Genomic DNA, 144,179 nt, shown 5'->3' on the forward strand with positions numbered 1-144,179 from the left:
AAAATGGTAAACAGAAGAGTCAACAGCAGCGCGCCCAGCAGCGGGGAAGCAGCAGGTGCGGCGGGTCTGCTCTTGGCGGAAGGTGCGGCCGCGGCTCCCGGTATAGCGGAGCTGGTCCGCTCTGAGGTAAACGCTGCGCTTCGCGATAAAGACAATCTCGATCTGATAGCAGGCACTATATCAGATACTGTAACGGCAGCAGTATTGCCAAAATGCGTGAAACTGTTGAGGCCAATACTGCCGAAATTACAGCACTAAAAAAGTCTGTGTCTGAATACGAGAAAAAGGCACGAGAGTTGGAAGTGAAACTATCTGCCGCAACAGACGAGCTAGAACAGTACCAAAGGCGAAATAGTCTACGACTGTTTGGAGTAACAGAAAATAAGGAAGAAGACACGGACAACCTGCTTATAGAGGTTGCGCGTGAAAAATTAGGTGTTGAAGTGACCAAGGCAGACATTGACAGTAGCCATCGGGTGGGACGAAAACTACTAGGTGCTACCAAACCTCGTCCAATAATAATTAAATTTCTCTCGTACCGAAAAAGGGCAGAGATCTTTACCCAGAAGAAGAAGTTAGCAAGGACAGGGCTTACAATAAGGGAAGATCTGACACACGAACGGCTAAAGATTTTAAACAGTGCCATATCCCATTTCGGTCTTCAGAATGTGTGGACTCAGGATGGCAGAGTAATCATTAAGACAGCAGCTGGAAAGAAGACAGTCACAAACATGACAGAACTGAATAGTATTGAGTGAAGCTACTCGAGCCAAAAGTGCAAACTTAGCACCATTTGCAAATTGTAACAGCCCTATACTCAGATATAGTCTTTTAATTGTATTAATTTTTCAATTATACCCATATTTGTACCTTCAACTAATTGTTTTTGTAATTGTATCAACTTTTCACAATTTCTTTGTGTCTGTAGCTCTAACCATTACTTAATTTTAGTTACTGGTAAAACTTTTTTCATTTTCTCAGTTTATTCTCTTCCATTCTGTAATAGTTCTATTGCAATTATTACCCTCTTTTTTAGTTCAGTAATCACCCATCTCTTCGGTTTAAATTGTTCATAACAAAAATCACCATCAGTGGTCCGCCCCAGTAGCTGAGTGGTCAGCGTGACAGATTGCCGTCCTCTGGGCCCGGGTTCGATTCCCGGCTGGGTCGGAGATTTTCTCCGCTCAGGGACTGGGTGTTGTGTTGTGTTCATCATCATTTCATCCCCATCCGGCGTGCAGGTCGCCCAATGTGGCGCCGAATGTAATAAGACCTGCGCCAAGGCGGCCGGACCTGCCCCGCGAGGGGCCTCCCGGCCAATGACGCCAAACGCTCATCATCATCATCATCATCACCATCAGTATCACTTTAGCAAATTTCAATCTAATTGTAGCTTCCTACGATAATCACTAGCAGTATCACTTTAGCAAATTTCAATTTAATTCTAGCTTACTACGATAATCTATTAATTATTAAGCTTACTTCTCTCTGCTGGCAGCATCGGCCTCTTAAATCAGTCCCCTTTCCCTTATTTCCACCCTAACCTGTTTCAAATACGCGAATTACATTTCTCCTCTTACGACATAGGATACACAGTGACACACAGCCGTCACTATTTTGGTCATATTCTCCTTGCACCGAATACCACTAATCCATTTTCTATACTCCCGCAACCCCAGGAAATCTCTTGCAGTCGCCTTTCTTTCGGCACTCGCAGAGTCACAAACAGGGCGTGCAAAATCTTGGACACCCCTGTGTTATGTCACTTGGTGGAAGCAGCGGCCAGTGCCCCTCGCGGCAGGTAGTGCCCAACAAAGGGACAAACCAGTCTGCCACCCTACTCCAGGCCGCCCAGCGGAACGCGTCAGAGCTTTTAGCAGCTCACTGCAACATCCAGTCTTTACCTGCACATTACGAAGAACTTAGCCTCCTCTTCAATCAACTAAACTACCACGTAATCCTCTTATCCGAAACGTGGTTGAAACCATACATATCCTTTGCATCTTTTCATCTCCCAGGGTACACATTTCTTAGGGCAGACAGATCAAAAAAGCGAGGTGGCGGGGTCGGCGCGTATATACGAACAGATCTCAAAGCGAAAGTCTTATGTACGTAAAATCCTGCTGAAGAAAAAGAGGCTGAATTCATGTTCATTGAAATAAATATACAAAGTCGGAAATTCTTGACTGGCGTCGTGTACAAGCCGCCAAAAATAAACTCAATGAGTTCCTTCCAGTCGGAATTACATTCACTTCAGTGTCAATACGAACATGTCACCGTAATGGGTGACTTGAACATAGACCTGCTAAGAGTCACTCCCTCCGCAATAAACCTAAGAAGACTGTTTAGTTGCAATAGCATGAACATTCTTCCATTACAACCTACACACCATACGGCGCACAGTCATACTCTTATAGACGTAATCGCAACGAAACAGACTGACAAAGTAAGAGATGTTGGTCAAACATCGGCCCTGGCCTCTCAGCACATGATGTAATATTCCTGGCCTACTCTGTGCAGCCCCCAAGGATCAAATCGCGTTACATAACTTGTAGGAACATGAAACGTATTGACCTTGATGCTCTAACAGCCGATTGCTCAGAAATCTCATGGCATCAAATAATCAGAGAACCTACAATCGACGGCAAAATTAATTAACTTGGCGATAAACTCACTGCCCTTTATGACAAATATGCACCTGTGCGCACAATCCGTGTAAGAAAATCTCCTGCTCCATGGCTGACAGCTGAATTACGTCAAATGATGACTAGTAGGGATGCTGCCCATAGGCGTTTCAAGGCAGATCCGAAGCCCGAGCGTTTCGAAGAATACAGAAAGCTACGGAACAGAGTGAAACAATGCATTCGCAATGCTAAAATCAGGCACGCTCGCTCCTTTGTATGCAGCGATCTGACGCCCACGACTCTATGGAAGAATCTCCGTAGCTTGGGGGTCGGAAAGGCAAAATCGGAAACTACTTTTCATGTGTCAGCTAATGAATTAAATGAATTCTTCTCTGCACCTCTGAATACCAGCACGGCTGATAATTACAGTCCACAAGAGTCCCCAAACAGGATAACTAATAACGATACCTTCCATCTAAAACATGTAACAACAAATACGGCAAGAAAAGCAATAATGAGAATCTCTTCTGATGCAATAGGCAACGACAGTATCGGTATAACCATGATTAAGAATGTTGCCGATATCTTAGTACCTGTCTTAACTGACATATTTAATTTTTCCCTCGTGAACGGAATATACCCCACTGCATGGAAAAGAAGCATAATTCGACCCATCCCTAAGATCGAAAACCCACAACTGCCTAGTGAATACCGACCAATTAGCATACTGCCTGCTGTTTCCAAAGCACTTGAATATATTGTTCATGACCAAATCACTGAACACTTGCATGAATTCAGCCTATATGACAAATTTCAATCCGGTTTCCTTAAACATCACAGCATAAACACTGCTCTAATTAAAGTAACTGATGATCTGAAATGTGCCATCGACAATCGAAAGGCAACAGTATTGACGCTACTGGACTTCAGCAAAGCTTTTGACACTGTTAACTTTGACATATTGCTCAGAAAAATGCAACAGCTTAATTTCTCTGATAATTCAATGAGATGGTTTGAAAGCTACTTAAAAGACAGACAGCAATGTGTTGTCTGCGTAAATGAAAAATTTCCTGGAAACATGTTTCCTCGGGAGTGCCACAAGGATCAGTCTTAGGACCACTTTTGTTATCTTTATATGTCAACGATATTTCGTCGGTTCTGTCCTCCTATAAATATCATTTCTATGCCGACGACCTCCAACTCTACCTAAGCGTCAGACCTGAAGACGTAAACACTGCAATCGCTCAGATGAATGATGATCTGTCTTCAGTAGTAACATGGGCGAAAAACCTGGGGCTTAAACTAAACGCAAAAAAGACGCAAGTAATCTTAATTGCCCATCAGAAATTAATAAGTTCAGATTTTCGCGAACGGCTACCTCCTATTCTGCTCGACGGTACTCCAATACCGTATCAGAAAACAGTGAAGAACTTGGGTGTAACTTTGGATGAGCATCTCAACTGGGCGGAGAATACAGTCGCAGTGTGCCGAAAGACGTCTGCTTGTCTCTATGCTCTCAAAAAGTTTCGGAACATATTTCCACAGGACTTGAAACACCAGCTCGTGCAAGCACTCGTTCTACCGAACCTCCACTATTGTGATGTGATTCAGCAAGGCACGAGTAGTGAAAGCAAAAGACGGCTAGAGCTAACCATGAATGCCTATGTGCGTTACACCTGCAACATTCGCCGATATGATCATGTTAGTGCTTCATACTCCGAGCTAGGGTGGCTGCGGCCAGACAAATTGCGTGACTACCACACTCTATGTCTACTTCACAGACTCCTCGTCGCGCAAGCACCCCAGTACCTTGCTTCAGAGATTAAAAACCTGTCATGCCATCATAATCGAAACACGAGGTCACTCTTATTTGGTATCCTAACTGTGCCCACTCACAAAACAAATACTTTTGCAAACTCCTTCTCAGTTGCCGCTGTCCGCCTCTGGAACAAACTGCCCCTTACCTTGCGCAAAATTCAATCTCCTACTGCTTTTAAGAAGAAGTTGAAGCATTTCCTACTATCATCTTCATAAAGTTCTCCACAAAATTAATGTACCAGGCCAATCCTCTCATCCGTCAAATAGCAAAGATAGCGTCTCCTATCTTGCTCCTGAGATGCCTTCCTCTTCATCTATCTCTATTAGCCACGCAATCTTCTTTTCCTTTATATTTCCTTAATTATGTTTCATCATGTCTCTCTATTCTTCTCCTCCCTTCATTATGAGTCTCCCTCACACTCCCTGCTGCCAGCACTTCTATCTAAAATTTGTCTCTCCAATAATGTCTAATTATAACAGTACCTATGATCTACGAATATAAACTCTATATGTATGTATTTCTAATTGTTTATTTCACTTTTTGTACTAGATGTAGTTTAACATGCCTACTAAAACGTATGAATGTAAAATAAGTAGAATGCCTGGTTAGATGTAAGAGAGGGCCTGATGGCCCTAATCTTGCCAGGTTAAATAAATAAATAAATAAATATACTTTGTGTATTTTACAGCATTTCTGTATACATATTTATTGGAATAGATTTAGAATTTTCTGTAGATCACCAGAATGGAATTTTAACAACCCTGTAATATAATACATATCTTCATATTATCATCAGACTACTCTCCGATCACACCGAATTCACAGACGACAGTGCGTTGAGGTCTTACGAACGTAGCACGAAGTCAGTGAAACCTGACGAACGTAGCGCGACGCTACTGCTATTATGACACCAGGACTAGTGGAACAGAGGCAGACTGCAGAGAGACTCAAGGATACAGAGATATGTATCCTTTATATAGCATATGTAGTAAATAAGTATATTTTTGTTTCAATCCTTCTATAGCGTTTCATGTGTTATAGACTGTTAAGTCACCTCGTTACACCGTCAGACACAACAATTAGAGGCGGAACACAGGAATGTTTCAAGGATGGGGAAGGCAACTTGCCGTGCGCTTTCAAATGAACCATCCCATCATTTGCCTGCAGCTACTTAAGGAAATCACGGGAAGCCTAGAAAAGGATGGCGTGACACGAATTCGTACCGTCGTCGTCCCAAATGGGAATCCAGTCTGCTAACCACCGCCCTGCGCCTTGGTCGGTCACACGGCTACGGAAGTTATAACGATGATACGGGTGCCTCGCGCATCAGTTCTCCAAAACATGCTGTCTGCAAGTAGTCCGATACCAAATCAAAATGGCAGGAAACAGCAGATCTAGCTGGTGAATAGTTTAGTGAAATCATCAGAACACTGGGAATTACTTACGACCTTAAGATTTAAAAGTGATAGAAAAAATCTTTTAAATATAGCTTGAAAGGCGTATACATTGCCAGCGATGGGCGAGGCATGACAGAATCTCTGACCAGAGAGTAGTTTATCGTTAGCTGTTGCTAGTCTGCGCTTGACCGCGCGAGTCGACAGTAGTCGGTAGTAGTCAGTCGCTAGTCCGTGCTAGTCGGCGGGAGTCGGCATGCGTCGGCTGTGTGCTCTGCTCGCGACTCTGGTCAGGACTCTGGAGGATGAGTATTGTTGTAGAAGGTAAAGAAGCAGCCTTGCGCATATTTAATATGTATGTTAAATGTAATTTAATTTGTCCAAAGAAATCCTCCAATAATAATTTAATAATATAAAGCAACTCTTATAAAGAAAAGCATTCATTTCAATTTAAAGAATTTCCAAAGCATTATCATTGCATCCAAAAAATCAAAAAATATATGCCAGCATTGCACGAATCTGTGTAGAGCGGATATAATTGCAGTTTTATTGAGGTAAGAATTTTTTGCTTTTTTATTCAGAATACAGGGCCGAAGGTCAGCGCTGCTGTCCTCATAAAATTTATCAGGTTACAGAATTTTTTTTATTATTTTGGTGTTTAGGAATTTTTCTATTTCGAACTTGACATTGAATGAGAAAAGAATTTTGTGGGAATATTAAGTGTGAATGCATTCTTTGCACAGCGACTATAAATCGGAGCCAATTTTGTTCAGAGGTTACATTAAAATCAGTTTTGTTCAGAGCTCAGAATAATTAAAAATTCATTTAATTACTAATTTTTGTGGCGAGGTTACACTTGGCTCACATTTTCATTTTTTATTTGAGGAGGTTACGCTTGGCTCTTTTACATTTCCATTTAATTATTTTTGCGGGGAGGTTACATCCTGAAACATAAATGCAACAAGAAAAGAAATAACAACCACGAAGTAATCATAGCAACCGAGCAGTCCTTAAGGCGTCTACATACATGTACTGTCATTCCAAAATTGCTTATCACAGTATGCAACTGACTTTCACTAAGGTGTCATATTAAAAAGACTTCCATTTTTCAAAGGCGATGTCAAAAATTCTATCTCGATATGTAACAGACGCATAGCGGTACAGAAATATACACTTACTGTGTGAACCCGAAGACCACGGTCAAATTTCCGAAGCTGTTCAGGGATTTTTTGTATTTCGTGATCATGGACCCATCGTCATCGGTGACTCGTTACAAGAACAATACAGATAATGTGAATATAATTTCTTCGGTTGATTAACCCAATTGCCTGCCTTTCTGTGGAAATATCTTCACACTAGTCAAAAAGCCAGGAATATGCAGTCACCAAAACGAACCAACGCTACAATCCTCATACGCAAAAGGACTGTGATGTGATTCACGTCGATGGGAAGGTAGCTCATTATAAAGTCGTCTGGCCGTTGTCCCATTGAAATAAGTTAACCACCCTTTCATGAGTATAATCGACATTGCTGTGTATCAGTACTAACCTAAGGTAATGCTGTCAGGAAAACAAAACACGAGGGAGAACGGGGCAATACTGTACTCACTCTTGAGGGTGATGAGGATAAAAATAATTGCATTGCATTATTGGCCAGTTTCCGTGGTAGTTCACCTACCTAGTACAAGCCTTTCTATTTCACACAACCTCGGTGACTTGCACTTCGTTCATGATGAGATGATTGTAAGGACAAAGCAACACCCACTTCCTGAGCGAAGGAAATCTCCAACAAGCCCGAGAATCTAACCCGGGAACCCAAGGCCAAAAGGCAACAACGGTTTTGTTATTATTATTATTATTATTATTACAGGGATGGCTAATCACCTGACGGAACACGCTGAGCAACAATACCAGCAACAACCACACCAGTAGCTGTGGACGGTGAAGAGGAAGTGGGCGTAGCTTTTGTCAACGGCAGGTACCGTGAGTGAATGGAACAGCTGTGTTTGCAAACAAGACACTCAGTGCGCACCGCCAACATTTTCACTGTTTGCCTGATGTACTACAGACACAGAGACATGTAAGAGTAAAAGTCAAAAGAGATGCAATAGTAATGGATCATCAGAGACGCTGGGTACCAAAATACTCAGACAATATCCTTCAACATCCGAAATTTTGGCTGTGAAGTTCGGGTGCATTCTGTACACGCGATTCAGCTATACGCCGGAGAGAACTGAAGGAGGTAACAAAATTTTGAAAAACTTTGTAGGTGAAAGAGTAGCGCCAAAAGGCTAGAATGTTAAATTTCACTTAGGTTTGGGTGCTATTTTTTTCTGTAATTTTTAGAACTGGCTGCAATGGACAACTGAAAACGGTCGTAGTGCGTGACTGACTGCTGTTGCTGTTTAATAAACAATATATATTGCAATCCTTGTTCTTCAATTTGTGGCAGTTAATTCACACTCTCTTGAATGAAAATTGTGTTAGTAAATTATTTTCATAAGTTCTGTAGCACCTATCCATCTCTTTATTTTTGGTGAGATGGTTCAATCTGAAGATGGCTCCCGTGAATCCCAATGCTGTAAGAATTTGTCATAAATATTGTTTGGATGCCAATCGGTACACAGGTAGCAGCATATAGCTGCAGGATACATTGCTCCCCGGCAGCGTGATATTCGTTCCAGGTTTCTCTGCAGTGCCTCGCGGCATGAGGACACGTAGCACCGGTTAGAGATTCTTGTCGGATCGATGCCTCGCAGTCAACATACATTTTGACAATGACACAGTCTTTAGACCTCTGGTTCAATTATCAATACCGGATTTTCGGTGGTAGGATAACTGGAACGCGGTGTATTCAATCTCGCCTGGCCAACTGGGGAGTTAACTGACTGGGAACTACTGTGGCTGCAACGCCTGGAAGACTGACAACGGCTCGTAGAGCGGCATACTGACGTCATACTCCTCCACACCGCATCCACATGACGTCATCAGGCAGGAAATACACGGCGGCCTGGCAGTACCGTTTAGTCCTAAGGGCCTGAATGCGGAGTTATATTTCACAGTATTTCTTTCTTGGAACGTGTTATGGACCGTACGATTTATAGACCGTAAATAACAGTTGTCCTGCCCATGAGACGTGACAACACAATCTCAGCATCAAAACGCTAAAAGAAATAACGTAAGTATCAACAAAAACACCATGGGTAGAAAAATAACCTACATAGCATGATGACGTCACCTCCCATTAAATGGATTGCACGTGCGCGTTTAATGTATATCTTTTGTTTTTGTTCGTGATTTGCGTAGAATTTCATCTCCACTGCTACACATTTTTCCGTACGTACAATAGATGACTTTGAAAATTGTGTGGTCTGCCTTACGTAGATAAGAAAATTCGTTTGTCCTTTGCTCTCCCCTGTTAAGTAAGAGTCGTTGCATGTCTACGTAAGCTGAAACTGATAGCTTTGCAATTTCAAATATCAATTCTGGAATATAAACTGCGGGAATACAGAGGGGATTACTGAGGGAAAGTACTGAGGGAACAAGCGGGGCAATACTGATCTGATGGCTTATCTTAGAAGACAAACTGAAGAAACACACATTTACGTTCATAGCATTTGTAGTCAGTTTTTGACAGTACTGACAGGGATACATTTTTTTTGGAACTCTGGAGATAGTAGAAATGAAGTACAGGTAGTGAAAGTTTATTTACAACTTTCACAAGGAACAGTACGCAGCGCATGTAAGGATTTCAGTAGTCGGGAAGATATGAGACAGGACAACAACATATCCCCCATGTAGTTAGACCTGTGCACAGATCAAGTGATAAATGAAATTTAGGAAATATTTGGAAAAGGAATCAAAATTCAGCGTGAAGACGAAAAGCTGTAAGGTTTACTTATTAATTTATGATTGTGCCTGAGATGATATATAACTTGGAAGATTAGTTTAACAGAGTGAACAATGTCCTTAAAAGACGTCATAAGAACAACAACAACAAAACTAAAATAAAGGTGTGTATTGTGTATTAAACCGAGGACCTAGAAGAAGCTTCGTCCCGCAGTAGGCCTCAGTGGTTCACAACCGCACAACAGGCCACAGCAGTGCAAGTGCACCCACCCCATCGCCGCCCCACACTGAACCCAGTGTTACTGTGCGGTTCGGCCACTAGTGGACCCTTCCCGGGAACGTCTCATACCAGACGAGTGTAGCCCCAAGCGTGGTAAAGCAGTTATTCTGTAAGCGTACGTGAGACAGTGTTTGCGCAGCAAAAGCCGACACAGTGTAACTGAGCCGGAATAAGGGGAATCAGCGCGCATTCGCTGAGGTAGATGGAAAAGTGCCTTAAAAACCATACACAGGCTGGCCGGCACACCGGACGTCGACACTAATCCGCCGGGCGGATTCGTCCCGGGAAACGGCTCGCCTTCCCGCTGAGGAAGCAGCGCGTTAGACCGCGCGGCTAGCCGGGAAGGCAAAATAAAGATGACGGAATAATGAAATTAAATCCGTTGTTGCTGTGGGAACTGAATCAGTTAAACGTTCTTAACTAAGCAACAACGTAACTGACGACAGTAGTGAATATTGCATGCAGGCTGGCGATGGGACACGTTCCCAAAAATTAGGAATATGCTAATATTGAATATTACTTAACTGTTACTAAATCTTATCTGAAATTATCTGGAGTCTATTTTATATGCAGAAATTAAACTTGGACGATAAAAGACTTCAGCACGCAGAAGTAGAGCACCACGATGTGGCATGAACTCGACCAATGTCTGAAGTAGTGCTGTAGGGAACTGACAACATGAATCCTACAAGGCTGTCTATAAATCCGCAAGGGTACCAGGGGGGTAAAAATCGCTTTTATACAGTACGTAGCAAGGCTTCCCAGATATGCTCAATAATGTTCATGTCTGGGGAGCTTGGTGGCCAGCGGAAGTGTTTAAACTAAGAAGAGCGTTCCTGGAGCCACGTGTGGCGTGTCGCATTGTCATACTGGAATTGCCCAGGTCCGTCGGAATGCACAATGGACATGAATGGATGCAGGTGATCAGACAGGATGCTGGTGTACGTGTCACCTGGATGCCATATCACTCCAGCTGCACACGTCCCACAACATTACAGAGCCTCCACCAGCTCGAACGGTGCCCCGCTGACATGCACGGTCCATGGATTCGTGAGGTTGTCTCCATAACCGTACGCTTCCATCCGCTCGATGCAACTTGAAACGCGACACGTCCGACCAGGCAAGGTGTTTCCAGTCATCAACAGTCTAATGTTGGTCTTGACGGGCCGAGGCGACGCGTAAATCTCTGTGTCATGCAGTCTTCAAAGGTAGACGATTGAGCCTTCGGCTCCGAAAGCCCATATAGTTGATGTTCAAAAATGGTTCAAATGGCTCTGAGCACTATGGAACTCAACTGCTGAGGTCATAAGTCCCCTAGAACTTAGAACTACTTAAACCTAACTAACCTAAGGACATCACGCACATCCATGCCCGAAGCAGGATTCGATCCTGCGACCGTAGCGGTCACGCGGAGTTGATGTTCCCTTGACTGGTTCCCACACTAACACTTGTTGATGGCCCAGCACTGAAATGTGCAGCAATCGGCACGTTGAACGATTCTCTTCAGTTTTCATTGGTCGCGTTCTTACAGGATCTTTCTCCGGCCACAGCGATGTCGGAGATTTTACACTCCTGGAAATGGAAAAAAGAACACATTGACACCGGTGTGTCAGACCCACCATACTTGCTCCGGACACTGCGAGAGGGCTGTACAAGCAATGATCACACGCACGGCACAGCGGACACACCAGGAACCGCGGTGTTGGCCGTCGAATGGCGCTAGCTGCGCAGCATTTGTGCACCGCCGCCGTCAGTGTCAGCCAGTTTGCCGTGGCATACGGAGCTCCATCGCAGTCTTTAACACTGGTAGCATGCCGCGACAGCGTGGACGTGAACCGTATGTGCAGTTGACGGACTTTGAGCGAGGGCGTATAGTCGGCATGCGGGAGGCCGGGTGGACGTACCGCCGAATTGCTCAACACGTGGGGCGTGAGGTCTCCACAGTACATCGATGTTGTCGCCAGTGGTCGGCGGAAGGTGCACGTGCCCGTCGACCTGGGACCGGACCGCAGCGACGCACGGATGCACGCCAAGACCGTAGGATCCTACGCAGTGCCGTAGGGGACCGCACCGCCACTTCCCAGCAAATTAGGGACACTGTTGCTCCTGGGGTATCGGCGAGGACCATTCGCAACCGTCTCCATGAAGCTGGGCTACGGTCCCGCACACCGTTAGGCCGTCTTCCGCTCACGCCCCAACATCGTGCAGCCCGCCTCCAGTGGTGTCGCGACAGGCGTGAATGGAGGGACGAATGGAGACGTGTCGTCTTCAGCGATGAGAGTCGCTTCTGCCTTGGTGCCAATGATGGTCGTATGCGTGTTTGGCGCCGTGCAGGTGAGCGCCACAATCAGGACTGCATACGAGCGAGGCACACAGGGCCAACACCCGGCATCATGGTGTGGGGAGCGATCTCCTACACTGGCCGTACACCACTGGTGATCGTCGAGGGGACACTGAATAGTGCACGGTACATCCAAACCGTCATCGAACCCATCGTTCTACCATTCCTAGACCGGCAAGGGAACTTGCTTTTCCAACAGGACAATGCACGTCCGCATGTATCCCGTGCCACCCAACGTGCTCTAGAAGGTGTAAGTCAACTACCCTGGCCAGCAAGATCTCCGGATCTGTCCCCCATTGAGCATGTTTGGGACTGGATGAAGCGTCGTCTCACGCGGTCTGCACGTCCAGCACGAACGCTGGTCCAACTGAGGCGCCAGGTGGAAATGGCATGGCAAGCCGTTCCACAGGACTACATCCAGCATCTCTACGATCGTCTCCATTGGAGAATAGCAGCCTGCATTGCTGCGAAAGGTGGATATACACTGTACTAGTGCCGACATTGTGCATGCTCTGTTGCCTGTGTCTATGTGCCTGTGGTTCTGTCAGTGTGATCATGTGATGTATCTGACCCCAGGAATGTGTCAATAAAGTTTCCCCTTCCTGGGACAATGAATTCACGGTGTTCTTACTTCAATTTCCAGGAGTGTATGTTTTACCGGATTCCTGATACGATACACTCGTGAAATGGTCGTGCGGGGAAATCCCCAGTTCATCGCAACCACGGAGATGCTCTGTCGCATCGCTCGTGCGCCGACTATAACACCACGTTAAAACTTATTGACATCTGGATAACCTGCCATTGTAGTAGCAGTAACCGAGCTAACAACTGCGCCAGGCACTTGTTGTCTTATACAGGCGTAGCCGACCTCGGCGCCGTGTTCTGCTTCTTGATTTTATTACGCCTGCTCATACCAGTCTCTTTGGCGCTTCAGTGTGGAATAACTTACGTACACGCTTTCCTACACTCACTCAAAAGCTGTTCATTGACGTGAAGCAAGTTTCCTTTTCTGGAACACACTTTAAAGGAAAGAGAAACCTGTATCCTTTAAAATTAAATATTTGTTCAGATATTGAGTAGCAGGAATATACGTATATTTAGTCTTAAGTGATGGAGGTTATTGTTAATCTGTGTCACCTTACTGTTCTGCGACAGTCAGTCAACCCGGCGCCTGTTTGTTCCTAATGAAGTATGTAGGTGACGAGCGATGCTGCGATCTCTGTGCGGGACCGCTGCCTCCGGTTGGACTTTGCTATGTCCAGTATGGAGAGTACGCATTTTTATTTATTATTTAGTTTATTACTTTTGTTCACTGAGATGCTGGAAAGTACACAGCTCTAAAGAAATTTATTGAAGCATTTCGGGATATAATGTTCGGTTGGTTGCCCTAACATTGGCAATCGCTTTACCTATATGATTAAGATTTATGTCATTTGGATGAATCAACCATACCAATCTGACACAAAACTGGTTTCCAGTTGCGAATAATTGGACGCCCGATATATTTATTTTCACTGAGGTACGATCGCTCGTTAAGAAGTAGCTGAGTGAAGTCAGTTTGCTAAGCCCTTAATATCGTGGCTTATTATTTCCGCTTTTGCGGGACTGTTTATACTACTTATCTCTATGTCAGCCTGTTATTCAGTTCACACATTCCAAGCAGTCTATCACCTCAGTTACTTCCCCTTAAAATCTTATAACGAAATCTTGGGAATTTCAAAGTCTCTTTATACTCCTTCCAAGCAGATAATTAAATTTTGATATCCTCAGCTATAAAGTTTTGTTGTAAGCATGAAGGTTGACATGAACCATTACACACTGCTCTGCACGCCCTATTTCCTTCGGCTTGTCTGTGGAATTTTCAGGTGAATGGTGTCGCTCGGTGTTGTACTCTGTGCGCTCTTCCATGCAAAATAATTGCCCTTGATCCTTCATACTGTCCTTCAGACAGTGACACACACCGCCTACCATCACAGCTGCTTAGCTAGACTCTTGCAACACGCAGCAGTAACCTCAGTCGGTCACTGACTTTAGAAAAACAACAAGTTGTCTCTGCACATGGCACTAAACTTATATAAAGTATAAATGTAGAAAATTTCACATACTATGGCTGACAAACGAAGTGTAGCACGCAGTAGACGTGGTCGAATGTCAATAGAAATTCGTGCCAGTACACACATCGGCGGGTATATAATTGTAACATAGATGCGATCGTCTGTGACAGGTAGAACGGCCACCAAAATGTAGTAGTGTAGCTCATTTTTAGTGTTGTCGCAAGGCGTGGAATTGTATTACGGGGCGTGAACCTCGTCAAGTGTTGCGTGACTATTCTGAAGGACATGGAGGCGCCGTGTACTCGCGTTGGTTGGTTGGCTGGTTGATTTGGAGGAGGGCGTCAAACGGCGAGGTCATCGGTCACGCGTATGCGTGTGAGACAGCGTAATCAGCACCTGACAGGTTTCCCTTCCTCCAGCTAAATGATACGGGGCAGGATCGTCCCTGCTGTTTCTATGCCGAGTGATATCCACGGGATGACCAGTGTTTCCTAATTCTCTCTGCGAAGGGAGCTTCCCACAGAATTGGCAGGAAGCAGTATCTCACGGCAAAAGCGTAATATGAGGAAATGGCGAACTGAAGTGCCCACACGCTGCTCTCGAGGCCGATTGGCCGGAAGGTCTGCATGCCAAAATAACTTCGTGGAGCCGTTTCCGTAGCACGCAGAATGATGAGTCAGCCGGCAGTCGCAGCGAGGATAGGGTAGGAGCCGTGGGTGCCGTGGGGCAGACCTGCTGAAGTTTCAAAAGTGTCACGTTTGAAGTAGGGCCTGAATGATCCTCAGTGAACAATAATGTTCCGATTTTTGTGAAAATGGCAGCGTCTTAATGAGGGAAAATTAGCCAGGTGAACGGAGATCTCACATCCAAATGTAGAAAAAAAAATGTTCAAATGTGGGTGAAATCTTATGGGGCTTAACTGCTAAGGTAATCAGTCCCTAAGCTTACACACTACTTAACCTAAATTATCCTAAGGACAAACACACACATCCATGCCCGAGAGAGGACTCGAACCTCCGCAGGGACCAGCAGCACAGTCCATGACTGCAGCGCCCTACACCACTCGGCTAATCCCGCGCGGCTCCAAATGTAGACACATCAGCTAAATATTGTTTGATGACAAAGAGGCGGTGTAGTGTAAACTGTGGCAAAAATGCTCCCAGGGATTCCTTTGGAACGGCCAGCTATCCGCTGGAAAATGTGAGCGAAATGTTGTTATTGATTTTGCAGGAAAAAAAGGTAAATCAAATAATATTTTGCTGATGATCTTAGCGCGCCTTATATACGTAATCTATACTCAGAGACAGATATTTGTGGCCTTTGATATTTTATTTGAAGTTATGCTTCCTATGTTATTTGTGTTCAGTACTTCCCAACTTAAAAGCGTAATGATCTTAACTGTTACGAGAGCTTGGCAGCTAAAATTCGGAGATTCTTTCAATGCAGTTAGTGGGAAAGCTAAGAAAATGTAACTGCAAATTTAATAATACCTTTTGAGCCATTAGATTCTTTGTTCAAAACTTTCCACAACCAAACATTGTAAATAATTTGACGGAGAAAGTAAATAAAGTGAACTAAATTGTAGAGGCTGCTCCTGACAAGGGAACCTCCCCATCGCACCCCCCTCAGATTTAGTTATAAGTTGGCACAGTGGACAGGCCTTGAAAAACTGAACACAGATCGATCGAGAAAACAGGAAGAAGTTATGTGGAACTATGAAAAAATAAGCAAAATATACAAACTGAGTAGTCCATGTGCAAGATAGGCAATATCAAGGACAGATGTACTCAGGAGCGCCGCGGTCCCGTGCTTAGCGTGAGCAGCTGCGACACGAGAGGTCCTTGGTTCAAGTTTTCCCTCGAGTGAAAAGTTTAACTTTTTATTTTCAGTTTATGTGACAACCTCTTATGTTTTCATCACTTTTTTGGGAGTGATTATCACATCGACAAGAAAACCTAAATCGGGCAAGGTAGAAGAATCTTTTTACCCATTCGCTAAGTTTACTAGTTAGGTGGGTTGACAACATATTCCTGTCATGTGACGCACAAGCCGTCACCAGTGTCGTATAGAATACATCAGACGTGTTTTCCTGTGTAGGAATCGGTTGACCTATGACCTAGCGATCAAATGTTTTCGGTTCCCATTGGAGAGGCACGTCCTTTCGTCACCTAATCGCACGGTTTTGCGGTGCGGTCACAAAACACAGACACTAAACTTATTACAGTGAACAGAGACGTCAATGAACGAACTGACAGATCATAACTTTGCGAAAATAAAGAAAGTAAAATTCTCAGTCGAGGGAAGATTTTAACGAAAGACCTCTCATTCCGCAGCTGCTCACGCTAACCACGGGACCACGGCGCTCCTGAGCTCACACTCTGTCCTTGATATTGCCTATCTTGCCCATGGACTACTCAGTTTGTGTATTTTGTTTATTTTTTCATAGTTGCACACAACTTCTTCCTGTTTTCTCGATTGGTCTGTGTTCAGTGTTTCAAGGCCTATCCACTGTGCCAACTAAATCTGAGGGGGTTGCGATGGGGAGGTTCCCTTGTGAGAACGATGAGACCTTGATGCTAGTATTTCCAAAATTACGGTTTTGTTTACAAAAAAAAGGAAAAATTTTGAGAAAAAATTACAAACAGGAATGTGTAAGATACCACCAGTTATTTTCCGGTTAGATTTTATTTCCTTATTTTACAGCCCCGCCAGGTAGCCACGTAGTCCAAGGCGCCTTGCAACGTTCGTACGGCTGCCCCCGTCGGAGGCCTCTCTCGGGCGTGGGTGTGTGTGTTGTCCTTAGCGTGAGTTAGTTTAACTTAGATTAAGTAGTGTGTAAGCGTAGGGACAGATGACCTCAGCAGCTTAGTCCCAAAGGAATTTACCTCAAATTACAAAATATTTGGTTATTTTGCAGATTTACAGATATCAGTAGCATTCAGTTAGCCCGGGAAGCAGTACTGCAGAACGCAAAGGAAAGAGTAAGGTGTGCCGAGGGAGGTGGCACGCTGGACTCGCATTCGAGAGGACGACGACGGTTCAGATCCGCGTCCGGCCTTCCTGATTTAGGTTTTCCGCGATTTCGTAAATCACTCTAGGCAAATGACGGGATAGTTCCTTTGAAAGTGCACGGCCCATTTCCTTCCCCATCCTTCCGTAATCCTGTGGGACCGATGACCTGGCTATCTGGTCCCCTCTCCCGAATCAACCATCCAGTCAACCAAAGACGCGGAGTATTTCAGTTCCCACGCTAGCTGTAGAAGCCGCTGGTGTTGCCCGTAGAAGGTGGGGTGTGTCGCAGTGGCCAGCTGTGACAAAGACAGATACAACAGCGCACGATACGCACAGAAACCATGGGCAGTGTGGCGCGAATCAAGTGATTTTATTTCATAATTATTTATTAATAAAAGCCACTGTTCCCACTATACACACTAGGAGCAGCCTACTTGTCATAAGCACTTCCTTACAACCATATTATAATGCAAGAAAGCAGTCGGTTCAGTAACCAAATGAACAATGTTTAAGGTAACGAAGCTGTACGAACAGCCACGATCTTTCACGACTCTAAGTACGAGACGCAGACTGCGCACCATCGTCGCGTCGTCGGTAAGGTGCCTACCCAGGTAGTTCCGTCTAAGACCAAGTTATGAATTAGTAACTCATATATTGCCCCATTATTATCAGATTATGGTGTTTTCGTAAATAAATCGTAAGGGCATCTACAAACACTGGAGGATTAAGAAGTGCACTTCCCAGACGATCGGATGATGTTGGCATTGCTTCTGAGAGGAACATCAGCTACGATAGTTTAGCGGCGAAACGTGTACGGAGAAATCTTATACGACGACTCACCAATGTAATCCGAGGACGGGTTGTCTCCATAATTTCCTATAAATCTAGGATGGAAAAGCACGATCAGTGACGATGTTCGCCTCCTGCCCATTTGCTACGCCTCATTAACTGAACAGAGGCACTTCGGGAGGTTTAGTAAAGTGGGAGAGCGAAGGGCGGGGGGAATCTTAAAACTTCTGCGAGATCTTGTAAAAGACCGTAAATTGCATTCGTTCCGGCGAAAATTGTGGTATTTTGTGCATGTGACTTTCTACATTTCAACTTTAGACTGTTACCTAGTTTTTTTAGTTATGTTTGCGTAGGAGACGGTGGGAACTGGCTGGAAACGGTATAGTGGTCGTTCGTGGTGCTGGCTTTCTACTTCAGTGCTCGAATCTGAAGGTCGTTTAAAAGTAGTTGGATTTCTATAGGGCACTGATTAGAGTTATAGAAGAGGTATTTTAATCGTGTCTTTCGGGTCAAAGCTTATTTAGCGAGATTGTGTACCAGGTGTCTCTGTTGAGAATCACCGGGCACATTTTCTCTGGTTTTTCGGCAGATATTTGCAATTTCGATTTTTCATTTAGTAGCTGGAATCAGTCCAGACAAAAAATGTTCGTCACTTGTTTCACGCGACGCCCTGTGTCGACAGGAAGCATCGCGTCGGTTTGTTTACCGTTCCAAGAAAAAGTAGTTTTAAATCGGGATTTTACGTGCCTATTCGATAGAGCGCTCTCAGGTTAGTGTAGGACGAAAATGTTTCAATCGATGCGTCTTAACAGGGACAGTAAAACAAGAAGAATAGACAGAACTCCAGGAGCGCTGCGTGATTGGCGGTAGCAGACAGCACTGTCCAGTGCACTTCTGTCACTGCCGTTCTGGCTGTTCTTCCATTCCCTGCGTTCTCTGATAGTGCATATCGATAAAACAAATATAGGACTATACTAATCTGGGAGCTCTCTATCGAATAGGCACGTTAAATTCCGCTTTAAAAATATCGTCTGTATCGGTGTACAAACCGGCAGTGGGCGCCACACGAAAGAAGTGATGAGAGCTATTTATTTGGACTGACTCCAGCTACCAACTACAGAAAGTTAATGGCAAATATCTGCCGAAACAAAAGAGAAAATGTCGTCTCTATGGAGAAACATCCTGTGTGTGTAGCACAGCATGGGAATAGCTCGGGTCTGCCAACGCATGTTTCAGAGACATTTAGCATAAAATGGCTCTTCTATGTTCCACGTTTTAATGCTCGTTAAACTGTGATGCATCCGAGATGAGAGAGAGAAAGAGAAAGAGACAGACAGAGAGACTTCTATATAGGCAGCGAGGGAGCCTACCTGTTCATGCTGTTAAGCATTGCATATCGTTGCTGCGGTCAACAACGAATATAACAGCATTGACACTGCGGTGTTCTGCCACGCTGCGTTTTGGAGGAGAGCTTTCCCCGCTATCCAATAGGACTAAAACTTCGATGGACACCGGAAGGTAATAGAAAAGGATGTGCAGAATGGTTCAAAACTGGACTTCTTTCTCACGTATCGCACATGATAGCAGACGTTGATTTGCATGCGGGCATATTTATTTCTCTGGTATCTGAAAGTTGTGCCCATATCTTTAGACTTCCGACATTGTAGTAAAATTTCCTGCTTGTGATATTTCATGACGTGTTAACTAAGAAAAGAGGTGGCCATTTGATACTGAGAAATGAGTCCGGAGTCTGTATTACTGATCTCGGTGTAGGCTAATTGGCGCTGGGGGCCTCCTTTGTACGTGCAACGAGATCGAATGGCGCTTCGTGTTACAGAGTTCTGCCGACGCGAAGGCAACTGGAAGTGCTTCTGCTGTCGCTCGATGTATTCCTTCCGGAAAGGAGACACGTCGAGACGGGTCCTTTAACAGCTAATTGCCAATTACTGTCTTACTTGTCGTACATCTTGCAGGGCAACTGCCATTTATGCTGGGTATCCGTGTGACTCCTTACACGAATGAACAAACAGCATAGCGTCTGACACACCGGAACACTTCAGTGCAGCTTTTCGAGGTGGAACAGTATCAAATCTGCGTCTCCGCATGCGTTAGTTCGTGAATGCGGGCGTGTGTGTGGAGGGGACTGGCTTTACTGGAGGATTAGGAGTCCCAATGTTGGAACATTGAACTGAACGCAGGGAATGTAATGCAGTCAATACAAAGCAGGTCTGCCAGAGCTGGGAGGTAAAGTGGCTTTATCCGACATGTCAAGAAGAGTCTCTTGTGCACTAGGTGGATAATTGTAGTACCTTGTGTAGTAAACTGTCGTGTTTGCTTGAACAAAACCCTCTGGGGAACTTTTTGGTATTTTATTAGTACGTTTCCGTAACAGTGCAGAAACTGAAAGTTAAGCAGAAAACGGACACAAACGAAATTACTGCTAAAAGAGAGAAATCCGAAGGCTTAATTCGCAGTTCTGCTCTATTATGCAAACGTATCTCGTAAAATAACCAAAAGTTTTAACAATACGAATTATAAGACGCACCATCAATACAAAACACCCATTTAATAGGTCAGAGGTATAAAAAATTGAATGTCGCGATTGGGACAAAGCGTAAATCGGACAAACTTTCCGATACTTTCCGATATCAAGACAAGTGCCTTTGCGCTACAACTCCCAAAGAACAAACATACGTCCAAACACAGTAACAAAAATATTCACATGCTGCGTTATACCAAGAAAGTAAAGTCTTTTCAGTCATTTAAAAAGTCAAGCAAATATAAACTGCAAAAATTCACCGACAGAACAAAAAGTTTTTATAGGAACTGTTACATTTATCAAAAATTGTCTATTAAAGTTTAATCTTCCCTTTATATATATATATATATATATATATATATATATATATATATATATATATATATATATATATATAATTTCTTAGTTTGCACATTGTTTTTATTTTTCATTATTTACTAACCTTCCCCAGATCCCAGATGCAGACATAAATATATAGTTATAGTTATTTCAAACTGATAGTGCTTGCTTAGCTTTATTCTTCGATCAACATAATATCTCCGTAAATTTTGCTTCTTATTAAAATGTCAAGCTCTCAAAGCAACAAGACACGATGTGCGAACCGAAACGAATAGAACCCATAAATTTCAAAATGCTGCCATTTTAATGTACATGGCACATTTTTGTATGCCGATAACTATCTACCTAATAATTTTCACAAAAGTTACATTCAAACCATTACGTTACTTCAACGTAATGTTGTGCTCTTATGTTCAGAGAAGCACTTGAAAATGGCAGAAAGTAGTCCTGTAGAAATAAAATAAATACACCAGAGGTAAAACTGTCCCCTTCTTTTACATTATAAGAGTGGATTCCTCTTGTTTACGAAACTCCTCTATGTTACTTAACGTTAATAGGTGTCGATGAAAACCACGTGCTGTATTGGGAAACGAGATCGGAACTTTTGCCTTTGACGGGAAAAGCTACTTTCCTTTTATTTGTGTGTTCAGTCTTCAGTGTGCTGTGATGTACCTCACCAACGACATCCTCTCCTGTGCAAACCTCTTAGTGTTGGAGAAGCACTTTCACCGTACGTTCTCAATTATTTGCTCAATATATTGCAGTCTCTGCCTTTCTCCTAAAATTGTTGCATTTCCCGACTCGCTCGAGTACCCTGATGTATTAGAATATGATTTACTTACTTTTATTTCATTCACAGCGATGGTTCTGGCTAGTATGGCGCAGAAGACCTGATGTAATATTCTCTCCCACCGTCCAACCCTCTCTCACCCACACTACCTTCCCTATTCCGTTGCATTACATGAGAATGTTACGTGCGATGAACGACCGTCGGTAAGCTTACATCTCCTTTGATTTTTCCGTCGTTTTTATTTCTCGAAATACGTGATGAAGGAAGTAATACGACACCTGACGCGTCTTGGTATGAAAGCTCCAGTAATTTTACCAGCAGTGCCTCTCTTGTAGCGTCTGCCATCTGCTTTTGATGAGCTCCCTCCGCAGTCTGTCGCGCTTAAGGGGCTCCGGAAAGGCTCAAAATCATGAAAAGTTCTATTTTTACTTTTTTGCGTTTTCTGAATCTGCACACTATTACCTTTTAATAGATATATAATTTATTCAATTCCGAAGACTACAACTATTTTTAATTTTTTTTTTTTGAAATGTGTTCTACATGGGCGTGACCCACTGTGGCGCTGTTAAACTGCTGTCAAATGGTGTTATTATTAACGTCCGTGTTCATCAGGTACATTTTAGTGATGTGAGATAAAGTATGTGTTGTGGCTAACCTGTGATGGTTCAATATATATTGCTGGTGTGATTGTCGATTGTTTCATGTTTATTTACTCTGTCGTTATCTCGAAAATATTCGTAATTAATTCTGTTTCTTGAGTCTCTGTTTTGTTGAAGTATAATAATGAGTGAAAGTAAAGTTGCTGTTGCGACTTTCAATGATGGCAACATTGTAAGGTGCAAGGTATTTAGAAATATGGGAATGAAGATAGGTTCTAACATGGTACGAGCGATGCTTGCTTTAGACAAGGAACGCCTTCGGGCTGCAGACAGGGCTGTAAAGAGTTTAGAAATACAAGCAAGAGTAAACAGGAGGAGGAACAAGAGGAAGCTGGAGGAGGAGTTTGCAGAGGATGAAGATAATCCATCCTATGGACCTGGAATGCACTAAAAAGTTAATCCAATCTTTGTCGCTCGATTCCCAAAACTTTTATTTTCTCATAGTAATTACATGTTTTCTAAGGATCTTCCAAACATATTTGTTTCAAACTTTCAGTAAATGTTACACAGTACCTTCTGCATAATTTAACACAGCCTTTTTCCAAAAAACTGTATATTTTTAATATATATATATATATAAAATTACAAAAAAATGTTGTGAATTTTCATTACAATTGAAAAAAATCATCTTTAATAACTGAACTAAAATTTTGTAAAATTCCTGTGTTAAGTTGTAGCCCATATTCCAATAAATAATCTGTAAAAAGTTCAACTTCCTACCTCAAATACTTTGTGAGGAAAGATGTAATTTATAAGCGTTATTTTAACATTTCAAGTATTGTGCGTTCCGGAGCCCCTTAATAAACGGACGCGCTCCCAAAGGCGCCCCGCTTCCTTGCATCTACCCACTAACCCTGTCCTGCAGAGGTTCCAAACTGGCGAGCAGTGCTCAAGCTTCAGTCGCACTGCGGTTCTTTCGAGCATGAATTACAGTTCCTTAGTATCTTAAAAATGAATGTCAGCCTAAGAGTCTTCTGTTACTGTAGTTACGTTTGTGTAATCATTTCACTTGATGTTGTGCCAGAGGCTTCCTCCCACAGACCTGACGATTGTTACTGTGTGATTTATTGTCAATAGTTCACTTGTCATCAGGTCAGAATGACTCATCAATTATATGCTGTCACACAAAACAGTAAGTGACAGAGTATCTACTGATTGAAGAAACTCTACAGACACAGAAAAAAAAAAAAGAAAATCTTACAACAGTAATGTTGCGGGAAGAATGTACTATGGTAACACTGCCAAAAATGCAAAGAATAATTAACAGTGAAAATATGCAAACACTTTTTTTTGCAATTTTACAGCACCTGTCTGTGCTAAAATCTTCCCTGCATACAAACTGTTAGTGGTGTGGCGAGCCGTCTCGCCTTTTACTGTTGAGTGAGTTTGGTGTCGTAATTTGAAGTGTTTCAGCTCTTTGCTGAATACATTGAATACATTGAAAGCCTCTACGAGGGTGACGATTTGTCTGATGTGATAGAAGAAGAAACAGGAGTCGATTTAGAAGAGATAGGGGATCCACTATTAGAATCGGAATTTAAAAGAGCTTTGGAGGACTTACGGTCAGATAAGGCAGAAGGGATAGATAACATTCCATCAGAATTTCTGAAATCATTGGTGGAAGTGGCAACAAAACGACAATTCACGTTGGTGTGTAGAATATATGAGTCTGGCGATATACCATCTGACTTTCGCAAAGGCATCATCCACACAATTCCGAAGACGGCAAGAGCTGACAAGTGCGAGAATTATCGCACAATCAGCTTAACACCTCATGCATCGAACCTGCTTACAAGAATAATATACAGAAGAATGGAAGAGAAAATTGAGAATGCGCTACGTGACGATCACTTTGGCTTTAGGAAAAGTAAAGGGACGAGGGAGGCAATTCTGACGTTACGGCTAATAATGGAAGCAAGGCTAAAGAAAAATTAAGACACTTTCATAGGATTTTTCGACCTGGAAAAAGCTTTCGACAATATAATATGGTGCAAGCTGTTCGAGATTCTGAAAAAAGTAGGGGTAAGCTATAGGGAGAGACGGGTCATATACAATATGTACAACAACCAAGAGGGAATAATAAGAGTGGACGATCAAGAACGAAGTGCTCGTATTAAGAAGGGTGTAAGACAAGGCTGTAGCCTTTCGCCCCTACTCTTCAATCTGTACACCGAGGAAGCAATGATGGAAATAAAAGAAAGGTTCAGGAGTGGTATTAAAATACAAGGTGAAAGGATATCAATGATACGATTCGCTGATGACATTGCTATCCTGAGTGAAAGTGAAGAAGAATTAAATGATCTGCTGAACGGAATGAACAGTCTAATGAGTACACAGTATAGTTTGAGAGTAAATCGGAGAAAGACGAAGATAATGAGAAGTAGTAGAAATGAGAATAGCGAGAAACTTAACATTAGGATTGATGGTCACGAAGTCAATGAAGTTAAGGAATCCTGCTACCTAGGCAGTAAAATAACCAATGAAGGACGGAGCTAGGAGGACATCAAAAGCAGACTCGCTATGGCATAAAAGGCATTTATGGCCAAGAGAAGTCTACTAATATCAAATACCGGCCTTAATTTGAGGAAGAAATTTTTGAGGATGTACGCCTGGAGTACAGCATTCTATGGTAGTGAAACACGGACTGTGGGAAAACCGGAACAGAAGAGAATCGAAGCATTTGAGATGTGGTGCTATAGACGAATGTTGAAAATTAGGTGGACTGATAAGGTAAGGAATGAGGAGGCTCTACGCATAATCGGAGAGGAAAGGAATATGTGGAAAACACTGATAAGGAGAAGGGACAGGATGATAGGACATCTGCTAAGACATGAGGGAATGACTTCCATGGTACTAGAGGGAGCTGTAGAGGGCAAAAACTGTAGAGGAAGACAGAGATTGGAATACGTGAAGCAAATAATTGAGGACTTAGGATGCAAGTGCTACTCTGAGATGAAGAGGTTAGCACAGGAATTCTTGGCGGACCGCATCAAACCAGTCAGTACACTGATGGAAAAAAAAACAAAAAAAAAACTTCCATACTCTTGCCAATTTGGCTCGAATCTTTACCCATGGCTGTTACGACTGAAGTGACTTTCTTTTCCTTCTCTGGCCCCATGAACCTCCCTCCCTGTGCCCAGCTCAGACATCTCCACCGTTATTAAATTGCACACTTTAATGCTCGTTGTATGACTGGCCATGCTATGGCGGTAGTTTTGCCTGTGATTGTAATTATTATTATTCCTAGTTGGGCTATCATCGTTGTCGAATTAAAGCTCTTATAACAGACCTTTAAACACTTCTTTATCGTACTAACATCTGCATGCTAAGAGCCGATGCAGTCCCTAACGGAACGTTAAAGACTGTTTTTAAGACTCCAGTGGTCGCGTGTGATGTCTCAGATACAAAGCTACGTACTCTCCTACCAGGCGGCCCGCTCGCTTGCGGACCAAACTGCACCCTCTCCTATTCTTCCACGTAGTTGCGGGACGAGTGCCAGTCGTGTGGTGACCTCGTCCACTTCAGTTTGATGGGTGTGAGGTCGTTTTCTATCGCAGGGACACCACACGACCATATTATCGCGTTTGTGCATTGTGTCTGTTTTCCGATTTTGATGGCTGATGTAAGTCCTTTACGTAGTGGTGTCTGTCATTTGTAGTCTTTTACTCGCCGATAAAATACCGTCGTTGTGATTTCCAGCATGCATATGGATGGAGCGATTGGCGAAGAAACCGGGAACAAAAAGAAACCGGAAGTGGTTATTATAATCGCCATAAAATAGGTGTGGACGTGGTCGATAAAATGTGTTCTGTCTACAATGTTCAAAGAGGCACAAGACCTTGGGCAATGGTTATTTTTTAAGCGATGTTGAATATTACTGGGTTAAACAGCCAGATCATATGTCTAAGAAACGGAACTGAAGTGCCGGCCTGCCGAATGTTTCCTCGGTAATCTGGGAAAAGAACTAATAAGAGGCCAGGTGCTAAGGCGTTCGCTGCTGCCCCGCTTGCCTCGGATCATTTCATTCCGACTTCGGGAACTTCTTCCCCAAAATGAAACACCTGCGACACTCAGTAGTACAACTGCCGCGGGCGCCAAAACGCGGAATCGATGCCAAATATGATGGGCGAACTAGGCTGCGAGACTCACACAGTTCAAGTGCAAAGGGTGTGGTCAATATTTATGCCTGCAACGCTGTGCAATGTTTTGTCCCGACGGATGTGACGTTGATGAGGACATCGAAAACGATGGCTGATGATGCATCTTTCGTTTTTATTTTACTATCTTTGAAAGGGACGTTATTTTGTATTAATTTCCTACTTGTTTCATTACTATATTTTAGTTACAAATACTGTATACTGAGCCGGCCGGTGTGGCCGAGCGGTTCTAGGCGCTTCAGTCTGGAACCGCGCGACCGCTACGGTCGCAGGTTCGAATCCTGCCTCGGGCATGGATGTGTGTGTTGTCCTTAGGTTAGTTAGGTTTAAGCAGTTCTAAGTTCTAGGGGACTGATGACCTCAGCAGTTCCATAGTGCTCAGAGCTATTTGAACAATTTTTTTTTACTGTATACTGAGTAAAGTTTCTAAATGTTAATACATCAAAGTTCTATTTCTAATTTTCATAAATTAATATTCTGTTGCCAATATTTAATACATACATGGTGGTTTGTTCTGCGTTTAGTTATCTTATTCTCTCCACCATCTGTGGCTAACTGAAGGTAATGGTGCAATGTTCGTCTTGTATCTCGCATATGCAACGCGACCTCCATTATGTTCCCCCTAGTGACGCGACCAGCGGAGTGTTAAGCAGACGCGGCTCTGCGCGCACCTGCTGTGTTAACACCGTGTCGGCCGCGGCTCGCCTTGACGGCTACTTGACAGTTCAACAGGATACAGTTTTTACTGGCGTTCACGCGCCGTCAATCGGTACAGTAGTTTGTAGGATATTTCAGTTTGAAGATGTTGAATATAAAAAAGGACGTTTATATTTAGAGAACGGGTGACACGATTTCAATAAACAAAATGTCAGTGGACAGAGGAAGATGGGTGATATCAAGTCACACTTACATAAGTTTTGTAAAACATACACAGTTTGAATTATGAGGAGGAATATGATTTCCGCGCCATAGAAACGTGAGTCTCGCCGAAAAGTATTAAAGAGCAATAGTAGCTACAGGAATTAACAGTAAACCGAACGAGGTTGAACAGTGGTTAGCACACTGGACTCGAATTTGTGAAGACGACGGTTCAGACCCGCGTCCGGCCATCCTGATTTATGTTTTCCGTGATTTTCCTAAATCGCTTCAGGCAAATTCCGGGATGGTTCCTTTGATAGGGCACGGCCAACTTCCTTCCCCATCATTCCATAATCCGTTGGGATCGATGTCTTCGCTATTTGAACCTCTCCCCCAAATCAAGCAACCAACCAGTTAGTGATAGGAGTGGTTTTAGATGTTAATATTATGTTCTTTTATTTTATTATTAATTTTTGGTAGATGAAACTGGCAAAGTAACTGTACCAAGGACTAAATCGCTAATTATATGAAAACTATTTATCCAGCTGTAAACTTGAACGCAGCGCTGAAGAGCTGGCAAAATGTCAAACTATTCTGATATATCATACGTAGAAGTGAGGTAGAACTAATAATTTTAGAGTGTTCAGAAAACGAAAGTTCAAATATTTTAGTTTTAAACAGAGGTTACAAATGGAAACGTCCTTATTTTTCAGGGAATTTTCGGCCGGGGCATTCGGTCTGAGCGTTTGGTTTCGAGAACTTAATGCTAGAGAGAGGACCGGGTTCGGAACTCAGAAAGAGGAATGTGGAAGTATTTTCCCGTCACGGAACATTTGAAGTTATTGTGTAGATCAGTTGATGTTTGTGTTGGGGACTTGTGATTTTCGCGTCGAGTACCTCGAATTCTTTTAAAATTACAGACAGCTGCCTGCATACGTTTGTTTGACTATTTTCAGTGTAGATGCGTTAAGTGCGTTTGCATGGTCCTTCAAGCATCGAACTTTACAATATTTGAAACTCACACTACGCATGTTTGGGTAGCTCACAACAGTGCTACTTCGACATAGATCCAAAATAAAAGCAACAAACTGCTATTTTCCCACCCTGTGTCTCATTCACAATATAATCATACAAACTGTCAACATATTTGGTTACAATCGTGTTCTGCACGGAAAATGACATTCCGATCAACAGAAAACCACAACAGGGAACTTAAAAGCGAAGTAGTGTTTGCAGGGTGTTCCTACATCCACATTGGCTTTGTACACAGTCACAGACGGTGCAGTATGGCAGAGAGAAGACTCCTGCAAACTCTGTGCTGTGGATGGCCGTAGGAAGAATGGAAGCAAGACAGCCCGAAACGGAATCGTTCTGTTGTTTCTCGGATGAGGCGTCAGTTTATAGAGACCGAAACTGTATCAAGGAGGCCGGGACAGGGCTGACCTTGTGTGACATCAGAAAGAGTGGTCCGTTAATTTGGTATAAGGGCACGGCGATACCGCCTCACATCTGAACTGCAACTAGCATCTTACCTCTCAGCACTCTCTGAACGTGTTGTATCCAGACAAACGGTGTACAGAAGACTTCACCAGAGTGTCCTTTATTGTTGTAGACCTGTTGTTTGTTCACTTCTGGCGTGTCTTCACGGAGGGGAACGTCTAGAGTGGAGCCGTCAGCATGCCACCTGGGTTGTCGAACGGTGGGTCTATGTTCTTTTCACAGGTGAGTCCCGGTTTGGTGTGGAGAGCGATTCTCGACGGATCCGCAACTAGGGCGCACGTGGCACACGATTGCGGTCCAAAACATTGTGGAAAGAAACCGAATAGAGGAGGATCCCTAATGGTGTGGGCAGGGATTACGTTGACCACTCATCATGAAATTGTATAGGTGAATCAGCAATATTTACCTGTTATCAGGTACCGTGAGCAAATATTGCGATCCTATACGCGGTTCTTGCGAGGTGCCTATAAGTTTCTCCTTGTCGGATCCTTGCCTCCAGGCTCAGCACCAGTACCACAAGCTGGAACAATTTGCATTGATGCAAGACTCCAAACATTAGCTATTAACCTAGAGTTTTGTCACAAATTATTTTCAAACGTTCACCTGATACATTCTTCATTTTTTGATGCCAGAATATGACTTTTTTCATCATGCCTGTCTGCTGTTGTCATACCTATCTCTCTTGAATCACTAATCTGAAAGGGCCTCTCTCCACTCCCATCTAAAAAATCGTTATAAGCAACTTCACCTTGTCGTCTAATTCCAATTTTGTATGTAATAGTCCTTGATACTTTACCTAACGAACCACGAACGGGAATCACTAATATCCAAACCTTACGAAGGAATAAATGCTATACAAAAATTATTACAAGTAACCGTAAATTAGGTGCACAAAAATAGGTACAAAAGAAGAGAAAAATTTGAACTTCGGTAACACAAGACTGAACATTCAGTACAAACGTCTACCACAAATCACTGTCTAATCTTACACTACCACTAGCCAAAAACAGTGTACAGTGGAAGCGCATCTTCAGAAAAATGGCAGCAAGAATGAAAATATATTGGCTAAGGAATCAGCCACTAATTCTAAACACACAATAAAAGATAAACAAATAACACATAAAATATAGAAAAGCTGTCCCTAAGCAGAGCCTTGTCTTTCACACTGCATGTCACTCCAGATTATACAGTACAACTATTTTTAACTGACCGATAAACTGTTCTTCTTCTCACGAACTTCAAATAGAAGTATACATTACAAAGTATCAGTATTGCACGCTAAGTCATTCTTAGAATGGGCAAAAGTACTTTCAGGCCTTGCTGTTTGTATATAACAAAGAATTACTCTCAACAAACAGTGTGCCATGTATTTTAAATAGCTCTCTTCACCAGTGCAGGAATACCAATCATACGGTTAAAAGAAAACACATCGAATAACTATTGAATCACTCAGAATTACTAAGATCATGGTAAATACCGCTTTTGCTAATTATATTTCCTAGTGCTCCCCACAAGACATACTATGCAGCAAGAACCTATCTCCCTCATGTGAAAAAAAAAGTGGTTCTCAATCTGTTGAAACAGAATCCCAGAAGTCTTTCTACCATGTTTCTGCCTAAAATAAATATCCCTCTCACTTGCAGCAGCATGCAAACGCAGATAATACCATGTCACAAATTAAACCATCCGTTGATAATCGAATCATGCGAGCAGCAAGGAGTGCCCATATAATCGTGCTTAAAAACTTGTGAATGGGCAAATGGGATGTGAAGCCTCAGTACGGAATAACTTGTAAACAATTGTGATTTATGTGTGTATTAACCATGAACAACTAACACGAAAATAATTAGAAAATATGAACATGTCTACATTGATGATCACTGCCGTTGATAGTTATTATAATATGTTTATAAAACACAAAGCCTACGAAGAGAACACTTTTAAAGAAACTTCCTCTTACATTCAGTAGTTGAAGAAAAAAAGGAGGTAAGAGTGATGTGATGCTGTCCTGAGCTCATGCACATGACGACGCGCTTAAAATAATAATGCTCTAATATTGAAGACACAAGTTACAATATTAAAACCAGCTAAACTAAAAACACACACTAAACACGACATTCCGTTTCCTGCAGTGTCAGCTCACGTGTTTTTCTAGACAAATACTACCTCATTTGATATGATCCAAGCTGCAGCAACTGCATTACAAAATCAAGTCTTCACACCTGGGCGGACAACACATCTGGTTCTATCAACGCTCGAACGCTCAACAAAATAGTGCTAGCCAACGCATACTGACTACACGACAACATTAAAAACTTTGGTATCCAAAGAGTCGCCGGCCACGGTGGTCTAGCGGTTCTGGCGCTGCAGTCCGGAACCGCGGGACTGCTATGGTCGCAGGTTCGAATCCTGTCTCGGGCATGGGTGTGTATGATGTCCTTAGGTTAGTTAGGTTTAAGTAGTTCTAAGTTCTAGGGGACTTATGACCTAAGATGTTGAGTCCCATAGTGCTCAAAGCCATTTGAACCATTTTTTTCAAATAGTCCCCACCTGTACATGCCCTCCGGGCATACACGCTTTCTGAGAAAAATATTACAAAAGTGACGGCCCCGGACATGTAAGCAACCTACGCCAGGGCTTGCTCTCTTCAAGATCATTTAATTTCAGAGTGGATCAGAAGTCCTGTAGGCATATATTTCTTGTAACTTCGAAAACAGATTGGAAGAGAGTTGATCTGGAATTCAAACCAAGTGTGGTCATTATTTATAGTAAATCAATAGGACTAGGTTACGGAACTAACATGTTTATCAAAAGAGTGAAAAGTTAGCATAAACTAATTCTTGTAAGTGGGATTGAAAATTACTCACCCATATTTTACATAAGGTAATATTCAAATCATTTTTGTTGTTCCGGATAAATGTAGTGAAAATTAAGCAGTCAGTTTAAAAGCATTCAGGGCAAAAACAGGAAGATAGACCTAGAAATTGTCGTTGCTCTGTTGCGAAAGGACCTGAGCTCCAAGTGCTTATAAAAAACACTGAAGCTCAAATCGTTATTGGTACGGAATACTGGAAATAAGTTCAGCCAAAATTTTTACAAAGGACCTAAGAGTGTTCAGACGTACAGTTGGTGATAGAGTCTTTATTGCTGTCAGAAGTAGTTTAGTTTGTAGTAAAACTGAAGTAGATATCCTATGAGTTAGTCTGGGTAAGGGTTGTACTCGACAATAAGTTAATAACAGGTTCGTTTCACCAACCATCTGTCTCAGATAATACAGTCGCTGAACAGTTCAAATACGTACCCATCTCATACAATAGTAGTTGGTGGTGACTTCAATCTACCCTCGATATGTTGGGAAAAGTAGATTTTTTTTTTTATGTCAGTGGTAGACACAAAACGTCGTCTGAAATTGTACTGAATGCTTTCTAGAATTATTTCGAACGATTACCTCAGGAGCTCACTCGAAGAGTAAAAGCTTGCGAAAATATGCTTGACCTCTTAGCAACGAATTTTCATGAGCTACTAGAGAACATAATGACTGATACAGGGATTGGTGACCACAAGGCTGTTACAGTGAGACTGAGTACCGTAGCGTCCAAACCCACCAAAAATAAACGCAAACTACATCTATTTAAAAATAAAAGAAAATAAAAATTCGCTTGACGACTTTGCACTTCTTCCGATCTGACTATTTGAGCGTAGACAACATGTGGTTGGAATTCAAAGAAATAGTATCTACTGCATTTGAGAGATATACACCAAAGAAATTAATAAGCGATTGTACTGATCGCCCATGATACACAAAACGGTTGAGAACGATGTAGCAGAAGCAAAGATAAAAACCATTTTATATTTAAAAGACTGCAAAATTCCCGAGATTTGCTAGTTTTTACAGGAGATCGAAAGTAACGCGAACTTCAATGCGAGACGCTTTTCATAGATTCCACAATGAAACTCTCGATTTCGCGAAGAAAACCCAAAGAGACTCTGATCATATATATAGTACACTAGCGGGCAAATGTAATTAATAATTTTACTGCGCAATAATAATGTTGATGTCTGTAATAACAGCCCCACTAAAACTGAGTTACTAAACATGGTTTTCTGAAACTTCTTCCCCAAGGTAGATGAGGTAATATTCTAGCATTCAAACCAAGAACAACTGCCAAGATCAGTAGCTTATTGTTAGAAGTAGATATCCTCGGTGTAGCGAAGAAGCTTAAATCTCTTAATAAAGGCAAGCTCTCAGGTCCAGATTGTTTATCAGGCAGGTTCCTTTCAGAGCATGCTGATGCAATAGCTCCATACTTAGCAATCATGTACAACCACTCACTCGTCGAAAGATATGCAACTACAGACTAGAAAGTTGCAAAAGTCACACCAATAGCCAAGAAAAGAAACAGGAGTAATCTGCTGAAATACGGACTCATATCACTTACGATGATTTGCAGCTGGACTTTGAAACATATACTGTACCCTAGCATTACGAAAGACATCGAAGAAAACGACTTTTTTTTGGCAAGTATTCATCACGGATTCAGGAAATATCATTCTTGTGAAAAACGAATATCTCTCTATTCTCACGAAGTAATGTTTGCTATTGACACGGGCTCTCAAATTGATTCCATATTTTTAGATTTCCGGAAGACTTTTGACACTGTACCATACATGAGGTTTGTAATCAAATTCGGTGCGTAAGGAGTATCGCCTCAGACGTGCGACTGAACTCGTGATTTCATTTCAGAAAGGTTACAGTTGGTAGTGAATGACGGAAAGTCATCGACTAAAACAGTAATATTATCTGACGTTACTCAAGGAAGTGTTAAAGGGCCTCTGCTGTTCCTGATCTACATGAAGGACATCGGAGACAATCTGAGCAGCCCTCTCAGATCATATGCACATGATACTGTCATTTATCGTCTTGTAAAGTCACCATGTGATGAAAAGCAATTAAAAATATTTAGATGAAATATCTGTAAGGCGCGAAAAGTGGTAATTAAATAATAGGAAGTAAAAAGGCATCCACACGAGTACGAAAATAAATCTGCAAAACTTTGGTTACATGGTAAATTACACAAATCTAAAGGCTGTAAACTCCACCAAATACATAAGGATTACAATTACAAATGACTTAAATTGGAAGACCACGGACATCATGTTGCGGGGAAGGCAGACCAAAGACCGATTTATTGGCTGGTCACGTAAAAACTCGAGCTAGTTTTCTAAAGAAACTGCTTAAACAAAGCTTGTGCGCCCTCTTGTGTAGTATTGCTGTGCAATGGGGGATCCACATCAGATAGTACTGACTGAGGCATCGAAAAACTTCAAAGAAGTGCAGCATGTTTTGCATTAACGCGAAATAGGGGAGAGAGAGGCACGTACATGACACATGAGTTGGAGTGGTAATACTGAAGCAAAGGTGTTGTCCGTTGCTGGATGGTCTTCTAGTGAAGAATTTCACCTTCGATTGCGAAAATACGCTGTTGGCGCTAATCTACATAGGTAAAGTTGTACATCATCAAAAAATAACAGACATCAGAGCTCGCACAAAAAGATATAAGTGCTCATTTTTCCCGCGCGCCATTCAAGAGTAGAACGATAGAGAAATAGCTTGAAGGTGATTAGATAAACCCTCTTCTACACACTGCATGGGGGCTTGATTAAATTTTTAAGATTATGCAAATATTTTTACTGTCTGTGCGGTTACGCTGTCTCGTAACCGGTTGGCCCTGACCAGTATTAGTACGCAATCTGACTGCATAGAATAACAACAAAGAATGAAAGAAAATTTCTGTTAACACAATTAATTAATTAAGTCCCCAGCAACTATAAAACCTACGAAACAACAAAACACAAGTGTGGCTGTTCTGTGTGTGGAAGTGTGATTCAACGTACACATCTGGCACGGTTCTTCTTCAATAAGACAAGAAATTTTAAGTACCATTTATATTGAAGTAATTAAAAGAATAGAAGTACTATAATTGCGCAAGGAAACCAGAATTACACTCTAATACAAGAACACAAGCCAGATGCTTTGTTGACTGAACCTGTAGTGACACATTATTTAAGACATTTAAATAATAAAAGGAAAAGGGAATTTTTTACCTCATATATATTGACGAAAAGCACTCTGATCGTTACAATATCTCCATTCGAACAAAATCTGCTGTCTAGCCCATCAAAACTGCATAAAACATGGAACAAGCACTCTCCACCACGACTTCACAACAACTCTCCACTACCACCTCTCGACAAGCACTCCCCACTACCACTTCACGACCAACACAGTCCACTGCATCTGAACGACTACTGCCTCTGGAGACGGCTAAATAATACTCTCTGGCGCAATCTCTGGCGCTGTGGCTCAGTGTAGCCACCTTTCAACACTTAATTGTGACCTGAGTAATAATAACTGTTGCGGCCACATGTAGTAAGCATTGCTTCACGCAGTGGAGAATGGCAAAACAGAGGCACGCCAGGACCAAGGCGTTGCGAAATAAGTACACACAGATAGCCTTGCTGACAGCATCAGTCTACCAACCGACTGACGCAAGGACGCACTCAGAGCGAGCGCAGAGCGAAGCCTGGAGAGTGCTGCGTAAGGAGAAGTGAGGCCAGCACACTACGCTGCAATATACTGCGGGAGTAATAACGAAAAGCTGCTACTGAGGGTACAAAACCCCCTCTTGCTGGATATAAATTGTCGAGCGCAGACAGCAACGGACAGAAGCCATTAGAAAGCAGTTCGGATCTGAGGACGGATGTGGTCCGCGTCCGAAAGTTCAATCTTCATAGGTGACGATTCCGGAAGTCTGTTCCAGCTCGCGGGAGTCATCCGTTCGCCGCAGATGTCAACTTCAGCCCTGGAGGTCGGCCCGAGTTCGGTCGGCACCATGGCCGACTAACATCAGCGAGAACTTGCAGCAGGACCGGCCGCAGCGCGGTCTCGGTCACAGGCACCGCCGGGGACTGACGCCCGGACTTCAGAGCAACCCGGCCGCACGGCGCACGGTCCGTCCATGACGGGACCTCGCGCACATCTCGACTGACGGATTCCCAGGCGTCGGTGCAGCAGGCGTCGGCATCTGACCTCACGGCGACGAGTTCATCTGAACCACAGGGCATCATGGCTCCGGCGGAGCACTTGTGGCATGAGGCTCCGGAGTGCGATCAGTGGCGGAGAATCTACACAGCAGCAGCCAGGCGGAGGGATCCGCAGGGCTGGGCAGCGACGACGAGGGAGAAATTGTAAAGAGAGTTCAATAAATAATTGTAATACTCCACGCCGTCTCAGTCTTTGGAGAAGCCACTGTGTCTGCTGCTAACAAGTCAGAAGCCGTACCGTAAAGTTGATGTACACACCTGGAAATTGAAATAAGAACACCGTGAATTCATTGTCCCAGGAAGGGAAAACTTAATTGACACTATCCTGGGGTCAGATACATCACATGATCACACTGACAGAACCACAGGCACATAGACACAGGCAACAGAGCATGCACAATGTCGGCACTAGTACAGTGTATATCCACCTTTCGCAGCAATGCAGGCTGCTATTCTCCCATGGAGACGATCGTAGAGATGCTGGATGTAGTACTATGGAACGGCTTGCCATGCCATTTCCACATGGCGCCTCAGTTGGACCAGCGTTCGTGCTGGACGTGCAGACCGCGTGAGACGACGCTTCATCCAGTCCCAAACATGCTCAATGGGGGACAGATCCGGAGATCTTGCTGGCCAGGGTAGTTGACTTACACCTTCTAGAGCACGTTGGGTGGCACGGGGTACATGCGGACGTGCATTGTCCTGTTGGAACAGCAAGTTCCCTTGCCGGTCTAGGAATGGTAGAACGATGGGTTCGATGACGGTTTGGATGTACCGTGCACTATTCAGTGTCCCCTCGACGATCACCAGTGGTGTACGGCCAGTGTAGGAGATCGCTCCCCACACCATGAAGCCGGGTGTTGGCCCTGTGTGCCTCGGTCGTATGCAGTCCTGATTGTGGCGCTCATCTGCACGGCGCCAAACACGCATACGACCATCATTGGCACCAAGGCAGAAGCGACTCTCATCGCTGAAGACGACACGTCTCCATTCGTCCCTCCATTCACGCCTGTCGCGACACCACCGGAGGCGGGCTGCAGGATGTTGGGGCGTGAGTGGAAGACGGCCTAACGGTGTGCAGGACCGTAGCCCAGCTTCATGGAGACGGTTGCGAATGGTCCTCGCCGATACCCCAGGAGCAACAGTGTCCCTAATTTGCTGGGAAGTGGCGGTGCGGTCCCCTACGGCACTGCGTAGGATCCTACGGTCTTGGCGTGCATCCGTGCGTCGCTGCGGTCCGGTCCCAGGTCGACGGGCACGTGCACCTTCCGCCGACCACTGGCGACAACATCGATGTACTGTGGAGACCTCACGCCCCACGTGTTGAGCAATTCGGCGGTACGTCCACCCGGCCTCCCGCATGCCCACTATACGCCCTCGCTCAAAGTCCGTCAACTGCACATACGGTTCACGTCCACGCTGTCGCGGCATGCTACCAGTGTTAAAGACTGCGATGGAGCTCCGTATGCCACGGCAAACTGGCTGACACTGACGGCGGCGGTGCACAAATGCTGCGCAGCTAGCGCCATTCGACGGCCAACACCGCGGTTCCTGGTGTGTCCGCTGTGCCGTGCGTGTGATCATTGCTTGTACAGCCCTCTCGCAGTGTCCGGTGCAAGTATGGTGGGTCTCACACACCGGTGTCAATGTGTTCTTTTTTCCATTTCCAGGAGTGTAGATATGGATGTAGAGAATTTAAAATATACAGACAGGTGACGTCATCCATAACTGCGACTGTTTCGACAGGTGCACAGTGTGTCATATTCAAGGCACAAATGCGACATTCGGTCGTTCGACCGTCGCACATACTCCCGCATGGAGGGCATAGTTATGGGCGACCGTGGTGAAGAGAAGAAACTGAAAGGCTTGAAAACAAATAAGTCGCCATCTCCGGATGGAATCCCAATTCTGTTTTAGAAACAGCAAACTACGGCGTTAGCTCCTTAATTAATTTACGTTTATCACGAACCTCTCGTCCAGCGCAAAGTCTCAAGCGGGTTGGAAAAAGGCGCAGGTAACTCCTGTGTATAAGAAGGATAAGGGAATGGATCCGCATAACTACAGATCAACATCATTAACTTTGGCCTGCTACTTAATTCTTGAGCATATTCTCAATTCGAATACAATAAATTCCCTTCAGATAAAAAAGCTTTTGTCCACAAATCAGTACGGATTTAGGAAGCGCGCTCGTGAGAGACTCAGCTTGCCCTTTTCTCACATGATATCCTGCGAACCAACGATGAAGTGTAACAGGCAGATTCCATATTCCTACATTTCCGGAAAGCCTTTGACATACTGCCACAGTACAGACTGTTAACCAGGGTACGAGCATACGGAGTGGGTTATTGTTGTCGTCGGCGAGTGTTCATCAGAGACGAGGGACCCGCCATGAGTGTCCCAGCTCAGAGTGATAGGACCGCTGTCGTTCTCTGTATACGTACATACGTGATGTAACGCACAAGGTGGGCGGCAGTCTGCAGCCTTCTGCTGCGGACGCTGAGATGTACGGGAAGAAGTGGAAGTTTGTAGGAAGATACAGGATAACTTTGACAAAATTTCTTGTTGAACTGATGAGTGACAGCTCGGTCTACATGTAAGTTAACGCACATTAGTAGGAAATACAATCCTGTAATGTTAGAATAAAGCATTTGTAGTAGGCTGCTTGACTGAGTACTGTCATTAAATATCTAGCCGTAACATTGTAAAGTGACCTGAAATGAAATGAGTATGCAAGGATTGTAATATGGAAGGCGACTGGTCGACTTCAGATTATTGGGAGAATTTTAGGAAAGTGTGGGTGACAGCGGATATACCGCTAGTGCGGCGCATTCTTGAGTATTCCTTGAATGTTTTGGATCTCCACGAGGTAGAATTAAGGGAAAACAGCGAATCAATACAGAGACGGGTTGCTAGATTTGTTGCCGGTTGGTTTGACAGCATGCAAGTATTACGGAGATGTTTCAGTAACTAAAGTGGCAATTCCTGGAGGGCAGGCGACATCTCTTTCGAGGAACACTATTGAGAAAATTTAGAGGACCGTAATTTGAAGCTAACTGCAGAATGATCTTACTGCCGCAAACGTAACGTAACAAGGACCCCAAGGATAACATATGACAAATTAGTCTCGTACAGAGGCACATACAAAGCAGTTTATCCCCTGTACTATTTGCGAGAAGAACAGGAAAAGAAATGACTAGTTGTTGTACAAAGTACTCTCTGCCAAGCACCACATGGTGGCTTACGGAGTATGTATTTAGATGTAGAGTAAGTAACATAAACTCTTGCCCCTCTGTGTTGTGTGACGAGGGAAGAGCAGGATTCTAAGCAAAATATAAGCAAAAACCTCTTCCTTGATAACGCTAACCCAACAGCTGCAAGTTCATGCAAGAATAAAGTATTGCTGTATTCCACAGGATGATCGTTAGAAAGGCAATGTTCTAACATAACACATTTTCTCGGCTGTTGTAAGTGTTTGTGACGCTCATCCTAAATACACTAGCCCTCTCCATCTACATCAACATCTACATCGGTACTCTGCAATTCACACTTAAGTGCCTGGCAGAGGATTCATCGAACCATTTTCATGATAGAGATACCATTCCATTCTCGAATGGCGCTTGGGAAAAAGGAACGCCTAAATCTTTCCGTTCGAGCTCTGATTTCTCTTATTTTATTCCCATGATCATTTCTCCCTACGTAGGAGGGTGTCAACAAAATATTTTCACATTTGGAGGAGGAAGTTGCTGATTGAAATTTTGTAAATAGATATCACCGCAAGGAAAACCGGCTTTGTTTCAGTGTCTGCCACCCCAATTCGCGTATCATATCAGTGACACTCTCACCCCTTTTGCGCGATAACACGAAACGAGCTGCACTTCCTTGCACTTTTTCATGTCCTCCGTCAATCCTACCTGGTAAGGATCCCACACCGCGCAGCCATATTCCAGCCGAGAACGGACAAGTGTAATGTAGGCTGTGTCTTTAGTGGGTTTGTCGCATCTTGTAAGTGTTCTGCCAACAAAGCGAAGTCTTTGTTTCGCGTTCCCCACAATATTATCTACGTGGTCCTTCCAATTTGAGTTGCTCGTAATTGTAATTTCTAGATATTTAGTCGAATTGAGAGCACTTAGATTTCTGCGATTTATCGTATACCCGAAATTTATCGGAATTCTTTTAGCACCCATGTGGATGACCTCGCACTTTTCTTTGTTTAGTGCCAATTGCCACTTTTCGCACCATACAGAAATTCTCTCTAGATGATTTTGTAATTTATATTGATTGTCTGATGACTTTGCTAGACGGTAAATTACAGCGCCATCTGCAAACAATCTAAGGGGGCTGGTCAGATTATCACCTAGATCATTTATGTAAATCAGGAACAGCAGAGGGCCTATGACACTAACTTGCGGAACGCCAGAGATCACCTCTGTTCTACTCGTTGATTTACCGTTTATCACTACGAACTGTGACCTCTCCGTGAGGAAATCACTAATCCAGTCCCACAACTGAGACGATACTCCATATGCACGCAGTTTGATTAATGGTCGCTTGTGAGGAACGGTATCAAAAGCCTTCTGGGGATCTAGGAATATGGAATCGATCTGAGATCCCTTGTCGACATCACTCATTACTTCATGGGAACGGTATTTTCTGAATCCGTGTTGGTTATGTATCAATAAGTTATTTTCTTCAAGGTGATTCATCATGTTCGAGTACAGTATATGCTTCAAAATTCTACTGCAAGCTGACGTCAGTGATATGGGTCTGTAATTCAGTTACTCCTACTTCTTTTCTTGAATTTTGAGGTGACCTGTGTTGCTTTCCAGACTTTTCGTCAAATGTGCTGTTGTATATGATTGCTAAGAAAGGCGCTATTGTGTCTGCATACTCTGAAAAGAACCTGATTGGTATACCACCTGGACCGGGAGACTTGCCTTTCTTAAGTGATTTCAGTAGTTTCGCAACACCTAAGATATCTCCTTTTATGTCACTTATGCTGACAACAGCTGTTCTGGTTTAGAATTCTGGAATATTTACTTCGTCTTCATTCGGTCCTGATGATCTGACCTATGGATGTCATACCACACCTGCATGGAATACGGTAGATACACGCCTTATTCAAATCAAGATAATCATTTATAGACACTAAAAGTTCCCGACACTTAGAGGTTCCCAGGTAATACGACCATTCCTATTGGAAGTACCTCCTCCGTAAGGCAAAAATGCCGTCAACTTTGGTGCCGTCTCGGTTTTGTCGTCACTCACCCGATTCACGTATGGGTGAAGGCGCAACTTGGGCCCGATCTTTCACCATATACATTCTGGCGAAAGTAGACTTCGAGATGGGCTAACTCATCTGACATACGTTCAGAGTCTGACGTCACTTGGTCCATAACAACCAATATACTAAGTACCCCTTAACGGGAAGTTGGATGGTGACAAATGTCAACCTGAAGTTTTCTTAGAATAAACGGCGTGTCCATCCGTACCCCCTATTGGATTAAATAACCTTGTACAATGCTCCACTTTTGGACTTTCGAAGAGACGGAGAGTTCACTTACCGAAATATCGGCGATTTGACGAAGACATTTTGTATGCGGAAAGAAATTAAAGCTTGACTTCATTTGAGAGGAACCAGAGAAATTTTCGGAACATTTCCCGTCGACCGAAGGAAAACAGATCGTGGCAATCGCCGATAACGCCTTGCAAGGCTAACTGCGTCGACGAATTTAACAGATGCGTGGGAAATATGCAAGCCTTGTCTAATTACGCGAAAAAGTTGTGTTAGAAAAAACGTAAAATATTTTATGTTGATTGTGTTTCACAGTTCTTATAAATTGTGGGAATGATAACATGTAATATATCAAGCTGCAGTTAAGTTTATTATTCTCGGGAGACCGGTTTAGATTAAAGACTATTATCCATCACCAATTGTACCACGTCATGGACACAGGAAAACTGCAGGTGAAAAGCATGTTTGAAAGTTGTAATAAAATTACAAGCAATACTTACAAATTTGTGTTAATGGAAGATTTACATACGTCATAAAAAGACAATGACAAAATACAATATTTGCAAATAATATTCAGTGATGCAGAAGTTGATACATGAACTGACAATTACAGACAGCTCTACGAGGAATACACAAGATAAAACGGTAAAGTATCATGAGCAACCATTAGTGTAAAACAACTCTAATCCGTAAATGCTGTACATGTATTTCTAATAAATCAGCGCTCCTGACTAGTATTACCTTTAAAGAAGGTGGGCAGCGTAGAAAGAAGCTAATGGCCCTAGTGCTTTGGCCAGAGGTCAGATGGAGGAATATCTTTCACTCTCACGCGCCCTGCTGCCACCTTACATGTCAGGTTCCAGTTAGCTGCTCTGGTAGAAAATACACACATAAGAAAGTAGCTTTCGTGAAAGCGCTTTATGAAGACTGCTTTGTTTAATGTGATACATCATATAAAATTAAATTAAATCTGTGGTGGCACTTACAGTGACTCTACAGTTGGCAGCAGTCGAAAACAAGATATCGCGAAGCCTACCAACTTCTATCGTTACGAGTGGAGGAGAACTATGGGGCCAAGCGACAGCTCGATGGGAGCAGCCTCTACACTCGCTTCATCCTAAGTTTAACCATCATACAAACAAACAAACGCACTGCGACTGGCCAATGACTGCAGCACCCCTCCGCTAGGTGTTGTTACGCTACTGGAAACTAAGTCTTGCAACTTACTACGTATTTTGTCGTTACGCTACTGTGAATGAAACTTTGAGACAGTCTAAAGCATTAATAATCTTCAAATTATTTTCGAATTACAGTTTTTGTCGCTTATGCCGTTGTTATTTTTGTTTCAGATAACGTTCTGCAGTCGCGTTCTTTACAGAACCAGTACACCGTACAAAGAATTTTGAACGGTACAGCCGGCCGGAGTGGCGGAGCGGTTCTAGGCGCTAGTCTGGAACCGCGAGACCGCTACGGTCGCAGGTTCGAATCCTACCTCGGGCATGGATGTGTGTGATGTCCTTAGGTTAGTTAGGTTTAAGTAGTTCTAAGTTCTAGGAGACTGATGACCTCAGCAGTTAAGTCCCATAATGCTCAGAGCCATTTGAACCATTTTTTTTTGTTGAGCGGTACAGTTTGGCAGAAGTCCCCAGGCTTCTGGCCAAGTATCAGTACTGGCAACACCAGAGATCAAATAAATAATTTTGTCACAACAATCTTAATTTAAATTCGTTACCAAATAAAGAACACATTTGATTATAAAAGTATCTGTACCGGGATACGAGGACGGCTTGTTACTTCCGGGTGTTGTGTTCAAAGCGAGAGTAGTTTCGTCAGTGAAATGTGAGGTTGTGTATCATCGTTGTTTGTGCCAGCGGTGATGTAACACCTAGTGCGGAAGAATTCAGTGTGTAATGTTTACATCTGCATCAAATTTACAATGAACAGTATGTAGGCAAATGATGTCTTCTAGTAGTTGCATACTACGATGAACGGACTGCAATGGCGAGAAAATTTTGGAATTTGTGTCGGTCTGCTTCGTTTCCTGGTTGTCCACCATCCAGCGGGCTGGGGTTCGATTCCTGGGCGAATAGGAGATTTTCTCCGCCAGTGGAGTGGGCGCTGTCATCATCATCTCATCATCACCGACGCGCAGGTCGCACCATGTGGCGTCACATGAAGTAATTCGTGCACCCAGCAGAGCCTTCGGCCAACAATGCCACACGATCATTTCATTTCGACATTGTTAAGTCTGAAAGTTATGTTCCAAAGGAGCATCCTTTTCTTTCTTTAGTAGGTTAAGAAAAACCAGGTATAGTTCTGAGGAAGGCTGCAGCCCCATAAGGGACGCCCCCCCCTCTACATCTACATCTACATCTACATCTATACTCCGCAAGCCACCTGACGGTGTGTGGCGGAGGGTACCTTCAGTATCTCTATCGGTTCTCCCTTCTATTCCAGTCTCGTATTGTTCGTGGAAAGAAGGATTGTCGGTATGCCTCTGTGTGGGCTCTAATCTCTCTGATTTTATACTCATCGTCTCTTCGCGAGATATACGTAGGAGGGAGCAATATACTGCTTGACTCTTCGGTGAAGGTATGTTCTCGAAACTTTGACAAAAGCCCGTACCGAGCTACTGAGCGTCTCTCCTGCAGAGTCTTCCACTGGAGTTTATCTATCATCTCCGTAACGCTTTCGCGATTACTAAATGATCCTGTAACGAAGCGCGCTGCTCTCCGTTGGATCTTCTCTATGTCTTGTATCAACCCTATCTGGTACGGATCCCACACTGCTGAGCAGTATTCAAGCAGTGGGCGAACAAGCGTACTGTAACCTACTTCCTTTGTTTTCGGATTGCATTTCCTTAGGATTCTTCCAATGCATCTCAGTCTGGCATCTGCTTTACCGACAATCAACATTATATGATCATTCCATTTTAAATCACTCCTAATGCGTACTCCCAGATAATTTATGGTATTAACTGCTTCCAGTTGCTGACCTGCTATTTTGTAGCTAAATGATAAAGGATCTATCTTTCTGTGTATTCGCAGCACATTACACTTGTCTACATTGAGATTCAGTTGCCATTCCCTGCACCATGCGTCAATTCGCTGCAGATCCTCCTGCATTTCAGTACAATTTTCCATTGTTACAACCTCTCGATACACCACAGCATCATCTGCAAAAAGCCTCAGTGAACTTCCGATGTCATCCACCAGGTTATTTATGTATATTGTGAATAGCAACGGTCCTATGACACTCCCCTGCGGCACACCTGAAATCACTCTTACTTCGGAAGACTTCTCTCCATTGAGAATAACATGCTGCGTCCTGTTATCTAGGAACTCTTCAATCCAATCACACAATTGGTCTGATAGTCCATATGCTCTTACTTTGTTTATTAAACGACTGTGGGGAACTGTATCGAACGCCTTCCGGAAGTCAAGAAACACGGCATCCACCTGTGAACCCGTGTCTATGGCCCTCTGAGTCTCGTGGACGAATAGCGCGAGCTGGGTTTCACATGACCGTCTTTTTCTAAACCCATGCTGATTCCTACAGATTAGATTTCTCGTCTCCAGAAAAGTCATTATACTCGAACACAATACGTGTTGCAAAATTCTACAACTGATCGACGTTAGAGATATAGGTCTATAGTTCTGCACATCTGTTCGACGTCCCTTCTTGAAAACGGGGATGACCTGTGCCCTTTTCCAATCTTTTGGAACGCTACGCTCTTCTAGAGACCTACGGTACACCGCTGCAAGAAGGGGGGCAAGTTCCTTCGCGTACTCTGTGTAAAATTGAACTGGTATCCCATCAGGTCCAGAGGCCTTTCCTCTTTTGAGCGATTTTAATTGTTTCTCTATCCCTCTGTCGTCTATTTCGATATCTACCATTTTGTCATTTGTGCGACAATCTAGAGAAGGAACTACAGTGCAATCTTCCTCTGTGAAACAACTTTGGAAAAAGACATTTAGTATTTCGGCCTTTAGTCTGTCATCCTCTGTTTCAGTACCATTTTGGTCACAGAGTGTCTGGACATTTTATTTTGCTCCACCTACCGCTTTGACATAAGACCAAAATTTCTTAGGATTTTCTGCCAAGTCAGTACATAGAACTTTACTTTCGAATTCATTGAACGCCTCTCGCATAGCCCTCCTCACACTACATTTCGCTTCGCGTAATTTTTGTTTGTCTGCAAGGCTTTGGCTATGTTTATGTTTGCTGTGAAGTTCCCTTTGCTTCCGCAGAAGTTCTCTAACTCGGCTGTTGTACCACGGTGGCTCTTTTCCATCTCTTACGATCTTGCTTGGCACATACTCATCTAACGCATAATGTACGACGGTTTTGAACTTTGTCCGCTGATCCTCAACACTAGCTGTACTTGAGACAAAACTTTTGTGTTGAGCCAACAGGTACTCTAAATTCTGCTTTTTGTCACTTTTTCTGAACAGAAAAATCTTCCTACTCTTTTTAATATTCCTATTTACGGCTGAAATCATCGATGCCGTAACCGCTTTATGATCGCTGATTCCCTGTTCTGCGTTAACTTTTTCAAATAGTTCGGGTCTGTTTGTCACCAGAAGGTCTAATATGTTATCGCCACGAGTCGGTTCTCTGTTTAACTGCTCAAAGTAGTTTTCAGATAAAGCACTTAAAAAAAATTCACTGGATTCTTTGTCCCTGCCACACGTTATGAACGTTTGTGTCTCCCAGTCTATATCCGGCAAATTAAAATCCCCACCCAGAACTATAACATGGTGGGGAAATCTACTCGAAATATTTTCCAAATTATCCTTCAGGTGCTCAGCCACATTAGCTGCTGAGCCAGGGGGCCTATAGAGACATCCAATTACCATGTCTGAGCCTGCTTTAACCGCGACCTTCACCCAAATCATTTCACATTTCGGATCTCCGATTTCCTTCGATACTATTGCACTTCTTATCGCTATAAACACGCCTCCTCCTTCACTGTTCAGCCTGTCTCTGCGGTATACATCCCCACCGAATTCACCACTGAGTGATGGATAATAATCTTTGACCGAAACATGTCGCATAACAGCGGCTTAAGGTGTCACATGACGCCATTACCACAAATAAAATTTTGTTGCAAAGAATGGAGAGTAGCTTTTCTCCTTGCTTCAAAATGAACGAGAAACTACTTAAGCAGTATATTTCTCTTTTAGTTTCTTTTATATGTATGGAAGAAAACATACCAGACACGACCTTCTTTGGTGTAAATGTTGTCAATGCATAACCGTAAGTCTCCCAGTGAGTGTTCAAATCCTGGAACAAAAGAACAGTAGGAAATAGAGTGTGCGTCGTGATGTACTCAGCTGCAGATGCAGCTGTCAAAGTGTTAGTGGCTGACTGTGTCAATTAGTGGGACACACAAACGATGGTGTTTCATAGTTAATTTAGAGATATCTGCTTGAGTTTTACCACTTATCTATTCAAACCATGGCAGTTTTCAGGGCTTTAAAATCCCGTCTTAAGGTCTCTGCCAACGGCCTTGCTGCTGTGGTGACAAACGTTCCGTCAGATCACCGAAGTTAAGGGCTGTTGGGCTTGGCTAGCACTTGGATGGATCACCGTCGGGGTCTGCCAAGTGCATTTGGCCGCGGGGTGCACTTAAACCTTGTGAGGCGAATTGAGGAGCTACTTGACAGAGAGGTAGCGGCACCAGTGACGAACACTGACGACGGCCAGGAGAGCGGTGTGCTGACCACATGACCCTCTGTATCCGGATCCGGTGACGCCGAAATCAGAGGTTGACGTGGCGGCCGGTCGGTACCTTTGGGTCATCAAGGCCTGTTCGGACGGTGTTTGTTTGATCTTCAGATGCATGAAACTGTAACATACAAAGGAGAAGAGGGAAGAAGTACGATGTAAAAACCAAAAGGCCGGACTGTCAAACGAAGGTGACTTACTGATCATTTTTTGGTTGTTATTTCGCGGGCTGGACGTTGTGGCCGAGCGGTTCTAGGCACTTCAGTCTGGAACAGCGCGGTCGCAGCTTCGAATCCTGCCTCGGCCATGGATGTGTGTGATGTCCTTAGGTTGGTTAGGTTTAAGTAGTTCTAGAGGACTGATGGCCTCAGATGGTTAAGTCCCATAGTGCTCAGAGCCATTTGAACCATTTTCGCTGGTTACATTACTACACCGACGTTTTGAATTTGTGATGGTTTTTACGTATTTTCATTTTTGTCACTCGAGCCCCTAATGTACCATACATGTGACGATTTACTTAGCATGGTCTATCTTACCATTAATTTTTACCGCTGTTATTACTGTCTTTATGCATTGTTCATTCATACACTAAGCAGATTCAAAAGGGTGCAGGTTGCAGTAAGTACTGGGAGATGAAGATGCTTGCACAGCATAGGGTAGCATGGAGAGCTGCATCAAATCAGTCTCAGGACTGAAGACCACAAATACAACAAAATTCAGGTTGCCTACGTATCATTGCCTTGTTGCTTAAAGCGTCACTTATTGTCACACGTTTCAGAATTATTTAGGCTATCGGCATACCATAACTTTGTTCCCAAATGGTGTATTGTAAGCTGTCTGACCCGTCAGTCCGTATTTCCGGTACATTTTCTTCTAGTTCCGCCAACATAAAGTAATTGGAGTTGTCGCACTGATTGGCCCGCCCACATGTTATGTGTCACCAAACACAACAAGTAAGTCGCCTTGTTTCGACAGTATGCCCTTTTGGTTTATATTTATTACAAATGATTGAAGCGATTTCACAGCTCTACAATAACTTTATTATTTGAGATATTTTCACAATGCTTTGCACACACATACAAAAACTCAAAAAGTTTTTTTAGGCATTCACAAATGTTCGATATGTGCCCCTTTAGTGATTCGGCAGACATCAAGCCGATAATCAAGTTCCTCCCACACTCGGCGCAGCATGTCCCCATCAATGAGTTCAAAAGCATCGTTGATGCGAGCTCGCAGTTCTGGCACGTTTCTTGGTAGAGGAGGTTTAAACACTGAATCTTTCACATAACCCCACAGAAAGAAATCGCATGGGGTTAAGTCTGGAGAGCGTGGAGGCCATGACATGAATTGCTGATCTTGATCTCCACCACGACCGATCCATCGGTTTTCCAATCTCCTGTTTAAGAAATGCCGAACATCATGATGGAAGTGCGGTGGAACACCATCCTGTTGAAAGATGAAATCGGCGCTGTCGGTCTGGCATGAGCCAATTTTCCGCGGGCTACGCGTGAAACTTGCCCGCACGCGTTCAACCGTTTCTTCGCTCACTGCAGGCCGACCCGTTGATTTCGCCTTACAGAGGCATCCAGAAGCTTTAAACTGCGCGTACCATCGCCGAATGGAGTTAGCAGTTGGTGGATCTTTGTTGAACTTCGTCCTGAAGTGTCGTTGCATTGTTATGAGTGACTGAAGTGAGTACATTTCAAGCACGACATACGCTTTCCTGGCTCCTGTCGCCATTTTGTCTCACTGCGCTCTCGAGTGCTCTGACGGCAGAAACCTGAAGTGCGGCTTCAGCCGAACAAAACTTTATGAGTTTTTCTACGTATCTGTAGCGTGTCGTGACCATATGTCAATGAATGGAGCTACAGTAAATTTATGAAATCGCTTCAATCATTTGTAATAGCCCTGTGTATATATATATATATTGCATTATATCTCTTCCCTCCTTTTCTTTGTATGGCGCAGTTTCATACAACAGAAGATTGGAGATTAAACTGGATATTAAAATCCAAAACCCAATCGGTCGTGGTATGAATAAATAATCAGTGCAACTGAAGCGGACTTCTCTAAAATAATTATCATGCTTCCCAGCTGCAGATGTTCTACATGCCAAACCTTGTGAAGATGCCACAAGTACGAAAGACGGCAAGGAGAATCTAGAAAAAACTGAGCGCGGCGTCTGCCCAGAGGATGTCGTTAGCTGTCCGAGGAGTAGCGAGGGCCCGCTGCTATTCTGCAGACGGGCGACAATGTAATCCCGCCAGCGGCTGCCCGCGGAGGATTAAAGCCGACCGCCCCCCGGTTACTCGCTGGCCGCCACTGCGTCACACGTGTGGCCACGCCTCAGTTGCGTGTCTCACTGCTGTGCGGCGAGCTGGCACTTGGTACACCAAGCTTCTGGTCACTTGTCGTCTGCTTTGCATTCGTTTACCATAAAAATTGCAGTACCATCGACGATAGCAAGTAACGGAATTTTGCTTGTTGTTCGTACACAGAAGGGGTGACCACGTTGCGCTCACGTTGGCCACACATTTCCTCTGCCAGCAGAGCAAGCTGTCTGAGTGTGAGCATTGGGAAGAGGGGGAAAAGGCAAAAGCACTGCATTGAAATAGCAATTCAGTCGCACGGGAAATGATTCGGTCCTGTATCTCACATTTCTCAGAAACATAAATAACAGACAAAACAAAGTCTCACAATTATTTGATGCTATTTAGCAGGCTGGAGATGTACTATAATTATTGTCTGGTACAGACTGTTGACATACTGGCAGACCTAGATTATTTCATAGATTTTCGGACTCAGGTTGCCACGTAATAGTGACATATTTGGATTCATAATCGGGAGAAGGTGTTCACACGTATAAATCTGTTGATCTAAATTTTGCAGTGCTTTTGCGAGCTCATTATGGAGACGTGGGCACGCTACCTGATGAACACAATATAGACATCCCGGACAGTTTTCACTAAAAGGATTCGACTTTGAAACTCGGACTACATTACCGATTAGTCAGATACGTCTGTACGAACAGAGGGGCGCCTTCAACTGAAACGACAAACGGTCTAGGAAACGGATATAACACTGGCAGTCTTCCTAAAGAGTTCAAAAAACTGTTGTAATTCTTTGAAGACGACAATGCATTTTTCAGATCCCGTGTTTCCTTTAACGCCAGTGAGCTTAGCTGACTTGAGTGTCACAATATTTTCCTCCTACGAGGCGATTTTCTTCCTAAATGCATCCCCATGAAACCTTACTGCGAGCAATGTGCAGTAAAGTCCACTTAAAATGTGATGTCTGCATTCCACTCCATTTTCGTTTCTATACTTCTTTTTCGCTCGTAAATCCATTAACAATGTGTTTTAAGTTGAAAAGTCGTTCGAGCCTTGCCCCTTGTCTTAACTATGGCACATTACAGTCCCCGTACCCTTTGTTCGTTTCCATGGAAAATTGTTTCAAATGACAATCGAATATTGTGTGGAACTTTAGAAATTTTATTACCTGTACCACCAATTTCTTCACATGTTCCATGCCTGCAAATTTAGCTCAAAGTCCTTCTTGGTGTACAGAACAATGAATCTCGTGAATGTTTAGTTGACCACTAAATCTGCAAAATCTCTCTGGATGGTATCGTAATGTTGATACATAGCAAGTCTTGTAGTACCCGTCGATTATGCGACTCCATAATAGGTATTTATTCTTATCCCTCTCTTCTGTCATTTCCATTAAAGGCTTGTGACACAGGTCAGTAGACTGCCTCTTTTTGTGCAAACAGCCGCGGTACCTGTGAACGTCCTTCATACCACGCACAAGTGGTGAATGGCAAACGGCGCTGACAGCACGATTCTGGCGAGCTGAAGAGAGTCGTACCGAACAAATGATGCCACACAAAGTAATACTAAATGACGCGCTGTACCGGGTTACTTTTGAGAAGGACCAAGGAAAGCCTATACAGGCCGAGCCTCAGCTCACACGCCCCCCCCCCCCCGCCCCACCCCCTCCCCCCCCGTACGGTTTGGCACGCCGTGGCGGCCCTACTATGCAGCATAACGAGAGGAATGCATGATTACATTAGTAAATGATTAGGGAGTACAATGGATGCGAAATGTAGTACACAGAATCACCACCCTTGACACTAACAATGACTCCAACCCGCTGGTCATGTAACCGAGTTCCGTACTGGGTCAACTCTGTGCCAAAACTCGCCAGTTGTTGGTGAGTTACGGCGTGATAATCTCTTGGCATCCATAACCAGATGTTCACAGTAGGTGGAGGATCTGGAGATCAATCTACCGAGGACCACTGTTTGTATCTCGGTAGGTCAGGACAACACAAGCAACATCCCCGCAGCATACAGTGCGTGGCGGCTGGTAGCCTGTACCACTGCTAGGCACCTCCCTCTCCCCTCCCCCAGTCCTACACACAAATAGAGAAAAGGAAAAATTACTATCTCCGTACGAGTCCTAATTTCTCTTTTCATACGTTCGTGGTCCTTACAAAGATGTGTGTTGGTGGCGGTAGAATCCTCCTGCACCTGGCTTCAAAAGCCAATAAGCTAGATTTTCACAGTAGCTTTCCTCGAAAAGATTCCACCTCCCCTCCGGGGACTACCATTTGAGTTCAAATGGTTCAAATCGCTCTGAGCACTATGGGACTTAACTTCTATGGTCATCAGTCCCCTAGAACTTAGAACATCTTAAACCTAACTAACCTAAGGACATCACACACATCCATGCCCGTGGCAGGATTAGAACCTGCGACCGTAGCGGTCGCGCGGCTCCAGACTGAAGCGCCTAGAACTTCTCGGCCACCACGGCCGGCTCCCATTTGAGTTCCTGGAGCATGTCTGTAATACTTGCGTGTTGATCGAACTACCAATAACAAATAGAGCAGCCAATCTCTCAACTGTTTCCATGTCTTCCTTTAATATGACCTGGTGGGGTCCCAAACACTCGAGCAGTACTCAACAATGGGTCGCACAAGTGTCCTACATGAGGTCTCCTTTACAGATCAACCACACTTTCCCATAAACCGAAGTCGACCATTTACCTTCCCTACCACAGTATAATCAATCTACTTATGACATCAGCATGGAGCAGTAAAATGCAAAATTTCAGAAAAGAAGAGAGACTTCTTTCTGAGGCGAAGGTAAACAAAATATGCAGCAACCTCGCAAAACAATACCGCATGTCGATAATCAGTTACTGACTTTATGAATTCAAACGGAGATCGAAAGTGCATTCAAGATTGTGAAAATGCAGCGAAAAAGTCCCTTCAACTACCTTTCGCGCCAGTCACCATTTGATGGCATTAGTGCACTTAATTACGGTCCCATCTTACTGGACAATTTTGTGTGTACAGAATGTGTCGTAATAGTGTCTTTCGGCGAACAATTATTTTCATGATTAACACGAGAGCCTTCTTTCGGGTTTAAACTAATATATCTTGATGATTGTGTTCGTCTTATATCGCTGAACCAACATATATCTTAGGTTAGAGACGTTGTGTAACTGGTACTGCAATAATCAAAGAAATAATGTGGGTACGGATTCCGCAGCTGTTCCCTTCGTGCGTGAGGATCACTCAGTAAGAGTTTTCCTCAATGCAAAGTAAAGACAGTGGGCTGATCACGTCAGAGCATAGCGTTTAGAATGCTACTTCATTGCGAAGATCCTCATAGAGGTAAGGTTGGAGGATCATATAAGATGAAAGCCACTTATAAAAAAGTTTATTTAAAGGATTACCGAGTACGTTTCGGCAGCTAACAACCGTTTACCAGTTTGAATTGACGGGTCAGATGGAGACCATTCAAAACAGCTTTGAGCTTTCAACTTAGGATCTTCATGAACGTGCCAGGGTGTCTCCCGTGGGACACACTACACGAGTGACATTGTGAATCAAGCAAGGACTTATTTTTCAAATTACAAGATCATAAATTCCAAGAAGAGTCCATTTGAGAGAGATTTCTCTATCTCTTTTTCTTGCACACCATACCGTACATGAGGCCTTACTTTATCTTGTTGGAAGATAACATCATGAACGAGTATAATACCTGTAATATGCAGCCATCCGCCTTAACACGTCAAACATGTAACGGCTGCTGTCCAAACAATTGACTATGTGACTCAGAAATGGTGACGTTATCAATCCAATGGCACACCGCACTGTCACGCCAGATGTTGGAACTCTATGACCATGACAAAGGCAATCTGGTAACGTTCTTTTACACTCTGTTCGCCATAAGAATAAACCTGATGTGAACAAACACAAACGCTATGATTGGTCAAAAGGCGTAACACACGTACACTGGTATTGTTACGTTCTTGGAAGTAGGTGATACCTATTACTAAGTTGCGTTAGCTGAAACTTTAAGCTGTTCTAAAGTATTAACAGCCATCAACGTTTTCCTTAATCACGCTCTACGTATGTAGTTATTATTTCAAAAATCGTATACAGTCACAGTCTGTGTACTGTTGTGCTCTGCCTGTCGCGCTTTTACTATGCAGTATGAAAATGGCTGAGGCTGTTTCCTGCTCCGTAGAGAAAGACGAGTGTGGAGCGCGGTTAAGAAATGACGAAAAATGTGTTGTTGTTAATGTTTTTCATAAATTTACAGAAAACATCATCTTTGAAGTTTTCCTAGTGACTATTCGATAGAGCTGAGCTCCGTCTTCGCAGTGGATGTGAAGCAGAATCGGTAGCATAGTAGGATGAGAATTATTTTCTGTTTATGAATCGCTGGTTCAAGTCTTGCCGTGGTCATTCTTTTATTTTCGTTCAAACTGACAAAGCCTTCATCTCGTAATTGAAAAATCAAGCATCATTTTTTATAAATAATGCACGTCTTCTTGTTCCTAATTACATATTGCAAGCAAAATTCCTGTTTTCATTTCAAATATGAATTGTTAATTATCGATATTTTATGGAAGATTGTTATTAAAGGTCGCTTAAATTAATAAAACGTAACAATTTCATCTTTAGGACAAAAACGAAAAACGAAACACTCTTTCTTAGGACTATGTCCATTGTTTTATACCACAGATGTAGTCTCACACGAAGCAGAGTGATAAAGCATCGTAGAAACATGAAAAAACAATCATTTTCACAGCATCGAGCACACGATACAAATGCCGCATTTTCACATTTGTCCCAGATCATTACAATATGAACCCAACAGAACTGATCTGGAGATAATTTGAGGGATTTGTCGCGAGAAACAATAAGACCGTTCAGCTGGACTGTAACTAACGCTAGCAGCTTTTTCACGTGTCACTGCCGAACGCTGGGGGTATGGGGGTATACAATGGCACACAATAAAAGAAGAGGAAAAAATGCGGTGCCGGGGTGGCTTCGTGGCTTGTGTTGTTGATCGACTCGTTGTCAACGTAGCAGATGACAGTTCTAGAACTGAAATGTATTTCTCGGATTCGGATAAGGAAGGAGCTGAGAGGTTACCAGACGATTAACTGTAAATAATACCTTCAGGGGCGTCAGTTTTCAACAATACGCTGAAATCCCTGCATTAATCTCTTGTATCCCACATAGCTCGCTCAGAAAAATTACCTGTGTTTAAGTTAGAGATTTTCATCACTCCTGTTTGTAATTGGAATACAACAATAGGTGAGAAAGAGAGCATTTTATGATTTGCGTCTGGCCACCTAAGAAGCGTGCGGTAGTGCTGGAGCTTCGCCGATTATTATTTCATTGTCTTTCATTGTATCTGTGAAGACCATTAAACATTTCAGAGAAAAGACACACAAATGGCAAAGAAAAACGTCACCAGTGATGCAGTAAGCGAAAGCCAGTCTCTCAATTTTTTTTAAAACAATGTTTGTAAATGTTCTCTCGGTCCACACTTCGCCACAAGACACACATCTATTCGGTTGTCCAGTTCCGCCCAACATCCAGTAGTGACGGTAAGAAGGGCTGCTGCGAAGTGGTGTCACAATTCCGTGAGTTTTTGTGGTAGAGCTCGAACGTAAACGCTATCCTAGATGTAATCGCACAAAAAAGAAAAAAAAATCGCATAGCTGCAAATCTGGCAACCGTGGTGGCCTCTAGAATACCACCAGGTCATTGACCAAAACGGCGTATCCAATAGCGCGTCAACTTATCATTCAGGTGATCTCGTACGTAGTCGTGGACATGATTAGAGCCGCCATCTTGTACGAGGATAATCCGAAAAGTAAGGTCTCCTATTTTTTTATATAAGTACATAGACCTGTTTATTTCTACAATAGTTTACATCAGTTTACGGCTTGAACATTTAGCTATTTTCCGACATAATCACCATTTCTCTCGATGCATTTTTGTAGACGCTGTGGTATTTTTTGTATGCCCATGTCATATCAGCTCGCCGCCATGCTGCGAAGAAGAATGCTGCCACTGGCGTGATTGTTGCTTGGTCTCAGGTGTAAAGTGGTACGCCGAGGTTTCGTTACCCGCGACAAGTGAGTCCAGAAAGTTGTCCTGTTCGGCTGCAAGGCGGTGGAGAAATGCACGGGAAGCATCAACTCGTTGCCACATGTGGTCCTCAGTCAGCATGCGTGGCACCCATCTTTTCCGCACAGCTTCCGGTAGTTCAATGTTTCTGTTAAAATTCTGTGAGCCGTGCTTCGGGAAACTGCAGGAACCAACGTGCACAGATCTACCAAGGTGATCTACCGATCTTCACGCATGATTTGCTCAACCTTCAACACTGTCTTCTCAGAAATTAACGGTCTTCTGCTCCTTTGTTCGTCGTGAATGTCGGTCCGACCTGCTGCAAACTCTCTACACCACTCACGAACATTTTTGAGATCCATGCACGACTCACTATACATTGCAGCTGGCGAAGAATTTCAATCGGCGCATTGCCCTTTGCGTTCAAAAACCGAATAACTGCGCGCAATTCGCACTTGGCGGTAACATCCAATGGGAGCTCCATTCTCAACGGCTGCCAAGGCAAGACTGAGCGCCTCAGTGCGACGTGCGCATGTTTACACACAGCGCGTGAAGCACTCTTCATAACAGTGTGACCAACAGCCACACAAACGGAGTTCTGTACTTATAAAAAAATAGGAGATCTTACTATTGGGATTATCCTCGTAGAAAGATGAACACCCTGTTACCATCTTGGGTATTAATAAATCGCTTAAGCTGTGTTTACTCCTTTATTTCTATATCACCACAGTTCCATGGCACTAAAAGCCACATATGCAGGCGAACAGCTGCAAAGAATAAACCAAAAATAAAATAAGAAACCTGAGACATGAGTTGATAGTTTTCTAAAATTAATTTCATATTTTTAAAAAGTTTTTAAAAATTAAAAAAAAGTTACTTAAGAATATTAAAATATTTGTATTTTTTGAGTAGAAATATTTAAATGTTGTTATGTAAATTTTTTAAAGTTACGTCTTAATATAATTTCAGTAAATTACCATATCTATCGATGTCTCAGAGCTCTCATTCCTTCTCAACTGTTTGTTATGCAGACGTTCAGCTACAGCTGTGGCTTTTACTACCATGAAACTGGTAGTGATCTAAAACTAAAGAATTAATACAGCTGAAACGATGTATTAATACCCTAGATGATTTATATAGCTGTGGTTGCCCTGTCTATGTGTTCGTCTGCCTGTTACCAGTTACAAGTTGTGGAATGAACCACAACTGAGGTATAGTGAGGTTTTACTTTTTCGGACTTGCGGACGACAAGAGGCTTCCTCACTCCAGAGTGAGGAATTGTTGCATATCGGTGTAGAACTGCAGACATTACGTGGTCGACTTCGCTTATGGCGCGCAGCAGCAGTAATTTGTGCGGCCTCTCCCTTAACGGCTCGCGAAGAATTTTCAGCACCGTTGGGTACAATGCCCTACCGAGACCATGGTGAAGTACACCCCTGTCAATGTCACACGCACCGAGGGAACGCAAAAACTAACCAAAAAAAAATTCGGAAAGCTGGTTCAAGAATGAACTGTGAGACGTACGTGTGTCCTCCTGCCACACGCGTTCCTATATTCTGCCTCCGAGAAGAAGCTTTTCCTTCGGGTCCCAGGCCGTAAACGCAATCTGTTGTCAAAGAGTCATTTCGTCCACGTACCATCGTAAAGAAATGACTAATAACGAAAAGATCTCACATAGTGTATGTGTGAATAGTGCGCTTGATTCACACAGCCATCGCCTGTGTAGATATGCTAAGAAATGGAGCTGTTTCACAACGGTACTGAAGGACCCCAAGTGAAGGTGCTGAAGCAGATATACGAGTACTATCTGACCCAAGACTTTTCATTTTGCCGATTTCTGAGGACTGGATTGAAGCTGTTTAAACCAGAGTGATTGACGGTATTTAATACAATTATAAGTAATAAGAATAAAAACAGCCGACCAGTTGCAATGGATAAAGAAATCTTTACCTAGGTTTCGGCAGATTTAAATCTGTCTTCTTCAGAAGGCGGCAATTTTACATAAATATGATATGATGTATCATCGTCGTTTTTACAAATATCTGCATAGATCCATCCATGTACTAATTTTTATTTACATGACAAACCCTATTTTCAGGGCTATATTTTAATTTGGACTAATGGATCTATGCAGACATTTCTAAAACGACGATGATACATCATATCATATTTATGTAAAATTGCCGCCTTCTGAAGAAGACAGATTTAAATCTGCCGAAACCTAGGTAAAGATTTCTTTATCCATTGCAACTGGTCGGCTGTTTTTATTCTTATTACGTGGAACCGTTGCTGTTGCGCAGCTATGTTTAAAATACAATTATAAGTGACATGGGAAACAGATCTCACATGGAACACAGCTTTTCCTCGCACTTTTCTCTCAGGAACAATCAAATGAGAGCTGGAATCTTATGTAGAAAAGCATGCAACAGATTTTGCTTCTTAATATGGTAGAAATATCGATATAGCTGAGCTTCTTAATGAAATAGCGTCTTTGAAATTCCAGAAGAAGGAGCTCACGAAGACGAGTGACACAACTTCCCGCTGGATATTTTGAAGTGCTTTTTTTTTATTATCTTAGCGTGGGTAACGAGCTACACGTCGAAATAGCTTTGACGATATTTATCAAAATTCCTGTGACTGCAGCATCTACATCTACATCTACAACATACTCCGCTAGCCACCAAACGGTGTGTGACGGAGGTCACCATTCGCGCCAAAGTCATATTTCGCCCCTTGTGTTCCACTCGTGGATCGCGCGAGGGAAAAACGACTGTCTTAACTCCTGAGTACGAGCTCTTATTTCCCATGTCTTTGAATGGTGATCATTGCGCAATTTGAGAGTTGGTGGTAATAACATATGCTCTACATCCTCGTTGAAAACAGGATTTCGCAACTTAGTGAGCAGCCCCTTCTGTTTAGCGCGCCGTCTATCTGTAAGTGTGTCCCTTTTCAAACTTTCTATGATATTTGCAACGCCCTCGTGATGGCTAAATGTACCCGTGACGAATTTTGCCGCTCTTCTTTGGACCTTCTCAATCTCTTGAATCAGATCCTACTGGTGAAAGTCCAAGACTGGACGAACTAACGTACTATAAGCTACTTCCTTTGTTGAAGGACTGCATCGCTGCAGGATTCTACCAATAAACCGCAATCTAGTGTTCACCTTACCCGTTGCTTGTGTACTCTCATTATTCAATTTGAGATCATTTCGAATAGTCACACCCAGATACTAGACAGACGCTACCGCTTCCAAAGACTGGGCATTTCTTTTGTACTGGTACATTAATGGGGATTTTCGCCTTGTTATATATAGTAGGTTACGCTTACCAATATTGAGAGATAACTGCCAGTCATTAAAGCACTCATTTATTTTCGGCAAATCCTCATTCATTTGTTCACAACATTCGTGTGATACTACATTCCTGTAGACTACAGCATCATCGGTAAACAGTCTAAGGCCGCTGTCAATACCATCAACCAGATCGTATATGTAAATCGTAAAAAGCGGAGGACTTGTTACGCTGCCCTGGAGCACACCTGAAGTTACGCTAGTTTCTGTTGAAGTCACCCCGTTCAGGACGACATACTGCTCCCTGTCTGTTACAATACTTTCTATCCAACCGCATTGGATAGGCCGTAAGCGCGCACTTTTTGTAGCAAGCGACAGTGCGGAACTGAGTCGAATGCCTTCCGAAAGTCGAGAAATAGGGCATCAACCTGGGAGCCGGTATCTAGACCCTGTTGTGTATCATGCACAAAAAGGGCCAGCTGTGTCTCGCATGACCGCTGTTTCCTAAAACCGTGCTGGTTTCTGCAGATGAGCTTCTCAGAGTCTAGAAAGGTCATTATGTCTGAACTCAAAATGTGTTCCGCGAATATTCCACAAATCGATAAATCGATGTCAGTGAAATTGGCCGGAAATCGTGTGCATCTGATTTTCTACCCTTTTTATAGATTGCTATGACCTGGGCCTCCTTCCAGTCCCGTGGTACTTTCCGCTGTTCCAATGATCTGTGACAGATGATGGATAAGATGATGCTATTTTTGTAGCATAGTCAACATAAAACCTTACGGGGATACCGTCTGGGCCAGATTCCTTCCTGGTATCTCGTCAACGCAGTTTCAGCAAATTAACGATGGTAAGAAACTAGTGAAGGCCACGTATAGGTGCATCGGAGTGTGAAATTCAGCTATGTTGTCAATGGAATACGACAGAGCTGCTTGACTTGAAAGAAAATGTCAAGGAGCTTATTTCGCTCAGAGCAAAGTAATGAAAAGTAAAATTGTAATAGCATCATAGTCCTTGAGAGGGGATGTGTTTCCAAACACTAATTACAGCCAATTTTCTTTTAATGCCAATTAATAATTTATGCACTGTTAATAATTTACGAAGAGCAAATAAAATCTGTTTTTTTGTTATACATCACACTAAAATCAATGTAACTGCCATAAACCATAGAACACACGTTTTGTTTTACTTTCAGTTTCTTTAGAAGTTTTAGACAGTTTTTAATCTGTTTACTACAATGGAACATTCAAGTTGTTACATGTAACATTTTCACCTATTTATATCATTTAAGCGATGTTATTCAATAATACTTCACTGTTGTTCAACACAGTCCTCTGTCTGTCTGACACGCCCGCCCCTGCTGAACATTTTGCGTCGCACAAAGAACCGTCCTCCGCGAATTCCTTGTACCACCTCACATTGCTGTTGTTAACTGATCGTGTATCGTGAAATTTGCCACGTACAGCTCTTCACACACTCGTTAACAAATTGTAAAGGGCAAATTCCAACACATAAAATATTTTCTCTGCCATTTTCAGTTACTTAAAAGTCTGTATAGGGAAAGTACAGCCAACTTCCCAGTGGCCGCCATATTTGGCCCATTGCGATTCTCGTGATACATTGACTTCTGCAGCATATTTAGCCATGAACATTATAGAAGTGCACTCAAATGTCTAATGCACTGCTAAAACTGATCAGTGCCTTGCAGACGGACCATGTCGGATATTAAGGAACAAAAAATTCCAACAAATGTATGCTAAGTGAGTCTAAAAGCATTTGTTGTGGCGAGCATGAAACACAGTTTTTCCCTGCTATGTTTTACTAACGGCGAAAGCAGATTTCGCAGTTCTTGTTGCGGTATCGGGTTTCAGCACCCGTTTTCATAATAAGCGTTAAATTGACCCTATCCAATAGTCAGCAGAACAAAAAAAGAACTCACATTAGTTCGCAAGTGCAAGGAAAAATACATCGCTGATTTCAAGCTCTATACTGATTTAGTTCTTGCTCCTGCTACTCAGTAATACGAAAAGTCGGTCAATGTCTCTTGTTATACGAAATAAAGCTTTGGTTCACATATATATGCGCGGTACCTTAGTAAATAGAACTGATAAACGTGCTAATATGATTACGCATGCTTTACGTTTTTATCAGATCGATCCCATAAAGCCGGCCGGTGTGGCCGTGCGGTTCTAGACGCGACAATCTGGAGGCGAGCGACCGCTACGGTCGCAGGTTCGAATCCTGCCTCGGGCATTGATGTGTGTGATGTCCTTCGGTTAGTAAGGTTTCATTAGTTCTAAGTTCTAGCCGACTGATGACGTCAGAAGTTAAGTCGCATAATGCTCACAGCTATTTGAACCATTTGATCCCATAAAATTTTACCTGCAAATTGTCGTATGACAGGAGAATGATTACGAAAGTACAAGAGAATACAATATTTTTAAAATGTGTTGGAATAAAACTGGGCCTACGATCATAAGTAGGCTGTAGCAAAACAATACCAACTGTATTTGCATTAATACACTGTAGATTAGCTGTTGAATTCCAACAGTAATGTTAGTCTACTGATAACATTAGTGGTTACTGAATGAAAGGTCTCAGGTTCAGTACCTGCATTATACAATTTTTATTTCTTTTTGTACATTATGTTATGTGGAACAAAGTACAATTTATTGCTGTGAGCATCCTAAATAAAAGTTTAAACCATACTGTACAATCAGTCAGGTCAATTTTCTTTTTACCAGTTATGATAACTTTCTACAGTACCACTCACTATTTTTGTTCTATGCGCTAACCGTGCCAGTTTTAACTCAACGATTTCTAGTTTCTAATTAAATTATTACAAAACCATCGTGTTAGCTCTTCTGACTATTAGCTCTTAAGCTCCTATTAGCTCTTCAACCAAAATCACAGGACTGAGACTTCGAAAATAAACAACACTTCCTATGCTTCACACATAACGCTTGGGCCCTTAATGGCTGCTATCGACACGTGACGCGGTTTTAGCCAGTTATGAGCTGCAGACGCGCAATGGCAGGGAAACTGGATGGCCATACTTTCCTTTGTACGGCTACGATGTCGGTTGCGCCCCTTTCGGTGGTTTCCGAAACTAATTTCCCGGCGCCATGTTAAAAAAAACACTGGCGATAATGTCCTTCACCTACTACTGTTTCATTATGGTTAGTTATTTACGTACGCAGGTTTCTTAAAATGTTTCAAGCACATCGTGGTTACCTTGTGTGCCTGCCCTTTTGGCCACCAATGGGGCGGAGCCCTTGGGCTCCTGCATAATGCTGTGGCGGTCCTGGACCCATCGAGTCCATAACTGCATGACAAACTCCAACCTGAACCAGCGCGAGCAACAGTATCACGGAACAGTTAACAGAATCTCGATATGCAACTATCTTGCCACTGTCGAACTGCTTCAGGTATCTCCTTCTCACACGAGGCCTAACCAAATCTTCTCACCAACTACCAACTTCAAATGCTATTTCTGTTTGAGAAACCAGCCAGGTGATACACTGAAGAGCGAAAGAAACTGGTACACGTGCCTAACATCCTGTAGCGCCCCAGCGAGCGTGGAGAAATGCCGCAACACGAAGTGGCGTGGACTCGACTAATATCTGAAGTAGTGCTGGAGGAAACAGACTCCATGAATCCTGCAGGACTGTCCATAAATCCGTAAGGGTACAGGGGGGTGGAGATCTTTTCTGAACAGCATGTTGCTAGGCATTCCAGATATGCTCAGTAATGTTCATATCTGAGGTGTTTAGTGGCCAGCGGAAGTGTTTAAATTCAGAAGAGTGTTCTGGAGCCACTCTGTAGCGATTCTGGACGTGTGGTGTGTAGCATTGTGCTGCTGGAATTGCCCAAATCCATCGGAAAGCGCAATGGATATGAAAGGATGCAATCGATCAGACAGGATTCCTACGTACGTGTCACCTGTTAGAGTGGTGTCTAGACGTATCAGGGGTCCCATATCACTTCAACTGCACACGCCCCACACCATTACAGGGCATCTGACATGCAGGGTCCGTGGATTCATGAAGTTGTCTTCACACACGTACACGTCCAACCGAACGATGAATATGAAACGAGACTCGTCCGACCAGGCAACATGTTTCCAGTCATCAACAATCCAATGTTGGTGTGGAGGGCCCAGGCGAGGCGTAAATCTTTGCATCGTACAGTCATCAAGGGTACACGAGTGGGCCTTCGGCTTCGAAAGCCCATATCAGTGATGTTTCGTTGAATGGTTTGCCCGCTGGCACATGTTGATAGACCAGCATTGAAGTCTGCAGCAATGTGCGGAAGCGTTGTACTTCCGTCACGTTGAACGGTTCTCTTCACTCGTCATTGGTACCGTTGTTGCATTTCTTTTTCCGGCTGCAGCGAAATCGGAGATTTGATGCTTTACCGAATTCCTGATATTCACGGTACACTCGTGAAATGGTCGTATGGGAATTCCCCCTTCATCGCTGCCTCGGAGATGCTGTGTCCCATCGCTCGTACATCGACTGTAACACTAACACCACCTTCAAAGTCACTTAAAACTTGATAACCTGCCATTGTAGCAGCAGTAACCGATCTAACAACTGCGTCAAGCACTTGTCTTATATAGGCGTTGCCGACCGCAGCTCCGTATTTTGCCTGTTTACATATCTCTGTATTTGAATAAGCATGGCGATACCTGTTTCTTTGGCACTTCGGTGTACATCCTTATCTACAGAGTATAGAAGGCATTTCTCCGCAATACTAGAGGCTGAACCTTTCGAATACTAGGCAACTTTGTATACTGCAGTTATCCGAACTGCAATTCTTTTTACGTCTGCTTTCCACCGAATCGAGCTGAAGAAATTGGTATAAGATTCTATTCTACTAACGAAAATTCCAATGAAGTAGCACGCTGCTTCACAAAAAACGTGGAACACTCAGAAAGGGAGGATGAATCGAAATGAAACTTCATGGGTTGGGAGGGTATGTGATGTTTTTTCAGTGTTTAAAGAAGCCAAATTTATAAAAGAACTTACTACTATGAGCCGACTTGTTAGTATTCCGTTATATCCCTCTGGTCTCCAACCACACACTGATTCTGTTGCGAAAAAAAAAAAAATGGTTCAAATGGCTCTGAGCACTATGGGACTCAACTGCTGAGGTCATTAGTCCCCTACAACTTAGAACTAGATAAACCTAACTAACCTAAGGACATCACAAACATCCATGCCCGAGGCAGGATTCGAACCTGCGACCGTAGCGGTCTTGTGGTTCCAGACTGCAGCGCCTTTAAGCGCACGGCCACTTCGGCCGGCTCTGTTGCGAAGGACGTCATAAAGTTATTGCATCCTCTCCTGAGACAAACTGGCTCACAACGTCGTAACTGGCCCCTGATGTCCTCGATAGTCGCGCTGGCACGGAGTTGACGTGGTGTGTTCTATTGGGGTCATCTTATTTAGTTTCCTTTGTATCATTTGTTATTTTGGTCGTCTTTGTCATATTTTCAGCAGCTTTTTCAGCTTCAGCGACACGTTGCCCGTGCACTCGTAGGAGCGAACACGTCATATTGGCTGTTCATGGTTTCCAGTCTGCTTATTACTCTACCACTAAAACATATTATGGCATGTGTAACATCAATTTGAATAGCTGACTTACCAACAAAAATAGTGTTTGGCAAGCATTGCCAAATGCAACTGCTGAAGCTTTTATTCGAATTCTATGTTTTGGCATGTAAATATTCTTCCAGGAGTTTAAAATCTGAAAGTACTCAATACATTGGCTTGTTTTTCCGTAACAGTTTCTGGCATGGGGTCTTACCGTCCATCTGCTTTTCACCTATTATACCTGGATCATTAAGTGTTTCTTTTAGGGCAATTCCATGCTGTGGACTCTCATCAGTGGATATTCTGTGGAACGGAGTCGCCCAAATTGCATTTCTGGTCTCATTGACATTTCCTCTGTTTCTCCTGATGGTTAGACCATAACAGTCTCTAACGTTTTATGTTTCTTATTTGGTGCGTGTGCCTTCTTAGAAATTGCTCTGCTGTTAGAGATTCTTTCTCCGTTATGTCCCTTCAGAGTTTCCAGTCCTTTCCCCCATTCTCTACTGCACACCTCCTATATATTATATTTATTTAAGTTTCAGTTTCACCATACGTTTTAGCAGCCACAACTATACTGAGGCCCTTAGATTCATCATCACCGAGGCAGTGAGTGTGTCGCACACCACGTCAAGCAGTTAACCTACTAAAAATACAAACTGACCCTCGCTTTCCATACCACCATTGAAACCTTCAAAATTTTTGTCACATCTATGTTCATTTACCTTACTATCACAATCTTGGCAGTGTTTCGCCAGACATTCATAGTCCACTCTGACAACTGCATTCAGCGACGAATGGCCCCTCTTCTGCAGGGACCGTCAAATGCAGCAACAATATCAATAGATTGACAAACATCTACAGTTTCTTTTGTGGTATCAGCGTTCGATTCCACACTTGTTAGGGGTAGCAGTTATCGATCGCGGTCCGTACTGGTATCGCTGGACCCGAGAGTCGAGACTAGCTCCGCTCCGCGGCTTGCAACAAGTCTCTAGCGTGCTCTCGGACACTCTTGCTCAGAGTTTATCTTCAAAATGCTGTATGTATGACATCTGTACAATGTTTAGTTCTTGTGAAATAAATAATTGAAAGTGTTCCCGGACTATGTACACCCTGTATTTACATTTAGCAGCAGATAAAAGCCATTCTGGATGCTTGCAATTACTAATTAACATGTAACCATTATTTTTACCGTTTACAACACCAACATCTTGTCCATATTCTGTAAGATGTTTAAACTTGCGTTTTCGAGACACTGCCCAACACACTTGTGTTGATTACTGTAAAATTTACGACTACAATTGAACTTCTTTTTTTCTGGAATTTTACAATCCAAACATGATTGAAACCCGCAGTCACAACTACAAATGTACAACACGCTCGCACGCGAGGAACGTAAGTAAACTAAAGTAACCTGACAGAAAGATCGGCTGCAGTAAATCCCTGGTCATAGAACCGTCCATATATACTTCAAGGATATTACATGAACAAGTTGCTGTGGAAACAGGGGCGCCAATAGTAAATAACAAGACACCGCAGATAAGGCTTTGTGTTTGACGGTAATGTGACAGCTAGGCATTCACGCGCTGCATAGGCACATAGACACACACACACACACCTCAGGGGGGAATATGTAGGGATTACACTACAGAAGCGGTCACCTGCCCGTTTGTCTGAGAGGAGTTCTCGTAAGCAATTGCTGACTTGAAAATAGAGGAAGCACCAGGAACAGACCGTATCCACTCGGAGACGTTGCGCCAGGTCGGAGCACAGACAACGCCGTATTTAACAAATCTAACAGACGATGCCCTGTGGCTGGAAAGGGTACCTCTAGTCCGGAAAGCAGCCAGCACACTAATTACTAAAAAACCCGAGACAGGGATCCGTCAGAACCAAAATTGAATCGACCAATTTGCTTGTTAGATACATTGTCGAAGGTCTATTAGAGGCTTCTATGTAACCGCCTCCAGGCTCACAGAGAACTCCGTAGCCTTAGTCACAACCAAGTTGGCTTTAGACCGGGAAAATCTACTGACGACGCGATTATCGGGCTTTGCAAATTGTAGAACAGGCATTACAGAAGTACGCAAGTGCGATTCTTATTGACACTGCTGGCACCTTTGGTAATGTTTCGACAACTACCGGTACCCGGATCCGTGTACAATAGTCTTCGAGGCTACTGTAAGATCAGAGTGGCTGAGTGGAAAGAGGGCAACACAAGATTGTAAAAAGTATTACGAAAGGATGTCCAGAACTCTCTGTCTGCGGACCTGTTTCCTGGGATATCACAACTGAGTTGCTCTTGAATTTAATGGCGGGAGATCAAGTTCAGACTGGATCGTTGCGTATGCTGACGACCTGCAAGTGGTGTGCTACACGCAATACAACAATAGAGCAAGTAAAGGAAATTATTCATAGCTGCACAAAAACATGTTATATAATGCTTAAAGGTTCAAGACAAAGACACCCAGCAAATAAACTAAACAACACAAATACAAAAAGTGAAGCAGAAACTAGACAGCTTGGTGTACACACTGACATACGACTAATCACAAATAAAGCCGATTGTGCAATTCGCAAACTAGCGGCATTAAATTCGGGATGATACAAACCATCCCTCACACAATAAGACAGTACTGACTGAACATGTTTTTTTTTATTCTTTTGTATTTTAATCACGTCTTCTGAGTGGTTTCATGCGGCCCACCACGATTTCTCTCCTGTACCAACCTCTTCATCTCAGAGTAGCACTTCAACCAACGTCCTCAATTGTTTGCTGGATCTCTGTCATCTTCTACAGTTTCTGCCCTTTACAGCTCTCTCTAGTGTCGTGGAAGTCATTTGCTGAAGCCTTTACAAATACCCTACCATCCTGCCAATTCTCCTTGTCTTTCCACATATTCCTTCCCCCTCCTATTCTGCGCAGAATCTCCACATTCTTTAACCTATCAGTTCACTTAATTTTCCACATTCGTACGTAGCACCACATCTCAAATGCTTCGATTCTCTTCTGTTCCGTTTTTCCCACAGTCCATGTTTCAAAACTATACAATTCTGTGCTCCAGAGGTATATTCTCAGAAAATTCTTTCTCAAATTAAGGACCATGTTTGACACTGGTAGACTTCTCTTGGCCAGGAATGCGTTTTTTGCCAGTGATAATCTGCTTTTGATGTCCTACTTGCTCCGGCCGTCATTGCTTATTTAGTGCCTAGGTAGCAGAATTTCATAACTCCACTACTTCGTGATCATCAGTATTGATGTTACGTTTCTTCATTTTCTCATTTCTGCTACTTCTGATTACTTTCGTCTTTCTTCAGTTTACTCTCAGTCCATATTCTGTACTCACTAGACTGTTCACTTCATTCATGCAGATCATGTAATTCTTCTTAACTTTCATTCGGGATAGCAATGTCATAAGAAAATCGTATCACTGATGTCCTTTCACCTTCAATTGTAATCCCACACCTGAACCTTTCTTTTATTTTTATCATTACTTCTTCGACATATACACTCCTGGAAATGGAAAAAAGAACACATTGACACCGGTGTGTCAGACCCACCATACTTGCTCCGGACACTGCGAGAGGGCTGTACAAGCAATGATCACACGCACGGCACAGCGGACACACCAGGAACCGCGGTGTTGGCCGTCGAATGGCCCTAGCTGCGCAGCATTTGTGCACCGCCGCCGTCAGTGTCAGCCAGTTTGCCGTGGCATACGGAGCTCCATCGCAGTCTTTAACACTGGTAGCATGCCGCGACAGCGTGGACGTGAACCGTATGTGCAGTTGACGGACTTTGAGCGAGGGCGTATAGTGAGCATGCGGGAGGCCGGGTAGACGTACCGCCGAATTGCTCAACACGTGGGGCGTGAGGTCTCCACAGTACATCGATGTTGTCGCCAGTGGTCGGCGGAAGGTGCACGTGCCCGTCGACCTGGGACCGGACCGCAGCGACGCACGGATGCACGCCAAGACCGTAGGATCCTACGCAGTGCCGTAGGGGACCGCACCGCCACTTCCCAGCAAATTAGGGACACTGTTGCTCCTGGGGTATCGGCGAGGACCATTCGCAACCGTCTCCATGAAGCTGGGCTACGGTCCCGCACACCGTTAGGCCGTCTTCCGCTCACGCCCCAACATCGTGCAGCCCGCCTCCAGTGGTGTCGCGACAGGCGTGAATGGAGGGACGAATGGAGACGTGTCGTCTTCAGCGATGAGAGTCGCTTCTGCCTTGGTGCCAATGATGGTCGTATGCGTGTTTGGCGCCGTGCAGGTGAGCGCCACAATCAGGACTGCATACGACCGAGGCACACAGGGCCAACACCCCGCATCATGGTGTGGGGAGCGATCTCCTACACTGGCCGTACACCACTGGTGATCGTCGAGGGGCCACTGAATAGTGCACGGTACATCCAAACCGTCATCGAACCCATCGTTCTACCATTCCTAGACCGGCAAGGGAACTTGCTGTTCCAACAGGACAATGCACGTTCGCATGTATCCCGTGCCACCCAACGTGCTCTAGAAGGTGTAAGTCAACTACCCTGGCCAGCAAGATCTCCGGATCTGTCCCCCATTGAGCATGTTTGGAACTGGATGAAGCGTCGTCTCACGCGGTCTGCACGTCCAGCACGAACGCTGGTCCAACGGAGGCGCCAGGTGGAAATGGCATGGCAAGCCGTTCCACAGGACTACATCCAGCATCTCTACGATCGTCTCCATGGGAGAATAGCAGCCTGCATTGCTGCGAAAGGTGGATATACACTGTACTAGTGCCGACATTGTGCATGCTTTGTTGCCTGTGGCTATGTGCCTGTGGTTCTGTCAGTGTGATCATGTGATGTATCTGACCCCAGGAATGTGTCAATAAAGTTTCCCCTTCCTGGGACAATGAATTCACGGTGTTCTTATTTCAATTTCCAGGAGTGTAGGTGGAAGAGCAGGGGAGAAAAGTTACATCCTTGTCTTACACCATTTATAATCCGAGCACGTCGTTCTTGTTCGTCCACTCTTATTGTTTCCTCTTGGCTCTTGTACACATTGTCGGTGTGAAGAGCTTTTGACATGCCGGTATATGAAATACGCAAGCTAAAATGTAGGATTATACATGTGCATCTGTTCTCTTTTTCTCTCTCTCCCTCCCTCCCTCCCACCCTTTCGAACATAAGGCCCATTTCACATTGTTGAACGATTTCTCCAGGCCTCCAGATCCTGTGAACATATCTTGATTTTTCTTTAGTCTTGCTTCCATTACCATCCGCATCGTGAGAATTGTCTCTGTGTATTTATAAGGCCAAACTGAGCGTCATGTAACACATCCTCAATTTCCTTTTCCATTATTGTATGTATTATTTTTGTCAGCAACCTGGACACATGACTTGTTAAGCTGACTGTGCGATAATTCTCGCACTTGTCAGGTTTATCAGTCTTTGGTGGATGATATGTTTTCGAAAGTCAGATGGTATCTTGCCAGACTCATACATTCTACACAGTAACGCGAATACTCGTTTTGTTGCCACGTCCCCCATATTTCATTTTAAGTCCTCCAACACCCTTTTAAATTCTGGTTTTATTTATTTACACGTCTAGTTCCATAGGACCAAATAGACGAGCAAATCTTCAAGGTTATGGAAGGTGTCAGTACACCAAATAACAACATAAAAGTAATAACAGACAAAATAAAATGTTATTGAACCCAAAAAAAAGACAAGCCACAAGTTTAAGTAAACGCAGTGATCAATATAACATACGAACTAGCTTAATTTGTCAAGGAACTCCTCAACAGAATAGAAGGAGCTACCCATCAGGAAACTTCAGTTTAGATTTGGAAGGGCGTGGATTACTGCTAAGATTTTTAAATTCTTGTGGTAGCTTATTGAAAATAGATGCATCAATATACTGCACACCTTTTTCCACAAGAGTTAAGTAAGTGCGATCCAAATGCAGATTGGAATTCTGCCTAGTATTAACTGAGTGAAAGCAGCTAATTCTTGGGAATAAGCTGTTATTGCTAACAAGAAATGACAGTAAGGAAATATGTATTCAGAGGGCAATGTCAAAACGCCCAGACTAGTGAACAGGGCTCGACAAAATGTTCGCTAACTTACACCACTTATTGCCCGAACTGCCAGTTTCTGAGCCAAAAACATTCTTTTAGAATGGGAAGAGTTACCACAAAATATAATACCACAAGACATAAGTGAATGAAAATAAATGTAGACTAACTATCCTACCGAAACATCACTTACTTCAGATACCGTTAAAATAGTAAAAATGACAGCATTAAGTTTTTGAACAAGATCCTGAGCGTGGTCTTTCCACGACACTTTATTATCTACCTTGAACAGTTCGGTTTCACTGATCGTATGCCCATTCTGTGAAATGAGAACGTCTAGTTTTGTTGACTTATGAGTTGGAAACTGTAAAAACTGAGCCTTACTGTGATTTAGCGTTAGTTTATTTTCAAACAGCCATGAACATATGACATAAACTGCACTGTTTGAAACAGAGCCAACGTTGCACACAAACATCCTTTACTACCAACCTAGTGTCATCAGCAAACAGAAAAATTTTCGAGTTACCCGTAATACTAAAAGGCATATCATTTATTTAAATAAGGAACAGGAGTGGCCCCAACACTGATCCCTGGGAACACATCCCCCCCCCCCCCAATCTGACCATACCCCACTCAGACCACACGTCTCAGCTTTTCTCAACACTGTGAATAATGACCTTATTCTGTCTGTTTTTAAACTGAGAGATGAACCAGTTGTGAGTTACTCCCCCGCAAAGGTCCAAGTTCTAGAGCAATATTTTGTGATCAACACAATCAAACGCCTTGGTTAAATCAAAAAATATGCCTAACGCTCGAAACCTTTTGTTTAACCCGTCCAGAACCTCACAGAGAAAAGAGAATATAGCATTTTCAGTTGTTAAACGGCTTCTAAAGCCGAGCTGTACATTGCATGGGGGCTTAATAAAATGAAATGCAAATACTTTTTTAATTTCCTGTCGCTGTATGTCCGATTACGCAAGTCTCGTAAACGGCTGGCCCTGACAACTAATTGTTACGCTATCTGACTGCATAGAATGACAACAAAGAATGAAATGAAAATTTTCGTTAACACAATTAATTAATTAAGTCCCCAGCAACTATAAAGCCTACGAAACCAAAGCACAAGTATAACTGTTCTGTGTGTGGGAGTGTGACTCAACGCACATCTGGCACGGTTCTTCTTCAACAAGACAAGAATTTTTAAATATCATTTATACTGACGTGATAAAAGAAACTTGGAAATACTATAATTGTGCAAGAAACCCAGAATTACACTCTAATACAAGAACACACGCCAGATGCTTTGTTGACTGAACCTGTAATGAAGCATTATTCAGGACACACAAATAATAAGAAAATAAAGAACAGTAGTTAGTTACCTTAATTTATATTGACGAAAAGCACTCAGGTCATTACAATATCTCCATTGGAACAACATCTACTATCTCTCCCATCACATAGCTGCATAAAACATCGAACAAACACTCACTACTACCCCATCTCATTCCAACTTCAGATACAAGCAGTGTCCACCACAACTGCTCGGCAAGGACTGCCTGCCGCTACCTCTCAATGAGCACTGCCAGAGGAGGCGGCGGAACAATACTCTCTCTGGCGCGATTTTTGGCGCTGTGGCTCAGTGTAGCCACCTTTCATACAGTGTAGCCACCTTTCATATGCCCTTCCTCCACGGGCTAGAATTTGATGGTATTTTTGCCAGCATTGGTGGTGAAAATACCACCAAATTCGTCAAAAAAAAATACAGACAAAAATAAAAGATAATATTAATACGTAAATATCATATAACTAGATAAAATTTTGGCTTTGAACTGACCTTTCAATAGCCTAATATATAAAATACACTAAGCAATACAAATTCTTTCATACATGTGACTATACATAATAGTTTACAGAAATATCATGTGGTTAAACAATTCAATCGATAACGTCAGCAATGACGAATATGAGCAGGTAAGAGTCTTATAACTTTTCACAAACAGTAATACACGAAAAATCAGTTAATACAAATATTCACAACAAGTAGTTTACAGTTCCAGCAGTAGCACCCAGCACTGTTGAATAGGTGCTGACAGCAATAAGTGACATCATCTCAGTAGAAGCAGTCCATCAGTGGCACCCAGCATTGTGGAACAGGTGCAGACTCCAACAGGTGACATCATTTCATTAGAAGCAGTCCATCAGTGGCACCCAGCAATGTTGAGTAGGTGCAGACACCATCAGGTGACATCATTTCAGTAGAAGCAGTCCATCAGTGGCACCCAGCAATGTTGAGTAGGTGCAGACTCCAACAGGTGACATCATTTCAGTAGAAGCAGTCCATCAATGGCACCCAGCAATGTTGAGTAGGTGCAGACACCATCAAGTGACATTATGTCAGTAGAAGCAGTTCATCAGTGGCACCCAGCATTGTGGAGTAGGTTCAGACTCCAACAGGTGACATCATTTCAGTAGAAGCAGTCCATCAATGGCACCCAGCATTGTGGAACAGGTGCAGACTCCAACAGGTGACATCATTTCAGTAGAAGCAGTTCCATCAGTGGCACCCAGCAATGTTGAACAGGTGCAGACACCAACAAGTGACATTATTTCAATAGATGCAGTCCATCAGTGGCACCCAGCAAAGTTGAGTAGGTGCAGACAGCAAGAAGTAACATCATTGCAGTAGAAGCAGTCCATCAGTGGCACCCAGCAATGTTGAGTAGGTGCAGACACCGACAAATGACATTAAACAACTATCATTGATCACACTGTTCCTCAGCACAAATTAAACATGTCCTAGTGGCACCAATCATGTAGAAAAAGTACAAATAACAGTCCATAATTTCATCATCACTAATTAGACAGTTCAAGCATGAACAATAGTTTGAATGCACATACAAATGCTTTTACAATGTTCTTACACTAAACATACAAATCATAACAAACACACAAATGATATCAGATAATTGTCATATTACTATTACAAATACACAAACATCAGTAAACCTATAATATTTATGGGTGTCAGTGCAAGCCACTACAAACAAATAAAATAATATTTAGGAGATAGGTGGGTAGGATTAGGAAAGGAAAACACACAAAACACACTCACTCATCTTTCATCCACATTAAGTACTACTGTGTAATTGTATAGTGTTAACTGTCTGAATCCACTTCTGTCAAATTTCATGTTCATCATGTGTATCAAGTAGTAGTGGCAGCAATGTATAACAGTCAATAATAGTTAAGTCAACGTCATAGTCATCATGTCAAGACCAATGTTTGCCAAGCCAGATCAAAATGTACTGTTACTGAACAACTGTCAGTGTGCCAAGATATGCAACTTCCTCTCTCCAAAAAAAAATTACCTACTGCTTAGTGATTTAACAAAGTGTGTGTAGACAATCTTCCTTCCATTTTAGTGTTCTAGTCTGCTATCTTCATCCTCCTTGTTCCATATAGACCAACAACAAAAAAAAAAAATGCACCTCACTTACTTTACCTCTTATACACCATACTCCAATCAACTTCATACAATCTCAATACCTCCATAATACCTTTTCAATACGTCGATACATATAAACCTTATTGCCAGTATCATTTACCTTACCTCTTGTCCACAAAAACTCCAATATTACCAATATCATTTCACTTCCATAACAACTCTTTCCTCAAGTCAGTTTCGTCGAACAAGTACAGATGAAATCCTAATGCAAACCTCCTCATCCCATACAATCCGAAGACACACTGTCAACACACAACCTCTGTGTAATCCATCTGACCAAAATCTTCTACTCATTATGAATTATAAACAAAGAATACATACATGACCTCTAACAGACTTAGTTCGAATAACTCTCAGTAATTAAGTACGATTACGGAGTGTGAATGATGCTAATATTTCACAGTGTGTACACCACTTCAAGAATTATGGCAAACAGAAGCAAACATGTGGAGTATTTCTTGTATCAAGTGTCACTTCCTATTTCAAATGCTCACGAAAAATGCAGTGTAATAACTGTGTTGGTATGTCATGTCGTTAGCTTCCTTCCTATTGACATACATTTATACAGCTTTCATAAAACCTGCAGCTCATGTGACTTCTATGATGTTTCTTGTACTAATGTCGTTCGTCGAATTATTGCAGTTCATTTTCTTATGTTAAAATATAAAGCACTGAGCGTAAGCAAAACAAGCAACAGCGAGTAAATATACCAGTAGAGAACAGAATGTCAACAAGTGGATGCAGCACAAATCTTACAACGAGGCTCTGCCAAGCGAACAATCTGTAAATAGTACCATAGTGTAACCTAAACTCTATGTTCATACACAGTATAATAGCATTTCTATATACAAAATTAAAGATTAGTTGTGACAACAAACAGAAATGTGTAAATGTGCAATCCATACGCATAGCAGTAAACATATATCTTACGTACTAAACAGGTCATCAGCATCATATAACCGTAAGCAAATAAATGTTCATATGTAATCTAATAAATAAACATGAAGGCGCAAGCAATTAAATCACAAAGTATAACTTACATACCTAACCACATCAGCACAATTTATCAGGTGACAATTATAATTTAAATAAATAGGCACAGCAGGCACATAATTAAAAATATGACTTCAGTGAAAAAGCAGTGCAGCCAAGCGATGCATAATATACACAAGTTACAACTCAATTCATGGATAATCATTGTCAAAATCAGTTAACGTACGCAAGCACGTCGCTTCACCAGCAAATTCATAGAACATCTAATTAGCACAAAGTATGAATCACGTAATCGCGAGCAGCAAATTACGTCTAAAGTACGTACCTAAGTGGAAATATGTTACCTGGAAAATAAACTCAATTAATAATTACCTTTTTAGTTTATTACTTTCTTCTTCGAAATGACATTTTTCCTGAAATTTTCTCGATAGCAAGTCGTCTTAACGTCGGACACGCACAGAATTTACCTGAAGTTCTTAAATATTTTACAGAACCGTATCCTGAAAAATACTGAATGTTAATAACAGAATTCATCAAGTCACTATAGCTTTATACTGATTTTAATCGGAGAAATTAGACTATTTATTTACGGCTGTCAGTGCATTCGCACTGAGCGCTCGATCAGCTGTAGGCGCGTGACGTAGGAAGTGATTGTTTGCGGTCAACGACTGCCCTGTGCGGCGCGCAGACTTGACTGTTGCTTTGAGTATGTGCCGCCGCCAAAACACAGCGCGGTATCCTTGTACTCTCCGCATGTTTACATGTAGCTGTTAGTTCCTCAAAAGTATGTCATTCTACAAAAAATTTTTCAAAAGTATATCATTCCACAAAAATTTTAACGTTAGATATATGATGTATTCCCTTAGAGCGTCGTGATTTAAGAGTTTCTTCTTCGACAGTGTTATCATGAATAATTTTGCGAATTCTATATGGACCGTTATAAAGCAGAAAAAATTTGCGACACAAGCCTTTTCCTTTGTGAGACAATCGATGAGACTTAATTAACACCTTCTGACCAACTGACAAGATTTTTAAACGACCAGGACGCTTTGCTGATTTCACTCTTCTAGCAGCCGCAGATGCAATATTTTGTAGAGCCAGATTGACAACTTCAGACTGCCGCAGTTTCCGTGAAGGCGGAAATGGAACGATTTCAGAAATGCGATTTGTCGGTGCTTTGTTTTTTAATATCAGTATAGGTGGTAAAGAAGTTGAGTCGTTAGGAAGTTCATTCAGAATGTTTTGAAAAGTATGAAGATACTGATCCCACGTTCTGTGATTCTGATGACAATAAAGACGACACAATTTATTGATTTCCTTCATCCATCTCTCTGAAGCGTTAGATTGAGGGTGAAAAAGTGAAATGAAAATTGGTTTAATTTTACGACGCTGTAGAGTACGAAGCCAAATTTTAGAACGAAACTGTGATCCATTATCTGATATAACCTTATCAACATGACCCACTTCTTTAAGAAAATGGTTAATGTAAGCATTAGATACTGAACGAGCTGTTGCTTTGCGTAACGGTGTAAAACACACATATTTTGATGTCAACTCCACTGCTACGAAAATGTACGCAAAACCATTAGTAGATCGAACCACTGGACCGAACAAATCAACTGCAGCCATGTCCTTTAATTTTGCTGGAATGATAGGAAACAACGGTGCTCTGTGAGAAACTGTCGGCTGTTTAGCCTTTTGACATAATTTGCATTTGGCAAGAACAAATCGAATACGTTTTTCCATATTATTGAAGTAGCAATTTTCTCGTAATTTATGAAAGCATTTTCTGGAACCAAAGTGCGCATAACTGAAATGCGTATACCAAATCAGCTTATTAACCCACTCATCAGGAACACAAACTAACCAAACAAAATTGTCGACCGATTTTCGTTTAAAAAGAATGTCATTGCGAACTAAATAATGCTGTCTAATCGCTACGCTTTCCTTTCTCTTCCACTTCTCCTTAATGTCCTTCCAGATTGGATCCTTATTTTGCTCCTTAGCGATGTCCTGAAGCGAAGACGAAATAAAGCTCTCAAACGCAACACCTTGAATATACATCAAACAATAATTGTTTTCCTTGCAGTCCTCTTCAGCACTTTGTTTCAAGCCCATAGGTGCACGTGATAAAGCATCAGCAACAATATTTGAAGAACCCTGTATGTAAACAATACTAAAATCAAACTCCTGTAGGTACAACGCCCATCGTGACAATCTGCCGTGAGTTAATTTTGTTGACATAAGAAATTCCAGAGCTCGATGATCGGTGTAAACCTTAGTATGTCTGCCAAACAAAAATGTGCGAAATTTTGTAAAAGCCCAAACAACAGCCAAAGCTTCAAGTTCCGTAATCGAATAATTCTTTTCTGATTTCGAGAGAACACGACTTCCAAATGCAATAGTCTTTTGTACTACAACGCCGTTTTCTTCTATCTCTTGAAATAAATGTGCACCTAGGCCTTTGTATGATGAGTCCGTCGCCAAACAAAAATCTTTAGATAAATCTGGATGTGAAAGAAGTGGAGCAGCAACTAAAGCATCACGGAGTTGTTCAAATTCTGACTGAGCTTCGTCATCCCAACACCAATTAGATTTCTTTCCAGATAGTTCACATAAACGAGGTGTGGCCAAATTGTCCAATTTAACAAAGCGTCTAAGAAAATTACAGACACCAAGGAAACTACGAACATCACGTTTTGTGGTAGGAACAGCATAATTACGAATAGCGTCAAGTTTTTCTGGATCAGGAAGAATACCTTCTGTAGAAATAATGTGACCGAGAAATTTCACCTGTGAACGACCAAATTCAGATTTCTCCAAGTTCACAGTAATGCCAACTCTTGCAAAGATACGTAACAATGAATCCAAAATTTTGTTGTGCTTACTCCAAGAATGTTTAGCAATAAGAATGTCGTCAACATATGAAGTAATATTGTCACGAAGATAAACAGGTAAAATTTCATTTAAGCTACGAATGAATGCTGCTGAAGATACAGTAAGTCCAAACGGTAATTTACGAAATCACTTTTAGGTAAAATAGTCATATCAGGTTATTGTTTACTACTGTCTAGATAGATTGATAGTTGAAGAGTTGTTTTTGATAGATGCAAAGAATAGTGAAAGAGTAGGCAGCGGTACAGAAAACTAAAAGAGAAATAGCACCACTACAGCTCGGGGCCCTATGCTCGCTACGGCACATATTCACTTAAGAGTAGTGAATCCCCTGAGGTCTTTAATAGCTGCACATTAATTTCTGGTTTGTAACTTAGTGGCAAATTTAGCGGAAGTGCGTACGTAAATTGATCTAACCATGAACATGGATGTATCTCATTCTTAGAATTGCGGAAGATCTTAAATTTCCGAACAGTCAAAAAGTGTTTATAGTCAAAGTTTTCGCCTCGTGGCGACAAAGACCTACCGCGTCTGTCCCAGTCCGAATGTCGATTATTGTCAAGTTCGCGCGCCTGGCGCTCTCTTGTTGCATCCCGTAAATGAAATAAATTACTTTCTTCAAAACCCGCTGCTATCAGTGATTCCAAATTTCCTCTACCGTCCTTTCCTACGATTTTGCTTTCAATTTGTTTGACTTGCTTTTTTAATGCCTCAAATTCCCTTTTCACGCGATCATTAAATTTTCCCTCATTTTCAACATGTTTATTTATGCTCTGGTACTCTTCGGTTTCTGAAAATGGCAATGGAGCTGTGTCATCTGAATCTCTGTCCCCATTCAAACTAAGATTTGTCAATTTATCTGAAATCTCCTTCACTCTTTCCGATAAGTCACCTATTTGTTCTTTCTGTTTATTTACGTCTTCCGTAAGTGTCGCGACTCGAGTTTCAGTATTAACGCATTTAGTAATTAACTGTTCATACTGTTGTGTTAGGTTATTTAATCTGTCATTTGGTACGGATTCCTCGATTCTCTCAATTATATCTTTCTTATCGTGTGAACGTTGTAAATTTAACTCTGAAAAATTTTGTACTATCACGCGATCTTTTTTTTTTCTGTTCTCTGTCCTGTTCCTCTTGTCTAATTCCTGTTGAAATTAAACTATTATTGTGAGCATTCAAAATCGGTTGTACTTCTTCTCTAATTTCTTTTTTTGATTCGTCTTTCATGTTTTTAAAACATGTCCCTGTTCGTGAGCCTAACTGTGTTTCCATTGTTCCCATATCAGTTTCTAATTCAGATCGTAACTGTGATCCCACTGCTTTCATCTCGGTTTCAATTGTTCCTATTTTTGAGCATAACCGTGTTGCCATTGCTTTCAATTCAGTTTTAAATGTAGATTCCAACTGTGATCCCAGATTTAATATTGCACCCATTAACCGCTGCATATCTTCTGTCGTTAATCTCGTATTCTGAAAATTCTTTGATTGTGAAAAATTTTGAACTATTTCTGGACTATTTTCCCTGCTTATTAAATTGTTTTCAACACCATTATTCATCACACTGTTCTCCCGTGTTGGCGAGTTCGCCATGTTAACAATTTCGTCATTTTCACTATCCATTATTTTTGCCTTTTTCATTGATCGCGTAATCATTTACAAAATATACAAAACTCGTCACTATATGAAAATTACGGAGAATTTAACACGTTATCACCAACAATACCATTCACACGATATGCTTCCCTCAAACACGTTTACTCGAACAATTGAAATAATTGCACTAAATTATCAAACCCGTGGACAAGACAACAAAAAAATGAATAAATTTTGAAAAATACCATTAGAAGAATACCAATTACCAAATCTACACATGCAAAATGGACTACAATTACCAAACTACAAATTACTACAACAATACTACTGTCTACTATTTTTGCAATCAGAAGAATTCCAAGGGACGATCCGAAGCAGCGGTCGCCACGTGCATGGGGGCTTAATAAAATGAAATGCAAATACTTTTTTAATTTCCTGTCGCTGTATGTCCGATTACGCAAGTCTCGTAAACGGCTGGCCCTGACAACTAATTGTTACGCTATCTGACTGCATAGAATGACAACAAAGAATGAAATGAAAATTTTCGTTAACACAATTAATTAATTAAGTCCCCAGCAACTATAAAACCTACGAAACCAAAGCACAAGTATAACTGTTCTGTGTGTGGGAGTGTGACTCAACGCACATCTGGCACGGTTCTTCTTCAACAAGACAAGAATTTTTAAATATCATTTATACTGACGTGATAAAAGAAAATTGGAAATACTATAATTGTGCAAGAAACCCAGAATTACACTCTAATACAAGAACACACGCCAGATGCTTTGTTGACTGAACCTGTAATGAAGCATTATTCAGGACACACAAATAATAAGAAAATAAAGAACAGTAGTTAGTTACCTTAATTTATATTGACGAAAAGCACTCAGGTCATTACAATATCTCCATTGGAACAACATCTACTATCTCTCCCATCACATAGCTGCATAAAACATCGAACAAACACTCACTACTACCCCATCTCATTCCAACTTCAGATACAAGCAGTGTCCACCACAACTGCTCGGCAAGGACTGCCTGCCGCTACCTCTCAATGAGCACTGCCAGAGGAGGCGGCGGAACAATACTCTCTCTGGCGCGATTTTTGGCGCTGTGGCTCAGTGTAGCCACCTTTCATACAGTGTAGCCACCTTTCAACATTTGATAGCAAATTATGTGATACAAAATGATCAATTATTCTTACATACACAGCATTTTCAGTAACTTAAGTGAACACTGATGGCATAGAAATAGGTCTAAAATTGTCTTGATTATCCCTTTCTCCCTTTTTATAAAGCAGCTTTACTACTCAGTACTTTAAACGTTCGGGAAACTGACCATTGATAAAGGAAAAATTGCAAATATGTCTAAATACAGGGCAGTACTTTAATATTCAGCTAGGCACATAATCATATTCATGAGAGTCCTTACTCTTGTCTCATTTAATTATTGACTCAATCTCTTCCTTGTCAGTATCACAGAGGAGTATTTCAGGCATCAGTCTCGGAAAGAGATTTTCCTAGAGAGTTATGTGATTCCTCGTAGAAACTAAGCTTTTATTTAATACACCAGAAATGCTCATAAAATTATAGTTTAAAAAAAAGTTTGTGAAATCGTATGGGACTTAAGTGCTAAGGTCATCAGCCCCTAAGTTTACACACTACTTAACCTAAATTATCCTAAGAACAAACACACACACCCATGCCCGAGGGAGGACTCGAACCTCCGCCGGGACCAGTCGCACTGTCCAGGACTGCAGCGCCTCAGACCGCACGGCTAATCCCGCGCGGCAAATTATAGTTAAATACTGTACGTACGAGTGTATCTGACTTATCAGTAACATAAATATTTTTACTACGAACTGACTTTATATTGTCGACCTCGTGCTGCTGACCAGACACTTCCTTCACAGCTGACCATATGGTTTAATTTTATCCTGTGAATTAGCTTTACTATTTGCGTACCACATGCTTTTTGCCTTCCCAATAACATTTTAAGCACCTTACAATACTGTTGGTAATGGGCTACTGTAGCTTGATTGTGACTGCTTCTAACATTCTGAAATAATTCCCGCTTTGTTGTACATGATATGCTTATCCCACTAGTCAGCCACCCAGGCTGCCTATTACTGCTAGTGCACCAATTAAAACGGGTCTGGATGTCCTATCTCTTCCAAATCGATTCCAGTTTCTTGTTCTGCCACACAACTCTTCCCCCTCATAGAGGCCTTCAGCGTACTCATTCCACCTACCGGCTCTCTTCTCTGCATTTAACAGTGGAATTCCCGTTGCACTCCCCTTACTACCCATGCTTTTAATTTCACCGAAGGTTGCTTTGACTTTCCTGTAAGCTGAATCATTTCTTTTTCGATTTCTTCACATTTTTCACACAGCCATTTAGTCTTAGCTTCCCTGCACATCTTACCCTAGTGACTTGCATTTATGTGTTCCTGAATTTTCCAGAACATTTTTGTACTTTTCTCTTTCATCGATTAACTGAAGTATTTCTTCTGTTACCCATGGTTTCTCCGCAATTACCTTCTTTGTACCTATGTATTCCTTCCCAACGTCTGTGATCGCCCTTTTTAGAGATGTCTATTCCTCTTGAACTGTACCGCCTACTAAGCTATTCCTTACTGCTGTATCTATAGCCTTAGAGAACTTCAACTGTATCTCGTCATACCTTAGTACTTTTTTGCGTAATGGTTCTTCCTGACTAATCTTTTAAACGTCATCCTACTTTCAATCACTGCTGAATTGTGATCTAGGTCTATACCTCCTCATGAGTTCGCAATCTCTAATACCTGATTCCACAATCTCTTCCTCGCCGTTATGTAACCTTACTGCAGTCTTCCAATATCACCAAGCCTTTTCTAAGTACACCTCCTCCTCTTGTGATTCTTGAATAGAGTATTCGATAGTACTAGCTGAAATTTATTACAGAACATAATTAGTCTTTCTCCTCTGTCATATGTTGGCCAAGTCCATATTTTCGCGCAACCCTTTCCTCTACTTCTTCACCTACAACAGCATTCCAGTCCCCTATGACTATCAGATTTTCATCTCCCTTTACGTACTGAATATACGTTGAAAATTCTCATATACATTCCCTGTCTCTTCATTTTCAGGTTAACATCGACGTGTATACCTTAACTATTGTCGTCGTCGTTGGATTGCTATCGATTCTGATAAGAATAACCGTATCACTGAACTATTCAGAGTAATTCACTCTATGCCCTACCTTCCTGTTCATAAAGAATCACACTGCCGTTACACCATTTTCTGCTGTTGTTGATATTACCCTAAACTTATCTCACCAGAGAATTTTGTCTTCTTTGTATTTCACTTCAATGACACCTACTATATCTAGACTGAGGATTTAACTTTTCGGATATTCTAGCTTCCCTGCCACGTTCAAGCTTCTGACATTCCACGCCCCGACTCTTAGAACGTTATCCTTTCGCTGGTTATTCAGTCTTACTCTCATGATCGTCTCCCCTTTGGCAATCCCCTCCTGGAGATCCTAATGGGGGATTATTCCGAAATCTTTGGTCAATGGAGAGACCATCATTACACTTTTTTCAATTACAAGTCACGTGTCCTGTGGATACACGTTATGTGGGTGTCTTTAATGCTGTGGTTTCCATTGGCTTCTGCATCCTCATACCGTTGATGATTTCTGATCCTTCCGCCTTTATGGGCAGTTTCCATCCCAACAACATGAAAATGCCCTGAACCTCCGTCCACTCCTCCGACCTCTTGAGAGGCCTGTGGCAGAGTGAGGGTGAGTTGTTATGCCAGAAGCCTTCGGCTCCTAATGCTGATTATTAATCAAAATTAATTGAAATTATACATTGGGTAAAAAATGGGTAGCCTTGTGAAAGTGTTACAGATCACCTTGTAGCACATAGAGATAGGCGCCAACTAAGAAAGTGGCGTGTGTGAACAGCTGGCAAAAAGACTGCGACGAGAGTGATAAGGGCCGTCGAGTCTATTCATTGTTCCCCACTATCAGGGAACGGTAACAGTTGTGTCATGTCACTTGGCCATTATGGCACGCACTTGCTGCGCATGTCACTTTCGGAAAGCAATCGTTGCACATATAGGGAAGTTGGTTCTCCAGAACGCTTTCTTTTGAAATGTATTAGGTACAGGCACTTACGTAATAACATAGGACACATGACGGAAGTAGCATTCTACGATGCTCTAAGGAACCCAGATACATGGAGACAGTTGAACGCAATCGCCAACAATGTCTCAAAAACAGAACGTGACGTATACAACCAGACTCAGTGATTAACAGAGAAGGCGCGGAAGACGAAGACAGGCCGACATAGATAGCTCGAGTAGCTCCAGTACTGATGATGAGACGGTGACACTAACATATCATATACACAAAAAAATGTACATAAAGTAAAGTATGTAAAACAGCCACAACTATTCACTTGAGACTTATATCTTATTATGAACGAACCTAATTAAAGGTAGGAGTAATTAGAGTAGTCCGTGGATAGGTATTGTTCTAGAATCCACCCAGCATTGTAAAGCACTTATATAAATAAACACATGATTGTCCATGTAACAATGTCAGTGTAATATAAATTTTATATAATGCACTCCGTCTTCAGGCCACAAGTGGCCCTTCGGGACCAACCGACCGCGGAGTCGTCCTCAGATAAGGATGCGGATGTGGAGGGGGGGGGGGGGGAGGTGCGTGGTCAGCACACCGCTCTCCCTGTTGTTATGATGGTTTTCTGTGACCGGAGCCGCTACTATTCGGTCGAGTAGCTCCTCAGTTGGCATCACCAGGCTGAGTGCACACCGATGGCTGCCCGGATGGTCACCCATCCAAGTGTCGGCCACGCCCGACAGAGATTAACTTTGGTGATCTGACGGGAACCGGTGTATCCACTGCGGCAAGGCCGCTGCCCAAATTTTATATAACATCATCATCATCATCATCATCATCATTTAAGACTGATTATGCCTTTCAGCGTTCAGTCTGGAGCATAGCCCCCCTTATACAGTTCCTCCATGATCCCCTATTCAGTGCTAACATTGATGCCTCTTCTGATGTTAAACCTATTACTTCAAAATCATTCTTAACCGAATCCAGGTACCTTCTCCTCGGTCTGCCCCGACTCCTCCTACCCTCTACTGCTGAATCCATGAGTCTCTTGGGTAACCTTGCTTCTCCCATGCGTGTAACATGACCCCACCATCGAAGCCTGTTCGCCCTGACTGCTACAACTATAGAGTTCATTCCCAGTTTTTCTTTGATTTCCTCATTGTGGACACCCTCCTGCCATTGTTCCCATCTACTAGTACCTGCAATCATCCTAGCTACTTTCATATCCGTAACCTCAACCTTGTTGATAAGGTAACCTGAATCCACCCAGCTTTCGCTCCCATACAACAAAGTTGGTCGAAAGATTGAACGGTGCACAGATAACTTAGTCTTGGTACTGACTTCCTTCTTGCAGAAGAGAGTAGATCGTAGCTGAGCGCTTACTGCATTAGCTTTGCTACACCTCGCTTCCAGTTCTTTCACTACGTTGCCATCCTGTGAGAATATGCATCCTAAGTACTTGAAACTGTTCACCTGTTCTAATTTTGTTCCTCCTATTTGGCACTCAATCCGTTTATATTTCTTTCCCACTGACATTACTTTCGTTTTGGAGATGCTAATCTTCATACCATAGTCCTTACATTTCTGATCTAGCTGTGAAATATTACTTTGCAAACTTTCAATCGAATCTGCCATCACAACTAAGTCATCCGCATATGCAAGACTGCTTATTTTGTGTTCACATATCTTAATCTCACCCAGCCAGTCTATTGTTTTCAACATATGATCGATAAATAATATGAACAACAGTGGAGACAGGTTGCAGCCTTGTCTTACCCCTGAAACTACTCTGAACCATGAACTCAATTCACCGTCAACTCTAACTGCTGCCTGACTATCCATGTAAAGACCTTTAATTGCTTGCAAAAGTTTGCCTCCTATTCCATAATCTTGTAGAACAGACAATAACTTCCTCCTAGGAACCCGGTCATATGCCTTTTCTAGATCTATAAAGCATAGATACAATTCCCTGTTCCACTCATAACACTTCTCCATTATTTGCCGTAAGCTAAAGATCTGGTCCTGACAATCTCTAAGGGGCTTAAACCCACACTGATTTTCATCCAATTGGTCCTCAACTAATACTCGCACTTTCCTTTCAACAATGCCTGAGAAGATTTTACCCACAACGCTGATTAAAGAGATGCCTCTGTAGTTTTTTTATATAACATAGGAAAAAAATCAAACAGTGTAAATACGGAACAAAAACGGATGAACCATATTACGCAATTATGCAAAATTAGTGAGTCTACTGCTTAAAAAAGTTCTACATTTATGCTTCAAAAATCTTTCTACGAGATTAATAACAGATTTGTCGTGGCTTTTTATTTCTCCTAAAGCGATGTAGGAGCATTACACAACTTAGATTACATTGAGGCAAGGTATTGTTCCGAAGCCATGCAGAATTTGCCTACTAACTAACCTAGTAGTAGTAGTAGTAGTAATAGTAGCAGTAGCAGTAGCAGTAGCAGTAGTAGTTGTTGTTCTGCAACTTAACAAACAACGACTCACACAGCGGTCTAAAAAGTAACACGGACATAGATTAGATCCGCGTAGAGTGAACAAATCGAGTTTTCTGGAAGAGGGATGTTCATGTGGATAGTTACTAAAATTTGTAGCACCACACGGTGCGCCGGACCTTTAGTTCAATACCAAGTCCCCTTTCCCAGGTGTTGTTGGTGATGGTACAGCTATATCTTTCTTATCTTCTTTTATTCTCTTCTTAAATTACACCATAAATTGGTAGTTTCCTACTTCCAAATTCGTGTATTTACCTTTAAAAAAATAAAAGTAATTGCTGTAACAACAAAGCGCAGACAAAAGAACTTCACGCAGCCCCACCTCTGTGTGTTGCTGGGTGGGCAACAGTGCCCATGGCCTCAACTGCGTTGCACAGTTTTGCTGGCAGTGGTTGCTATAGGCACTGAGTAAAAGGTCTGTGTGGAACACTATGACCTCCATAAAGTAATAAGATGGTAGGCTATGGTCGTCATAATGCAGCTCTTTTTTAAAAAAAGGCAGATTTTACAAAGGAATTTAAAGTATTATATGTGAAGTATCAATATTATGCGAGGGCTATCCACAAAGTACATTACGTTTTGGAATTAAAAATAAATAGAGTATTGGAAATTTTTTTTTATTATATACAGATGAAAGCCACCCTTAAATACTACTTTTCTACATAGTTGCCATTTAAATTAAGGCACTTATCGTAGCGATGGACGAGCTTGGAAATTCCTTCGTCGTAAAATTCGGCCGCCTGCGCCTTCAACCACGTAATGACTGTCTTTTGGGACAGAAAAGGTGTGATTTTTGTGGATTTCCTGGAAAGAGGCACTACAGTAAACTCTCAAAGGTATTGCCAAACTGTGCGCAACCTCAGAAGAGCAATACAAAACAAGCGCAGGGGTAAGTTGGGCTCAAAGATCTTGCTGATTCACGACAACGCCCGGGCCCACACGGCAAATGCCACTCGTGAAGTTCTCGAATCTTTTAAGTGGGAGTTGTTTCCTCATCCGCCGTACAGTCCCGACCTGGCACCGAGCGACTTCCACTTATTCCCAGCAATGAAGAAGTGGTTGGCTATGCAGCGTTTTGATGACGACGCACAGCTTCATGAAGAGGTACCCACGTGGTTGAAGGCTCAGGCGGCCAAATTTTACGACGAAGGAATTTCCAAGCTCGTCCATCGCTACGATAAGTGCCTTAATTTGAATGGCAACTATGTAGAAAAGTAGGATTTAAGTGTGGCTTTCATCTGTATACAATAAAAAAAAATTTCCAATACTTTATTTATTTTTAATTCCAAAACGTAATGTACTTGGTGGATAGCCCTCGTATAAAGCAAAGTTGCTACTAACCATATAGCGGAGATGCTCAATTCCAGATAGGCAAAACAAAAAGACTGTCACAATATAAGCTTTCGGCCAATAAAGCCTTTCTCGAAAATAGACGACAGTATTTTCGAGAAAGGCCTTATTGGCCAAGAGCTTATATTGTGACAGTCTATTCGTTGTGACTGTCTGCGACTCAGCGTCTCCACTTATGATGAGTAAATATTGTTACATTCCAGCCTGGATTATACATGAAGTTTATATTTTTAGAATCAGGAAAAATCACAGAATTTTACGAAATAAAAAGAAGTTTCCATTTTTGGGCCCTCATGGCATCCAGGTTGCTTAACGGCAGCCTACACATTGGACGGTAATTCCATAGTCCACCTGTTGATAGCAGCGACCCTCCCTTCTTGTGACAGACAAATAAAAGGTAATCACGACCAGAGGTATGGCTGCCCTCAGGTTCTCATGCAGCGAAACGTCGGGTCACTGACATCCGAAAGTCCCACAAGACTGAATATGGCGCGATTGGACAAGCCGACCTACTGGAGACCCACACTGAGACTCCATCAGACGGTGTCAGGTGCTGTCAACGCTGCCTCGCACTAGTACGCGCCATCTGCGTGTTCTTCATGATGACTTTGCAACATCTGACGCTGTTCACGTCCGTTATACCCCCAACAGGCCTAGTAACAACGTAAACACAAACAACACTAATGCACCATGTTTCCTGGTTGCTTCACATTTTTCTGGGGCAGTTTTATTTAATGTACCCGGAACTACATTTCATCTGTTTCTCCACATCTACCTCTCTTAGAAATAAACACGTTGTCTATGTCTAGCGTAATCAAAACGCCCACGGTCCTGGGTTCGAACCCATCCATCCTCCGCTTAAATTTTGATTTAAAATAGTAACCATTGACGGACGAAGACATGAGGCAGACATGCGGCATAAGAAGTCACCCTCATTCAGCCAACGGCTTGTCAAAGAGGGCAGAAGAGTGGACAGATGTTCAAGGCACTGTCTTGCCTTTGGGGTGGGAAATTGCCCACAAAGGCGGAAAAATCAGCAATGATCAACGGTATAAGGATGCAGAAGGCAATGGAAACCACTACATTAAAGACACATAACTTGTATCCACAAGACATGTGGCCTGTAACTGAAAAATGTATAGTAATGATTCTCCATTGGTAGAAGATCACAGAGTAGTCCCTATTCGGATCTCTGGGAGGGAACTGCAAAGAGGCAGTTGATCATGAGAAAAAGAATGAATAACCAGCGAAAGGATAACGTCCTACGAGTCGGGGTGTGGAATGTCAGAAGTTTGAACGTAGCAAGGAAGCTAGAAAGTCTGAAAACGGAAATGCTGAAGTTCAGTAGGAATCGCTGAACCGAAATGTAAATAAGACAAAGATTTCTGGTTAGTTGAGTTTAGAGTATTATCAACAGCAGTAGAAAATGGTATAATGGGAGTATAACTCATTATGAACGCGAAGGTAGGGCAGAGAGTGAATTACTGTGGACAGTTCAGTGATAGGGTTATTCTCATCAAAATCGACAGCAATCCAATGATGACAATAGTTCAGTTATACATGTCTACATCAATCTGAAGATTAAGAGATGGTGAATGTACATTCAACGTGTATTCAGTACGTAAAGGGAGATGAAAATCTGATGGTCATAATGGACGGGAATGCGGTCGGAGGAAAAGGACTAGAATAAAGGGTTGCGCGAGAATATGGACTTGGGGAAATGAATGAGAGGAGGAAGCCTAACTGGGTTCCGTAATAAATTTCAGCTACTGCTAGCGAATACTCTGTTCAGGAATCACAAGAGCAGGAAGTATACTCGAAAAAGGCTGGGAGCACTAGGAACACTGCGGTAATATTACATCATAGTCAGGCAGAGATTTTGGAATCAGGTACTGGATTGGTGAGCATACTTAGGCAAATGGCTGCATGAAAAATATGAGGAAATTGAGAAAGGAATTATTGTCGCAAAGACTGACTGAGTATTCGGTGAAATTAGCGAGATCTGTAACACTAAGAGTGCGAACGGAATTCCGCTGTTAAACGCAGAGGAGGGATCAGACAGAAAACACTAAATGCCTCTATGAGAGGGAAGACTTGTCTGATGTAACAGGAGAAGCGGATCTGGAAGATGTAGAGAATCCAGTATTGGAATCAAAATTGAAAAGGTATTTGGATGACTTAAAATGAGAAGGGATAAATAAAATTCCATTAGCAATTACAAAATCATTCGGGGGAGTGGCAACAAAACTACTGTTCACATTGGTGTCTAGAATGAGTGGGACTGGCGATATTCTTGCGGAAAAGCTTCATCCACATAATTCCGAAGAGAGCAGGAGCGGACAAGTGTGAGAGTTATCAACTCGTGAATCCATATTTCTGACAAGAATGATGCACAGAAGAATGATCATAAAAAGCTTTCGATGGCGTTGAAGCACAGTTCAAGTACAATGCTAAGTGTTGTTAGACCATCACTGTAATGGCGTAAAAGCCGGAAATCTCGATAATACAGAAGATAAATACAATAATATGCAGTAAAATGGCGGTTTACTCTTTTAGAAATTTGGTTTAAGGGAAGGTAAAGGCACCAGACAAGCAGTTGTGACGTTGTGGTTGATAATGGATGCAACGTTAAAGAAAATTCGAGAAACGTTCATAGGATATCACCAGCTGCGACATAGTCGCGTATACGAACAGTGATCCAATACTGTCAAATGTTTTTTATTCCAGTCTATGATCACAATATCAGTTCTTTAGACGATGACCTGTTTCAGTGCATGATGACCATCCTCAGATCTTTTCTTCACCATGTCCTAAAGTGATAAGGCCATGATGGCATCGTCAAAAGATATAAATATAGTAAAAATGGTATAAATGGCTCTGAGCACTATTGGACTTAACTTCTGAGGTCATCAGTCCCCTAGAACTTGGAACTACTTAAACCTAACTAACCTAAGAACATCTCATACATCCATGCCCGAGGCACGAATTCGAACCTGCGACCGTAGCTGTCGCGCGGTTCCAGACTGTAGCGCCTAGAACCGTTCGGACACTTCGGCCGGCAAAATATAGTCAGCACAGCATCGTCACATAGATATAAAATAAGGTGTAGAATAGGCCACATCGTCCACACAGTCATTATTGCTACTCAGTTGAGTAGCAACAATGACTGTGTGGATGATGTGGCCTATTCTACACCTTATTTTAGATCTATGTGACGATGCTGTGCTGACTATTATTATATGTTTTGACGATGCCATTATGGTCTTATCACTTTAGGACATGGTGTAGAAAAGATCTGAGGATAGTCATCAAGGACTGAAACCGGACATCGTCTAAAGAATTAATATTGTGATCAAAGACTGGAATAAAAAACATTTCACAAGATTTGTCGTCCTGCAAAAAAATAGTGCAAGACGAGAGAAGGGAGAGACGATTAATATACAATATGTACAAGAGCCAAGAGGGGAAAGGCGAGTGAAAGACCAAGAACGAAGTGCTCGTATTAAAATGGGTGTTAGAGAAGGATGTGGTCTTTCGCTTCTGCTGTTTAATCCCTACATCGAAGAAGCACTAATGGAAATGAAACACTGGTTCAAGAGTGCACTTAAAACTTAAGGTCGAAGTATGTCAACGATAAGATACGCCGATGACATTGCTATCTTCAGTGAAAGTGAAGAAGAATTACAGAATCCATTGAAAGGAATGAAGAGTGTAGTAAGCACAGAATATGAATTGAGAGGAACACGCAGAAAGACGAAAGTAATGATAAGCAACTCAAATTTAGAACAGTGAGGAACTTAACAACAGATTTGGGGATCGCGAAATAGATGAAGTGAATGAACGCAGCTACGTAGGCAGCAGAATAGCCCATGATGGACGAAGCAAGAAGGACGTGCAGCCCTGGGAAAACGGGCTTTCATGGCCAAGAGAAATCTACTAGTATCAGACATAGGCCTTAATGAAAGGAAGAAAATCTGGAGAATATACGTCTGGACCATAGCATTGTGTGGTGGAGAAACATAGACTGTGGGCAAACTGAAACAGAAAAGAAACGAAGCATTTGAGATGTGGTGCTACAGAAGAATGTTGAAAATTAGGTGGACTGATAAGGTAAGAAATGAGGAGGTTCATCGCAGGATTGGCGAGGGAAGGAATATAGTAAGGAAAGCACTGCAGTCAGAGGGGACAAGATGACAGGATATCTGTTAAGAACTCAGCAAATAACTTTCATGGTAGCAGAGGGAGCTGTAGGGCATAAATACTGTAGCGTAGAGGAAGACAGAGAGTGGAATACATCCAGCAAATAATTGAGGACGTAGCTCGCAAGTGCTATTCTGAGATGAGTATGTTAGCACAAGAGAGGAATTCGTGGCGGGCCGCATCAAACCAGTCAGAAGACTAATGACTAAGAAAAATAAATAAATAAAACAAAAAAGCACTTATTTCTTGATCTTTCGGGATCTGTCTCATTTAACATTGTGAGAACTGTACGACGATGTTAAACATATTGTAAATGCCCATTCTGATGTCTGATTTAGATTCTTCATTTCTATTGTATTGACGGCTTCTACTGATATACACCACAGATTTATTTTTGAGGATGGTGAAAAAAAAACGTGGAAGACTAGCCACATATAAGATTAGATGTATTAGGGCTTATTACTTCTTGAGCTGTGAAGTGGCGAATGACAAGCAAATGACGGGTGTACACATCGATAACCGCTCTTCTCAAGGGTCACTCACTAAGGAAACAAGGAAGAAGTGAAATGATATTGCACACCGTAAGATGGCTTGCGGGGTGTTAATGTAGACGTAGATTTAGAACGAAAAATAGGTGTGATTCCAGAAATTTCGGACTTTATAGTTATTTGTCAATTTATTCATATTGTCTCTCAATAGTAACTCACCAGCTTGTAAAGACGCCAAGTTAATCTGTGGACAGCTTCAGCTGAATCATTTGAATTTGTAATAATATGCCGTGTTTGTTGTGGAACACTGTTACCATACGCTCCTATTTGCAGTCTTGTAAACCTTTCGCCAATACGCAGAATAAACACTTATGCAGAGGCCTTTGTCTCCTACCATTTGTGATACCAAATTCGTATAAAAAGTGCTCTGAGTTTGTGCGTTGTTATCTTTATGTACTCCAGTTTCCCGGATGCGTTCACACATCTATCACTCCAGTTCCTGGTGTACACAACATTAGCCTTAGCCATTCTATTGCTCAAGTTACGATTTCCCTAAACAAGGTATTTACTCCGAAATTTCTCTCTCAGTTGTGTGTGTCTCTTTGGCTTTATAAGTAACATCGCTTCAGTCTTTACCGTCATGTGTGGAAATCAATATGCAGCAATATTCTTCCCAGATTCGTCTTTAAAAGTCGTTCCGGAGTGTTGATGAAGTAACTCGTCGATCTGAATCAATGCTATGTTTTGCAGTGAGTGTAAATAAACATGTTGTCTGACTTATGAGATATTATAATGTGCTTGTTCGCCACGTGGTCTGTTTCGAATATGTATGCTGTTTGCACTGCAACATTTTATTCATCGTCCTGACAAGATAGGAGCACTAAAATAAAACGAAACGGGAACATATTAGAATAAAAAATATATTAAATATATTTCGTATGGTGATTTTTTGTTTTGGCGGCGTCCTGCACGAGCAGAGCTTTAGCGAACGCTAACTTCTGCGTCTAGCGTCTTCCTAGAGCCAACTGACACTAGCACACTCTAGCGCAAAAGCTGTGGTACGATGATAAACATTTTCATCGGTGATAAAATTACAGACGTCTGGGCATCAGCACGCAAGGACTACAAGAAACTTGGAGATAAGGCAATGAAAAAGATCCTTCCTTTTGAAACCATATATCGGTGTGAGCAAGCATTTTCTTCCATGTGTTTCATGAAAAACAAATATAGGAATCGGCTGGACATGCGGTCGGATTTCAGAGTGAAGGTTTCAAGTTTGGAACCTAATATTTCAGAAATAATGGACTCAAAGTCAGATTGAACTCATCTCACTAAGAACTGAAAATTAAAGCTAACTATATACTGATGGAATACTTTGTTGTAACTGTATTTTTTCAAATAAATAATACCTTGTATGAAATTATTGTTTCATTATTTTTCACACATATATACTCAACACAATCTCAAGTGTAGTACAGTCAGTTTTAATTTTTTCCTGTCATTTTCAGTTCATACTCATTTTTTTAAGGAGTTTGTTATACTAAACACCCAGATTTGAAGACAAATATTTTTAGCAATTATCAAAAATTTAACAATATCAATGATGGCCAAATTGAAAAAGTTTTAAGCTAAATATTTTTTCGATAATGAATATGTCAATGTTTTTTCTAAGTACCAAAAATAGAAAACGTATAAAAAGACTCTTAATTTGGCTTTTTAGGCACTTGATACTGTGATATGACAAGGTATCAATAATGCTCGATGAGGGGGTCCTCGAGAAAATTTTGTTGGTAACCCCTGCATTAGACTATTGTAATTGGAAAACTCAGCCACAACAAGATTGAAATGATGCCTTAAATCGGTAACAACACAAAATATTTTTCTAAGCGTTTGTGGCTGGTTGTGTTCTTCATCAACAGTCAACATCATCCAGGCAGGACAGAACGACACGGTAAAGGAGAAAGGGAGCTACAAAATTTTCGTGTATTCCTCCCACTTAATTTATTCATTATCACAACATTAAGGTTACTGACAGCTAACAGATACGTGTTAATTTGTGGTGAGCCAGTAAGCACAATGGTTAACGCATTGGGCTAGCCTTAGGATAAATGTGATCGAAATCTCATCGTACAAGCGGAGATCAGGTTTACATTTTTCCGTACGTCGCTCTCTTGAAGCGACTCCTTGAGAGGCTCATAAAAAAGCCCAGTTTTCATTCATTCTTACCCTCTCCGAGCATGTGCCTTTACTGATATGATAACACCGTCGTGGACCGAACGAGGAATCTTGATCTCCCTATACATTTCTTTATAACTTAGTAGTTGGTTTTCCAAGTATGGTTTGTGCCATGTTTTTGCAGCGCTTCTCTGAGACTTATACTGATGAGCAAACACATTACGACCACTGCTTAACACGACAATGAATGCTCAATGACTGCGATGCGGAAACGTGACGCGGCACGGAATATATAAGTATAAGCGGAGCAGAGATTAATAGGCAATCAGGTAAAGTACCAGGAACGCCACGCCAGCGGTGAGTCAGGAAGAAATCAGCAACAAAGTATGAAAGGACCAACCAGCGTACACCATTCCGACACGGATCTCCTTTGCTGAAGAACCCAAGGCAGGTGGAATCCCAGCAAACCGCAACTACTGCCGTCAAGATTGCAAGAACCAAGAGGCCACCTCCTTGGGTGCTTTACCTTGCCGTACGCAGCTAAACGAAGCAATAAAGAGCACCATTTCTGGAGCTTTGCGAGTGGTCAACATTTGTGACAGTATGAAGTATCATCTTGTGACCATAGATGACAATCGAAAGGTGAACCATGAAATTCTTCACCCAGCCAATATTCTCAAAAGTATAATGTCCGCTCCCGATTAAACAGCAAACTCGAATGCTGACGGTATCTACATCTACATGTACATCCATACTCCGCAAGCCACCTGACGGTGTGTGGCGGAGGGTACCTTCACTACCTCTATCGGTTCTCCCTTCTATTCCAGTCTCGTATTGTTCGTGGAAAGAAGGATTGTCGGTATGCCTCTGTGTGGGCTCTAATCTCTCTGATTTTATCCTCATGGTCTGTTCGCGAGATATACGTAGGAGGGAGCAATATATTGCTTGACTCTTCGGTGAAGGTATGTTCTCGAAACTTTGACAAAAGTCCGTACCGAGCTACTGAGCGTCTCTCCTGCAGAGTCTTCCACTGGAGTTTAACTATCATCTCCGTAACGCTTTCGCGATTACTAAATGATCCTGTAACGAAGCGCGCTGCTCTCCGTTGGATCCTGTCTATGTCTTGTATCAACCCTATCTGGTACGGATCCCACACTGCTGAGCAGTATTCAAGCAGTGGGCGAACAAGCGTACTGTAACCTACTTCCTTTGTTTTCGGATTGCATTTCCTTAGGGTTCTTCCAATGAATCTCAGTCTGGCATCTGCTTTACCGACAATCAACATTATATGATCATTCCATTCCATAAAAGCGTAGAAGATAAAGCGATTAACCATGACTCACAAAGTGTACGTGTCCTTCGTATTACGCAGCATGCTCTCCAATAGGGCAGATGGGCCACACAGAAGTAGCACAAGAATGGCGGGCCTCTTACCACGTTCCCTTGTCAACCACAGGGTGCCCTGCACAACTGTGCGTTATAGCGGAAACAGCCGTGTCCGGCGCTGGTAATATCACGTTCAGTGTGGCGTACCACAGCCCTCGCAGTAACCCGCTCAGGGAAGTGTTTGAAGCACTTGCCGTAGTCACAAACGGGACTCTTATCGGCGGTGACTTAAAAGCGAAGCACGCGAACTGGTAAACGCGCCGAGCCAATAGGAAAGGGAACCATCTCCAGACCTTAGTATGTGAACTACAAATCGGAATTCACGGACGCCAGGAACCCACATAACTGTCATTCAATTAACGGCATCATCCGGACCCGCTAGATAACGCTATCACAAAATAATTACGGGGCAACATAGACCTCACCACGATCGACGACCTATCATACGATCGTCTCCCCGTTCTAATAGCGTAGCGTTGCCATTCAGGAGTACCACCAAGTCAGCTGAATGGAAATCCTAGACAAGGACTCTAACGAACGCGTTACGATCTACGATCGCTCTAAAAACGGAAGAAGTAGTCGTGACAATGGAAGCATTTTTAGCTTTGACGATAGAAAAAGTGATACACTGGACAGCAACAACTACTACAGTTCCCATCACACCAAGGGGGGAACTGTGGTCACTACTGCAAGAACCTTGCAATCAAAGGGCAGATATGGATGGAAATGGTCACATACAGGAATCCACACGGCCGGAGCCAAATGCCTGAAGCCCGACGAGTACTCTGTAATGGGCATATTTTAGTTGCTTTGATGAACAAGTAAAAGCTTTCCCACCAACTTAATATTTTGTAGAGATATGTTGTAAACACTGAATAAATATATACTGGATGTATATAATTAATTGTCAGCTGCTCACACATGTTCAGTGTGGGCTTCAATTATTGTATGGCCAAAACATTTGGCATACAGTTAACACGGAATCGATTAACGCTGGGAAAAAGTTAGTTATTTTGGTCACCTGGTGCCAAGATGGCGGTGTCAATGCAAGAAAGACTTGCAGCAATGTTTCCATATGTTATGGATTAGGAGTGGGACATGGCCAGAAGAGGTCAGACAAATGAAAAAGGCATAATGGTAATTTTATTATTAATTGCTTGCACAGTTCGTTCAATATTATCACCGGAGACTACGGCGAAATGCTGTACAACTTCAGATTTGCACCTGGTGGCTAAAATTTGAACTAAATTTTTTCCAGAGTAAATCAGTCCCACATTAACGCATTCGCTACCACAAAATAATTACTGTCCACGCTGAGCCTTCGTCAGTAACTGTACTTTAATTGTAACCATGTGGTATTTTCTTTTTTCTAAATTTAGTTTTTTTTAGTCTATATGTGTGATAACTTCTGATGGGAGAGTGATATCTGTGGTGTCACCGCCAGACACCACACTTGCTAGGTGGTAGCTTTTAAATCGGCCGCGGTCCGCTAGTATACGACGGACCCTCGTGTCGCCATTGTCAGTAATTGCAGACCGAGCGCCACCACACGGCATGTCTAGAGAGACGTACTAGCACTCGCCCCAGTTGTACAGCCGACGTTGCTAGCCATGGTTCACTGAGAATTACGCTCTCATTTGCCGAGACGATAGTTAGCATAGCCTTCAGCTACAGTTGCTACGACCTAGTAAGGCGCCGTATTCAATTGCTATAATACTTCTGTATCATCAAGAGCAATGTTCTACAAATGTGGATTAAAGTTAAGTATTCCAGAAGCTGCGTACTTTTCTATATAGCATTCATTCCGTATCCTGTTTCAGACCTCCGTGAGTAACTGTACTTTAATTGTAGCCATGTGGTATTTTCTTTTTTCTAAATTTAGTTTTTTTTAGTCTATATGTGTGATAACTTCTGCTGGGAGAGTGATATCTTACTGATATTATACATTGATCAGCCAGAACATTGTGTCTGAGCCATGCTGTTTCGTATCGATGTCTGCTTCGCGGCCTACTGGCGTGACTTCACCGTTCTGGCGCGTTGCGAGTTGGCGGGACTGTGGGCCGTTGCGAGTTTTACAGTGACCTTTCAATCACAGTGCAAGACAGGTTACTCTGGGGTAAGGGAAGAGGGGAAGAGACGGCTGTTGGGACACAAGGCGGTGCCCGTGTTGAAATACTGTGTGGCGTGGTACGCGGGAACCGTTACGTGAAAGGTTGGTCTATGGGGAACCTAGAAAGATGCATTCCGTTCATGGGCAAAGTGGATCAGCCCACCGCTCTCCTGGCGGTTTATGCTGCATTAGCCGCTGCTCCGTGGCGACGCTTCTCACCTTGGCTGCGGGGGGTGGCTGTGGCCGGAGCGGAATAGAGATGGGGCCCCTCCACGCCCGCACCAACGTGGTGACCAAACCAGAAGTTCTACTGTCACTTCCGTCAACATGTTAGTTATCTAATAGGTGGATCACAGGATGCTGGGCTGTTGTGTTATCCATGCGCCTGGGTAAGACTACGCAGTAACACGGTCCATCAGGTGATAGTGGACGAAACGCGAATGAGGGTGTCAATTTGAAGAGCAGAGGCTCGTGCCGTGGGAAAAAACCTCTGCGACAGTGGGATGGGTAGTAAGAGCAGTAGTTGCTTAATAGCTGCGATAGATCATGCAAGGTTGGGTTTGTTAGTGTGGGTATCATGCATCATTACCGTGGCAGGCGATGGCGATGTATCCCGGTTTGCTGCTGCCGCTACATTCCTGGAACAATCGAGATCGTTGTACATTAGTGGGAGATCGGCCATAGGTCATCTCAGTGTGTGTGTGGGGTGTGTGTAGCTTGTGTGCATGGAGTGTACCGTACGGCTTCCCTGCGTGGTGCCAGTGGATATCCAGTAATGGTGGCTGATTAACAGGGGCTCACCTGTACCGTTGTGTTTGCTTGTACTTGGCAATAGATGTTAGATCCTTGCAAGTATGTCTTTTGGAGTTTTATGTTGTGGTGTCACCGCCAGACACCACACTTGCTAGGTGGTAGCCTTTAAATCGGCCGCGGTCCGTTAGTATACGTCGGACCCGCGTGTCGCCACTATCAGTGATTGCAGACCGAGCGCCGCCACACGGCAGTTCTAGAGAGACTTCCTAGCACTCACCCCAGTTGTACAACCGACTTTGCTAGCGATGGTAGCCTTCAGCTACGTCATTTGCTACGACCTAGCAAGGCGCCATTACCAGTTACTATTGATGCTGTAAAACATGTACCGTCAAGAACGATGTTCACCAATTATGGATTAAAGTTAAGTATTCCAGCTGCTACGTACGTTTTTTACTAGTCTCATTTCCGTGTCCTGTTCCAGACCTCACGCCAGCCTGCGTGAGCTTAAACGCGTGCCTTTCGGCTTCCTCATAGTGGGTTGGCTGTCTTGCCAATCCACAACACTGTTTCTATCTATGGTTGTGATCATAGTTCCCCGGATTCAGAATGAACGGGTTCTGCGAATGTCTCGAGTTTCTGTATAGTCTTGTGGTGAGTTTGTGGATTACCTCCGTGAGAGTCTCAAGCTGGTATTCCCGCTGAAGGTCCGCGATGCGTGTGTATCGTGGAGCATTGCATATGATTTTGAGTACTTTGTTTTGTATGATCTGCAGGCGGCACAGGCGTGTGGGCGCAGCGTATCCCCAGACAGGGGCTGCGTATGTCATCAGGGGTCGAATAAGTGTCATGTACATGGACCTCGACACCGTTCTGTTCAGTGTGCTACGTCTGTTGAGCATAGGGTAGAGCTGGTTGAGACTCGCGATTGCTCTGTTGGTCATGTGTTGTATGTGGTCCCCCCCCCCCCAGAGTAATTTCCGGTCCAGCCAGATACCGAGGTATTTGACTCTCTCGCGGAAACGTATTGGGCGTGCACATAGTGTGGGTGTTTGCGTAGTTGCTTCGGTCTTCTAGTGAACATAACGGCTTCGCATTTGTCGAGTGAGCGGAGTGGCTGTGTGTTGTCGAGTGCGTCTGCTCTGCGCGGGGCTACTGGGGCACGCTGTTTGTCGGGCAGCGCGAGGTCTTGACGCCGTCACATACCTCAGAGGGCGCCTTTCACGCCACTTCGTCAGCTCGCTTTGTTGAGTTTGCCTTTCATTCTGCGACCTTTACCGCTGGACCCTCGGTGCTTATCTGTAGCCGCTTGAAAGTTAGTGCCAGTGCACTGCCCTTGAGTCCGCCTGCTTTTGTCGGATACTAAACGGGAAATATGAGACAATTCACGTGACGGACACGCTACTGTGTCCACAGCGCAATGTTACAGACAGACGAACGTCGCCTGATATGTGGGCCTTCGGAGGCGGTGTGCTGTTTGGCTCAAAACAATAATCGCTCTTCTCCTTCGGGAAGTGCCGCTAGCAGTAGAACCACGGTTACTACTTGTCCCAGAAACGGCATATTGTCCCCGAACGAAGACCAATGCACTGACTTGAATTTGGACTCTGACCGAACTTTACCTATTCGGAGAGGGCAGTAAGAATGTGCTAGACTATTAGGCCTTACTACAAGAACATTACTGATTGATTATGCAAAATCCGAAATATAGAACAAGTTACGCAAATCTTTTAGGGAGTTCCTTGCTTGATCTACCACTCAGTTGGGGTGTACCGGATAGAAAAAAATGGTTCAAATGGCTCTGAGCACTATGGGACTTGACATCTATGGTCATCAGTCACCTAGAACTTAGAACTACTTAAACCTAACTAACCTAAGGACATCCCACAACACCCAGTCATCACCAGTTAGAAGAATGTACTTAATGTATATAAGTATCCTGATCAAGAAACGACCAGTAATTGGCGAAGAAGACCCCCACCATACGTGAAGACACATCCGCCACCAAATCGAGGCACAACGAGATCGGCAAGGAACGCGCCCACGAAGAGGGACGTGATCCATTTTTGTTTAGTACTGAATGAAGCAGTTTATATTTATTATTATTACACCATTTATGTAAAAAAAGATATGTTGAAAAATCCACTTACTTACTGTGGTGTCACCGCCAGACACCACACTTGCTAGGTGGTAGCTTAAATCGGCCGCGGTCCATTAGTACATGTCGGACCCGCGTGTCGCCGCCATCAGTACTTGCAGACCTAGCGCCACCACATGGCAGGTCTAGAAAGACGGACCAGCACTCGTCCCAGTTGTACGGACGACATTGCTAGCGACTAGACGTACGAGGCCTTCCTCTCATTTGCCGAGAGACAGTTAGAATAGCCTTCAGCTAAGCACATGACTACGACCTAGCAAGGCGCCATTAGCCTTACCTACTTTGAGAGTTATAGTATAAATGTCTCAAGAAGAACGCTGTATTCATCAGAGAATAAAAGTTAAGTATAAAGCAACTACGTACTTTTCTTGCTACCATTCAATAGTTATCCTGTTCCAGAATTCACGCCCGTCTGCATTACATCGCGTGCCTTTCGGCTACCTCCGAGTGGCGTGGCTCTTGCTACGCCACAACAGTTTGGCGACGAGTCAACGTGTTCTTCCTACTTGTTTTGCTCTGATTTGATTTATTTGTGTCATGGCTTCGCCACAATCTCCAGATGTACTGTCCGAATTTTATCGCTTGCAGAATCAGCAGACGCAGGCGTTATTGGATGCCCTTGGACAGCTCGTCCAGGGTCAACGGGCGCTGCACACCGATGCGGCCGCCGCCGCTTCGTCGCTGCCGCCACCACATGCTGTTGCACCGCAATTCAGACCCTTTGATTCCACTCAAGAATCGTGGCCGGAATGGTCACGACAGTTCGGCTTTCATCTAGCAGCCTACAGAATTCCAGGTAACGAGCGGCAGCCTCACTTATTGTCTTGTGTCGGCGTGCAAACGTACCGTGTGATAGTGAAATTGTTTCCCCGACGCGACGTAGCTACTCTGTCCTACGAAGAAATTGTGTCGGCTTTAGATGCCTATTTCAAAGAAACAGTTAATGTGGTTGCAAAACGGTATAAGTTCTTTCGTACGAAACGTACGGCCGGTCAAACTAATAGGGAGTGGGTTGCAACTTTGCAAGGCCTTACTAGGGATTGTGAATTTCAGTGTGACTGTGGCCTTCCTTATTCAGATACAATGGTGCGTGATGCAATAGCACAGAACGTTTCTGATGTTCGCATAAGGGAACAGATTTTGAAACTAGTTAATCCCTCCCTTCAACAAGTGATAGACATATTGGATAGGCAAGACACACTTGACTGTGCTCAGGACTCTTTTGAAGCTTCGCCAGCAGTGTGTAACATTAACCGGCCCGCTGGACGCGCTGCGCGGCCCGGTAACCGGCCCTCGCGCACTTCGACGCAGCTGACGCCGCGCTCTAAACCAGGTGTGCCTCGCCAGCCCGCAAATGCAGTGAAATCATGCCCGCGGTGTGCTACTAGACATTCGCGTGAACATTGCCCGTCACGCCAAGCTATTTGCTTTTATTGTCAAAAGAAAGGCCATGTTCAAAGTGTTTGCCAGAAGAAGCTTAGAACAGACAATCACAACGATTCCAGGCCCTTTGCTTCGCGCCGGAATCGAACCAAGGACACTCAGGCTCGGGAACATACGCCCATGGACATTCATGTAGTTAATGCCAATCCGCCCAGTGTTCCTCTCTCTAATAGTGACTGTGTTCGTCCCACAAAAAGTGTGCGTCGACGTCGACGGCAATCCCGTCACGTCGCAAGTGATTCTGTACCAGTGTCTGTTCACGTTGCACAAAACAGTCGCTCTTGTCGTCAGCAGGACAATAAACTTTTTGTAGATTTGGACTTTGCCGGACAAGTGATACCATTCCAGCTCGATACCGGAGCTGCAGTTTCATTGCTCAATCACGCCACGTACAAACAACTGGGCGCACCGCCGTTGCGTGCCGCAAAAGTTCAGCTCACTAGTTATTCAGGACAGCATATCCCTGTGTTAGGACAGTGCAGCCTTCTTGCAACATACAAGGGACAAACAAAACTTGTGTCGTTTTACGTTCTTCGTTCTCCTGCTGCAGTGAACTTGTTTGGTTTAGATTTATTTCAATTGTTTAACTTGTCTATCGTAAATCAGGTCCTATCAGTGAACCAGACTGTGCCTTCCGCCAGTGTTTCTCGTCTGTGTGAGGAATTTGCAGACATTTTTGCACCGGGCCTTGGTTGCGCTAAGAACTATGAAGCACATTTGGAACTAAAAGTCAACGCGCAACCGAAATTTTTCAGAGCGCGCAATGTTCCCCACGCATTGCGTGATGAGGTCGCAAGAACATTAAACGATCTAGAATCGCACGGTGTCATTGAACGTGTGCAGGCTTCTCTCTGGGCCTCACTCTTAGTGATTTTGCAAAAACCTTCCGGCAAATTGAGACTTTGCGTGGACTTCAAAGCAACAGTGAATCCACAACTAGTGACTGCTACTTTTCCTTTGCCCCGCCCGGAAGATCTTTTTGACAAACTGTGCCCGGGAAAATATTTTTCAAAGTTGGACCTAGCAGATGCGTACTTGCAAATACCGGTGGACGAAGAATCCCAGCGCGTATTGGTGGTTAACACGCATCTTGGATTGTACAGATTCAAAAGACTGCCATTCGGGTGTGCATCCGCCCCTGCATTGTTTCAGCAATATTTACAAACTATTTGTGCGTTGGTCCCTACTGCAGCAAACTATCTGGACGATATAGTGATCTCCGGAAAGGCAGAAGCGGAACATTTACAAAATCTCCGGACATTATTTCGGGTCTTGCGACAGAATGGTCTTCGTTTGAGGAAGGACAAATGTGTGTTTTTTGCTCGTGACTTGCCATATCTGGGCCATGTAATTAATGCCCAAGGCATACATCCGAGTCCGGAGCACCTCCGTGCCATACAGGACTTGCCTTCGCCGCAAAATATGAAGCAGCTACAGAGTGTGTTGGGAAAAATTAACTATTATCATAAATTTCTTCCTCATGCCTCTTCCATTTCAGCTCCGCTTCATCGCTTACGCCGTAAAGGTGTTCCGTTCGTCTGGTCGACGGAATGCGAACGCGCCTTTCGCCAATTGAAATCGGCGTTGCTTTCAAATACTTGCCTTACGCCATTCGATCCCCAGAAACCCCTTTTGTTGATGGTAGATGCATCGGATTTCGGGATCGGTGCTGTGCTTGCGCACAAAGATGGTTCGCATGATCGCCCTATTGCCTTTGCGTCCAAATTGCTCTCGTCAGCGCAAAGAAATTATTCCCAGATAGAGAAAGAAGCTTTGGCTCTCGTGTTTGGTGTTACGAAGTTTCACGATTTCTTGTATGGTCGTCACTTTACCATCATTACAGACCACAAACCTTTGACATCGCTTTTTCATCCGAACAAGCCTGTACCTCCACGTACAGCGCAGAAATTCATTCGCTGGTCTCTTTTCCTCTCGCAGTACCGCTACGATATCTTGTACCGGTCCACTGCTAAGCACGGAAACGCAGATGCGTTGTCCCGTTTGCCTGTTGCCGAGGATAAAGCATTCGATTCTTCCGAACTTGCTTGCATGTTCATTGATGCGGAAACCGATGACGTGGTCGAATCGTTTCCGATTGATTTTCGTCGTGTAGCTACAGCTACAGCTGCTGACCCTGTCCTTGCTACCGTTTTGCGTTTTGTTGCTACACAATGGCCCTTGTCGAAGTCACGGATCGAGGATCCGATGGTTCGCCGATTTTTTGCTCACAGGGAGAGACTTTTTGTACGACGTGGTGTTTTGTTGTTGCGTTCTGATAATGATCAGTCTAGGGTCGTGGTCCCACGTTCGTTACAGTCCTCTGTCTTAAAGCTTCTCCACCAAGGACATTGGGGTATAGTGCGTACGAAACAACTTGCTCGTCAGCACTGTACTTGGTTCGGAATCGATGCTGCAATTACGCATATGTGCTCTTCTTGCATGGCGTGTGCCGAACAACAATCCGCACCACCGCGGAAATTCTTTGCATGGCCAAAAGCCACTTCCCCTTGGCAACGCTTACACGTAGATTTTGCTGGTCCATTCTGGAATGCTCGATGGTTGGTTGTTGTCGATTCCTTCAGTAATTTTCCTTTTGTTGTCCGGATGTCTTCCACGACGTCATCTGCCACCATCCAAGCGTTGTCTGCTATCTTTTGCATTGAAGGTCTTCCGCAGACTATTGTTTCTGACAATGGTCCACAATTCATGTCCGCAGAATTTCAGTCATTCTGCAAGGCCCATGGTATTCAACATCTGACATCCGCGCCGTTTTCGCCTCAGTCAAACGGTGCCGCTGAACGTTTGGTCCGGACTTTTAAGTCACAGATGTTGAAGTTGACAGAGTCGCATTCTCGGGAGGACGCGTTGTTGCTCTTTTTGTCTTCGTATCGCTCTCAGCCCCGCGATGGTCGCTCGCCGGCTGAGTTGCTTCACGGTCGTCCTCATCGAACCTTGATGTCTTTGCTGCATCCGCCGCATCAGGTTCCTGTGCAGCGGCAGACTCCTGCTTTTGCTCCAGGCGACGTTGTATTCTATCGCAACTATCGCGGTTCACGGCGTTGGCTCGCTGGGCGCATTCTTCGCTGCCTCGGCCGCGCGATGTATTTGGTTTTGGGGGCCTCTGGTGAGGTGCGTCGGCATCTCTCAGCTGCGCCTCTGTCGTCGCCTGGGTTCTGCCGCTCCCCGTCTGCTTTCAGCGACGGAGCCGTCCGGTCAGCGCCCTGGGGACCCATCTACTGGCTCGCCTCATCCCCAGGTGTTACCGACGATGCCTTCCATTTTGCCTCATGGCGTCGCGCCGCCGCCGCCGCCGCCGCCGCCCGCCGAGGACGCTTCGCTGCAGCCGCCATCCGCCTCCCTGGGTCACGCGCCGCCGATCGCTTCCCGTGACCAGCTGTCCTTCGCTCCGGACCACATGGCGTCATCGCGCGTCGGATACCCCGACGCAATGGAGGTCGACCCTTCGGCCCCTCCTGTCTCATTACGGGCGCATACGCCGCATGTTGACGTGCACCCTGGAGTAGGTTTCCAGGCGTTTCCTAGCTCCCCTCGGACCGAATGGCCGGGTGCGGGTGGCACAGCCTCGCCTGTTGTTAGGCTCCCCACCTCATCGCATACGTCAACATGGGGCCCTCCCCACGGCGGGCGGACGCCTTATAACACGACCGTTCGCCGATTTGCGGGGGAGGAATGTGGTGTCACCGCCAGACACCACACTTGCTAGGTGGTAGCTTAAATCGGCCGCGGTCCATTAGTACATGTCGGACCCGCGTGTCGCCGCCATCAGTACTTGCAGACCTAGCGCCACCACATGGCAGGTCTAGAAAGACGGACCAGCACTCGTCCCAGTTGTACGGACGACATTGCTAGCGACTAGACGTACGAGGCCTTCCTCTCATTTGCCGAGAGACAGTTAGAATAGCCTTCAGCTAAGCACATGACTACGACCTAGCAAGGCGCCATTAGCCTTACCTACTTTGAGAGTTATAGTATAAATGTCTCAAGAAGAACGCTGTAGTCATCACTTACGTTTGAAGAAAAGTGGTAACGTATTTGCTTACCATACAGCGGGCCCGGGGTTCGATTCCCAGCTGGGTTGGAGATTTTCTCCGCTCGTGGACTGGCTGTTGTGTTCTTTAGCAGCATTTCATCAGCACCGACGCACAAGTCGCCCAACTTGGCGTCGCCTGAAATAAGACTTGCAATCCGGCGGCCGATCTTTCCCTGATAGAGCCTCCCGCCCAATAATGCCACACGATCATTTTGTTCAAATGGCTCTGAGCACTATGGGATTCAACATCTGTGGTCATCAGTCCCCTAGAACTTAGAGATACTTAAACCTAACTAAGCTAAGGACATCACACACATCCATGCTCGAGGCAGGATTCGAACCTGCGACCGTAGCAGTCGCGCGGTTCCGGACTGAGCGCCTAGAACAGCACGATCATTTCATTTCATTTTACTGCCACTGACTCAAACACTTAATTGTATTCTTGCTAGTTAGCTCAGTCTGTTAGCAGGAACCATTCGTAAAGACTGTTGTTCTGAAATCGTTTCGGGGACCACTCCTGGTTCGATATTTATTTAAATTCAGTTCTAAGTTTTTTTAACCTTTTGGTTTTATTACATTTAAAAATTATTCAATATTGAATGTTTGTCCGATACCTTGTCTGTCAATTCTGTAATTGTTTCAATTGTCATTCAGCATTACCTCAAGCAAGAATTTTAAATTTTTGGGGCTCACTTTTTTTTTAAGGAAAAAAAGTGGGGTCGTGAAGCACGATAATTGAAATTGTAATGTCATTAACTCTTGTACAATTGTTTAGCTCTCTGGGGTAAGTAAGCCATTTTTCAGTTGTGATTACCTCCTTAAAAGCCGGCCGAAGTGGCCGAGCTGTTCTGGGTGCTACAGTTTGGAACCGCGCGAACACTACGGTCGCAGGTTCGAATCCTGCCTCGCGCATGGATGTATGTCATGCCCTTAGGTTAGTTAGGTTTCAGTAGTTCTAGGGGACTGATGACCACAGAAGTTAGGTCGCATAGTGCTCAGAGCCATTTGAACCATTTGGAACCTCCTTAAAAAAAGGAATTTCAAATTGTGAGAATGGATGAATGAGGTCGTAACCGTGGCTTAGCCTTCTACGAGGAGTTCCAATTCTTGTCCTATTCCTTGGGGATTTCTTTGGTAGCAAAATGTGGTTACCGCCCTACTGTCAATATAAGCCCGCCCAGGCGACAGCAGCATCACGTGGCCAGGAATGACTGGTAGTCAGACACTTGCACGGTGCATCTACATCTGCATCTACATCTGCATCTACATCCATACTCCGAAAGCCACCTGACGGTGTGTGGCGGAGGGTACCCTGAGTACCTCTATCGGTTCTCCCTTCTATTCCAGTCTCGTATTGTTCGTGGAAAGAAGGATTGTCTGTATGTTTCTGTGTGGGCTCTAATCTCTCTGATTTTATCCTCATGGTCTCTTCGCGAGATATACGTAGGAGGGAGGAATATACTGCTGGACTCTTCGGTGAAGGTACGTTATCGAAACTTTAACAAAAGCCTGTACCGAGCTACTGAGCGTCTCTCCTGTAGAGTCTTCCACTGGAGTTTATCTATCATCTCCGTAACGCTTTCGCGATTACCAAATGATCCTGCAACGATGCGCGCCGCTCTCCGTTGGATCCTCTCCATCCCCTCTATCAACGCTATCTGGTACGGATCCCACACCGCTGAGCAGTATTGAAGCAGTGGGCGAACGACTGTACTGTAAACCTACTTCCTTTGTTTTCGGATTGCCTTTCCTTAGGACTCTTCCAATGAATCTGTCTGGCATCCGCTTTACCGACGATCAACACTATATGATCATTCCATTTTAAATCACTCCTAATGCGTACTCCCAGATAATTTATGGAATTAACTGCTTCCAGTTGCTGACCTGCTATTTTGTAGCTAAATGATAAGGGATCTATTTTTCTATGTATTCGCAGCACATTACATTTGTCTACATTGAGATTCAATTGCCATTCCCTGCACCATGCGTCAATTCGCTGCAGATCCTCCTGTATTTCAGTACAATTGTCCGTTGTTACAACCTCTCGATACACCACCAGCATTTAGTATCAGTGAGCGTGCTATGCTTTAGTAGAATCGGAAGGGCACGCAATTTATCTGCGTTTGACCGAGGGCTGATTGTGATGTCCCGGAGGCTCGGCACGGACATTTCGGAAACTGTAAGACTTGTTTGATGCCCGAACAGTGCTGCGATGACTGTCTTCAACACGTGGCGAAACCGAGACGTCGTGGGGTTGGGCAAACCCCTCATTACAGATGTCGGACGCAGTAGGCTGAGAAGAATGGTGAAGCAGGACAGACGGCGAAGTTCCTATAATTTAGGAAGGACGTTTTATTTTTCGGAAATCGTTACTAAAGAGGAACTGCAAGTGCTGAAGAAGCCAGAGAAGAGAGAAGAAGTCACAGGCAAGAAGATTTTAGAAGATCAGTGCGGAAGCCAACGGGAAGAGGAAACTGAAATACATCAGTCTGCAGCCCGAATTAATCACAACATCAGGACGCAAATCCACCATGACCCCTTCGATCAACAAACTCAACTACTTTTCGTGTTATTTTGACAGCAGAGAGAATGTGAGATTTTACCATTCTGTGGTTTTACGAGTGGAAGTTTTCTGAGAGTGTTCTGTGCACCTAACTCTAAATTATTTCGTTCAAAACTGTTTTTAAAATGTGAAGGCCAAGCCTCACTGCAATTAATTTTAAGTGAAATACTGAAACAGCGATCTGCCATATAGGTACACAGAACAATAGGCGTCATTGGTGGAGATGCTAAATCAATGTCCGCTAAATTTATTTACCCAACGAATTGCGTCCCGCACATCTTGTAAAACATTTAAAGTTTTATTTGCGGGTGCCTCTTCGTACGAAATGACCCACTGGAGCAGCTATGGTCTCTTGTTTGAACTTCATTATTAATTAAGCTATTTAATGAGATCACAATATCAGTGTCGTAGCATCTCAGTGACCAGCGAGAATTGCAGAGCGCTACTGGTTCCAGAGAACCTCTATCACGAGGTAGGCAATATCAGTGACTCTGCAGTCAACTATTAGCCGCCATCTTTGATGTTGTGTCATACATAAAACAGACTTAATAACGAAGATTAGATTAAATTTTATGTCTGTAGACGTAAGCGGTGATGAAAATTTGTATCAAGGCAAGGAGTCGAACCTGGTTCTCCTGCTTATTAGACACGTTCGTTAGCCACAAAGAGACCTTGGCATAGCGGTTTACACAACTACACGGATGACCCTGGCTAACCTACCTCTTCAATTCAAATTCTCACTGCCGCGGCTTACTGTAAATTCCCCCTCTCACAGGAACAGAATGGCGCAGGCTCTCCACGTTCTCGAACAGCACCATAGCGTCGAACGTAAATGGGGTGTCCAGCCTGAAAGCCAAGAGCAGGTACTTACACAAATCAAATGACACAATTTCAGAGACTTAAATGGTCTCATACACATATGATTCTATGTTTATAGACTGATAGGGCGAGAGAAATTTTCACTCGCTTCTTCAGTCTATATACATAAAATCATATCTGTATGAGACCAATAAAGTCTCTGAAATTGTGTCATTCTATTATATCAAACTACACTGGCTTAAATGAACAGTGGGTGCATTTTCATTACCATGACATCGAACATTACTCGACCATTAAGTAAATCAAAAGCAACAACACTCTCTTTCTCACAGATAGATATACGATCGAACATTTTATCAGAATTGTGTAAACTTACTCCTTCGTGGACAAATATTTAGAAATTATAACGTTAACAGATCTTAACATAATTCTGGGAGAGTTTGGAACGAAATTAAAGACGATAACTATTTTCCTAAAACATACAAGATTATAACTTTCAAATTAGAGTTTATTGTGAAACGTAACAGGAAGTTACATTTAACTGATATATTGAGATCTCACACAGGAACGCCATTAAAATTCACTGAATTGTAGTAGTAGCCCGTGTTACAATTAATTTCATTCTAGTTACGAATCACATGGTCACATGCTCTTAGCCCACACAGTAAATGACATTTTATTATTTCCATCGATCCGACTTTCATCACACAGATCTGCAACACACAGCAAAGCAGTGCTATTTAGTTTCTCAATGCATAACGGTCACATAAAACGTAACTGAAGCACTTGTCTACATATTCATTTACGACAAAGAACAGGTAGCTACACTGTAGTCAGTTCTGCAGTAGATATGGCAATATTCCTGTATTTATATCTGTTTAGTATTTGATTATAGGATTCATTGTTCTGTAAAAGCCGCAATTACTGTACATACAGGGTGTTTCAAAAATGACCGGTATATTTGAAACGGCAATAAAAACTAAACGAGCAGCGATAGAAATACACCGTTTGTTGCAATATGCTTGGGACAACAGTACATTTTCAGGCGGACAAACTTTCGAAATTACAGTAGTTACAATTTTCAACAACAGATGGCGCTGCAAGTGATGTGAAAGATATAGAAGACAACGCAGTCTGTGGGTGCGCCATTCTGTACGTCGTCTTTCTGCTGTAAGCGTGTGCTGTTCACAACGTGCAAGTGTGCTGTAGACAACATGGTTTATTCCTTAGAACAGAGGATTTTTCTGGTGTTGGAATTCCACCGCCTAGAACACAGTGTTGTTGCAACGAGACGAAGTTTTCAACGGAGGTTTAATGTAACCAAAGGACCGAAAAGCGATACAATAAAGGATCTGTTTGAAAAATTTCAACGGACTGGGAACGTGACGGATGAACGTGCTGGAAAGGTAGGGCGACCACGTACGGCAACCACAGAGGGCAACGCGCAGCTAGTGCAGCAGGTGATCCAACAGCGGCCTCGGGTTTCCGTTCGCCGTGTTGCAGCTGCGGTCCAAATGACGCCAACGTCCACGTATAGTCTCATGCGCCAGAGTTTACACCTCTATCCATACAAAATTCAAACGCGGCAACCCCTCAGCGCCGCTACCATTGCTGCACGAGAGACATTCGCTAACGATATAGTGCACAGGATTGATGATGGCGATATGCATGTGGGCAGCATTTGGTTTACTGACGAAGCTTATTTTTACCTGGACGGCTTCGTCAATAAACAGAACTGGCGCATATGGGGAACCGAAAAGCCCCATGTTGCAGTCCCATCGTCCCTGCATCCTCAAAAAGTACTGGTCTGGGCCGCCATTTCTTCCAAAGGAATCATTGGCCCATTTTTCAGATCCGAAACGATTACTGCATCACGCTATCTGGACATTCTTCGTGAATTTATGGCGGTACAAACTGCCTTAGACGACACTGCGAACACCTCGTGGTTTATGCAAGATGGTGCCCGGCCACATCGCACGGCCGACGTCTTTAATTTCCTGAATGAATATTTCGATGATCGTGTGATTGCTTTGGGCTATCCGAAACATACAGGAGGCGGCGTGGATTGGCCTCCCTATTCGCCAGACATGAACCCCTGTGACTTCTTTCTGTGGGGACACTTGAAAGACCAGGTGTACCGCCAGAATCCAGAAACAATTGAACAGCTGAAGCAGTACATCTCATCTGCATGTGAAGCCATTCCGCCAGACACGTTGTCAAAAGTTTCGGGTAATTTCATTCAGAGACTACGCCATATTATTGCTACGCATGGTGAATATGTGGAAAATATCGTACTATAGAGTTTCCCAGACCGCAGCGCCATCTGTTGTTGAAAATTGTAACTACTGTAATTTCGAAAGTTTGTCCGCCTGAAAATGTACTGTTGTCCCAAGCATATTGCAACAAACGGTTTATTTCTATCGCTGCTCGTTTAGTTTTTATTGCCGTTTCAAATATACCGGTCATTTTTGAAACACCCTGTATGTGCGACGTTGACCTTATAAGTCAGATATAAAGAGAAAGCAAGCCGCCGGATAATTTCATTGATACAGTCGTCCCGATTTAAAACATTCTGCATTAAGTCGAATCTATCAGAAAGGTTTGGTGCTTTTGTTAATTTTCGATTAGCAGGGTGTTTTAATGGCCACTTTGTGTACTGAGGATTTAAATGTCTGCAATAATATAACGAAATTGTGTTATTAGTGCATTCTATACAGCGTGCGGGACATTGATTTCGTTCGTACTTGTTAACTTACTCGCAGTTCTTGAAAAGTATGTTAATAATTCACAAGGTCCCCAAACATTTGTAGCACTTTCCTGAACAGTCGTGACAGAATCAGTGTGCAGCATGAACAGTACAAACATAGAGCAGTTAGGAGCTTCTTTAATTCTAGTCCTGACAAGTAGAATGGAGACGCGAAGAATGGGAAGATAAAATGGGAGACTTCTACGTTTACTATAAACAGTACTGACTGTTAGTTACACCATTTTAGTCTCCGAATCAGCCAAAACGAGCACTTTCTGCCGCTCAGGGACTAATAATGGACCCTCTTCAAATAGATAAATCCTCACAGGAGCCTATTAAAATCAAAACGTACTTCCGGTTACGGTCTTTTCGTCGACGAACGCTTCCAAAAAGTATAATCGCTCCAGTTCATAAAAGATGTAAGGGGTCCTAAGTTGAATAGCTGGTCATTGCTCACGACATGCGTAGAATTAACTGCAGGACAAGTCGCCACCTCAAGCTTATCCCAAGGAAACCAGTGTCCTCATGACCAGTGTCTTCAGATACAACTCCAGCCCCGGCAGTAAAATTTCAAATCAGGTACTACTCAGGTGCAAACAACAGTCGTTAACGGAAGACGTACCATAGAATGTGAGCTGTTTGGATTCCAGATTAACCTATCAGCAGACATGCAATTGCTCCGCCTGGTCCAACTCGTCATCCGCAATTTCAGTTCCACTCACATGCCAATAACCGGTAAGTTATATCAAATTTAGTAGAAGTATTAACAAAAATAAGCCACAATTTTATTTTAAAACAATAACTAATACAATTCTCGTATTTTAAATGGAGGTAAAATTGTTTGGATGTTAAAAGAACTCAGTTCCGTTGCAGATACCGCTGGTACTATGGTGAAGGATCATCTCCCTTTTCAAGGTACGAAGTGGCGCATGACCGAGGATGTATGGCTTAACCATCCACACATTAAACAACTTGTTTTAAATACATAGAATTTGCACACCTATCTGATAGCTTTAATACTGGTACACCCGACACCATCTTAACGTAATACTGTCTGTGCGGGAGAGAGTGATTGTGTGTTTTAATGGAGGAGAGGAGCCTAACCGGCAGTAGCGTAGCTACTGGCATCTCTCTCCCTTGATTGGCAGGGGTCTTGCAGAGGATTCAGACGAAGAGTGTCTCACAGCAGCTTTTCCTTTATCCTGAGGTTTCCTTTCTTGATGTGACGACACAGGGAAGAAAGGGGGGGGGGACTCCTAGCCGTAGTGAAGGCGACGTCTATAGGGGAGTAAACTCTTAGGAAATATTCTGGCTTCATTTTGGGAGCTCATGGTGGGATTGCTATCCATCCAGGATGAAAACGGGCTTTGTTTTCTAAAGAAAATAAAAAGGCCTAAAGGGTTGAAAGGCACTGACTGTGGTTAAGAACAAGGACTGTGATATGTAGGATATGGAATGAACAAAAGTTGGCAGGAAAAATTGACAATATAATTAAAGAAATGGAAGTACTGAAAATGTATGTCGTGGTAATGACAGAAACGAAAAAGGAAGGATGTGGGTAAGAAGTGTTCGCAGACTATATTCTGATATATAGTGATGTGGGAAAAAAAATAAGAGCAGATCCAGTTCTTACAAGAAGAAGATAGAAGAAAGAAATAATTAATTGGAAGGGGATGATTGAAAGACTAATGAGTATAACAAAAAAAAAAAAAAAAAAAAAAAAACGCATGGAATTTAACTGGAAATAACTGGGGTGTGTGGCTGTGACAAGGACGCCCCTGAGGAGAAGAAGAGAGACTTCTTCGATGACCTACAAGAAGTGGTCTACGAATGTCCAGATGGGAGTGAATTTTTAATACTGAGGGTCTTAAATCAATGAACTGGAAAAAGATTAAATTACAACGACATAGGTCCATGTAGAGAGGATGTATGATAACGGTAGGGGGTTGATTAGTCTCTGTAATGTTCAGAAGTGTGCTATTGTGAGTGACCAATTCCAGCGTAAAGGAATTCATAAATACACCTTTGCTAATCCGTCAAGGAACTTAAAATCAGGTGTGAAACCATCGGGTGATTAAGGCACAAGACATAAAGCTAAATATAGGGATAAAGTTTTAATACTATCATTATATAGTTACTTCAAAAATTTAAAAAAATGGTTCAAATGGCTCTGAGCACATTCTACATTCTACATTTATACTCCGCAAGCCACCCAACGGTGTGTGGCGGAGGGCACTTTACGTGCCACTGTCATTATCTCCCTTTCCTGTTCCAGTCGCGTATGGTTCGCGGGAAGAACGACTGTCTGAAAGCCTCTGTGCGCGCTCTAATCTCTCTAATTTTACATTCGTGATCTCCTCGGGAGGTATAAGTAGGGGGAAGCAATATATTCGATACCTCATCCAGAAACGCACCCTCTCGAAACCTGGCGAGCAAGCTACACCGCGATGCAGAGCGCCTCTCTTGCAGAGTCTGCCACTTGAGTTTGTTAAACATCTCCGTAACGCTATCACGGTTACCAAATAACCCTGTGACGAAACGCGCCGCTCTCCTTTGGATCTTCTCTATCTCCTCCGTCAACCCGATCTGGTACGGATCCCACACTGATGAGCAATACTCAAGTATAGGTCGAACGAGTGTTTTGTAAGCCACCTCCTTTGTTGATGGACTACATTTTCTAAGGACTCTCCCAATGAATCTCAACCTGGTACCCGCCTTACCAACAATTAATTTTATATGATCATTCCACTTCAAATCGTTCCGCACGCATACTCCCAGATATTTTACAGAAGTAACTGCTACCAGTGTTTGTTCCGCTATCATATAATCATACAATAAAGGATCCTTCTTTCTATGTATTCGCAATACATTACATTTGTCTATGTTAAGGGTCAGTTGCCACTCCCTGCACCAAGTGCCTATCCGCTGCAGATCTTCCTGCATTTCGCTATAATTTTCTAATGCTGCAACTTCTCTGTATACTACAGCATCATCCGCGAAAAGCCGCATGGAACTTCCGACACTATCTACTAGGTCATTTATATATATTGTGAAAAGCAATGGTCCCATAACACTCCCCTGTGGCACGCCAGAGGTTACTTTGTCTGTAGACGTCTCTCCGTTGATAACAACATGCTGTGTTCTGTTTGCTAAAAACTCTTCAATCCAGCCACACAGCTGGTCTGATATTCCGTAGGCTCTTACTTTGTTTATCAGGCGACAGTGCGGAACTGTATCGAACGCCTTCCGGAAGTCAAGAAAAATAGCATCTACCTGGGAGCCTGTATCTAATATTTTGTGGGTCTCATGAACAAATAAAGCGAGTTGGGTTTCACACGATCGCTGTTTCCGGAATCCATGTTGATTCCTACATAGTAGATTCTGAGTTTCCAAAAACGACATGATACTCGAGAAAAACACATGTTCTAAAATTCTACAACAGATCGACGTCAGAGATATAGGTCTATAGTTTTGCGCATCTGCTCGACGACCCTTCTTGAAGATTGGGACTACCTGTGCTCTTTTCCAATCATTTGGAACCTTCTGTTCCTCTAGAGACTTGCGGTACACGGCTGTTAGAAGGGGGGCAAGTTCTTTCGCGTACTCTGTGTAGACTCGAATTGGTATCCCGTCAGGTCCAGTGGACTTTCCTCTGTTGAGTGATTCCAGTTGCTTTTCTATTCCTTGGACACTTATTTAGATGTCAGCCATTTTTTCGTTGGTGCGAGGATTTAGAGAGGGAACTGCAGTGCGGTCTTCCTCTGTGAAACAGGTTTGGAAAAAGGTGTTTAGTATTTGAGCTTTACGCTTGTCATCCTCTGTTTCAATGCCATCATCATCCCGGAGTGTCTGGACATGATGTTTCGAGCCACTTACTGATTTAACGTAAGACCAGAACTTCCTAGGATTTTCTGTCAAGTCGGTACCTAGTATTTTACTTTCGAATTCACTGAACGCTTCACGCATAGCGCTCCTTACGCTAACTTTGACATCGTTTAGCTTCTGTTTGTCTGAGAGGTTTTGGCTGCGTTTAAACTTGGAGTGAAGCTCTCTTTGCTTTCGCAGTAGTTTCCTAACTTTGTTGTTGTACCACGGTGGGTTTTTCCCGTCCCTCACAGTTTTACTCGGCACGTACCTGTCTAAAACGCATTTTACGATTGCCTTGAACTTTTTCCATAAACACTCAACATTTTCAGTGTCGGAACAGAAATTTTCGTTTTGATCTGTTAGGTAGTCTGAAATCTGCCTTCTATTACTCTTGCTAAACAGATAAACCTTCCTCCCTTTTTTTATATTCCTATTAACTTCCATATTCAGGGATGCTGCAACGGCCTTATGATAACTGATTCCCTGTTCTGCACTTACAGAGTCGAAAAGTTCGGGTCTGTTTGTTATCAGTAGGTCCAAGATGTTATCTCCACGAGTCGGTTCTCTGTTTAATTGCTCGAGGTAATTTTCGGATAGTGCACTCAGTATAATGTCACTCGATGCTCTGTCCCTACCACCCGTCCTAAACATCTGAGTGTCCCAGTCTATGTCTGGTAAATTGAAATCTCCACCTAAGACCATAACATGCTGAGAAAATTTATGTGAAATGTATTCCAAATTTTCTCTCAGTTGTTCTGCCACTAATGCTGCTGAGTCGGGGGGTCGGTAAAAGGAGCCAATTATTAACCTAGCTCGGCTGTTGAGTGTAACTAACCTCCACCCATAATAATTCACAGGAACTATCCACTTCTACTTCACTACAGTATAAACTACTACTAACAGCGACGAACACTCCACCACCGGTTGCATGCAATCTATCCTTTCTAAACACCGTCTGTGCCTTTGTAAAAATTTCGGCAGAATTTATCTCTGGCTTCAGCCAGCTTTCTGTACCTATAACGATTTCAGCGCTTGAAGTTCCGGTACTTTACCAACGCAGCTTCGACAGTTTACAATTACAATACCGATTGCTGCTTGGTCCCCGCATGTCCTGACTTTGCCCCGCACCCGTTGAGGCTGTTGCCCTTTCTGCACTTGCCCGAGGCCATCTAACCTAAAAAACCGCCCATCCCACGCCACACAACCCCTGCTACCCGTGTAGCCGCTTGTTGCGTGTAGTGGACTCCTGACCTATCCAGCGGAACCCGAAACCCCATCACCCTATGGCGCAAGTCGAGGAATCTGCAGCCCACACGGTCGCAGAACCGTCTCAGCCTCTGATTCAGACCCTCCACTCGGCTCTGTACCAAAGGTCCGCAGTCAGTCCTGTCGACGATGCTGCAGATGGTGAACTCTGCTTTCATCCCGCTAGCGAGACTGGCAGTCTTCACCAAATCAGATAGCCGCCGGAAGCCAGAGAGGATTTCCTCCGATCCATAGCGACACACATCATTGGTGCCGACATGAGCGACCACCAGCAGATGGGTGCACCCTGTACCCTTCATGGCATCCGGAAGGACCCTTTCCACATCTGGAATGACTCCCCCCGGGATGCACATGGAGTGCACTTTGGTTTTCTTCCCCTCCCTTGCTGCCATATCCCTAAGGGGCCCCATTACGCGCCTGACGTTGGAGCTCCCAACTACCAGTAAGCCCACCCTCTGCGACTGCCCGGATCTTGCAGACTGAGGGGCAACCTCTGGAACAGGACAAGCAGCCATGTCAGGCCGAAGATCAGTATCAGCCTGAGACAGAGCCTGAAACCGGTTCGTCAGACAAACTGGAGAGGCCTTCCGTTCAGCCCTCCAGAATGTCTTTCGCCCCCTGCACACCTTGAGACGACCTTCCACTCTACCACCGGTGAGGGATCAGCCTCAATGAGGGCAGTATCCCGGGCTACCACAGTCGTAGTCCGATCGGGGGATGCGTGGGACGAGCTGGCCGTCCCCGACAAACCCCCATCCGGACCCCCACAGTGATGCCCATTGGCAACAGCCTCAAGCTGTGTGACCGAAGCCAACACTGCCTGAAGCTGGGAGCGAAGGGATGCCAACTCAGCCTGCATCCGAACACAGCAGTTGCAGTTCCTATCCATGCTAAAAACTGTTGTGCAAAGAACGTCTGAACTAATTTACAGAGAGCGCAAACAAAACGACACAAAATTGAAACGGTTATTAAACTACAAGATTGCCTAGTAAATGCAGTAATGCTGCCACTTGTGCACTGCTGACACACTGCTCAGCGGCGGAAGGAGACTACGCGATTTAACACTATTCGAGTACTAAAACGCAATGCTACAACTCTCAAATATTATAATACGCCCGAAATTTATGAATTAAACAATGCAAGTATCAAAAACACGCAAAGAAATTAAGAATTAAACTATGTAACAAATGAGTGAGCTAGGAGTATACGACTTGCTGCTGCAGCTGCTTATCCAACGGCGGCAGGGAGCACACTGACTGTGACCAACCGACACTGGCCGTTCAAAACAAAAACAGATGACAGACGACTACGCGAATTTACACTATTCAGGTACTAAAACGCGATGCTACAACTCTCAAATACTATAATACGCCTGAAATTTATGAATTAAACAATGCAAGTATCAAAATCACGCAAAGAAATTAAGAATTAAACTATGTAACAAATGAATGAGCTAGGAGTATACGACTTGCTGCTGCAGCTGCTTATCCAACGGCGGCAGGGAGCACACTGGGACTTAACATCTGAGGTCATCAGTCCCCTAGAACTTAGAACTACTTAAACCTAACTAACCTAAGGACATCACACACATCCTTGGCCGAGGCAGGATTCGAACCTGCGACCGGAGCAGTCGCGCGGTTCCGGACTGAAGCGCCTAGAAACGCTCGGCCACCGTGGCCGGCCTTCAAAAATTACTTTTCACTTAAAGACCATGAGAAAACAGGAGAAGAAGGAAGAAGACACTGCAGGAAGTGCAATTATAGAGGACCTATATTATATGATACATTCACTACAAGAAGAAAGTTTGAAAAGTTTGTATCAGAATCAAAGTTTAGATGCCGTGGATGGGGACTAGAGTCCCAATGAACTTGTGAGATTTCTACCTAATTTTTGGTACTCAATGAAAATGATATGAGCTCTCTTTTTATTCGATGTGTCATTCCTTATATCTGTACACTGGATTTTTTCAAGCATAAGTCTTCAGTAGCCGATATGTTACTCCACACAGATTCTGAGTACAGGCAATATGATCTTTAGTCGTTAGTAGCATTATCGTTGCCACCGTAGTATTCACCGAGAAGTAAGTGAGAGAGGCGGTTGTTGATGATGTTACTGAGCGGTCGGGAAGTGACTGACAGAACACAGAGTGCAGAGACAGAGGATGTTGCCTTCTTGAAATATATGAAATCAAATGTTCAAATGTGTGTGAATTCCTAAGGGACCAAACTGCTCACGTCATCGGTCCCTAGACATACACACACTAAATTATGCTAAGAACAACACACACACCCATGCCCGACGCAGGACTCGAATCTCCGGTCCCTCAAACCGCGCAGCCACTCCGCGCGGCTATTTGAAAAGTGTGAAAATATTCAGGTAGTCTTGTCGCTTCACTGCTTGCTCGCGTGTAATTTGTCACGAATTTTCTTTATTGATTTCGGACAGTTAGTTTAACTATGGAGACATCATTAAACAAAGTCATCTGCTCATATAGCTGGCACTCAGACTTAACAAATTCACCACTCTTTTACGATGTCAGTAACGTATTATATGTCAGAGTGATATTTTTACAAGAAGTGAGTTTTGTGAAGATGACTGTAATTGCTAAGCAATCAGAGTGCTACGATAGAGTTTTTGAACGTTAGCCTCTTTTCAGTCATCCAGTAAGTTTACTTTCTGCCACTATCACCTCATGAAAATTTTGTTTTGTAATTGTGTGCCGCCGCATTGCACATAGCGGAACACTGTCACTCAAAGTAAATCATGGTCTGCACAGCGTATTTTTTTCTCATTTCATGGCACTTGGGAAGGTTATTTTAGCTGGTTTGCTGCTGCGCTGTATTTTAATTTTCACTACTTTCGAGTAACGCTGAGTTTCTGTTGACACAAGGTAACTTATCAAAGTAAGATTAACGCTAGTTAGGAATCTAAGATTATACACAACCATGCGTTACATTTCAAAATTATAGACAGGGTCAGTTCAGTTACAGTTCAATCCAGATCTGTTTCCTTTGTCGGACATTCTCATTCTTACAGTACAGTGTACAGTACAGTACAGTAGTGTTCAATATTTGCGTGTATGTCATATAGTGTTCGAAACTTTATTTTGTCAGTTCGCATACGTAAAATTTACAGAAGCATCTTGACCACTTATTATTTCAAAGTTCAGTTTATAATTTTTTGCGGGAATTTTACTGCATTAGTTTTGAGTGTTGCAAGAGCAAAACATGGACTGTGACGTCAAGCACTGTAGCGCTTTTCACTGCAATGCATAATACAGAGTTTCACAGAACACCTTATTCAGTTTGCGGTTTAAGGTTTTCTAATGATTCCGGGTAAAAGTTAATTATAATACAGTTACATAATTTCAGCTGGATTTGGAGACTCAATTTGTCAGATAGTGTTTAAGTAAGAACGCCATTTGAATTGCTTAGGTTCACTTCACAACAAAGATATATACGAAACTTCTAGAATAAGCAGTTTCCATACACAACAACAAACTCACAAAGTAATAAAACAAACCAGTTACATACTACTCTGTTTCCTGAACTAGTCGATTAAGGAGGCCTTAAGAAGGGAAAGGGAGGGAAGAGTAAGAACTAAACGAATAATCTCGAAGACGCTGGATGTGGCTGCGAAAAAAAAGGAACTCTATCACATATGGTTAAGCTCTGCGAGTGAAGAAGACTGGAATGGATACAAAGTATACAAAAAGACAGCTAGAAAATTGACAAGAAAGTAGCAGGAAGAGGCATGGGGAAGAGTCTGTGGTGAAATGGAGAATTCGCTTGGACATGGGTAATGGAAATGCCGTGAGGGCCCCTCGTCGGGTAGACCGGTCGCTTGGTGCAAAACTTTCTAGTTGACGCCACTTCGGCGACTTGCGTGTCGATGGGGATGAAACGAGGATGATAAAGACAACATAACACCCAGTCCCTGAGCTGAGAAAATCTTCTCCGACCCAGCCGGGAATAGAACCCTGGCCTTTGGCATAACATTCCGTCGCGTTGACCACTCAGCTACCAGGGACGGACTTCGACATGGGTGATCGGTGGAGGCATTGAGGATGATTAGGAAGACGAAAATGGCAAGCAATTCCCCACCCAGAATACAACGTATATGTGATCAAAACTATCCGGAAACCCCCAGAAACATACGATTTTCATATTAGGTGAATTGTGCTGCCACCTATTGACAGGTACTCCATGTCAAACCTCTGTAGTCAGCCATCCTGAAAGAGCAGCATGGGGCGCTCTGCGAAGTTCACGGACTTCGAACGTGGTCAGGTGATTGGATGTCACTTGTGCCATACATCTGTACGCGAGATTTTCAAACTCCTAACATCTCTAGGTCCATTGTTTCCGATGTGATAGTGAAGTGGAAACGTGAAGGGACACGTACAACACGAAAGCGTACAGGCCGGTTGTTGGCTGACAGATACCGCCGACAGTTGTGGAGGGTCGTAATGGGTAATAGGCAGGCATCTATCCAGACTATCACACAGGAATTCCAAACTGCATCAGAATCCACTACAAGTACTATGACAGTTAGACGGGAGGTGAGAAAACTAGGATTACATGGTCGAGCGACTGCTCATAAGCCACACATAACGTCGATAAATGCAAACGACGCCTCGCTTGGTATAAGGAGAGTAAACATTGGACGATTAAACCGTGGATAAATGTTGTGTGGAGTGACGAATCACGGTACACAATGTGGCGATCTGATGGCACGGTGTGGGTATGGCGAATGCCAGGCGAACGTCATCTGCCAACGAGTGTAGTGCCAACAGTAAAATTCATAGGAGGTGGTGTTATGGTGTGTGGTGTTTTTCATGGAGGGGGCTTACACCCCTTGTTGTTTTGGGTGGCACTATCACAGCACAGGCCTACAATGATATTCTTGCTTCCCACTGTTGAAGAGCAATTCGGGGATGGTGGCTGCATCCTTGAACACGATCGAGCACCTGATGATAATGCACGTCCTGTGGTGGAGTGGTTGCACGACATTAACATCCCTGTAATGGACTGGCCTGCACAGAGTTTTGACAGGAATCCTATAGAACACCTTTGGAGTGTTTTGGAACGCCGACTTTGTGCCCGGCGTCACCGACCGACATCGATAACTCTGCTCAGTTCAGCACAGCGTGAAAAATGGGCTGCCATTCCCTAAGAAACCTTCCAGCACCTGATTGAACGTATGCCAGCGAGAGTGGAAACTCTCATCAAGGCTAAGGGTAGGCGAACACCGTACTGAATTCCATCATTACCGATGGAGGCCGCCACGAACTTGTAAGTGATTTTCAGCCAGGTGTTCGGATACTTTTGACCACATAGTGTTTATCTGCTGGAGAGCGGAAAAAGCAACTCGAAGAAATTCTGGTAGAAAAAAGAAGTGACAAGGTAATAGAAGTCTACAGCAAAATATTACTTTACATAGTGCAGAGCCTACAATAGAGGAAGGAATAAAAGAAGTACTGAAGACAGCACGGAAGTCAAGTGGACTAGAAAGAATTGTGAAATATGTGCCCACTCAAATGGCGAAACTTATACCTAATTTGTTCAGTCAGATTCAAGGTGCGTGGAGAGGACATACCACGTGGCTGTTGTGTATCAACATGTGTGTCATCTAAAATAAATAAATAAAGAGAAAATAAATAAATAAACAAATACACTGAGCTGACGAAAATCACGGGATAGCGATATGCACATATACAGATGGCGGTAGCATCAAAATGGTTCAAATGGCTCTGAGCACTATGGGACTTAACTGCTGAGGTCATCGGTCCCCTAGAACTCAGAACTACTTAAACCTAACTAACCTAAGGACATCACACACATCCATGCATGAGGCAGGATTCGAACCTGCGACCGTAGCGGTCGCGCGGTTCCAGACTGTAGCGCCTAGAACCGCTCGGCCACTCCAGCCGGCGCGGTAGTATCGCGTGCACAAGACGTGAAATGGCAGTGCATTGGCGGATCTGCTATTTGTACTCAGCTGATTCATGTTAAAAGTGGCCGACGTGATTATGGCCGCACAACGGGAACACAACAGACACTGAACGCGGAATGATACTCGAGGCTACACGCATGAGACACTCCACTTCGGAAATCATTAGTGAATTTAATATTCCGAGCTCCATAATTTCAAGACCGTGCGAGAATACCAAATTCCATGCATGACTTCTCACCACACACAACGCAGTGGCCGACGTACTTCACTTAACGACCGAGAGCAGAGGAGTTTGTGTAGAGTTGACAGTGCCAAGAGACAAGGAACACTGCGTGGAATAAGAGCAGAAAGCAATGCAGAACGTATGACGATCGTATTCGTTAGGATAGTGAGGCAAAATTTGGCGTTAGTGGCCAACGGCAACAGACAACCGACGGAGTGCCTTTGCTAACAGCACCACATCGCGTGCAGCTCATCTCCAGGTCTCGTGACCATATCGGTTGGCTTTAGACCCTATACGACTGTAGAACCATGACTTGTTCAGATGAGACCCGATTTCAGTTGGTAAAATCTAATGATATGGGTCACGTATGGCGCAGACCCTATGGAGCCATCGAACCGAGTTTTCAATAGTGCATTGTGCCGGATGGTGGTGGCTCCATATTGGTGCGAGCTGTGTTTCCACGGAATGGACTGGGTCCTCTGGTCCAGCTTAACCGATCACTGGTTGGAAATGGTTATTCATGGACTTCATGTTCCTAAACAACGATAGTACAGCGTGTTTCAAAAATGACCGGTATATTTGAAACGGCAATAAAAACTGAACGAGCAGCGATAGAAATACACTGTTTGTTCCAATATGCTTGAGACAACAGTACATTTTCAGGCGGACAAACTTTCGAAATTACAGTAGTTACAATTTTCAACAACAGATGGCGCTGCAAGTGATGTGAAAGATATAGAAGACAACGCAGTCTGTGGGTGCGCCATTCTGTACGTCGTCTTTCTGCTGTAAGCGTGTGCTGTTCACAACGTGCAAGTGTGCTGTAGACAACATGGTTTATTCCTTAGAACAGAGGATTTTTCTGGTGTTGGAATTCCACCGCCTAGAACACAGTGTTGTTACAACAAGACGAAGTTTTCAACGGAGGTTTAATGTAACCAAAGGACCGAAAAGCGATACAATAAAGGATCTGTTTGAAAAATTTCAACGGACTGGGAACGTGACGGATGAACGTGCTGGAAAGGTAGGGCGACCGCGTACGGCAACCACAGAGGGCAACGCGCAGCTAGTGCAGCAGGTGGTCCGACAGCGGCCTCGGGTTTCCGTTCGCCGTGTTGCAGCTGCGGTCCAAATTACGCCAACGTCCACGTATCGTCTCATGCGCCAGAGTTTACACCTCTATCCATACAAAATTCAAACGCGGCAACCCCTCAGCGCCGCTACCATTGCTGCACGAGAGACATTCGCTAACGATATAGTGCACAGGATTGATGACGGCGATATGCATGTGGGCAGCATTTGGTTTACTGACGAAGCTTATTTTTACCTGGACGGCTTCGTCAATAAACAGAACTGGGGCATATGGGGAACCGAAAAGCCCCATGTTGCAGTCCCGTCGTCCCTGCATCCTCAAAAAGTACTGGTCTGGGCCGCCATTTCTTCCAAAGGAAGCATTGGCCCATTTTTCAGATCCGAAACGATTACTGCATGACGCTATCTGGACATTCTTCGTGAATTTGTGGCGGTACAAACTGCCTTAGACAACACTGCGAACACCTCGTGGTTTATGCAAGATGGTGCCCGGCCACATCGCACGGCCGACGTCTTTAATTTCCTGAATGAATATTTCGATGATCGTGTGATTGCTTTGGGCTATCCGAAACATACAGGAGGCGGCGTGGATTGGCCTCCCTATTCGCCAGACATGAACCCCTGTGACTTCTTTCAGTGGGGACACTTGAAAGACCAGGTGTACCGCCAGAATCCAGAAACAATTGAACAGCTGAAGCAGTAAATCTCATCTGCATGTGAAGCCATTCCGCCAGACACGTTGTCAAAGGTTTCGGGTAATTCCATTCAGAGACTACGCCATATTATTGCGACGCATGGTGGATATGTGGCAAATATCGTACTATAGAGTTTCCCAGACCGCAGCGCCATCTGTTGTTGAAAATTGTAACTACTGTAATTTCGAAAGTTTGTCTGCCTGAAAATGTACTGTTGTCCCAAGCATATTGCAACAAACGGTATATTTCTATCGCTGCTCGTTTAGTTTTTATTGCCGTTTCAAATATACCAGTCGTTTTTGAAACACCCTGTATTTAATGGGTTGACAATCCGCCATGTCACTTGGCCTGAATTGTTCGCGATTTGTTTGAAGAACTTTGTGGACAGTTTGGGAGAGGGATTCGGCCACCCAGATCGGCCGAAATGAATCTAGAGATTAGCTTGCGTACAAAATCCTGCACCATCAACACATTTACTATTAATGGCGGTTATAGAGGCAGCATGGGTCAATATTTCTGTAGGAGCTTCCAACGACTTGTTGAGATCCATGCTACTCTAAATTGCTGCACTACACTCGGCGGAAGGAAGTCCGTCACGATATTAGGAGTTATCCCATGACTTCTGTCGCCTACTGTGAGTAGGCGTATTATAACGGTCAGGAACTACACCGAACATTGGGGTATTTAGAAAAAGCGTCTTACTCTGTGGTCATCAACGCACTATGGGGAGTGATGGGGTGTACGGTTACAGAAGAGCAGCAAATATCCTTCATCACAGCAAATATTCTTTATGCGGAGTATGTAGAAGCAATCTTACATAGTAAGTAAAGCTGGAAGAAAACTGAATGATTGACTTCAAACATCGAAGGAAGTTAGAATGTGCTGCTGTATGTCGCGGAACTTGTTTACACTTATAAGCAGCATGCAAAAGAGCTGTGAAATCAGTTCTTTCCACCATGGTACTATATATTCGTTACTATTTGCCGATCACCAAGTATTGATAGCACAAACTGGACAGGATATCAGGTTTACGGTAAAGAATTTAATGGAAGTATTCGAAAGAGCGGAGGCTTAGAATAAACTGGAACAAAACGATCTCGTAGCTGTAGAATATGGTAGGGATCTAGTACAGCCACAAGAAATTATTGAAGTAGTAAAGCAGTTTAAATGCTTAGGATCGACTACCAGTACGTCGGGAAGCTGTGAAGTAGCTATGAAAGGCATGATACAGCAGACAAGATGAGTTAAGATGCGGCGTTCTGTCGAGCAAGTCGCTATAAAAAGAAACAAAGAAGAGGATTCTGCAAAGAATACTTAAAGTGTACTATCATATAGTACAGAAGGATGGGCCCTGCGGTAGCGGAAGTGAAATATAAGTAGTAGGGACGGCTGAAATAGGTTCGGGAGCCAGGATATCCAGAAAAGAGAGAAGAAGAAATGAGAAAATTAGTGAATAATGGATATGGAACGACTAGTCGTGCAGGGAGTAGAGAAGAGCTCTTTAGTCGTATGGCCATGTACGGCAAATGGAGCAAGGATGGTGGCCAAAGAAAATCCTGGAATGGTCTCCGGGGAGAAGGAGAAAGCGCGAATGGCCGAGTACAACGTGGACCGCGGGAATCATTGAAATAAGAAGACTACAATGGTCGTGAGTGCTTACGAGTCGGAAGAAACAAACGGAAAATGCTGAAGAGTGGAGAAGCCCTTGAAAGCAGCTTATATCTGCGTTTGTATTCCTGAAGCCACCACGCAGATTGTACATGCTGTGATGCGTCTATACGCTTACTCCCCCCCCCCCCCACCCCTCCCTACCCCTGCCCCACGCCGAACAGCCATTTCCAATATTGCAATTATGTTGGTTTGTTCAAAGCTAATTTCTCGGACTTCTCCATCCTAACCATCACGTGAGATTTGCCTGAGAGTAGGCAAAATTATTATCCCTTGTAGAAACCTTCCCTGTCAGACTGTCAGAACATTTAAATGTAATCCTTTTTTGTGATACGAAACATATGCCCTGCAGCGCCTTCCACTGATGATTTTTAAACATCTTTGAATTGTTCTCCTGCTGGTTTCACAAAATCGATTTAGCTTGGAAGAAGGTTGATTACCTCTCTCCTGGATAAAATGCGTGTCCTTTGGAGTCAATGATGCACCAGATGCACGTCGGATAGATGATAATGATGAAGCCGGGACTCTGGTACCTGTTTTCCCATCATCAGATTTCTCTACCCATCCCACAAAGAAATTGTTCCCTATGCACACCCTAAGACAAAAATAAACGATGATCCACGAAGGTATTATCCGAATTAGACGGAAAGCTGTAGCTGTGATATCCACGTCTAGGCAAGCAAATGATTACGATTTCAGAAAAATTGGATCATTTATTCACGAAAGAGAGTTTCATAAACTGAACAAGTCAATAACGCGTTGGTTCACGTCTCGCTGCTATGTAAGCAGTTACTTCACTTCACATTCATTGCTATAGTTTTTGGTTTCCTCCTGAGGCGTATCCTACCAAGCTCAGTCCAATCGAAGCGTTAGATCGTCAAAGTGCAAAAATAGTAGGAAGCCCCTGCCCATAGTTCTCGAAACGTTCTCAATTTGGGAAAGATCCGGCGAATTTGGTACCCAAGGTAGGGTTTGGGAAGCACGAAGAGTTGTTGTGATGTTGTGGTCTTCAGTCCTAAGAGTGGTTTGATGCAGCTCTCCATGCTACCCTATCCTGTGCACGCTTCTTCATATCCCAGTACCTACTGCAGCCTACATCCTTCTGAATCTGCTGAGTGTATTCATCTCTTGGTCTCCCTCTACGATTTTTACCCTCCACGCTGCCCTCGAATACTAAATTGGTGATCCCTCGATGTCTCAGACCATGTCCTACCAACCGATCCCTTCTTTTAGTCAAGTTGTGCCACAAGCTCCTCTTCTCCCCAATTGTATTCAGTACCTCCTCATTAGTTATGTGATCTACCCATCTAATCTTCAGCATTCTTCTGCAGCACCACATTTCGAAAGCTTCTATTCTCTTCTTGTCTAAACTATTTGTCGTCCACGTTTCACTTCCATACATGGCTACACTCCATACAAATACTTTCAGAAACGACTTCCTGACATTTAAATCTATACTCAATGTCAACAAATTTTTCTTTTTCAGAAACGCTTTCCTTGCCATTGCCAGTCTACATTTTATATCCTCTCTACTTCGACCATCATTAGTTATTTTGCTGCCAAAATAGCAAACCTCATTTACTACTTTAAGTGTCTCAATTCCTAGTCTAAATCCCTCAGCATCACCTGACTTAATTCGACTAAATTCCATTATCCTCGTTTTGCTTTTGTTGATGTTCATCTTATACCCTTCTTTTAAGACACTGTCCATTCCGTTCAACTGCTCTTCCAAGTCCTTTGCTGTCTCTGACAGAATTACAATGTCACCGGCGAACCTCAAAGTCTTTATTTCTTCTCCATGGATTTTAATACCTACTCCGAACTTTTCTTTTGTTTCCTTTATTGCTTGCTCAATATACAGATTGAATAACATCGGGGATAGGCTACAACCCTATCTCACTCCCTTCCCAACCACTGCTTTCGTTTCATACCCCTCGACTCTTACAACTGCCATCTGCTTTCTGTACAAATTGTAAATAGCCTTTCGCTCCCTGTGTCTTACCCCTGTCACCTTTAGAATTTGAAAGAGAGTATTCCAATCAACATAGTCAAAAGTTTTCTCTAAGTCTACAAATGCAATAAAAGTAGGTTTGCCTTTCCTTAATCTTGCTTCTAAGATAAGTCGTAGGGTCAGTATTGCCTCACGTGCTCCAACGTTTGTACGGAATCCAAACTGATCTTCCCCGAAGTCGGCTTCTATCAGTTTTTCCATCGTCTGTAAAGAATTCGCGTTTGTATTTTGCAACTGTGACTTATTAAACTGATAGTTCGGTAATTTTCACATCTGTCAACACCTGCTTTCTTTGGGATTAGAATTATTATATTCTTCTTGAAGTCTGAGGGTATTTCACCTGTCTCATACATCTTGCTCACGAGATGGTAGAGTTGTGTCAGGACTGGCTCTCCCAAGGCTGTCTATAGTTCTAATGGAATGTTGTCTACTCCCGGGGCCTTGTTTCGACTCAGGTCTTTCAGTGCTGTGTCAAACTCTTCGCGCAGTATCATATCTCCCATTTCATCTTCAACCACATCCTCTTCCATTTCCATAAAATTGTCCTCAAGTACATCGCTCTTGTATAGACCCTCTATATGCTCCTTCCACCTTTCCGCTTTCCATTCTTTGCTTAGAACTGGGTTTCCATCAAAGCTGTTGATATTTATGCAAGTGGTTGTCCTTTCTCCAAAGTTCTCTTTAATTTTCCTGTAGGCAGTTTCTATCTTACCCCTAGTGAGATAAGCCTCTACATCCTTACATTTGTCCTCTAGCCATCCCTGCTTAGCCAATTTGCACTTCCTGTCGATGTCATTTTTGAGACGTTTGTATTCCTTTTTGCCTGCTTCATTTACTGCATTTTTATATTTTCTCCTTTCATCAATTAAATTCAATATTTCTTCTGTTACCCAAGGGTTTCTAGTAGCCCTCGTCTCTTTACCTATTTGATACTCTGCTGCCTTCACTATGTCATCCCTCAGAGCTTCCCATTCTTCTTCTACTGTATTTCTTTCCCTCATTGCTGTCAATTGTTCCCTTATGCTCTCCCTGAAACTCTGTACAACCTCTGGTTCTTTCAGTTTATCCAAGTCCCATCTCCTTAAATTCCCACCTTTTTGCAAATTCTTCGGTTTTAATCTACAGTTCATAACGAATAGATTGTGGTCTGGGAAGCAATAGAAACTCTCACCATATGTAGGCGGGCATGTACGCTCAGGATGGCTTGCCATGAAGGGCCATAAAATGCGTTGAAGATAATCGTCGACGTACTGCTGTGCTGTAAGAGTACCGCGAATGATAGCCAAAGGGGTCCAGCCGCGAAGGACAGTGTCATCCAATTCCTTGTGTCGGACCACATGGCGTGCGACAGTCAGGGAGTGGCTCCACCACCGTCAGGGGCGTCCCCAGACACGTCTTCACTGGTCATCGGGGTTCAGTTCGAAGCGGGACTACTCGAGGTCGAACGTGCCCGACACCGTTGCGAAAGGGTTTGTTTGTGTACAGAGGTCAGTGGTAGTAGGCGCTAGGGGCGTTGTGAGCTCAGCCCGCTTTCTGCCAGCGCCTCTTAACGAAGCACGACTTGCTCCTCGTATCGATGAAAATAATGATCCCGGAGATCTGACTGCCTGTCTGACAATTTCTCGTCTGTCGTTGTTCTGGGTCGACCGCTTCCTTCTTGACGCTGTGGTCGGCCATGGTTCACCCATTCCTGCCCACACCGTCGAGTAGCGGCATCACTGCTATTAGGGGGCTCCGGAACGCCCTATACTTGAAATGTTAAAATAACGCTTATAAATTACATTTTTCCTCACAAAGTATTTGAGGTAGGAAGTTGAACTTTTTACAGATTATTTATTGGAATATGGGCTACAACTTAACACAGGGATTTTACAAAATTTTAGTTCAGTTATTAAAGATGATTTTTTTTCAAATGTAATGAAAATTCACAACATTTTTTTGCGATTTTTTATTTATATATTCAAAAATATACAGTTTTTTGGAAAAAGGCTGTGTTAAATTATGCAGAAGGTACTGTGTAACATTTACTGAAAGTTTGAAACAAATACACTCCTGGAAATTGAAATAAGAACACCGTGAATTCATTGTCCCAGGAAGGGGAAACTTTATTGACACATTCCTGGGGTCAGATACATCACATGATCACACTGACAGAACTACAGGCACATAGACACAGGCAACAGAGCATGCACAATGTCGGCACTAGTACAGTGTATATCCACCTTTCGCAGCAATGCAGGCTGCTATTCTCCCATGGAGACGATCGTAGAGATGCTGGATGTAGTCCTGTGGAACGGCTTGCCATGCTATTTCCACCTGGCGCCTCAGTTGGACCAGCTTTCGTGCTGGACGTGCAGACCGCGTGAGACGACACTTTATCCAGTCCCAAACATGCTCAATGGGGGACAGATCCGGAGATCTTGCTGGCCAGGGTAGTTGACTTACACCTTCTAGAGCACGTTGGGTGGCACGGGATACATGCGGAAGTGCATTGTCCTGTTGGAACAGCAAGTTCCCTTGCCGGTCTAGGAATGGTAGAACGATGGGTTCGATGACGGTTTGGATGTACCGTGCACTATTCAGTGTCCCCTCGACGATCACCAGTGGTGTACGGCCAGTGTAGGTGATCGCTCCCCACACCATGATGCCGGGTGTTGGCCCCTATGTGCCTCGGTCGTATGCAGTCCTGATTGTGGCGCTCACCTGCACGGCGCCAAACACGCATACGACCATCATTGGCACCAAGGCAGAAGCGACTCTCATCGCTGAAGACGACACGTCTCCATTCGTCCCTCCATTCACGCCTGTCGCGACACCACTGGAGGCGGGCTGCACGATGTTGGGGCGTGAGCGGAAGACGGCCTAACGGTGTGCGGGACCGTAGCCCAGCCTCATGGAGACGGTTGCGAATGGTCCTCGCCGATACCCCAGGAGCAACAGTGTCCCTAATTTGCTGGGAAGTGGCGGTGCGGTCCCCTACGGCACTGCTTAGGATCCTACGGTCTTGGCGTGCATCCGTGCGTCGTTGCGGTCCGGTCCCAGGTCGACGGGCACGTGCACCTTCCGCCGACCACTGGCGACAACATCGATGTACTGTGGAGACCTCACGCCCCACGTGTTGAGCAATTCGGCGGTACGTCCACCCGGCCTCCCGCATGCCCACTATACGCCCTCGCTCAAAGTCCGTCAACTGCACGTACGGTTCACGTCCACGCTGTCGCGGCATGCTACCAGTGTTAAAGACTGCGATGGAGCTCCGTATGCCACGGCAAACTGGCTGACACTGACGGCGGCGGTGCACAAATGCTGCGCAGCTAGCGCCATTCGACGGCCAACACCGCGGTTCCTGGTGTGTCCGCTGTGCCGTGCATGTGATCATTGCTTGTACAGCCCTCTCGCAGTGTCCGGAGCAAGTATGGTGGGTCTGACACACCGGTGTCAATGTGTTCTTTTTTCCATTTCTAGGAGTGTATGTTTGGAAGATCCTTAGAAAACATGTAATTAGTATGAGAAAATAAAAGTTTTGGGAATGGAGCGACAAAGATTGGATTAACATTTTAGTGCATTCCAGGTCAATAAAAAAAATGGTTCAAATGGCTCTGAGCACTATGGGACTTAACTTCTAAGGTCATCAGTCCCCTAGAACTTAGAACTACTTAAACCTAACTAACCTAAGGACATCACACACATCCATGCCCGTGGCAGGATTGGAACCTGCGACCGTAGCGGCCGCGCGGTTCCAGACTGTAGCGCCTTTAACCGCTTGGCCACCACGGCCGGCACCAGGTCAATAGGATGGATTATCTTCATCCTCTGCAAACTCCTCCTCCAGCTTCCTCTTTTTCCTCCTCCTGTTTACTCTTGCTTGTATTTCTAGACTCTTTACAGCCCTGTCTGCAGCCCGAAGGCGTTCCTTGTCTAATGCAAGCATCGCTCGTACCATGTTAGAACCTATCTTCATTCCCATATTTCTAAATACCTTGCACCTTACAATGTTGCCATCAACAGCAACAGCATCATACACACCAAAGTGAAGTGTTTCTATTCCAACAAATACAGTCTTGGGGATTCTCGACCATATAACACTATTTACACTTTCATTGGGGTTTTGGGCCGGCCGCGGTGGTCTAGCGGTTCTGGCGCTGCAGTCCGGAACCGCGGGACTGCTACGGTCGCAGGTTCGAATCCTGCCTCGGGCATGGGTGTGTGTGATGTCCTTAGGTTAGTTAGGTTTAAGTAGTTCTAAGTACTAGGGGACTTATGACCTAAAATGTTGAGTCCCATAGTGCTCAGAGCCATTTGAACCATTTTTTTTGGGGGGGGGGTTTTGAGTTTTTCCTTGAATACACTTTTTCAACAGTTCAGGTGCTGCTAAGTCTCTGAAAATAGGTTAGCCACAACACATACTTTATCTCACATCACTAAAATGTACCTGATGAACACGGACGTTAATAATAACACCATTTGACAGCAGTTTAACAGCGCCACAGTGGGTCACGCCCATGTAGAACACATTTCAAAAAAAAAATTAAAAATAGTTGCAGTCTTCGGAATTGAATAAATTATATATCTATTAAAAGGTAATAGTCTGCAGATTCAGAAAACGCAAAAAAGTTAAAATTGAACTTTTCAAGATTTTGAGCCTTTCCGGAGCCCCTTAAGCCGGCTCTCTGAAATGCTGCAACCTGCGTATACTGTACACGCGCCTGTCTGTCAGACATAGTTATTGTCCAACTGCGTATATGGAAGGAAATTCGCAAAGACTTTATGCCCAGGTATAAACATGTCCCTTGCTTATTATCCTTGGCAAATGCGGGAAATGCGGGATGAAATTTTTTTACAGCGGCGCACATTCACCCATCGGCTACCAAAATTTACAAGTTTGCATTTTCCGTTGATACCTCTATGAATATTAATTTGTGACCAATTTCCACTACTCATTCGTGGTGCGTCCGTTTCTTCTGTCCTAAAGTTAACATCACTAACAAAATGATAGCACTAGTTAATTTTGATAGTGATTGAAGATTGTGGCATATACTCCTAGGTAGTAGACATCTAGCTTCGGGTAATTATCCTAGCGTAGCGATAGTGAGCCGTTTTATCCCGTCTTTACGATGAAACATGTGAGATGGAAATCATGAATACGATCAGTACTGGCAGATGTACATAGTCCTTATTTAGTTGTCATATTGTTTAACCGTCGTCGGATGCAGTACGTATCATCTTTTCTCTGTGCGTTGTGTTTTACTCAGTGAACACATATGTAACGCATTTATAAAATTGACTTTCATATTCGGATACGTCCGTTCTCAATCCATTCTGATTACCTCTAACACGGAAGCAATCCCGAATGACGGGTGGTCTAAAGTAGATTATATGACGAATATTACGGAAATTGCTTCATTCAATATAAGCTGCCGTGTGCTTTAGTAATAATTATTTTAAAAATGTCCGAGTCATTATCGGAGTAATTAAGCATTAGCGAATATTAATTTGTCCGATAATTACGTATCATTGTAATACTTCGTACATCAAAACAAATAAAACCCCTTTGCCATTACGTGACGAATTTATCTCTCTTTTCCAAAGTCATCGTTGATATTAATTGGTAAACCACAACACTTCTTACCAAGTTTGGAAGATTTTATAAGAAGAATTAATATGAAAGTGTGACAAATTTTTTTCGTAGTATTTTGTAATAACACTAGACATTTTAACCGTTCAGAGACTAAAACTACACATACATTTTCACAATATGTTAACTGACAGTGACTGAATTTATTTTTGCAGTACACCTGGGTGACTAAGTTCGTAACAAACGTTGTATTAGGAACGAAGCTGAAAATGTAATTTTCCTTATCTATTTAACTTAATTTTGTTGAAGTGCTTCTTTTGTGTATAGCAGAATCTTTGCAAATTTGCCCTTTCTTGTGGGGAAACACTACGGTGGTCACATATATAGCGTCCGAGCGGTTCTAGGCCCTCCAGTCTGGAACTGCGCTGCTGCTACGTTCGCAGGTTCGAATCCTGCCTCGGGCACGGATATGTGTGATGTCCTTATGTTAGTTAGGTTTAAGTAGTTGTAAGTCTAGGAACTGATGACTTCAGATGTTAAGTCCCATAGTGCTTAGAGCCATTTGAACCATTTTTTCACATATATAAGGTATGAAGAAGGGGGCACGTGGGACTTGTATAATGAGAATAGTATGCCTAGGAATGCAAGGTCAATTAGTCTAATGACGCCTTTTAGAGTTACCTAAAGAAATGCGCTCTATAACCGCAATAAACAATGTTCTACCTTTTGTCCTATTTTTGTTGTTGTAACTACAAAGTTAGGTTTTGTGCAGCATTTGGAGATTAGCTCTACAGGTTTATGTATTGTGTAATATGTTCAAGCTATGTGGAAGATACTGTTGAGACTCTAGGTGCAGAATTTTATGGCCAGAATTAAACTGTATACATTGCCTTACAAAAGAAGTGAAGCAACCAAAGACAGGATTGGATGAGAATGTAACTTCGTGCACGTACACGCCGTCGGTGGGTACTTAAATAATTAGAGTAAAATCGCCAGATGTGTTGCTCACAGACTTCAACTCAAAAATGGGCTCTGAGCATTATGGGACTTAACTTCTGTGGTCATCAGTCCCGTAGAACTTAGAACTACTTAAACCTAACTAACCTAAGGACATCACACACGTCCATGCCCGTAGCAGACTTCAACTCAGTCCCACGGCCAGTATCCGGGATATCATTGACCAGTTACAATATTCGTGGAAAACTTGCCTCAGGAGGGAATACTACTTAACACGAAATGTGACTCAAATTTTCCCTGAACCCTATATTATCTGAGTGATTATTCTAATCCAGTGTCACATTACAAGCTGTTATTCAGTAATGTCTCCTGACGGTAACAAAACATTACACTCAGTGTAACACATATTGAAAAGCGTCAAAGCTTTTCTTGTTCATAACTAAAGGGGATAATTGCTTTTAAAATCAGTCATTAGTTTATTGCAATGTATGAGGTCTGATGGAGGTGAACTGTTGTGTCATCAAGCATCGGTAAAGGAATATGATTCTTCTCTTGGCAAACTTGGTACACTTTGTGCGTGAAAGTAATTCTTCTGATGCGTTCCTAGCTGGGAAGTCCGGCGACCAGGTGGACACAGGTAGTGACCACGGGCGAGCGGCGGTCGCGCGCCCATGTCGGCACGCTTCGCAGAGGGCAGGCCCCCAGAGGGTTAGCGACAGGCGAAGACGCTGCACGGGGAAGCCGTGGGCATTCGCACGTGTGCCCGAGGCAGCGGAAACTACAAACTTACAACCAAAAACAGCTTCTGTCACGATTCTAGGTAACGCGGACGGAGCGGCGAGTTGAATAGCAACAGCATGACTTGGGTGTCCAAGAATCTCAAGTGGCCCCGGGAATTTTGGCCATTTCCCGCGAGCAGAACACCTGGAAACGTAGCGGCAATACTCAAAGGGAGAAGTTCTGGTTTATTTGTATACTCTGTCTCACACAGAGTATCGCTCTCTTTTCCTCGCGGAATGCGACGGCAAGGAGGGAGGAAATTTTGAAAGGGACCTCTTCGTTCGCAAGAATCTCATGTTCGCTTTGAAAAATAGTACGAGCTACGTACTGTGCGGAAGGGCAGAGACAAGACGCTGGTGGGGAGCGGCTCTCTCTCTCCAGGAGCGAGAAGTGTACTAGTATTGGGCTTTCCGAATATTGCTTCTGAGGAGGCAGGAGTTCACTCTTGACTGCTTCCGATAAGTAGCAAAGATTCTCTTATCGCTTGTCATGAGACAATGCACTTTGCATTCGTCGCAAACAGCCTAGAGATCAAAGTTATTAGATCCAAGTAGGCGAGCTTCACTCACCGTGCGCGTTATCAAGAGCTTAATTCAGGATCACATTTTGATTTACTACATGTTCGATGACGGTAGTAGTGTTAGAACAGTTTTGAGCTTTGTTTAATGTAGTTTCACGTAGGTTTGCACTTGCAGTAATGATAACTTCCAGTAGCAGGTCACTAATTTCAGCGTAGGGCATGTTAGACGCTATCAACTACGTCGCCGACAGATGCTTGATGCAGCCGCACACGATCAGCCGACTCCACCGCCACGCCGACCACGCTATGACCTTGGTAATACAGAAAAAGCCCGCTTTCCTAGCTGCGCATTCTTATTTCGCTTTCTTCAATTTCTTCGCAATACGTTAGATGCTCATAAAGACGCAAGGCACAGTATTCACCGTTTGCCCGTTAAGAGAGTCATATATTCAGCAATATTTTTTTATTTCTTCCTCATTTATTAAACCAGGTCAACCTGTCTCGTGTAATTTATTTATATGTGAAATTAGAATAAAGTCATACAATGCTCATGTTAAAAGGCAAATACCAGGGCAAGCACCTTATATAATTCACTTGTTGTGACCTCTTGGTGCCAATCCAATTCTATTTGTTGCTTTTTTTATACTTTCTACAGTATCTGGCGACCCAGTTTTTTTATTTTTTTGTTTATATTTATTTGAATAATTTGTCAGTGATTGTTAGATGAATTTGATAAAATTTTAATAATTATTGTTTATGCAGTTTAATGCCGTTTCACTGAATAAACCACTTATATGTTGAACAGCACTCCTTGCATTTATTTTATAGAATTTAAATAAAATTCACATCTCTTTCTCTCTCCCACACGAGGTATCTTGCAATATAACAGCACTGCTCATCCTTGCAAGTTTAGTAAAACAGAGAGCAGATGGAGGGCACCTCACATCAACATTGGATTAGACTCTCAGCCATTAATCCGAATTTCTGTTTGAAAACAACGCTTAAGGACCACTCAAGACGCAAAAAAAAAAAAAAAAAAAAAAAAAAAAATCCGTATTCATTTCCCTTGCCATTTTGGCATCAATCTAGGCGATATTCGAGCAGACTCACTGTTTTCGTAGAAGCATTAGTCACTAAAGAAATACAGTGCTTTCCCTTTGCGTGTGCTATTTTTACAGGTGTTTCCAAAAGGACTTTTAAGTTTAAAAATCATACAAGTTTACTGAAAGAAGATACAGATCTGGGTTTTATCATATTTTGTAGGGAAACACATTAAGTTTTTTTACCTTATACCAAAGAAGTTGTATGTGGCTTCCGTTGGTTATCCTGCACACATCCCATCTGAAGTAATTTCTCCCCAAACTCACTGCAGCATTGCAGTTGTAACTTGATCAGTGGTGGCATAAATCCTAGCTCAGGTCGAGAAGCCGGCACAGGAGATACAAGCACTTATATCCTTGATGAACGCCCATAGAAAATATTCGAGTGGTGTAAGGTTTGGGGAACGTGGAGGCTATGCAATTGGTGCATCACGGCCAATACACTGACGTGGAAAGCGGTCACTGAGAAAATCCCAGACACCAGCCAGGTAGTGGGGCGGTGCACCATCTTACATGAAGTAAACATTTCGTTGTCGAACATCCTCATCGATCTGTGGTATCAAAAATTGTTCTAACATATCCAGGTACACTATCCCGTTGATGGTTCTCTCACGGAAAGAAAGGAGCCGTACACTTTGTTCTTGTTCAATGCAGAAAAGGCGTTCAGTATAGGGCTATCACGAAGATGTTGCAATGTTTGAGGTGGATATTCACTGCCTCAAATACTACACGTACACTATGTGATCAGAAGTAACCGGACACCTGGCTGAAAATGACTTACAAGTTCGTGGCGCCCTCCATCGGTAGTGCTGGAATTTAGTATGGTGTTGGCGCACGCTTAGCCTTGATGACAGCTTCCACCCTCGCAGGTATACGTTCAATCAGGTGCTGGAAGTTTTTTTGGTGAATGGCAGCCCATTCTTCACTGAGTGCCGCACTGAGAAGAGGTATCGATGTCGGTCGGTGAGGCCTGGCACGAAGACGGCGTTCCAAAACATCCCAAAGGTGCTCTATAGGACTCAGGTCAGGACTCTGTGCAAGTCCGTGCATTACAGTGATGTTTTTAGAGTGTAACAACTCCGCCACAGGAGGTACATTATGAACAGGTGTTCGATCGTGTTGGAGGATGCAATCGCCATCCGCGAATTGCTCTTCAACAGTGGGAAGCAAGAAGGTGCTTAAAACATGAATGTAGGCCTGTGCTGTGATTGTGTCACGTAAAACAACAAGGGGTGCAAGCCCCCTCCATTAAAAACACGAACACACCATAACACCACCGCCGGCGAGTTTTACTGTTGTCACTACACACGCTGGCAGATGACGTTCACCAGGCATTCGCCATACCCACACCCTGCCGTCTGACCATCTGATCGCCACATTGTGTACCGTGATTCGTCGCTCCACACAACGTTTTTCCACTGTTCAATCGTCCAACGTTTACACTCCTTGCACCAAGCGAGGGGTCGTTAGGCATTTACCGGCGTGATGTGTGGCTTATGAGCAGCCGCTCGACAATGAAACCCAAGTTTTCTCACCTCCCGCCTAACTTTCATATTACTTGCAGTGGATCCTGATGCCGTTTGTAAGTCCTGTCTTATGGTCTGGATAGATGTATGCCTATTACACGTTACGACCTTCTTCAGCTGTCGGCGGTCTTTGTCAGTCAACAGATGAGGTACGCTTTTGTGCGCTACGTGTCCCTTCACGTTTCCACTTCACTATCACACCAGAAACAATGCACCTAGGGATGTTTAGGAGTGTGGAAATTTCGCGTACAGACGTATGACATAAGTGATACCCAACCACGCACTTTGGATCATGTTCGAAGTGCGTGAGTTCCGCGGAGCGCCCCCTACTGCTCTCTCATGATGTCTAACGACTACTGACGTCTCTGATATGGAGTACGTGGCAGTAAGTGGCAGCACGTATGCTCTTGGAGGTGTCCGGCAACTTTTGATCACATAGTGAGTGTACCGGAATTTGTATTAATCTTGCCACTTAAATGAAAAGTCGACTTGCCAGAAAAGAGGATTTTGTTCAAGAAATATTCATGTAATCGATTTAACATATACGCACAGAAGTTCTTGCGAGCAATATTATCAGTGTTTTTATTGCTTGCACGATCGTTAATCTGTACGCTTTAAAGTGCAAACGGTTTCCCCCAACACGCCAAACACAAGTGCGCTCTGCAGTTCGCGAGATGCACGTCGGGTCGAGTTCGCATGGCTGTTGACAAAACGTTGTCTCAATCGCTCAGATGTGCTTCGACGACCTGATGATTTCCCATGTCTTACCGAGCACCCTGTTGCTACAAAACATTTATGCCACTCGTAAATTGCAGGCCTTCTAGGAGGATCTTTGTTGTGGGTTGGCAGGAGAGCCAACACCGTATTATTAGAGGAAGCCGAAAGGCACGAGTTTTAGCTCACGCAGGCTGGCGTGAGGTCTGGAACAGGACAAGGAAATTAGACTTTAGGAAAACGGACGTAGCTGGTGGAATACTTAACTTTAATCCATTAATGATGAGCGTCGCTCTTGACTGTACGTGACTCAGTATCAATAGTAACTGGTAATGGCGCCTTGCTAGGTCGTAGCAAATGACGTAGCTGAAGGCTGTGCTAACTATCGTCTCGACAATTGAGAGCGTATTTTGTCAGTGAATCATCGCTAGCAAAGTCGGTTGTCCAACTGGGCGAGTGCTAGAAAGTCTCTCTAGACCTGCCGTGTGGCGGCGCTCGGTCTGCAATCACTGATAGTGGCGACACGCGGGTCCGACGTATACTGACGGACCGCGGGCGATTTAAAGGCTACCACCTAGCAAGTGTGGTGTCTGGCGGTAACACCACAATCTTTAGCGTGCATGGTACGGAAAACACGCTGAACTGTTGTCGCTGAGTTCGATTCTTCAAACCAAAACGCACAGCTAGCACGCTCGGGTTCAGTGAAAGCAGCCATCTTAAACACAGCTGCCGCTAGCGATCCTCACAGCTTGATACGGCACTAGCGAACTAAGCGAGACAAATCTTGATTTATAAATTATGGAGCGCAACAATCTGTCGTCCTTTTTTAGATTTTATTACGCAATTTCCAGATTTCGGCTAGTGGCTAGCCATTCTCAATGCACTATTTTCTATTCTCGATGCATGTAAGTCCCTGTTTTCGGGCGTCAGTCATATTTCTTTGAATACAGTAGTTAATTACTAACCGGAATACTTTTCAGATGCTTCGGTGAACAGACATAATATTTAAACGAATGACGGTCGCACTTCCGCCAAATGAGAGGAGCTGTTTCGGGTCAGTCGGTTGATTGCCGTGATGAGGAAAGAGTCGCAATCTGTGCCGCATCTCCGTGCCAATGCACTTGCAGCGACGGAAAAAAAAATTCTTTTACATTATTGAAAGACAACACCCGATACATTAATAATAACGAGTCCACCGCAGCTGCTACAAATTTTTAATATATGTGGCGAAAAGCTTCCGCTGGATTAAAACAAAGCCCGGCCGCGGATACATACGTTTATTGAGCCTTTCAATATTAATTGGAATTTGCATCGCAATAACGCTGGCTGGTGTGGTACACGGTAAAGTGGCACCGCTCTGTGGCACCCCGAATATTTGGCGTACCACCAATTTCAGCCCAGCGCTCTCCCCACGTCACTTCCGGCTCGTTTTTAGCACGCCAGAGATTGAAAGCGCCGCTCAACAGCACCCGTATATATCCTACTAGAAAATTCTTTATCCACCTGCTTCAAGCCTTTACAACATGCGTGGTGGTGGGTACTTTGCATTTTGTACCTAGTAGAAAATTCTCTGTTTACCGCCGGCCACGGTGGTCTATCGCTTCTAGGCGCGCAGTTCGGAACCGCGCGGCTGCTACGGTCGCAGGTTCGAATCCTGCCTCGGGCATGGATGTGTGTGATGTCCTTAGGTTAGTTAGGTTTAAGTGGTTCTAAGTTCTAGGGGACAGATGACCTCAGATGTTAAGTCCCATAGTGCTCAGAGCCATTTGAACCAATTTTTCTCTGTCTACCTGCCTCAAGCCTTTGCAACGTACACTCTTTGACATAAAACTTGACCGGCGGCCGGCCGCTTCAGAGGCTAAATCCGCGCCGATCGCGACATGGGACAAAGAAACTGGCCAACTCGCTAATTCTCTAAGTCCGGTTATCTGCACAATCTGGCAACACTGTAGACTGCGGCACTTCCTGGAGGAAAACTTGTCCCAAGATAGAGAGACTCTAGGCTGATTACGCCTGTGGTCTAGCGGTAGCGTGCGTTGTTTCTGTTCATAATGTCAGTGGATCGAGAGCAGCTGGCATAAAATATTTTTATAGCCTCTTCTGTCTGAATGCTGAAGACGTGAATGTAATGGTAGCGCAGATTCAATCTATTTCGCTTTGTGACACACCGATATCAAAATTTTATCTAGTAACGATTTTGCGGCAGATTTCCTGCAGACTGTCCTCCTCTGGACGCCGTATGCGGCAAAGCTCCGGGATCCATTTGCTGGCTACTGGCAGCGGCCGTGGCGACAGCAGCGGCGCTGCACTCCCCCGTTCTTTATCGAAAGCGCCTGCTACCGCTCATCGCTTTTGATGATTTGAAACGCTTTATTATTAAATGTTGCTCCACAGAAAATTTCTACAATTTCCATTCACGCTCAAAAGCAACGGAGACAGACGCCCTGATTAGTAGGCGGGTAATCGGCAAGAGCTGAGTATGGCCCGAAATTAATTTTATAGACTGGGACGAAATTAAACCACCTCACTACATTCGATGAATTTATAAATGCTTCATACCTCGTTTCTTTTCCTTTCAAACTTAATTATTTGTGCAACTTTTGGTCAATGATTGGATGTTTTCGTCAAGCCAGAGTGAGCGTCTGTGGTGTAAAATGTATTACAGTTCTTGTTTCATTCCTTATGGTAAGTCTATGCGATAAACTGTGTGAATACCTTGCAATGCATGCTCTGTAGCAGTGCAGGCACACTGCACATTTGGAGTTCCATGTATGGGTTCATGAAGTATTTATTGTTGATCGGAAGTGATAGTTAAGGTCATCAGATTTAATCCAGATAAATTTGTCGTTTTGAAGGTTTCAGAGAACGGAAAGGAATTGCTAACGCCGGTGTTAGAAAACGTCTACAGTTAAATGCTATTGCAAAAATTTAGATGATGTGAACTATATTAATGAACATGTGCACATCATAAACAACCTTCTGACATGTTAGACCTATATGACGAACAAAGCTCAAATTTATATCGTTGACAGTCGGTTTGAATCTTTTCAGGACCAATTTTACAGTGAAGCACCTTGGAATTTGCAAAGCAGAAATCCATGATATTAACTTAATTTACTAAGTCGAAATCGGACGAAGATTGATGTTTAAAGGCATTCTTCAGATTTCGCATAAGAAATGTTTACTAGCAGTTTGCAACTCCATTAATTAAAATGGAAAATAAAATGTTTTAGTCAGCGGCTTCTACCGTGATTCGAACTTATAGTACAAGCACTGCAACGCACAAGGGAACCTCTGAGCTAACGACACACTGGCGGCCAGAGGCGGACTATAGTCACTGCGATGTTGCCTGAGCCTCAAAACGCAACCTTAAACACAGAAACAGAGGAGGTGGAGATTACTGTTTTAACGTCCCGTCGACAACGATGTCATTAGAGACGGATCACAAGCTCGGATTAGGGAAGGATGGGGAAGGAAATCGGCCGTGCCCTTCCTAAGGAACCATCCCGGCATTTGCCTGAAGCGATTTAGGGAAATCATTGAAAACCTAAATCAGGATGGCCGGGCGCGGGATTGCACCATCGTCCTCCCGAATGCACACACAAACAGGTGTTACTTATGTGAAGAACGCC

This window comes from Schistocerca cancellata, chromosome 2, assembly GCF_023864275.1.
Source record: "Schistocerca cancellata isolate TAMUIC-IGC-003103 chromosome 2, iqSchCanc2.1, whole genome shotgun sequence".
Classification (NCBI taxonomy): Eukaryota; Metazoa; Arthropoda; class Insecta; order Orthoptera; family Acrididae; genus Schistocerca; species Schistocerca cancellata.